Source organism: Populus trichocarpa, chromosome 1 (assembly GCF_000002775.5).
Source record: "Populus trichocarpa isolate Nisqually-1 chromosome 1, P.trichocarpa_v4.1, whole genome shotgun sequence".
Taxonomy (NCBI): Eukaryota; Viridiplantae; Streptophyta; class Magnoliopsida; order Malpighiales; family Salicaceae; genus Populus; species Populus trichocarpa.
Window position 1 is genome coordinate 10574655 of NC_037285.2, and position 141387 is coordinate 10716041.

Sequence of the window (141387 nt, forward strand, 5' to 3'; positions counted from 1 at the left end):
GCAAAAAAATAAATCTATTCAATGCTTTTATTCCTTGTGTGAACCTTTGTACATCTTTGATATACTGAGAAGTGATCATGTTTAGTGTAGATTGAATCTTTTTAGGGTTAGACGTAATCCCCTTACTAATAACAAAAAATTTCTTTTGTTCATAATGAATGTTGCTTTTTCTTCATCATCTTAACATGAGTGAGTATCTGATGATACCCAGAGTGAGCATCCAGGGAACTTAAGTGGTCAAAACTAGTTATGGAGTCAATCAGCCAATCAGTTTTAGGCAATGAAAAGTTGTTTTCTTGGAGCATGCCTTATTGATGTCTATGAAGTCCATATACATACACCATTTTTCACTTGCCTTCTTTACCATCATTATATTTGTTAGCCACTCTAGATACATCACTTTACAAATGAATCCGACCTCCAACAACTTGTATGTTTCTTCTAAAATAGCTTTTCACCTTTCTCCACTAAAATTTCTTCTTCTTCTTTTTTGACACATTAAGGAGAAAAAAAGACACTTATTTAAATGGTGACAAGCCACCTTTAGGTTGATGCCAGACGTATAAGATGTCTTAAAAGCAAAATTATATATTTTTTAATATTTAGGAGCTCTATCAGGATTTTTTCTTGTCTAAGGTCTAGAGTGGACCCAATTTTGATGACAACATTTGTATTAGCATAGAGAATAACTTCATTCAAATATTTTATGGCCTATATCCCCACTTTAACTTTTTATTTAATATGGGTCATCTAGTACACCCATGAGGTATTTTTTTCTTTTCATATAGGTTTATATGCATATCCTAAACACCAATTGGTTTCCCTTTACCATCACGACTCTTTTGTTAGTGGGAAACTTCATTATTAAATATATCGTATTGATCACTGTATTGATTTTATGCCAAAAAAAAAGACCTTCCTAGTATGACATTATAAGCTAAATCTATCTTGATCATCATGAAAGTTTGTTGAAGAATACAACACTTGGAGTAAGTGATAATAATGACAGGTAGGTTTAGTGCACCTTCTACTGACATGTCCCTTCCTTTTATTCCTATTAGAGGTGTCTTCACTGAGTCAACTTATATGGATTTATATTCATCCTTGTCATAATTTACTTAAAGAGAATGTTAACATCCCTTTTATTTTTCATCAACACTTTGCCCATATTATGATTTGATAGGACTATAGTAATCACTAAGGAATCTTTATGAGAAAATGTCACTTCTTTTCCATATTCTAGAGTAAATATGATAGGTTCATGATAAAAGTTTTGGAGTTGCAAGTAAAGTACATGTTTTTCATAGGCTTGACTTTTCCACTAGAATCTCCCTATACTCATATTCCTTACAGGATCACATTGATCTCTAACAATCACTTTTAGGAGCCTTAACTTTTTTTTTAATCTTTTCATACTCTATTTGTTTTTTGATATATTGTTAGAGATACCTTTTTAGTAATAATTATCTCTATGTTTTTTCTTGGGAGCATAATATTATTTTGTGTCATGTCCCTTGTCCTTATGAAAAAACAGTATTTCTTTGGATTGCATTTACCAACATCTCTTTTCCATGGGTGATAGATATTGCATATAATCTTTTCCTTTGATGGCTGTCAATAATTTTATTTTGGTAGTGTTTAGAGAAGTGATTATTAGGTCTTTCTCTATATATATCAATCTACTTTGTATTGAGCCCTTAGGGTTGCTTTTGAATGGTGAGGAGTTGACAAGTGGTCACCTATGTTTTTAAGATTCTTCTCTTCATCTGTAAAAGCGTAGGTGCTCTTGTCTTGCCACACTTGCTTCCTCCATAATAATATGATTCTTTATGGCTTGCTTAACATTAAAAAAAGTCTTATCGAGGAGTGTATAAAGTCATCCATATTAGGAATAGTTATGACACCCACTAATCAGAGCTTCTATAATAATGTGCTATAACAAGCCTTTTACTTTTATAATCTTTTTGTTGAACCTTTTTAGACAAGTTTTAGTACCTTTCCTCTCTTTATAAGTAATAGAAAAAAGTTTGGTTGGAATTTTTTGGGCAGGGATGCTTGTACTAAAACGAGCAATCAACTTGTTGTATAAATCAGAAAACTGAGCAATGAACTTAGTTCTAGACTATTGTAACAGGCTCGAGCAGACCCACGAAATATGGTTAGGATAATCTTATACATCCCATCAATATCTTGTATCACTAACTCTAAATTGTTTCTAACATTCTATACATGTTCACTAAGGTCAAATAGACCATCATAGTTGTTCAGACTTATTTTTATGACTACAGAATTTTTGGAAGATGAGTGTTTAATACACCCTGGCATGATATCAAATCTCTTATTTTATTTTCTTCTCGTCGTGGCGTTTTATGCTCAAGACCACTTGAATTAGACATTATGGTGGGGTGAGGGTGATAACGATAATTATAGTTATGAGTGGCTATGGCCTTGCCTATTAACTTGTGAAGGTCCTATCGAGAGGAGAAAATTGTCTCTTTGTGATAATAAGACCTACTTCTTGGCATGATAGTGACATGATGATTTTCTTGTCTGCTCTCTTTCATGTTATTTTGTCCAGTTTTTTTTAGGAAATGAATTTGTCTGTGTATAGGTTATACATGATGAGAATATTGTGCAACTAATTATATAACTTGTAGGGGAATATCTTTAAGTTGCTCTTGTGTACCTAGAATAACCTCAATAAGTGCTTTTATTTGTTGAGCAAGTTGATGAAGATATATGGAAACTTGCGAAAATGGTGGGAGATAAGTTACTCTTGCTCTTGAAGTTTTCATTTTTCTTCCATTAAAAACCTTAGAAACAATGAATATGATGTGAAAATAAACATAATTTATGTTTATTTTTTCCACAAACAGTGTCACTGGTGAAGTTACAGAAGAACTTCAACAAATTTCTTAGGTTTTTCCATGGCTGACAATTGAACTAGGGTGATATGAAGTGGATTGGTGTTACCTGTAAAATAAAATTTCTAGTGCTTAAGTTAGTTTAAAACTCAGCGAGACAGTTTTAATAGAAATGATAAACAAGTAATGTGTAGTAGGGAGTTGCATGTTTTTTTCTATATCATTATGTATACTGGTATTTAAATATCTTGATTTATATTTGAAAATGAGCAGGACGTGTAGCTCACCATAATAGGGGTGACAAAGCTAGCGTAACTTGATTTGCAAAGGTGGCTAAACTACTAAAAAAATGATGAAAGTCTGTTCAAGATGCTTAGCTTATGGAGCAAGTAGCTAACCTTAAAGGAAAATCATACCCTTGTTGGCTATAAAGAAAGCCGCTTGATTGGTTATGTTATCATCCAATAAAAAGAGATAGCTTTAAAATATCAAGATTATTTTTGTACAAATATTATGGGAATTTGTGCAGAGAGGGAGAGAGACATGTGCAGAGAGGGAGAGAGAGATAGGGTAGAGTGAGAAATTAGGTCAATCAGCATGGTCATATAAGAACCTTTTTTTTACACACACACACACACACACACACATATATCATTATATGTATTATTAAGTGTCACTATAACATATTCATTATTTGTGTAGAAAGGAACTAAATCTTCATGGGCATCCAAAGAACATTTAGAATTATAATATTATTGCTCAAGAATATCTGGAATATATACTATTCAAATGCAATATAAAATATAAATTAACTTTCTTTCATAATTGGAACAAACTCATACAGGGCATGTTTGTATCAAAATTGAAGAATCAAATAAGACATAAAATGTAGTTTTTGAAAAAATAAAAATGAAGTAAAAAAAGTAATTGTGATGCTTGGTGTAATTAATTTTTTTCATACCTTTTCTTACAATATATTAGTTAATTTATCCTATCTCTTAATTTAACTGATTTATCTTATTTATAATTGTGATAATTATAAATAATTAAGTATAATATGACAATTAAAAAAAAGTATAATGAGATAACAAATCACCTTGTTATCATGTTAGAGAAGAAAAAAAATACCATTTTAATTGGGGGAAAAAACACTTTTAATAATTACAAATATCCAATCAGAAATTACAATTTAAATGTGAGGTCAACATTAAATTTAAATTTTGAGGAAAGACTAAATTATTCCTTCTTTTTTTTTCCTTTTTCTTTTATTTTTTTTTCCCGTTACCACTCTCTTCTCCTTTATTCTGTCACCCTTCCATCCCTTCTATGTCTATTTGTGAGTGTGGTTGCTGTTACTTTTCACTTAAAAATATATCAAAATAATATTTTTTTTATTTTTTAAAAATTATTTTTGAAACCAGCGCATCAAAATGATCTAAAATCACAAAAAAAATATTAATTTGAAGTAAAGAAAAAAATAAAAAAATTTCAATTTTTTTCAAAACCAAATAGAGTTTTATGTCTTCTCTCTCCTTAAACATCAACAATCGAAATTCATTCATGCTATTTAAACTGAAAAATTAACCAATAAAACACAAAATCAAAATTAAAAATTTTTAAACAAAAAAAATATGTATTGAGATCTTAGCAAATGCTGTGTACTACCTCAAGGATACCATGGCCATGGCCATCTGACCAATATAATTTGCCACGTTTCCAGATAAACCTGAGGAGAAAAGGACATAAAGGCATTCAATCTCTCTAGGATGGATTTTATCAATTTGCCAGAATACCAATTTGGACCTATGGATTCCGTGGTCACAACAATTGCCAACGGATTCTTGTATGTCTTGAACAATTGCTTGAGGATTCTCTGTCTCTCCATTGTTGATATACAGAGAAAGGAATTTGAATCTGCTATTACAAGGGTTTCAAGCAAAAGGAAAGAGTACATAGTGTGCATATTAATAAAAGAGATTGCATCAATAAAAAAAAAACAAGGTGCAGACACAATGCTGTAGAATTACAATGAATAACATGGTACTGGTTAACTCAGAACCAGTTATATATCCTTTTGCAGAACATGTGCTTATCTTGAGTGGATGTTTGCCGCACCTGTATTTTCTCCCTTGACAATTTCCCTGGGTGAAAGAAAGCTTGGTACATAAGGATTGGCTTCAAAGTTTTGAATCCCATAAATTTTAAGAAATCTGAAGCTCCTGTCTTCTGGATTATAAGAAACCATAGCCTTGGATTTATGTGACATCAAGATTTCGCCATTGCTCAGCAAACTTATTGGTCGATACAGGTCCCAGTACCATATGATATCTGTGCTTGGATTCTTTAAAATGAATTCCTTAGTCCAGGACTCTTGAACACCATATTGTTTCATCACCCATATATCAAAACTGTCACCCAGAGGATAATCAAAGAAGTAGAGGCATCCTCCTAATACCCCTAGCATCATGTCCCCAGTCCTGTCCTTGTCATTAGGGCCAAGATGAGGAGGTGCTGCAACTGGTTGAAACAGCTCCCGCCCAAATTCAAGACAGTATATAAATTCTGATTTGGAAGGATCATTAACAATCCAATGGAGACACCCGCCTACAAAAGCATTATGGCATCTCATATCTATTGGAGGACTGAGGGCACCTCCATGAATGCTTGTCCATGTACCCTTTCCGAGTGTGTGTATCTCAGCCTCCAATTTCGATGGCTGCTGAACGAACTGAATCACCTTGTACTCATCAGTCTTGGGACTGTGCCCAAACCAGGAAAAAACATAAGACTTGTGTTTCTTCTTCGTTAGGGGTAGGGTGATATAATCACCAACAAGGGGATTGAGTATGCTAATATCATTTGGTGAATGAAAATGGCGTATACATATCAATCCATTACAGGTGTTCACAATTTCAAAGTTCCCAGTTGGGAAACCGAAGTCAGGACTGAGCTTCACTGCTGCATCAGGACTGCATATATCCGAGGCTTCTAGATCGAGTAAGCAAAGGCTTCTAGGTCTGCGTCGACGTCCATGTCTGTGGGATCGAAGAATGAGAGAGGCAGGTGCTCTAGTGTGGTGCAGTTTGGCAAATTCTGGGGCTAATATAAGATCCTTCCATTTCTTGCACACACACATGCAACTGAAAATGGTTTTGAAGGGTAGCCTAGAGAGTATATCGACGAGGTTTTGAATGGGTAATGCTGAAATGGACCGGAAATCATCTCCTCCTCCTTTAGTTTGGGCATCAATATCTCTGCTACCCCTGGGACTGGGGTTGACATGGTTTCCTCTCCTCTTCATTTTTCATGGTATAACTGCAATGGCCCTTTAGCCATTGATTTTGGATCCAAGGGCTTGGATTTGAAGAACGAAACTTATTGTGCTCTTAAGAACATGAGAGGATCCAAGACCCCTTTAGTTGATGGCATTGCCTGGTAATATGGTGGCTAGGGTTTCATGTTTATAATGGCATTCTTTCTTCCCTTGTTAGTGCCTCCAAACAAGGAAACTTTTCTTTTGGTATTTTGAATTATTTGCTGACTAGTTCAGTGCGAAACAGTCGAGATTTTTCTTTAAATCTGAAATTATGATCATTCCTCGTTTAGATTTTTTCTAAAATTGGGAGTAATTAATTAGGATTGCACAAACCTCCTACCTTCTACATTGATTTTCAAGATGCCAAAACAATACTTTCTATTGGAGGGCATCCTAATTAAAGTATGTCTGCCATTCAAATTTGAAATTGCGTTCAACAATATTTCGTGAAAATTTATTTATTTTTATTTAAAATTAATTCTTTTATATTTTTTAATTATTTTGATATGTTAATATTAAAAATAATTTTTTAAAAAATTAAAAAAATATTATTTTAATATATTTGTAAAAAACACTTTAAAAAAACAACCTTCACCTACACCTCCACAATTTAAAATCTTTTTATTATTATTATTTTTGAATAATCGTGGAGTCTTAAATTTTACCAATCAATTTTCACTCGGCAGACTAGGTAAGATCTCACAAGAACAAGCTCGCGTGGACCAACAGTACTGTATGAGTAGTGTTAGTCCAAATCTTGCATGGAAATCAGATAGAGAGAAGAGGCGATCATTCTATGTACGATATTTTTCAGGCGAGCATGTAGCAGAACTCCTCGGAATGGGTTTGAGACAGAGAGATGAACAAATGATGGATTGGATGGATGGATGGTGCCATTTACGTACATTACATTAATGGCAGTATTTCAAGAACCGGACTCATACTTGATACTTCTACATACATGCCTGACAGGACGACCACAAATAGGCTCTGTCCTTTTTTTAGGGTGCGGTGGACAACGGAGCAACATCACCAACAACAAAATTAGATTTTGGAAACAAAGAAAACTAAATGATAACAGGATCAGTTCAAATATAGGTCATAGATACAATCTATTCCAGCACAATCCTTCAAAAAATCCCTGTCCATCAGCCTACAGCTCTCTTTCTTTTTCCCAGCTTTTTTTTATGCCTCAAATGTGTAAGCATCATCTTATATTATTTCCTTTCTTTCAGGATTTCATTCTACAATGTCATTGGAATGGCAAGAAAAGGTGATTATTTTCTTTGCTTCTTAAACATTCTAACCCTCTTGATTTCAATGACTATCGTGGTTCAAATTTCTAAAACATGGGAAATCATCACTTTCTATGGCAATGCGAATTGTGCAAGCTTCTTACAAGTACCAGTCTTCATCTTAGGAGTGGCTCTTTTGGTTATCTCGGTCCTCGGATTGATGGCTTTGTTTTGTCGAGCATCGCCCCTTCACCGAGTGTATCTGTGGGCAATGTTTTTGCTTGTAGTTGTTCTCTTAGGTTTTACAATATTCTCCTCACTCGTAACAGATAAGGGTCCCAAGGAGACAGATTCATGTGCAGATCAGAGTAGGCTTCAGGATTTTTCAGGATGGTTGCAAGGTCATCTGGTAAATGAAAAAAAATGGGTCAGAATCAAGAAGTGTTTAATCAAGGCCAGAGTTTGTCAGGAGTATGCCAAGAAATTGTCTGCCTTACCTCCCGATGTCTTGTTGGAGATGTTGCTTCCTGTTGAGGTATCATAATATCTCCATCTCTGCCAGATTATTGATTACCAAAGGCTTTATTATCACATTGTTTGTTAGATTTAATGTTATGTTCAAGTAAGTTTTACATATATGCTTTCTCGATTTCCTTTTGTTCTTTTACCAGTCAGGCTGCTGCATGCCACCAAGTAATTGTGGGTACAAGTTCAAGAATGCGACGTTCTGGGATGCTCCGAAATCAGGCTTGGCTTCTAAAGGTGATGAATGCCTTTCATGGAAGAACGGCCATGGCACTCTATGTTACGATTGTGGAACTTGCAAGGCTGGATATCTTCATCAAGTGAGGAATGATTGGAAAGCTTTGAACATTTTCAACACATGCTTCGTCACCTACCTCATCCTCATCCTTGCCTTTGGATTTCTTTGCTGGCCAAGCGATCAGAGCAGACGATTATGACCCTTTTCCCAACTCTGCTAAATTTAGGTAACTTCTACTAGAAATAGGATACAGCTGGCACAAAACTTGTATAGTTTTCATTTCAATCTGCCTAAGGCTTCCAAGAAAAGAAAGAGGAACTCGTATCTGCAAATATGTGATTTCCTTCGCCAATTTCTGCAGGGTTGGCATTTTCTGAAACCTAGAGCTTGCTAGTAGGAGCTAATGGTGCGTGTTCATACAAGTTTAGTTTTTTTTTTTCATTTCAGTTAATATGCGATTAACATTTCTATTTGCATCATACACTTATTGTATACGTGATGCCCTCATGATGTAATCTTTTTTTTTCCTCTTAATTACAGGAATAAATAGCATTGGACTAAGCTACTGTTGATTTTAATCTGATGAAATGAAGGCTTATCAGTTGAAACAATTTGGTGCATGCACTCTATTTTCTTCAAAAAAATCACATCTAAAAAGTCTAGTTGAAGTGCCAAGAAAAGCTAAAGGAGCAAGCAGCAAGATATAGATTGCTTTGATAATAACATGTTCTTGGACAAATGTGCACAAGAAGCGGATTCTTCATGTTTCTCTGACAAATCATTGTCACAGCCATTTTCAGCAGTCCATGCAAAGTCTCTAACCAAATTGGTCACGAAGAATTCTCGGTGAAGCAATGCCATGGTAATAGCAGGGCAAGCTCTCCTACCAGCACCAAAAAGGTATAATTTTGATCTCTTTTATACGCCCTTCATATCATAAACTACTTCTCGATCGTCCCCATTTTTTAAGAACCTCTCTGGTCTAAATTCCTTTGGATCTTCCCCCACATTTGCATCTCATGCCATGTCTGCTACCGTGAAATTAATAATCGAATTTTTGGGTACATCTTAACCTTCTAATTTTGTATCCTCCGTGACCCTATGTCGTAGTGTAAAGTGTCCTCGGGGGCGCCGTCAAGGAGTTTCCAAAATTACAGGCTTCAAACAAGACATTCTCTTCAAACCCTCCTCTTCGATTTCTTCTCCTGGTTTTACTGCAGCATTGATTTCCTTAAGCAAGGTTTATTGTATGTGTTGGTGGCTAACAATATTAGCCATGGCACTCTGCAATGTAGTTATTGAATTGTCTGTCCCGCCATGAAAATACTCGAACACAAACTCACCAATTCTTCATCCGAATACTGCCTTCCACCATGTGGAAACTGAAAATCTGTCAAGGTGCAACATAGGACAAAATGCTTTCTTCTCCTTTATCCATTAACTTCTTGTGCCTTTTCTCTCGTTGTGCGTCGATTAGAGGCAGGGGGACGTTCTCTAGTTGTCAACGAACCTCTAGAAGTTCTTTCCACAACTTGTGAAACAGAATCTTTCCCGACCGAGGCATGAAATTAGTAAATTAAACTTTAAAAAAATTTGTGATTATTGCACGTTGCACTGCTGTGATGTCTAATAACACTCTTCATATTTATCACCAAAGCACAGATATATTAGCAAGCAAGACACGGCACGTTGAAAATGATCGACAACAACAATTGCTTTGTGGTCCAGTCCTGCAGCTTCCAGGAGTTTTTTCCTTGGAATGTTCAATGCCCATTTTCGACAATCAAAATACAAATGTAAGCGTGAAGGGTGAAAAGCAGACATGGAATTTTGACGGAGTTGGAGCCATTGTGGTCCATAAGGTGCAGTAGTCACAGCAGTAGTCTCGTTGCTTGACATGACACGGGTTGTCTCGAGAGCTGGCGGGTGACTAGCAAAGGTTGAACCATTCTGTACAGGCACCATATGGGCAGCTTCAGGGGTGGTTAAGAAAATGGAAGGCTCGGATCCTAGGTGTAGAATAATGACAGGGCCATGTTGAGCACATAGTTTGCGAAGAACAGGCTACAAGGAAGAAAAATTCCTGGAAATGTTTCCTGGGAAGGGCAAGGTAAGGGGCCCTGGTGGCAAGTTTTTGTTGTTATGGGAGAGATGAAGAAATGATAGAAGAAAAACGCACAGGCAAAGAAATGCAATCAGTAACAAACAGAGCTCCATTGTTGCAATGAATTAGAGAAAGATTTATAGTTCAACCAAGAGAGAGATTTATAGCTATTAATTGGTAAAAGGGGGGGCAAGCGGATAAGATATTGCAAGCCAAAAGTTAGAACCAAAACACTGATATACATCCATATTGAGCAGTGATAGATGGGTATAAGATATTGCAAGCCAAAATTTTGAATCCGAAAGGAGATATCCACACATTTATCTCACACTCTCCTGCTTCAGACTCTGGATACCTTTGGGCCATCTCCCTTTGCATCATCTTTGAGCAAAGCAAACCTCAGTTCATGAACAATTGCTCTTCCTTCTATACTCAGCAATGTGTAACTTTCAGTTTCTTGATCATACCAAACCAGAGTTTTATCCCACAACAACAAAACATCTCCATTGTCGAAGACAGCTATCGCTCTGAAAATAAACGGATTCTGAACCCCAACTTCGTTCTCAATGACAAACATTTTAGTCCATGACTCCACAACACCATACTGTCGCATTACCCATATCTCCTTAGACTCTGCACTTTCAATCTTGTCATGACCGCAGAAATAAATAGAGTCTCCCAAAACCCCAAGATTGAGTATTTGATAGCCCTCGAATTCAACAATTTCAGGCAATGCAATCGATCCGAATTGCTCAGTTTCAAAATCAAAAGTGATTATTTGATCCAAATCATCATCCATATCCACGAGAAGCCAGTGAAACGCACCATTGACAAATGCTTTCATATAACCCCAATGGTAAAACAAACAAGACTCCAAAATATCTGGGGCAGTCCCAACAGTTTTCCAACTGCCATTGCCAAGTGTATACACATCGGCTTGCAAATCGTTCTTCACATCTAGCTTGTAAATTCTAATAGCCTTAAATTCATTGGTTTGGGGGCTAAAACCAAGTCCACTTAATCCCGTCTCCAAATCCCTCCCCACTTCAGCAGGTGGGACACACATATACTCCCCCGTGACAGGATTCAAAATGTACATTACGAGATCGTCAAAATAAGGATTTCTAGACCTATATTCGCGTAAATAAAGCAATCCATTGCAAGAATTGACAAACTGATATTTCTTGATGAAGTTGGCAACAGGATTAAAGAAGCATTGTTCTCCTTGAAATTCAAGCCAGTGGAGGGTTGTGTAGTCTTTCATGCAGAGAAACAAGGTGGAGGGTTCTTTAAGGGATAGGTAAAGATTGCCAAAATCAGGGTCTAAGAGAATAGCTCCCCATGACTTGCAAACATGCCTGCAATCATTTAGAAGCATTCCGATTGGGAGTTTGCAAAAGATGACCCTGAGCATGTCGTCAGGAAGCCTTGATATGGAGCATTCAGTGGCTTCCGGCTTCCGCTTCTTGATTCTGGATGAAGCATTTGCATGGTGGCGACGCGTTGGATCCGTCATGGTGCTCTTTGCTGGTCAAGGGATTCTTCTTGATCTTTCCCACTCCTTTCGAGAGAATGTGGCGTAATTCTGTGTTTTTGGCGTTCAGAAAGAAAGAAAGGAGATGGAGAGAAATGGGCAAAACCCTTTAGGAATGAGAGACTTGGCCCGTTACTGATCAGATAGAAGCCCAGATAAAGTTTAAGGCTACAAATTTCAAGAATTTTTCTCTTTTTTTCTTTAAACATTTACGTTTAGTAGTGTGATGTAAAATATTTTTTAAAATATTTATTTAAAAATATATTAAATAATTTATATATATTTATATTTTTAATAACAGCATATTAAAATTATTAAAAAATACTAAAAAATATTAATTTAATATTTTTAAAATAAATATACTTTTAAAAAGTAACTAAAAGCAAACATTACTAAATTTTCAAATATATATTTAGTAGCAACTAGTTAAATAATAATTGGATATGAATTTATCATTATTGAAGAAAGTTAAAACTTATATTTCCTTTTGATATTATGACAAACAAATGTTCGAATCACTAATGCTAATTTTAAATTTTTTAAAAAAAATTAATTCTCTTTTTAAATTATACCTTTTTCATATTGATAAATTAGTGGTTTATCATTAAATATTATGATTGAATCACTCATTTATCTATAAGCTATTATATATAATTTGATAAAAGATTTACATTTTTTTTTGGTGGGGGAAATTGTGATAAGAGTGTGGGGGAAGGGATGTGGTGAGAAAAGTTTTATCATATTTTGTTTGAATAAATAAATAAAAAAAGAATGAGGAATGAAGGATAAATATTTATTTTTTTTGATAGAAAAGAGAATGGAGAGTAATAAATATTAAATATCATTAATGTCTTTTTGGTTGAACGGGGATGAAGTCATAAACAAAGTTGAAAGGATGTAATTATTAAAAGAATAAGATTGGATTTTTCTAAAAATAAAGTTAAAATAGTAAGTTAATGTGAAAAAATTATAAATTTTGGGACAAGACTTGGAGGATAATGAAGGTTACAAATTAACCTCTATTCCCTTTCCTTTCTATTAAAAAGTTTCTTTCCAAACAAGGTTATTAATGTGTCTTTAACGTCAATTGGTGTGACAAATATGAGACTTTTTTTAAAAAATAAATATATTTTTGTTATTTTTATTTATTCTTGTTTAACTTAAGAAATTTTTTTTATTCAATATTATTACACTTTTTAAGTCTATTAAAAAAATATTTTTTCTATTTTGTTTTTCTGTTCAGATTTTATATATTTTTTTCTATATATAAAGGTCTGTAATAGCTTTTTGACTTGTAAAACTTGAATGAATAAAAATTAAATATTTTAATTTATAACAAACTTTTTTATCCCTCATTTTTTACAATTCATGGTGGAACTAGGGGCTGAGAGGTCTTTTATAAAATTAATATCTAAATCATTTAAAATAAACTGAAAAAGCATCAGCATATTTTAAAAATCAATATATCTTGGTAGAGATTTTGGGGCGTAATAGTCTAGATTCTTTAAACCTAGTTAGAGGAAGTAGTGAAAATTTACATTTTTTTATTTCATGTTAATGTTTTGATTTCAAGTTAAACCATGAACAAAACAATAAAAAATTATTATTTTTTATTATTTCATGTTAATGTTTTGATTTCAAGTTAAACCATGAACAAAACAATAAGAAATTATTATTTTTAGAAAAATAATGAAAAATATTAATAACTTATAGCTTAAGAACCAAATCTAGTGTGTAATGTTGAATCGGTGGTTAAGTAGCCCCAACCTACTTCAGTTTACAAAGAACCTGCATTGATTTTTGAACAATCTTCTACTAGAATTATAAAAACTAAACATGAAAATATTGGCATTTCTCATTTAATTCAAGATCTAGATAATCGATCATAAATTTAGAAATACCTAATTAATAAAAAAGATAAAATTCTAAAGGGCATATATTAATATAAGGTCAACCTTTAATGTCTAAATATTCGTTGACTACTAAAAAACATCCTCATTAATTTCAGTTTCATTGGTTCAAGGGTTTTTTTAGCTGGAATATACAGAGAAAAATATTATATTTTGTTTTCATTGCTATTTATTTTCAAGTAAATCAACTGGAAAGCCATGATCAACCATATTTACTTTTAAAGAATTAAATTATTGGAAGAAAGTTAATGATGAGAAACAATGTGTTTTTTTACTCGTATGAAAAAAAGATTCAAACTCAACTTATAGATTTGCTGTTAGATGCTTGGAGAATATAAAAAACCAGTCATGTCATAGTGAGAAGATGATTGAAAGGCAAACTTCTCAAGAAATTCTAAATAATCGATTGTGTATTAAAGCTTCAATAGATATTATTTGTTGACTCATATTTTAAGCAAGTGATTTTAGAGAACATGATGAATGACCATAATAATAAAAAAAAACTAGGATAATTTTCTTGAAATGATGGAACTTTAAGCATTATACAATGAATAAATAGGTGCTCTTGTTTTAGGTAATGCTCTATGCAAAGCTAAATACACATCATCCACTTCACAACAAACTCAAAAGGAATTTTTACATGTCTTTGCTAGAAGTGTTGGCCTTTAATTCATCATGAGATTGGTGATGTAAAAATTTAATATTGATAAGGCTCAAGATGAATCCAAAAGAAAACAAATGACCCTTGTTATTGAATTTGTTTATAGAAGTGAATTTATACAAGAATGGTTTTTGGATATCATACATGTCAAAGATACAATTGTTTTAACTCTTCAGGTAGAGATTTCCTATGCTTCATCTAATCATAATCTTGATATTTAAAATATTATAGGATAGAGTTACGACGATGCTAGTAATATGCATGGAGAGTGGAATGATTTGCAAGCTTTACTCATTAAAGATTATTGTTATGCATATTACATACATTGTCTAACCTATTAATTATAATTTGCTCTTATTCTTGCAGCTAATTGCAGCTAGAGAAGTATTTGATGTTCACACTTTCTTTTAGAATTTAATTTTTATTGTCATCATTGTTAGTGCTTCTTGCAAGCGCAATGATAAATTACAGGCTTTTTCAAGTAGCTTAAATTGAACATTTAATTGTTATTAGTGAGATTGAAATGGGTAAAAGAGTTAATCAAGTAAGTGGTTTGTAGTGACCCAGAGATAGTAGATGAAGTTCACACTTCAAATCGATTTATAATCTATTAAAAATATATGGGGTAACTTGCTTGATTCTTGAGAAAATTGTTTCAGATGCATCTATTTATTCTCAACATGGTGATGCAAATTTTGCAGTTAAGTTTTTTAAAAAATTGATTTTTCATTCATCTTACATGTAATGAAGAATGCTATCGGAATTACTGATCTATTTTACCAAGCCTTGTAGCAAACATTCCAAGACATTTTAAATGTTATACATTTGGTGTATACCACAAAGATGTTGATTCAAAAATTAAGAGGTGATAGTTAGGAAACTCTTTTAGAAGTGACATCATTTTGTAAGCATTAAGATATTGAAGTTTCTAATATGGATGCTTGTTTTTCTATTGTGGAATGATCTCATCGTAAAAAAATTTTAGTAACAATTGAGTATTACTATTGAGTTAATATATTTTTAACTATCATTGATCAATAACTATAAGAGCTAAATAATAGATTTAGTGAGCAAACATACGAGCTTATTATGTTAAGTGCAGCTTTGGATGCCTACAAACTATTCAACATTGAAGATATATGTAGGCTTGTTAATAAGTTCTATCCTGAAGATTTTTCTGATAAAAAATAAATAAATAGAGATTCTAGTAGCAACATTATGAGCTTAAAGTACCAATCATCTAGAGTTAAATAATTTATCACCAATTTCTAATTTATGCTAGAGATTGATAAAAAGTGGAAAATCAATAATTTATCCACTAATTGATAGATTAATTTGGTTTATTGTGACTCTTTCTATTTCAACAAAAACCACTAAATGAGATTTTTCAGCAATAAAGATTGTTAAAACAAGTAATCTAATGGATGATGATTTTTCTTGCAGATTATTTGATTGTTTATATATAAAAAAAGAGATTGCCGAAAAATACTCAATAAATATGATAATCAATGACTTCTGTTCTATGAGAGAGCAACGAAGACAATTAAAATAGATATGTAAAAAATTTCTTTATTATTTTATTGTTATTGTACTTTATTTCCAAAAATTTAGGTAACAAAAATAATGCTTTATTTTAGATAATGTTTTTTATAGACTTTGTATGTTTATATTTGATGGGTATGAAGACTAACAAAATTAAAGTGGTAGATGCATTATGAAAATTAAATTAATTCATAGCTTTGATTCAATTTAGTATTTCTCTTAGCCTCTTAGCCCATACAAATGTCATTCTATATTTTTAGTAAGTTTTTATATTATTTATCTTGTTTGTAGTAAACTTTGTATCTTTCTATGTTTTTCTTGGCACAAAACTAAATCATGCAGACTTTTTGTGTTTATAACTCATGTATGATATATTAGAAACAAATTTACATGTCTTGTTATATTAGTTTCGGCCCTCCTTAGAAAATTATCCTCGATCCACCCCTAATTTTACAATGTAAATTGATATCAAAGCAGGAGAACATGTTCGTAGTGGAGGAGGATAATTTTCAATTGAGGGTTTTGATTTATAACAAACTTCGTTATCCTTTATTTTTTACAACATCAATTAGTATTAAAGCATAGGAAACATGTTCATAGTAAAGGAGGTGGTTTTCAAATGAGGAGGTTCTGCTTCAAAAGCATTACATTCAATAACTAAGCTCTATAATTATCATGGTTGAAGGTCGTAAAGGATGCGTTCAATGTGAAAGATGATTTTTTACTGATGAGGTTTTGCTTTTTATTTCTTTTTATTCAATTTAAAAGTTTTTATATATATATATTTAGTAATTTTAGGCTTTTTTTAGTTTTCCTATTTAAAGGGAAAACTTTTTCCTATTTTATTTTTCCATTTAAAATAAAAAGGGGTTTTATGTTTTTTTTTTCTATATAAAAAGAGTTGTGATAGCCCTTTCACAAGTGAGACTTTAATGAATTAAAAATTAAATATTTTGAGTGTCTTCTCATAGTTATAATACTCTTAATCTTTAAGAGTTTTGACTTATAACATACTTTGTTATATCATTTGTTTTCAATTACGCCACTAACCCTTTTTGGCGAGTGAGTATACTCCAACATTATTATATAGGACTTATATCCTAAGAGGGGCCATAATAAATAATTTAAAATTATATAGTAAACAATAGTTGGACTCTATTTCTTTTACTTTCATCCTCCCATGTTATGTTGGTATGATTTTAAGTTTTTGGTTTTTACTTTGGTATATTTGAGGTGCTGTGAAACATCAAAATATTAAATTAAAAGTCGATATTACAAAATAGAATTTTAGGTTATTTAAAAAAAATAACAAGGACCAAAGCTAACATTAAAAAAACACATAAACCTTTTTATTATTATTATTAATCATAGGATGCAAAAAATTTAGTATGACCCTAATTTTTTTATTTTTAAATTTTAGTCCATGTTGTTTTAGCATTGTACATTTCAATCCTCAATTTTTTTTTTAATGTTTTAGTCCTTGAATGATGAGAGATGATAGCAAAAGGAGCTAAAAAAAGGAAAAGTGAGAGAAAAGGTTCGATTAACCACATTTCGATCACAAAAAATTGATTTTGATGTCAATGAGTTTGTATTGAAGATAAAAGTTCAATAAAGATGGCTTTTCTCTTAAAACATGTTGGAAAAAAAGATCGGGACTATAAATTTATTTTGATTCGATTGGAATTTTTGTTTTGAGAGTAATTATAGGATGTATTAGGGGTTAAAAATTGATTGATTAAGTTTTCTATTATGTTGATGGGATGTTTTTGGTGAAAACAAGTTGAAAATTGGACTTCTAAAGTCCAAAAACTTGGAACCTAAGTTTTCAACCATTAAAAGGACCAAAATTTGAGCTAGAAAATGATGCATCGTTTGTTTTATTGATAAATTAGGATTCATTAAAAAAAATAACATGCGGGTCTTACAATACAGGCCTATACGTGCATGGGCTTTATTTTTAAGTCCAAACTAACATACTCATCCTTTAAGGCCTAGGTGCGATTGAACTTTTCGTTAAATATCTCTTAAGTGTTTTTTTCTAAAACAACTGGAATAAAATTATCTTTAAATAAATTTATTAAAATTTACAAAACACTTGAAGGTGATGCTTTTACCATACACTACCTTACAAAGCACTATTTATTTCAATAGTCCTTTGTTTTTTTTTTATCTATGTATTTTTATTTTAATTTTAATTTCATCATTCAATATTTGATTTGCTAGAGATTGAGTTTCATGATTTGTTTTAATTTTTTTTATATGGTGTTAACTCGGTTGACTCAAGTTTTTTTTCTTTTTTTAATTGACTATTTTTTTTCAATTTCATCATTCAACTTTTTATTGACTCGGAATTAGGTTTTATAATTTTTTTTTTATTTTCTTTCTATGATGTTATCCTGTTTAATGACTCAAGTCACAAGTTTTGTGGGTTAATCCGGGTTAGCTCAAGTTATTTTTTAGTCCCATTTTAAATTGATGTTTCTTTTTTTTTAATCTTATCATTCAACATTGGATTTATTAGGAATTATATTTCATAATGTATCTCAATTTTCTTTATATAGAGTTATACTGGCCTCATGCCCCAAGTCTAGGATTTGGTAAGTTGGCCTAAATTGTTTTTTTTTTGTTTGTTTTTTATGGGGTTATCTTGGTCTTATAACCTATCTTAACTTGAGTTTTTTTATGTCATTTTTAATTAATTTTTTTAAATTTTATCATTCAACATTGGATGGATTGATAATTGAATTTCATATTTTTTTTATTTGATTTCTATGAGGTTATCTTGGTCTTATAACCTATCTTAACTTGAGTTTTTTTATGTCATTTTTAATTGATTTTTTTAAATTTTATCATTCAACATTGGATTGATTGATAATTGAATTTCATATTTTTTTTATTTGATTTCTATGGGGTTATCTTGGTCTCATGAACTAGGTCGTAAGTTTGATAGGTTAACTAGAGTTGACTCGAGTCATTTTTTAGTATTTTTTAGTACTTTATTATTTTTTTAATTTGATTATTCGACATTGAGTTGATTGAGAATTAGACTTAATAATTTATTTTGATTTATTTTCTGTAGGGTTATCATGGTCTCATTAGGGATGCTATGGGCAGATGGATTGTTGGTTTCGCTATTAATATCACGATTTGCACGTCAATAAGTGCTGAATTATGGGCAATTACTAATGGCTTGCAATTAGCTTGGTCCAAAGGATTCCGTAATTTGGAATCCGAGTTGATTTAATCACTAAAGCTAAGATTATCATTGACAAAAATTATAACCTAATCATGTAGGCGAGATATTTATTAGCAAAAAATTGGGATATTTAGGTGATCCATGTCTCAAATAAGCATTTTCAGTGGTAGATTGGCTAGCCAATTATGGTTTAACCAGGAGCTCTTGTGATAGATCTTCTATTTCCCTTAATGACCCTTCTACAAGTCTTTACTGTAGCTTGTATTATGATATGATTGGATTAACTCTGCCGTGTTTAATTTAATTGGGTGTTTAGACCTGATTTCAACCAAAAAAATAATCATGGTCTTATGACCAAAGTTATGGATTTTACAAGTTGACCTATAATTATCTAATATGTTTTCATCTCAATTTTTTTTTAAGATGTCTTCTTGAATGTTTTTAGTCGAATTATGTTTTTATGAGTCATTTGAATTATTTTTTGACTCGCTAAGTTGACCGAATCAACCCCTATATGTTTTTGTTTTTGCTAGAAAAAATATTAGCATCACCTATATAATTGTTTTGCGCCAAGAAAATTGAGTATATAAGAGATTGTCCAATTATGTCAAGGTTAAAACTTTCAATAATGATATTAAAAATTATTTTATAAATAATTATGTGACATGTATATATATTTTTTAAAAAATATTCTCATTAATTTTGAGAGAATAAAATATTCTTTTATTATAATTTTTACATGATTTTTTTTATATTTATATTTTTTAGATGCATCCAAATCATCAATTCATATTTTTTTTATTTTTTAGTTAAGATTTATTTTTATGATCATAATAAATTTTTAATTAAAAAAATATTTTTTATCAAGACAAAAAATACATGAATAAGAAAAAAATATTTTACAAATATGTTTTTGATTATTATTATTTTTTATTCAATAAACTATGTTGATAATGAAAAAAATATTATTTTTAAAATAAAATAAAAATTATATAAATATAAAAGATAATTTAGAATATAAAATATACTTTTTGTAATTTTTTATTATATAATTAAATAAAAAATAGATTTAAAAAAATATTTCGAGTGTTATGTTTCAAAACGAAGAAAAAGGCACAGCTATCCTGCCCATATATATACACATGGCATGGCTAGGCAAAAAGCCAGAAAAAACCAATGGCCGCCCACGCGCGCAGAGTCACATAAACAAAGCGAGAGGACCCACCACACAGCATTCTCTTTATTTTTCCTTAATAACAGATCGAATCAAACCAGAAGAATAGATTGTGAAGAAGAGAGAAAATGACTCGAGGAAAGCAGAAGATCGAAGCCCAGAGGAAAAACGCAGAAAGGAATCAGAAATCTAAGGGATCTCAGTTTGAAGCCCGAGCTGTTGCTCTCAAGGTTACCTGCTCCATCTGTAAGGTTATCACTACTTTACTCTCTCCTTTTCTTTTCTTTTCTTTCGTATCATCATACACTTTAATTTTTTCAATCTGATCTGCTTTTTTTTTTTTATTGTTGGAATGATTATAAATCGTGAGATTAACTCTTGATAAATTTTGGGTTCTTTTCCCCTCTTTCTCTGTCGTTTAAGACTGTGAGTGTCCTTTTCAATATGGTGCGTTTTCAGATAACATGGTGTGGGTTTGAAATTATATTTATTGAGTATTAATATAGTGGAGGGGGAGGAGATTGGTGATATTGTAAACCTATTATCCGATAGAGAGCTCCCAAGTTGCTGTTGTTTACCAAAAAACACTTGGAGGGTATAGAGACGAACTTGAAGAGATATGATTGTATTAGGTTATTTGTCCTGTTGTTTTTGTGTCATTAGGTTATGTAACATTTTTTCTTGGTACGGCTTTGATTTCTCTGTGTATTTAGTTTCTCAATTAGAAGTTGAGAATTTGAGGTCTGCCTGACGGCATTCTTATTTAAGACGACCTTTTTCAGTAAGGTTATTGCTCATTCACGAGGGTTTTACTTGTTCTGGAAGCTTTAAGTTGAAAATCCTCTTACAAGCTTGTCTTTGGTTAGTCAATAAACCAGATGGTCCAGACAAGATTTTGAATATGATTCACACTTTGGACTGTGAGATGCACTATTTTACATAGGGACTTTGATGATTTACATGTTGATTTCACATAAAAACTGATGTGGGTTCTTTCTGAAATTGATGCTTGCTTGTAGTGCTGCTCAGTGCAGCAAATTATATACACATGTAGCAGAAAACAATGAAGAAGCTGCAACGTATATGTCATTGTAAAATTTAATTGTGGATCAAAGTTATGGTGGTCTATTTAGAGTTACCACTTGATTGTTATGTTTTCAATCTGGATATGGCGTGGTTTGTATGTTTATCTTTCCTTCAAAACCAAAGTTTGCCATTCCAAACTAAAAACGTTGTGGTTTTACTCTGACTGTAATCCTTTTTAACTATTAACGCAAGTTTTTAAAGTAAAAACACAGTGCCATTACTCTCTCACCATAACCCTTTGTAAACTCTTATGTCACTTTTTTTTTTCATATTACTTCATTATAAACAGTCACTTCACGAGCTAAGATCCAAATGCCACCTTTATACCTTGTTCCTATTCCAAGTACTGTATTGGCCAACATTTGTGAAATTGGGTGCTATAAACTGCTCTCACTTCACTAGTTGAAACTACCTTGTGTTTTAGTGAGATTTACCCAAAAAAAAGAATAGAATTTGTTGAACAACTTATTTCCACTAATTTCTTAAGATTTCAATGATCAATAATCTCCTAATGCTTTTCTTTTACATATTTTTGCATGTATCTATAACTATATATAAAGGCACAAGGTGCATAAAAACTTTTGATTAACTATGTTACCCTTAAATACTTTTGAAAGTCTATAATACCTTTAAATGCCTTTTATATACATTTGATTTAATACATATATATTTCTATAGTACTTTTTGAATATGTGTTTTCTATTTATTTTTCTTTTTTCTAATTTGTGTTTCCTATATATTTTTTTTCCTGTTTTTCTAATTATACCATGTTTCCTATATTCCTTTTCCTTTTCGAATTTAGTATCCAATCTCGTGTTTCTATATAACACATTCAATATGCCTTTTTTATAACACCATAAACTTTTTTTCCCGAGCACTTTTGTAGTAGAACCTTTGATTTTAAGCGTGCATCAAAACATCATAGAATCTTTTTTTTTCCTTAATCCATGTTAGGAAAACCCTTTTTTTCTTTATTCACCAAATTTTATGGCTTCCACTTATTAAACAATAAAAAGAAGAATACATTGCTCAGCAGCCTCTCTATAATTTTAAAAAAGGGCTCCTATCATTTCCATAATATTTTTAGCTATTAGAAATAAAAGACTTTGATTTTTTTTTTAATTTTTAAGTATTTTAAGCTATGGATGTTATATATTTTTTTTAATATTTTGAATATAATTCATTAATATAAAGCAACTCATATAGTAATGTTTAACAAAAATTGAATAATCCATGTGCAAACAGACTTGGCTAAAAACTTGTCTTAAAAAAAGCATAAATTCACTTCCAAGAGCACAAAACTGTAATAAGAAATTGAGATAAGCAATAGTTAAATATTTAAAGGTTTTAATTTCTTATTTAGAATGCAACCATCAAGGATTGAGGCTTTAAAAATTATGATATCTGAGGAACTTAAAGGAGTGTTTTGGATTGGGTTTTGAAAGCAATGGTTTTAAGTGGCTTGAAATTCCGAACTATGGTTTTTAGAATGACCCATTTGGGATTATGAGCCTGCATTTTAACTTGAAAAACTGAACCACAATCCCTAACATGGACTTGCTAAATTAAGAAATGAGTGTTTAGGAGTGCGTTAGCTTCTGCTTTTGGTTGCGTTTCAAAAGCGTGTTTCACTTGAAAAATCATCAAATTGATGCTTTCTTTTAGTGCTATTTGATGGTTTTGATGTGCTAATGTCAAAAATGAAAAACAAATCTGAAAAAAAAATCATTTTGATGTATTTTCAAGTGAAAAACACTTTTGAAAAGTACCGTGTACCACAGTACAAAACACACGCACGAAGTGTGTTCTTGTCTAGAAATGCCTGCATATATCTCATTTTGGTACATATGAATCTCGCTCTTTTTATTCAATTAACTACGTGTTGGTGGGGTCATGATGCCCTTTATGGAAGAAGACTTGCCTTTTACTCAAACTACAATTTAAGGAGAACAGCCAACAGGTAATGGCAGGTTCATATTATTGGTCATATCTTCAACGGAGATGATAAGAAATTTAGACAAGGTTTAATCTCACATGTGTAGTTTCGGGAGTTCATTTTCAGTGATCAACCTGAGATTGTGTTTTGGTTGTTTTGAGGGACGGTATAATTACCCCATTAGCAGTTCTTCATGAGAACATTCTTTTGCACATCAATCCTTTACAAATTTCTTTATTACAAGCAATTTGTAAGGTTTTTGCTAATCCTTTTATGGTAGTTATTGTTGATCTTTGTGTTTTTGGTTCATAGATTTGGTTTATACTAAACACAAGTTGCCTTTTGACTTTCAGGTTCAGCTGGCGAATAGTAATCAACTAGGTGATCATTATGCCTCCAAACATCCAAAAGAGAAGCCTCCTGCTGAATCGAGCTGATTTATCTTGGTCACTTGTGTAAAAAAACGTTGTTCCAAACTGTCAAAGCATTATGTCAATGAATGTGTGTGACTATTTTGTCATCTGAACTCTAGGAATTGATGATGTTTGTTTGTTGTTTTTTCATGTGCCGAGCGTTAAGTTTATATGGCTTTGGTGTTGATTTTCTCGTCATTGATGTCTGTAACGACCATCAAGAACTGTTTCTTTCAGAATCAGCAAGTATGGCTACATGATTGAAGGACGGAAAATTTTGAAACATGGAGGTGTAGTTTGAAAGTGGGGAATGGAAGTACATCGTTATGGTGGGGGATAATAGGCACCAATTAAGTCCTTTGTGGAAGAATTGTAATGGAATCTGGGCTATCGGATACAGCAATGGTTCTGTCGTTAATATGAGAATATAATGACTTGTGCTATACAATCCCAGATCAGATTAACATGATAAGCGTTCAAGTTGCTCCGTAGGATGATTTGTATTAATTATCTGGATGAAGACACTGTTCATTGGAGATAAAAATGCTCTCATGTAGAAGCCTTTGGGAAAAATACGAGTAGAAAAGGCAGGGTTGATAGAAGTTTAAAGTTTAAACTCGTCTCCGGACACTCGTACATATTCCTAGATGTGGTTTTATTGCTTGGTTGGCAGTAGAGTATGTGACAACCAAAGCAAGACAAAGGAAAATTGATCCTAATTATGTGCTCATCTGGCCTTTTTTCCGTTTGCTCAGGAATGAAAGCAGTGACGGGAAGCAAGTCATTTTGCAGCTTTGATTTTTTTTGTTTAATTTTTTTAATTTATTTTTGATATTAAAATATTAAAACGATCCAAAAATATATAAAAATAGACAGAAGAAAATCTTAAACTTTTTATAAAATAAATTTTTAAAAAAATATTATTTTGATACATTTCCAAACAAAAACCACTTTAAAAAAACAATCTCTATTACACTTTCATTCAAACTAGAATTCAATCTCTATGATCCTGAGACTGGCATGGTCTAGCTACATATCATAATCTTATTGAAAAAGCGGCATCGTTGTAACCAACAAGAGAATGCTGTTGTGTTATTAATTTGATAGATTGCCCAGGCGGTCCAAATAGAAGCTTTGCAACAATAAAGTTTTAAGAGAAGCAGCTTGAAAAGCAAAATGCTCTGCATTTTTCTTTTTGTAGCCATCGGAACTATCAGTGTTTTTGAGTTGTTCCCAGGAATTTCTTCCTTGTCAAAAAAAACAAGAGTGAAGCATGGAAAGGATCCCGTGCGTGTCAGTATAGTCATGAGATGGGTTAAAAATCTTAACTTTTGATTAAAATATATCTTTTGCTCTTACTGCACACAAGAACTAGAAAGTATTCCAGTGAGATGATTTGTGAAAAAAAAATAAAGTCTACTTGTTAAAGAAAATTCTATATAAATTAAAGCAAACACCTAAAACCTGATATAGCAGAATTAATGATTATATTATAAGCTTTGGCTTTCAGAAAAGTTTTTCTAAGACAACTCTCTATGTAAAGAAAAATAATAATAATATTCTTATCATATCCTTCTATGATGTTGATGACCTTCTAATGACGTGAAGGGATGTACAACAAGTTGAAGAATTCAAACAGAAAATAATGCAAACTTTTTAAATGATTGATCTTGGCCTCATAACATATTTTATTGGAATGGAAATCAAGCAAAGTAAAAATGAAATATTTATTTGCTAGAAGAAGTATGCAAATGAAAATCTGAAGAACTTTTATATAGAGAATTGCAAACCAACAACTACTCCAATGAATCAAAAGAAAAAATTTAGTAAAGAAGATGGAACCAATAGATTTAATGAAGAAAAGTTCAAAAGCATGATTGGTTGCCTATACTTCAAGTCTTCTATCCCGTTTCATGCATTGTCCAAGTGAAATATATTTAAGAGCAACTAAACGAATTCTAAGAACTATTAGCTTTGGTGTTCAGTTTTAGAGTAGTCAAAACTTAAGGTTGCGTTGTTTTTTTTACAGTGATTGGGGGGGTTAAAACGAAGATCACCACTTATTCTTGCAGTCTTTTAATCTCTTCTGCACCGACTCATAATCACAGATGGAGAGAAATGTGAAGAACAATATTGTATTCTAGCTTATTTGCTATTGTTGTTGTATGGTGGACGGTGGACGGTGGTTTTTACAAGAATTATTGATGTAGTTGTATAGGTCTATGATTACAATATTATATATCTATGCTTTGATCCATTTACACTTCAGCTTTTGAGACTCAAAATTTGACATTAATTATGGTATTATTATTGTTGTTATTATTTTCAGTTTATATTTGCCAGTGACTCAAGATTACTGAAAGGCAAATGCAATGAAGAAAGAGGAAACAAAAGAAAAGAAAATTAATGATAGAATTGATAATCCAAAGTAAATTCCTGCTTTGATTATGATTGCTACTGAGTTTTTCAGGATATTTTTGTGTTGCCATTGTCCTTTCCCATTGACGACGGAGGCAAGGAGTTCACATTGGTATGGGAGGCACGTCATTACACTTGAAACTTCATGGTCAAGGCCTATCCTGGTTTCTGCTTTATTACCAAAGCACTGTGAACCACATTCCCACTGGGCCATGACAAGCAAGATTGGTCTTATATTTGGGAAAAGCTGGAAGGATCCTGACAGAGACTTGTTTCTTCTAATAAACAAAATGCAAATGCAAATGCAATAGGTGCCGTTGTCGGAGCAATCATCGGATGTGTTCTAGGGATTATTACTTTACCATTAAAGGAAAGCTGGGTGACCATCCAAAGGGCCTGCCTAGGCATGTTAACAAATGACAGGCTAATGGAAAAGGTGGAGGAGGTGAATGATCCTTTTGGATATGCCTGAAGCAGAAATAATTTACTTGCTCGAGAAAGAGAAGGCCGAGAAAGAGAGGACGAATCTGAGCACCTAGCTTAACATGCTCATAAGTCCTACTCCTACCTTACATAGAGATCCTTGAGCTCCACGTGAACACTTTGAAGAGCAAATGCATGGGCAAAAATTGAAGGCAAAGTTTCTTGTGTAAATAAAGACTATCTTTCGCTAGTGGCTTCAGCTAGCACCAACATGATTTCTTTGTATATAATTCAAGCTTTTTCATAACAGAGTTTTGCAAGTAGAGTTCCGAAAGACATTTTTAGTTGAATATTTGGTCATAGCAAAGGCTGCGCCTTTGGGCTATGGGATAACTAGAGAAGCCACCATTTAAAGCCTGCTGCTTCAGTTTCTGAAAGACCTAAACCTACGTTTCTTCATCCAGTAAAATAGGAGTGTTGTTTTGTCACAATTCCCGGCTTTTTTGAGGAGTGGAAGTACCTTGTAATCTTTGTGAGCACGTTCCGGGTTCAAGCTCGGTTGTGCAGGATGGTGGGGAGGTGCTCAAGCCACTAGGCTACTTGGGTTTAAAAAGTATCTAGCTTACAAACCTAACCACCCCCATCCAATCCGGGATGCCCATAGTCGAAGGTTAGCGATAAAACTACTTCTATTGAAGAAATGCTGATTTATGTTATAAACCTAGTGCAGTACGTATCCACAGATTGGCTTCCTAGATCCATTTTACCATTCTTTTTCCCAAAAGAAGTTTTGATGCATTATTTAGTTAAAACTTCACAATTTAAATCTGCTGGTTGAATATCTCTGCATCCATCTCTTGTACAAGTAACTACGAGATTCCTCTCACCTCATACCCATGGGACACTGTGAGAGGTGATTGCTTTGAAACAGGCCTATCTTCAGACCACAGCTCCAGATTTACTGTCCCTGTTCCCCAATGGATGTAACACTTAAAAACCTCATTAATGTTAAACCGATTGACTAAAGCCAAGCCCTGACATTGATCCACCAGCATCCATTCACCTAAAAGAAACGCAATGAATGATATCAAAATTTACAAACATTATTAGGCTCAACATATGCACATACACGCTCTCAATAAACTTTGTTACTTTAGTAGACCCACAGTTCTTGCAAGAATTAATGAAATGTTTAATGACTGGAGCAGTGCTGAGGTTATTGTAATTACACTGACTACTACTTTACACTGTTTCTTGATACTTGCATTAACTAAAATTTTAGCATTGTGATTACGATTATTTTGTAATTATGAAGGATGATCACAGTGATTTCAGCAAACCTCGAGGATTGTTACTTGTTAATGAAATGTTCCCTAGAGCTTCCCATCTCTATTGTTAATTTTGGGATTAACAGCAGGGACTTGAGTCAACTTCAGGACCTCTGCTTTGTAAGCAATAGTCCTTTGCCAACTTTGCTTGATCTCATGGTTTGTTTCCTTTCTTTATCCATTCCAGTTCCATTTACATTCTACATTTTCCGCTACAAAAATTATATAAAAAAAATCCGTATAAACACCATAAAATAGGGTGACAAGGAACTTACCATTAGGCAGAAGATTCTCTTGATAGAACTGATCCCCAGATTCAGGCCATATTTCATGCTTTGATCCATCAATGGAGGTGAATGAGACAAAAGTTTCAGTGGGGTGAAGGAGAGTAAACGCCGGGTGTACTCTCAAGCAAACCAGTCTACAACACAGAAACAACAATAGTTCGGTATTCATAGCTTTATATACATGTTGGCGCATGCTTGTATAATGATTAAAAGAAAAGAATGTGAGCTTACAGCCCTAGCACACATTAAGCATAGGAGAGGACCAAACAGGAAGAAAAAAAGAATATTCAATTGAGTACTTTTTAAGGTCATGTAAAAAGACTGCAATCCTGTAGAGAAACAATGAAGTAGAAAATTGTTTCTGGGAAATTAACGTTTTTGAAGATTATCTCATGTGAAAAGACTGATTTTGTAGAGAAACAACAACGTAAAATGCAATTTCAGAACCAATTCCAGAATGCATCTTCAGGTAAAAGACTGCAAAACAGCTTGTGCAATGCATGTTGTCACACTTCATAATTCATGTTCTTGTTAATTTGTTTAGCAAAACAAAATGATAGATGGTAACTGTGATGGAAAAACAGTTAAACAATATCTCCATGTGATGGATTGACAATGTCATTATGGGTTGGTGCAAAGAAAGCCTAAAGAGCACAGATCCTCTTAATGGTAGCTGAAAGAAATTAAAATCATCATAGATAAGGAATGTTTCATCTAACCTTGAAAATCCACCAGAACCAGCACCAACGCTGCGGGCTATAATGCCAGAGTCAATCTGGAGAATCTTTGGATTATCTTTGAGTATAGATATCTGCCGTCGAAGAACCAGCCCTCCACCAATATTACCTTCTAAAATAAGAGATTCCTCCTCTTCTGCATGCTCAAGATCCCGCCTACAAGCAACGATTACAGGCATAAACATGGGTATCTAGCAGATACATGAAAAGGCCAGGGACTACAGTTCTTTTCAAGTATGAGAAAACAGAACAAATGCATTAAGGAAAGAAGAGGTCCCCAAAAAGCGCCTCAGTAAGGTCAAACTATCCATATTGAAAATAGGGAAACTCCATAAATTCGATCCACGCGACAAGAATAGAAATTTATCTATTTATTTTTATTTATTTTTTTGATATAGTTGATTGTATGGCGATTGATATTCTGAAAACCAAACAAATTCTCAAGGAAGTTAAGAATTGTTGTTTGATTTATCAGTTATATGAGTTAATAACTCACTCTTTTTCTCTACCCTGCACTACTTGAATATTCAGTCATAAGGAAGAATTGGGCTTTGTATCAGAAAGGAATTACATTGGAATCATTTATGTTCCCAAAGATCAAAAACTACAATGAAATTAGTCAAACAAGTCAGCAACTTACTCAATGACACTATATTCTTCAGAACATCCTGCTGACCGGTACTCGGTACCACTATACTCTTCATATCCATCAATCTCAACCCTGCTATGAAGCCACTGTGTTCCTTCAATCATTGCCAATAAAAGGAGATAGTGAGTTTTTGGATCATATTAGGTGAACCTCTGCTCTCAAGAACTTCAAATTACCTTGGCCAGGTTAAAAAAAAAGAAGAAGAAGAAAGAAAAGTTTTGCTGGGTTGTAAGCATTACCCGAAGGAAGGTGCTCCATGGAAATAATTCTGCCTCCAATCCAGGGAACTACTTTAGCAATCCAATCACCGTTTTTCAATTCAACAGGGACTTTTGAAAGATCCACTACTCCCTTGGGTCCAGAAACCTCTTCCAACTCTGGAATATGCTTGGCACATTCTGCATTTGAGAAGTTATTGAGGACACAAACTGATTTGAAAATAAAAAATAAAGCCTAAAAAATAGCATTTGGAAAGAACTATGTGATGCATTCAAAAGGGTGGAATGACAAGCCTATCCACCTAAAATATATACATTAAATATTCGTAAAAGACTGCAAGGAAGACAAGAAATGATTTCCATCATTCCTGCATCTCAACCACCATAAAGGAAAAAATTCCACGAACTCTAGCAATAACACATAAAGGCAGAGTTAGAAAACCACAAGCAGCCTCCTCAACTACAATAAACCAATTAGTGTCTATCCTTTTGAAAACCTTTAAACACGCAGAGAGCCCTATCCTTGGAGGGCATCATAGCCATCCAAATATGATTACCAAAGGAACACAACTACAGTTGTGAGAATGAATGAGACATACTAAAACGAAGATGTGCAAGTGAAATTTCAAGAAGAAACAAGAAGAAAGGAGAATATTCTATTCTGGCCCACATATTGAATGCATATGCCCTGAGAAAAGTAAATATTCTCTTCATGAAAATCAAAATGGAGACTAAACTAAAGAAGAAAATGATGAGTTTTTAACCAACAAGAATTATGGGCCTATATGTTTTAAAAATAGTTTATAACTAATGTTTAAAAAATTACAAAAAGGCGGAAAATAGAGGATATTGACAACCAAAAAGAAGTACCAATACCTAACCGGGTCCTGTATTGTTTCTCACTGGTGGACACCAGTGTAGAAACTTCAACTTCTGTGGGCATATTGATTTTCAGGACATCTCCATCTATGCCCCATGAGTCAAGCTGCTCAAGGATAAAAAGATTAATAAATATTTTAAACATATGTTTCACCAGTGGTAGTTTACAGTGAACGCCAAGTATGCCCTAACAATGTTCATTGACAACAGAAGACATACCATTGCACCTCCACCAAGCAATAACTGCACACGCAGACGGCGTCTGGGCCTCTTCCATGATCCTTCCATTTGGGAAACTCTGACAGTAACAGCTGAAGATTGAAGTTCGGCGACATAACGTGTCAACAGATATCCACCTCTGGTGAATTCATACCCATCACCTTCATCTTCAAATAGTAATCCTTCAGCATGCCCTACAAATGCAGAAATGTAATGCAACCAGGTCAAACCAATCCATCAAGATACATTCTCCCACCAATACACGTGCACACATGTAAAGAACCAGAAGGTACCTTTTATCAACCAACGTTTTGCTTCACAAAACAGTAGGACAGGCTTAAAAAAATGTCTCATCAGTTAAAAGTGATTAAGATTGCATTAGTATAATGCGGGTTGTGCGAACACTTAGGGGAAAATGATACTTTCCCCAAACTTACCCAATTCCTAATACTGGCATGCTAATTGCAATTGATACTCTATTTTTTTTATTATTTTTTTTTTTTTTGGGGGGGGGGGGCATGTTACTATTCAGAGTATCCAAATTCACCATGCTTAACACCCTATAACTCCATGGCTTGCCATGGTCTAATTTGCAAGCTTGTGAATGGAATTAGGAGTTTATGAGGTCCAATATATCAAACTTCTATCATAAGGGCATATTAAACTTCACATCTTTGAGCAAACAATTCAACACCTGCCCTTTATAAAAACTAACAAGCGTGAGAAATACCATTTTGATCTAAAGCTACAAGGAGTGTCAAGTCATCTGACAGATTTGCTTCACCAACATGCTGATGTGGGGGAGCCAAAGGAATTATTGATCCTCCTTGCAAATATAATGTCGGTAAATCCTGTTACATATAAAGGTAAGTAAGAAGATATAATTAGATGAAGTAGAGCAAGATGAAAATAAAATAATAGATACCGGGTGTGAATCATCAAAATCAAATCTCAACCAGATTCCCTTGGGCAGCACTGGATGCAATCTATCCATTCCCTGATCAGCAATGGTGCTAAAGAAAATAAAAGAGGATTAGTACGAATTGCATAGGGATGCTGCAAGAAAACGCTATCTCAAAGAGCTCTACCAATTATCACCCAAGAGACAAACACAACCAAAAAGAATTACGACAAGTGAAGATGATGACATTGTAATTTTTCCTCAATGCATACAGAACTATTATACTGTATAGGCATATTCTACTTTCTTACAAGAATGTTAGGCATCAAGCAAGCAAATATACAGTATTATATAAATACTCCTACCAACACTGCCCCTCAAAATGGTGCACAACAGCACAGGTGTCTCTCAAGCACATCTTGCAAGAAATAGAGATTTTATCACCAAGACAATTAATAAAGACACTGGCCAACTGATCTCTAAACTGTGTATAATGCATATAAGTTACCCCCTTAATGAATCTTCCCGCTGATAAAATGGCTGTCAATAACACTGTTGCCTCTTATGGCCTTATTAATCTACAATTTGAATTAAAACCTACGACCCAGCTCACATGGTGTGAGAGGAAATCAAGTAAATCAAACACATTTAAGCTAGTATGAATCTTTAAATAAGGAGAATGAGAACCTTGAAAAGACAAGAAGAGGACCCAGCAGGAAGGAATTTTCAGTGGTCCTTAAGCCAGGATCTTTTGGATCTGCATGGGCAATTTACACGGAAACAATAAGTGACCATAATGAATGTAAAAACATTCTGAAGTTCCTTAAATGAAGTAAGATTATTCAACTGCACAAGGACGTACCAGCAAAGAAAGTTGGAGTTGCCACCGGGATACCTGTTGTGTGTGCCAAATAAAACAGAGTGTATATATGTGGTAGAAGTCGATAGCGCCTCTTTAATGCTAGACGGCACACTTCTTCACACTAATGGAACTAAAGTTAGTAAGCAATAAAAATTGATGGTAGAACATAAAAAGTAGCTACATTAACCAGCAACATGGAAAAATTATGGTGGCAACAAAGCTATAAAAACATATGATCTTAACAAGAGGTAATGCGATTCTGGAACATATGTAGAAGGTAAACTTTTAGCAGTTACAACAGATGACAATGTTCTTGCAAATATCAATTGCTCCAGACTGTGCACAAAATGAAACATCCAAGTTCATATCACAAGTAAGAAATAAGTGAGAGGTATCAAATTGCAAGCATGAATCACAAACCTCTTCCCCAAAAGACCATGGCTCATGATCATTTGTGCTCTTTTCAGAATGCCCACGGCAGAAAGGAAACATAGCACCCACACCCATCCACCTTCCAAAAAGTTTGGGTGTTGCATTTCCAGCAAATCCACCAATATCAGGTCCAGAGAGTGGCTGACCACTGAGTCCCTATCCATAGTGTTAAACTTAAATTAGAGAAAATCACCATATTGCAAGAAGAGAAAGTAAAACTTTTAATTTCATTTTGTAAAAGGGAGCACTTTCCCTTTCTGACAACAGTTTCTCTCTCTAAAGAAACAAAACCAAGTAATAAATTTTATAACATATGGTGCAATGGTCAAATCCAAGTGGTTACCATTTACACATGGCCTTTAAGAGAAGCTATTAGGAAATGACTCTTCAGCCTTGGAAGGGAAAAAAATCAAAGCATTACAAAAATGATGATGTGAGGATCTAGGGACACATATGAGATAGATAAAAGCATAACTTATAACATACTAAAAGGCAAAAAACGAAGTCAATTTGCCTACTTCTCATTGGGTAAAAAATAGGCTTACCAATTGAAGTACCATGGAGATAGACATGTGTACGTGCTCCCAGTTTGAAAGGTTATCTCCCGTCCATGTTGCAGCATACCTTTGACTACCAATAAATCCAGCTCTGGTGAGTACAAAAGGACGCTTATTTTCATTGGCTAACTTCATCCCCTCATATGTTGATCTTGCCATAAGCATGCCATATACCTATAAGTGAGAAACCAACAAGAATGACTAGAATTTCAAAAATTATTTTCTTCACAGTGATGAACGCAAACAAACCATCAGAAGAGCAAGCAGTTCATAAATTAGACGAAATAGTTCTTCCAGAGGGTTGCTGGTAAGAATGCATAATACTGAAGAAAATAATAGCACTGGCATCCCATTCTTAGATATCATTATCTTGCCACAGGGGGGAAAAAAAGATTATAGTTTTGGGGGAATACATTGTGATAGTGTGAGTGATTCTGACAACCTCCAATTTCTTCATCTCCTAGATGTAAATTGCTCTCAGGCATCGTCTTTGTAACAGTCTGAAAAGCAAAGTAATGAGACCAAGAAATGACAGCCAGAAATGGAAGGCTTGAGAAAGAAGCATAGAATTACTTTGAAAACAGCTGGCTCATTCATATCATTCCATATGCCATCAACACCATTAGATGTAAAATCTTTAACTAAAAGAGCCCACCAAGCGCGAACTTTTGATTGTGTGAAATCAGGAAAAACACAGGGCCCAGGCCATACCTCCCCTGGACGTGGCAATAAAACCATAACTTGTCAATGTAAATGTAAGAAAATTAAGGGTAATTACTAAAGCATGCTATGTTACATTCATACCAACAAATGGCTCCCCATCTGCTTTCTTGATCCATGCATCATTTTCAGAACCACTGTCATAGATCAAATATCCTTCTTCTTTCTTGATACCAGGGTCAAGCATCCAAATCGCTTTAAATCCATCATCATGGAGATCTTTTACCAAAGATTGTGGATCTCGAAAACGTTCCTGAAAATATTAGTTATAATATGACATTATAATTCAATAAATATTTCCTTTATCTGCCCCTCATTAAACATCGAAACTAAACTGATGTCCTTTCTATTAGTGAAACCCCTTCCCACCCCAAATAAAAATCCAAACCCTCTTCTCAAATACAATGAACTTGTCAACAAAGGATCATTCAAGCAAAGCACATGCCTGGTCAAATGTGAAACAGCGAAAGCCATCCATGTAGTCAATATCCATCCATATAACATCACATGGTATGCCCTTCTCTCGAAAAGTTCTGGCAATCTGCAAATTTAGAAGGCTCAGCAGCCAGAACGGATATACAATGTCAAATAATAAGAATGAAGTAAACAATTTTAAGCAATTGAGGGCCTCTAATATGGGGTGAACAGAACTTTGGGAAGATAACATTGAAAACTGTCTTTCCACAGCTAAGAAGAAGAGATCAGGACAGGGGGCTAGCTTGAAATCCTGTAATAGTTAACATTTTACATGCATGAATCCTAAAAAAGTGCACCTCGCGAACTCTCTCATCTGAATCATAGCTCCACCGGCATTGTTGATAGCCTAACGACCACTTTGGAGGCATAAAAACAGTTCCTGAGGAAAGTGACACAGCATAAACAACTAGCAAACCAGATTTTTTCAAATATAATAAAATAAAATCCTAGTGTCTACTCTGGCTGTTACTGAATGGTTTCTAACCCACAAAGTGGCAAATATAGTCTTAGATGTTCCAAATTTGAGGATAAAAATAAAGGAAAGAAGAAAGCCATCCATTGTGAACTGAAAACCCTTGTCAGTAATGCCAAATTAATTCAAATTCTCATTTTGGCAAAGTTCCATGCCCCCATCATCTTAGGAGCCTGCCCCTAGCAAGATCCCAACTGTTTCATGGCAGTTAAGCCGCCATCATTATGCAGCCCACTCCATCATTTCAACCTTTTATATTCCCTCCTCTTCCCGCACATATTTCTGTTCGTTTTAGCCAATTCAAAAGTCAATTTGCCATTACCCCTCCACTATTATTTGCTAAGGAAGAGGATATTCACTGATTCCCATTTCTCTACTCTCTAATCTCTCCACAAACCTCTCTACAAGCTCATAACAAAAGCCATTATCATATAAGAAACCCCAGATCAAAACATCAGAAACACCAAAACAATTCCAAAACCCAAAAAACAAAGATCAAGTCACCAAAAATCCTCTCTAACTTGTAACAGTAAAGTAAGAGTCCATTTTTTACAATATATTTTTCTTTCCATAAACACACACAATAAGTAAATGGAACAAATGCAATAACAAATGAAATGAGCAGACAATTAACAGGACATGCAAAAAAAGGCAATTGAAGCAGAGAACAGATTCATGAAGCAAATCAAATCTAAAATTGTTAGGAAGTTACCAATGGCGTGAGACAAAGATTTCAGAACATCTGTGGGAGAAGCAAAAAGACCAAATGTAACAACAGGGTACGATGATGGAGCAATGAACTGAATTATTGATTCCTTCCTCAGATCAATCTGCTTATTGATGGTAAGGGTGAAAGTTAAGATTAGGGAAACATACAAGGGATAAAACAATAAAAAATGTTTTCATTATTGGCACATCACCTCACAGCGTAGCGTGGTGTCTGCAAGAACCCCTAACGCCTCTCCATTTGGAAGAACAGCCAGCACCCAAGGATGTGACTGGTACAATGATGTAGTTCCAGGACCATAACCCCATGCATCCGTGTTCCATGTGAAAACCTACATTAAAAAATCTTCTATATAAAGAACCACATACAAAAAACAAATCAATCACGGCTGTTGCATCAAACAAAAGCACTTACTCTTTTTCCGGTCCTCTCAAGCTGTCCACTAACTTCTCCAGTTCCATAAAAGGTGGTACCATCAGGAAACTAAACCCCCAAACAAATTGTAAGCTGTCAAACTCGGAATAACTCAAAAATATGAACATAAAAGATTTCAAATTTACATTTAGATAGGTACAAATACGGGAAATCTGTAACTACCCACCTCGAATTTAACAATCTGCTTCCCAGAAACACATTCATAAGTAGGGGTATATGAAGGAACACTGTGACTCATGATTGGCGTGTCCCTATCTGAGCTACGGATGAATGAAAGGCTGGGATATGAAGCAGCTCTAGCTTCTGCAGAACAATCAAATCGAAAAATCCCATCCTCCAAGATAGGCTGAAAAATCATATCCCCTGAGACAACATCAGCAGCGACTACCTTAGCTTGATCATGATCAGCCATTTTTGACATCAATCCCCTGCAACTTAACTTCTTATTAAGCCTCCTCTTTCTGCATGCCAAAGTTTGAATAGAAATTCAATCAATCAAACAGTGAAAGAAGCACAATTAAAAAAAAAAGTCATGGACAAATGAAGCTCTGCTTCAGTAATTAAAGGGAATGAAGGATGCTACATGATCTTAGATATCAAAATAATGATTCCTATATCAATAGAATTAATAGGTCAAAAAAATTTCAGAAAGTGGGTACGCTTCCGCATGCATGCATCACATATAAAACTGAACTAACATGAACTTGTTGTTTCAAAACTGCAACCAGCTGATTCACAAATTAATATTTCCTACCTGAACTCAATCAAGAAGCAGAAGTAAAAAAGCCATGGTCGAGTGATGGTCGAGAAAGAAGAACCTGGAAGCGAGTGTAACGGCTGATGTGCAGGTGGTTGTTGAAGTGGGGAAGAGAGAGTGAGGAGGAGGGAGTTTATGATGATGCCTAAGCTTTGAGATTGTCGGTGTTAGTCCACGTTGTTGTCCACTACTGCCCACCAGTACTGTTTCCATGGGAAATGCCAGAATCCTGTCTTATATTATATTACACTAGTGATATTGGGTATTTTGATTGTAAGAACAAAACAAAAATATAAAATAGATTAATTTTAGAATGAGTTTTTGTTTTTTTAAAACAGGAATGCCCATCATTACAATTTACACACATCCCTCCATCCCCACTAAGCTGTTAAATTGTTAATTATTGAAGGGGCGGTTTAATTTGGTAGGCAAAGAGAGGGAGCACGTGGAACTGCCACTTTCTCCTTGCCTCTCTTTTTGGACGTTGCGGCAAAGAATCAGCTTTCGGAAAATACTGGTGATGGACACCGCAGCATACGAGAAAAGGAAGTGGGACGTGAAAGTTGCAATATTTTTCACCCTGAAAAATGATTTACTTGACCAAAGGAGATTTGATCTCTACGAGAGTGGGATTTGAAAACTAAAAATCGACGAGAATCTCTAAGAAATTATATCAACACTCTTGTGCTTCGACCGCATGTGTAAACTTCACGCTTCATTGCCTTGGTTAAACACATCCGGTCGACTCTATGCTGTTTCAAGGCGTTGTCATTCTTGAAAAAATGTTTAGTTTTCAAATGCACCACTCAGGGGTCTAATACACTGTCCTGTTTCACGCGGATCAATGTTCACGAGGCTGCTTCAATGCTTTCTTCTTTGTGAGTAAGCAGCTACACACTGAGTCACTGTGATCTCTTTTACTGCATTGTATACCAACTAGTGTTACAATTGTTTTTATTCTACACACAAGCCATAGAGCCAATATCAGTTTACATTCCAGTCGCCATTACCATTCCAAATGCAATCTGCATTCAGATAACCAATTAGGCAATTATAGCAATTAAACTGGCAATCTAGCTTTTCTAATTTCGTTTTTTCCATTGAAAATGGCTAATGACATGTTGCTTCAGATCTTTAAACCGAGGAAGGTCTCTCCATCTGACTGATCTTAATCCTGTTGCAGAATGTCATGTAACTACATCAAACCAAAAGAGCAATTACAGGACAACTGAAGGCAATAGTTGTGTACAGGAATGGGCAAACTTTGGGACTCCACAATCAAATATCGGAAAAATCTGAACATGCTCCTTCTGTGTAATGCATCAGCACTCATCCTGCAGACATATCAGTGCAAAAGATTGTTAAATCAGAAAGATATGCAGCAATAAAAAAAACTCAGAAATCAAAGCAAGCTTGAGTTCAATATGTTTACTACTTCGAATTACAATAATCGCACCAACAAGAAACACAAGATTCAAAATCTAGCAGCAAACAATATCAGCAAGAGCAACAAATAGATTCCATAATGAAATCAGACCAAAAGTGCGTGGTTAATATACTTACCATTAAAATGGTTTTTATTTATACTCCTGAACACAGAAAATCGAAACCAATAACTGGTTTCAAAATGGTATAAGAGTAGAAATTAATTTTATCATTGAAAACCAAACATGCTAGAGCGAGTTTCACCTCAAACCAAAGATTTCGGGTGCTGCTTTAAGGAGACACGGTGGTGGGGGCTCAAAAGTTGGGATAAGAGAATCGAGAAAGAAAGAGAGCGAGAGAGAGAGAGAGAGAGAGAGCAAGGATGATGGCACAAAACAGCAAACCAAAATTTTTATAATCATTCATAATGATGGAAGAAACTATCTTTGTTCTACAACCATTTCTGTTTTTCATTTGTTAAAAGGAAACGGATAAAGTTTTTTGAAACATAGCAAGATTCAAATCACAACCAAATTTTGAGTGGCAATTTTCAGCCTTAGCACCTCGTGGATCAGATGATGTACCCTTTTTATTAGACATGACACCACAAACTCCTAGCAATTAATTCCAAAGAGCCAAGAAGGCTAGTATGATAATAGGTTTATCTGTCTTTCATTATTTGATTGTTTTTTTTTTCCATTTAAACTTGATTGTCAAACAGAATCTTAAAGATACAGCCCCTGCTCCCTTCAAGCACCCTTTCAGTGATCAAATGAGTTAGGGGAGCAGGAAGAGGAAAGAAAAAAAGGGAAGCCTGTCAATACTTTCTCCTTTTAGTAAGGTGCAACCCCACTAATCTTATTTCCTATTCCCAATTATTTGCAAAACCCCTAACATCTTGTCTGAAATTCTCCTACAATAACAAGAATTCTCAGTGGCATGACCTATATGATTAGAAGCCTAGAATAACTCTGGAACCTGATTTCATTAGTTTTGCACGAACTTCGGAACTTGAGCAAGAAAAGGCATTTGGCTAAGATTATTAAGTGAAGGCCAATGAAAAAAATAAAAGATGGCCCCAATCAACACTATAAGGATTAAAAACTGGGGCCAGTAATAATTACCAGCTAAGAACTTAAAGATAATTCAAACAGATTAGAACTCACAATCTCGAAGCTTATGCAACTTATGATCTTCAAAATTGAAATTTAAAAGCATTTTAGAATAGCAAGAGTTTGTCAAAAATCAATTTTATTCACATATGATGAAATTTTCATTCGAAGTTCACATTAATCATGCTTCAACATGAACCATCAGCATTTGCATTAGAATCAGTGAAAATAGTGAAACAAGATAGAAAAACGATTTACATCTAAAGTATTTTCTGAAGCAACAATAGCAATTCAAATTTAAAAGCATTTTAGAATAGCAAGAGTTTGTCAAAAAGCAATTTTATTCACCTGTGATGAAATTTTTATTCCAAGTTCACATTAATCATATGCTTCAACATGCATTTGCATTAGAATTAGTGAAAATAGTGAAACAAGATTGAAAAACAATTTATTATCTAAAGTATCTTCTGAAGCAATAGTAGCAATTAAAATAGCATAAGACCCATAAATTCCTCATGGTATCTGAAATTCTGAAAAGATACACATATATCACATAAGCATAAAGACAAAGTATCCCAAAAAACCTATTGATGGAACTGGGATGTCTGCAATACTCACCAAGAGAATCAATAGCCGATGTAGCTAGGATCTCCAACATATTCTGCAATTTGCTCGAGTTTGACATTAAGCAACTCATGGCTACCATAATCCTGCACAACCCCAACCTCTCTGTCCAAGTCCCTTTGAACCAAATTCCCATAAGCTCCCCTATGCTTCCCATAAAGAACAAGAACTGGACCCCCCCGACGTGGCAATGCATTCTCAAGAAGATCCTGATCTACACTTTGCACCAACTCCCTGCTTTCATCCATACTTACATCACACTTGTAAGGCCCAACCACATCCACCACCTCTCCTTTCTTCAAATATAATTTACCCCCTTTCAAGTCCTTACTAATTATCCTAACCCGAATATGACTCCTAAGCCACTGAACTCCTCTCTCTTTAACAATGCCACCATTCCCAATTATCAAACTTTCTCTACTCTCCACGCTCCTCTTATTAACAGGCCGTTGTTCCCTATCCCCATCACTCGATTTCTTCTCTTCTTTGATCTTTAAATCCTTCAATTCCTTCAAACACCTCTCCTCTTCTCCCGACCCCAATTCTGCAACATCAGAAACCCGAACTTTCACACTCTCCCCACTCTTTTCTACCCTCAAAATAATCGAATCCGAACCCAGCCTATCTACAATCGTACCTTTCAAACCCAAATTTTCCTTTTTACCAAAAAACACTCTAACTTCTTTACCCACAGAAAACCCATCTTTATTCTTCTCTGATTCTTTCTCTTTAACACTACCACTACCATCACCATTGCTACTATTTTTATTACTATTTTTTGAATCAAGTGAAGCAGAAAAAAAGCCCAAACCTTCTTTATCAGTTCTTTTAGTGTACTGCTTGATTTTAACATCTTCTTTAGCATTCTTTCCAACACCTCTCCCTTCATGCCAACCATAACCCTTAAGCAACGCTTTGGCAAAATCCTCAACTGGCATTTCTTCAAACTCCTCAAACCCTCGATCCTCTGGCAACCTCTTCAAATCATACCTCAATTTCTCCAACATCTCATCCTCAACTCTAGCTTCTTTGGTCAGAGAAGTGGCGGTGGCGGTGGGCTGACGGAGATTGAGGCCGAAAGACATGGGATCAGGGGGGTCGGGGGAGAGGGTTTGGAGTTCGAAACGGAGGTCTGTGGAGGGGTCAGGGTGGAGAAGGAGATCGATGTTTTTCAATTTTTTGTGGGGTTGGTATTCGTTTTGTATAGGTTGGATAATTGGGGTTCGAGTGCTTTGTAGGGTTTTTGTGGGATCGAATTCGGTGACATATTGTTTGGTGTTGTTATCGTCTGATTGGCCTTCGTCTTTGTCTGAGACTGGTTTTTTTGCCTTCGAATTCGAATTTGATGGAATTGAGAAGGAGAGCTTCATGTTATTTATTGTCTGTCCGAGGCCGTCTGTGTTTCGATATGCTGCTGTTGCTCATGATTCATAATAACGAGGAGGAAAGAAGGATTTGATTGAAAATTCTTTAACAACACCTGGGCAGGGTTCTTTAGCTAATACTAGGAAGTTGAAGGTGCCCGGGCGGCGCTGTCGGGGTCGTGGATAACTTCTCAGCAATGTTATTTAAATTCAGTGAAGCTAAATAAATCATTGTGATGACTCATGACCTGCTCGTTAGATCCGGTCGTGTTTTAAACTTTGAGGTAAACTTTGTCAGAGCTGATTAAAGTGTCGCGTAATTAACTTTTTAAAAAAAAAATCACTTATAAAACAACATTGATTTAACATTTTTATAAAAAAAATGTTGAAATATGATTTTTTTTTTTTTATTATTAAGCTGGTGTCCCGACAACCACGTGACCTATATAATGGATATAGTCTGGTTTTTTATTCATGTTGTTCAAAGACTATTTTTAATTAATTAAATGATTATAAAAAAAATATTTGCACAAAAACCAATTAATTAATTAATTAAATTAGTATAATTATATTTAAGTGGTTTTTTTTATTTATCTTCTTTTTCTTTCTATAGCAATATTGGAAGGATGTTTTTCAAGTATATTTTTATTAATAATTTATTGCACAACTTCCTCAAATTAATTCACAAATAAAAAAATATAAATAAAAATACAATCAATCACATAAAAACACAAGTAAAATTTATATGGTTTAGTAAATTAAACTTACTCCACGAGTCCAGATGGCTAAACAAATTCACTATTAAAAAAATAATATATTATAAGGTGTTAAATAAAATTACTCTCACCTAAAATTCATAATAATCTAAAACTTTTTTTTTTCTTCTCTCTCTAGCCAATAAAATATAAGAATAAAAACACTCATAAATAAGTATTATCTAAAATATAACAACTTTAAATTCTTATATGAATCAAATACATAAATATTTATTTTTTTACTTGGACATTTTTTTTCTCACTTAAATCCACAATTTAAAACAAACTCAATAATAACTTATAACAAGGGTTATACCATCATTAAGAACAGCCGGGAGTTGGTAACAAAGGCTCTTACCACCACCTACAGCCATAATCACTAACACATCCCTTCCACTGGTAGCATTTATGATCTGTTGAATTTAGACATGTAATGAGTAAATTCAAAAAAAAAAAAAAAACTAAGCATGAAATAAAACTAGGCATTGCTCTCTGCATTAGTAAATTATGCAAGTAACAAACAACATATTTAACAACCCATCTAACAAAAAATACCTAGACTCAATTATGAGAAGTGTAGCTCAACTGTTTAGGTCTCTAACTTAAAAATTATCAATTCGAGTCTCACGAATCTCAAAGTCATTGGAGATTTACATGATCGTTAACTTCAGGGTCCATGAGATTAATCGAGATGTACATAAATTGATCTGAACATCCATATTAATAAAAAAAAAAAAAAAAAGCCTAAACTCCTTTTAAATCCTTACCCTACTCAAATCCCCCTTGCGAATTTACTAAAAAAGTCATCTTTCCTATTATGCATCTTTAGAAACAAAATCGCCTTTCTAAAGCAAAACGACATGAAAAAAGAGGGATTTAGCTGGTTTATGCTATAACATTGAGAAATGACTAATAGCACACAATTAAAAAAAAAAACTAAAAATGGTATAATTTAGAAACAGTCTAAACTTTTTCAAAAAAAAAAACGGAAACTGAACAAAGCAACTCAAAAAAGAAGAGAACTTGAATTAACAAAAGCTATACCAAAAGTCTCAGAGTAAAGTTATTATTCACTAAAACAGTGATTTTACAATTTTGGCTCTTCATCTAAAAAAAATTAATATTAGTTGTTGGGGGGTAATTATATCTTTTTATAAAGTTCATTATTCAGAAGATAAATAAGTTTTTCCCTATTCAAATACATAATAAAATAATCAAAATATCCTTAAAAATTTAAAATTTAAAATTGATATCAGGTGGCATTTTTGTATTTTCACAATAATTTTTTATTATTATTATCAATTCAATTAAAGGATAATTTGGCATTTGACCAAATATAAAAAATAATAAATAAATAAACAAAAACATATAGTGAACTGATCAAAATACCCTTAAAAAAATTAAAATTTGTGTCAATGGGTTTTTTTATCTTTTCACTGTGGTTTTTTGTTACTATCATGTTTGTTTTAAAGAAATTTTGTATTTGATCAAATATTAAAAAAAAAATTAAGGCACATGGGAGGCGTCTGCACAATTGAGCAGCGCGGATTGCATTTTTTGATGTCAAAAAATGTTATTTTGCCGTGTAGTTGAAAGCATTGTCACATCATCTTTCTAGTCATGTGGTGTGTGTGGACGATGGTGGTCTAGTTTATCATTGGTGGAGCTTCCTGTTTTTTTATTTTGTCTCTTCTTCTCTCAAAATTATATGTTGACCACCCTATTTATTGTTGGTATTTCAACTTTAGTCATTATTTTTTTTATTTTTTATTTTTTATTTTTATTTTTTGTTCTTAGCTTTTTTGTACAAGTTTTATTTCTTTTCAATTTCATCTTTTAATCCCAAGTTATCTCGTCAAACATGTAACCCCAGTAATCAAGGTCTAGTCAACTCAAGTTATCTCGTCAAACCTGCGACCTAAGTCATGAGATCAAATAACCCGATATAGAAAAAAAATGAAGAAAACCACAAAGTTTTTTTATATATAAAAAAAAGAACGATGAAAACAATGAAAAAAAAAAAGAAAATAAGTAAGAAAAAACAGAAACGATGTCAACACGCATTAACTTTTCAAGCTTGTGACCTAAATCATTAGACTAAAAGAAACTTATTTGGAAAAAAATCATGAAGCTCGATTCTCAATTAATCAAATGTTGAAGGATGAAATTGAAAAAAAAAATTCAATTATACAATAAAATTAAAAAATATATATCAATTAAAGGAATACATATCAAAATTTAAACAAAAAATAAATTTTAGTTTTTATTGAAGGGTGATTGAAAAGAAAAATTAATTTAACAAAAGGATCCAAAAAAATTAAAACAATCAAATGAATGGGGATTAAAATTGAAATAAAAAATAAAATATTTTTTTAAATGAAGGATGAAATTGAAAAGAAAAGTCAATTTACCAAAAGAAATAAAAAAAAACAATAAAAAAATAAGAATCAAATTGGACAAAACCACATATTCGAAATTGAAATTGAAAGATGAAATTGAAAACGAATCAAAATTTTACAAAAGGACAAAGAATAAAAATAAAAATAAAAAATATAAGGATTGAAATGTAAATACCAAGAAATCAAAGGATAACTCTTAAATTTTACATGGCTAGCATAAAGTTCAAGTGAATGAGAGAAAAGGAGGGCAGAAAAAAATATTGTCGGCGACAAATCGTGTCACCACTAACCACATGTGTCGCTTTAAGAGCAAGAAGACATCACAGCGCTTCCAACAACACAACAAAAGAGTGATTTTGGCTACTAGGAGTCGTCGCACGCATCGGCTAAATGATGTAGGCACCTCCCACAAGCTGGCACATGTGATGCATGTGTCGGTCGCTTTTTTATTTTTTATTTTTTTATATTTGATCAAATATTAAATTGTTTACTAACTAATTTGATAGTAACAAAAAAACCCATTGACACTAGTTTTAGATTTTTTGTTTTTAAAGACTTTTTAGTCATTTCTTTGTGTTCTGTTTTTTTTGTAATTTTATTTAAATATCAAATTGTCCCTTAGCTAACCTAATAATAATAAAAAAAATCATTATAAAAATATAAAATACCCCTTAATATTATTTTTAAGTTTTTTGCTGTAAAATGTATTTTTCACTTTGCTTTTAAAATGAAAAGACTTGTTTATTTTCTATAGATTTAATAATAATTAACAAGTCTTATAAAAAAACCTCAATACTCCCAATAACCAATTTTGATTCTTTTGGTGAGGAGTAAAATCATGAAAACACCATTTCAATTAACCAGAAAAAAGTAGTGAGATGTTTTTTTCCTTTTCATTCATAAAAAAATGTAGCAAACATTGAATAAAAGTGTTTTCAAACTATAAACCAAGACATGCCAAAATTCTTTTCAATTAAGAGGATAATTGGGTAAATAAGCACGCACACAATAATTACACCATTTGATTAAAAATATAGAGAATTTAGAAATTACAACTCATGTCTCGATGGATCAGATACAATGTAGTTTCTGTGTATGTGAAAAGTTTCACATTATAACAGAAAAACATTCAAGACTCCCAGGTAAGCACAGTGATACAACACACTAAGAACTTTTTAGTGCAATACAGAAAGCAGCAAGGTGACGATGATGAAAGGTATTAGCTTTCAGAGCTGTAGGATGCTTCGCCTGCTGACAAATTCTCTCTCTGATGACGCTTCATCTCCTCATATGCCCATTCAAGACCGGTGCAGTAATGGAGTGGCGGGTTAAATCTGCTATCATTCATATCATCTGGCAAGAATGCACCGTTCTCTATTAGAAATTTGACTGCTTCTTTCTTCCTTTCCTTTGCAGCACGGTGAAGTGGTGTCCCTGTGAAATGTGATAAAATATGTATCAGCTACCACAGTTACAGAATATAAATTGAGAAGAGAAACAAAGGAGGACAGAGAGGGAGTTAGGTGCTTGAAAACTCTCTTCCATGAGTTGAAGATACTTACAACCACAGGCACCCAGGGTTCTAGCATCAATATTAGCACCACGAGCAAGCAATTCATCCATAATCTCAAGGTGACCACCCTGAGCAGCAAGGTGGAGCGCGGTCAGGCCTTTTGATTTTGGGCCCCATGCAGGCACATTAACATCCATTCCTTCATCGAGTAAATGTTTCACCTGTTAAAAAAAATCTTCAATCAACAAACAATACTCATTACCCACAGTCTAATTCTTTGCACAGCTTCCTTTAGTACAAAAGAGCGCCTCTTGATATTTACACAGAAGCTTGCGTAAGTGAAAATATACACAAACACAATGATGCAAAGCAAATAAAGTTAAAATGAGAGGATAATATAACATAAACAAAATAAAAAACTGGCTCTCGAGGAACCCCATTCTTCTATCTAATTTTCCACCCCTAGAATGGAAGAGATAGAACAGATTATTGTACCAACAACTACAGGAAAGCATGTGTATGTAGCAGATTGTGGAAGATCTAATGTAGGCATAGGCATAAAGGGAGAGTGGGGACTTTTTTTTCTCAAATTACTTCAAATGAAAAGGAGACTTCTATGGCGAAAGATCTCATCTTGGTGTTTAGGGTGCCAGCTAATTAAAGTTGTTCAATGCCAAAATAGCTACCAATAATCAGACCAGAACCTTCCAATAATTGTTCAAAATAACTAGCGGGGATTAACTAACTAATTCAAGAATCCAAACACTTTATCCTCATTGAGCCACGAATTTTTGATCTCCAATCCACTAAAATAAAGTCAGTAACTAAAGACAAGGTTACAACTTTGAAAGAAAGAAAGAACACTATTTTGCAGCTTATAAAGAAATTCCCGTCATATTGCCCTGGCAAACAACAACTCGTAAAAAGACTCAAGTAAATCATTGGGCATCCATTAACATAAACAATATATAAACTATACAACTCCTCATCAATATAAAGTATAAACACCAGAGTCGCAACAAGTAGCAAACTTAACAAGCTCCAGAGCAAAAAAAAAAAGAGTGAGAGAAAATAAATAAAGCCAAAAAAAGAAAGGAAGATACAATAATTACCTGTTTGAGATCACCTTTTCTAGCACCAATATGAAGCGAAGTCCAACCTCTATCATCTCTGTCAACACCCCCAACTGACCTAAACGACCGTCTTCTCGACAAGTTACGCCTCAACGAAACAGCAACACAATCTTCCTGTGGCATAATTTTTAATTTCAACAAAAATACGCACACGCACACAGAGAGACCAAAATCAAACACAATCCGACAATTAGCGTGCGCCTGTTCTTTTTCAATCAAGTCCTCAATAAGATCCAATTAGCTTTTTTTTAATAAAAAAAACAGCAAGAAAGCTCAGCAAGAAAAAAGGCAAACGACAGATTTACATGTTCAGTTTTCAAAGAAAAGACAATCGATTTAGCGAGAAGTTGAGTAATGATCAACACAATAAGGAGAGAAAGGATTGAGGCCGGGACCGAAAACACGAAGATTTTCACAGATAAGAAAGGCGAGAGGTGAAGAGATTATAATCATAGTAAGAATATGGATTTTTGTGAACCCTAATTGGTATTTAAGAGGCGATTAATTTTTCAATGAATCCGGATATGATATGATATGATATGGAGATTATTTACGAAACGGAATTGATTTTTATTTCTTTGTCGCCCAAACCAAACCCTAAATAATTCTCATTTTTCAATACCCAGAGAGAGTTAGAGAGAGAGAGAGAGTTCTGTTTGTTTGTTTTGGGGGAAGGAAAGAAGGTTATGCCTACGACACCCACAATCACAAATCGCGTATTTTATATTCCCTTATTATTAAAAACGCTGCGTATTGGTACCTAAATTAAAATTGAAAATAAAAAGGGATGCATGTATAGGTTCCACCGAGAATTGAACTCGGGTTACTAGATTCAGAGTCTAATGTCCTAACCGCTAGACCATGGAACCACCCTTGCTACCTACTGGCCTCAGTAACAATACTATATGTTACATCTCGTCTAAAAATACACTAATTCTAAAAAAATATGTATATTGAGTTTTTAAAAAAAATTCTAACCTAACTGATAATATATTATTTAAAAAATAAAAACGATTTATAGCAAGTTTACATTCTAAAAAATATGTATATTGATTGTTTTTTCATTATTATATTTTATTATACTGAAAAATTCTATTATATATAAGTTTTTTTTTTTTTTTTGAAAAAAGACCTAAGTCTCATTAATGTTTTACGAGCAAGATTAAGTGCAGTATGAATTGCTATAGTGCATTAAAAACTTTTCACTCTATAATAACAAGGAGAGAATTGAATTTTAAAAGGTCAAATGATCTTTTCATGATGATTAGTTTTTCATGATGATTAGTTGGTGTTACCAATTTGAATGAGATAAATTATTCTTTTTATATTTTTATTATATAAAATAATTATTAATTTACCCTTTAAAACATATAAAATATAACTTGAGAGCAAGGGTATTTTTAACTTTTATCTTTTTTTCACAAGATAATTACTTAACTACCCTTCAATTTTGTTTGGTTCTTGATTCATTCTTAGTTCATTTCATTTTAAACTCTCTCTCTATGAAATATGATTCGTATAAGATTTTTTTATAAAACACATAAGAAAAAATAATCAATTAATAAATTATTGACCATACAAGTGTTCATTTGGTTTCTTTAGTCTAGAGAAATGCCAAAAAGGATAAAACAACCCTTTAAAAGAAGAAACATATAGGTATGTTAATAAAACAACATGGAAAAAATAACTAATATTTCTTCTACAAGAAATGGGGACATATTAAGAAAGATTGCCAAAAAAGGTAAACTCATCTCTTTAGTAAGTCATGAATATTTATTTTTATTGAAACTCCTAATAATACATGATGAATTGATTCTAATTCTACAATTCATATTGTTAATACCATACAAGGCTTTCTGAGTCTAAGGAAGCTCAAAGAAAATGAATAAGCATTTATTTAAAAAATTAGATGTATTTTGAAGTTGAAGCTATGAGGACTTTTAGATTAATTTTAAAATTTAGATTTAGTTTGGATTTGAAAAATATATTTTATGTTCCATCATTTTCTAGAAATTTTATTTCAATTTTGAAATATTATAATATTAGTTATGGATTTTCATTTAATTGAAATATTTTTAGTATTTTGAAAAAATAAATTTTCTATTGGTGATAGAACATTAATTATATAAAATTGATCTAGACCTCACTTTTGAGCTCAACTATTTATCAATGCATGTTAATTCTAGTATTAAAAGGAGCAAAATTAATGAGAATCACTCTATGTTATGGCATAAAAGATTAGGTCACGTCTCCATTAAAAGAATTAAAAGATTAATGAATGATGGAGTTTTAAAAACTTGGATTTTCTATATATGAGACTAAACAATTTCTTTCTCAAAACTTTGATATGAAGAATTTGGATGGAATCTTTTATGTCATTAGCATAGAGATTCACAAAGACAAGTTTCAAAAGACATTAGAACTATCTCAAAAGGTCTGTATTGAAATATTTATTTTTTTGAAAGGTCTAGGATCTCAAATTGTACATCTATATTAGCACTCACTGTCAAAATAAACAAATTCAATAAGAATCAATACCCACAAAATACATTGAAAATGTGATATCTCTAATTTTTATACCAACTTATGACAACATATCAAGTCATGGTTGTTGAAACCAGAGTAAAGTTTTTTTATTCCTATCAAAATTTCAGCAGAGTTTCTCATAATGTATAATGATCTCAAGTGTCACATCAATATAAATTATGGAAATCAATCTCATTCATCAATCAAATTTATATGGAATCGCATCCCATTAATATCTCAATAATATTCCACCACATCATTTTAACATAATCAATATATTACACTATTAAAGCAATGTAAAACTTGAATAATAAGGAAATGATATAAGATAAACATGATTACTACATAAATACAAGTTTTTCTCTAGTAAAACATTAAAGTTCATTTACTTCAGTTTACACATCAAAAGAAATACTTGAGATATTACGATTCATTATCCATAAATAGAAAATTATGTACAACTCTTTTCTATTAATTAGTACATGGAAGTAATAACAAAAGTTCATTCTTGACAACCATATGGAAGTCCTGAAATAAGAATTAGCATGACAATACATTAATCTTTTTTCAATATGGATTTATATTATTTCAAATAATTATTAAAGAATCCATTCCTAATTATACTATTTTCTTTACTTATATTTTGTTCTTTTTATTCTAATCATTCAAACAACAAACTTGATAATTTTTCACATTTTATTTCTTCTCCAATCTTTTTAATTATCTTTCTCGAATAGCTTAGTAACTCAATTATCCTACTTCATAGCTGATTAATTCAGTTATTCATTACGAATACTAATTAATCTGGAAACCATTACTCGATTATCGATAAATTTAATGAACTATCATGATTATCAATTATTTCAGTATTCCTATTTAGAAGCTAATAATTTTGGTAATTACAATTGGATACTAATCAATCTGACAACCTTACTTGGATGCTAATTATCTAGGTATTCTCATTTAGAAGCCAATAATTCATGTAATCCTAATTGGATATTGATCAATCCGACAACCTTTCTTAAATAGTAAGTATTTCACGTTTCGGTAATCCTAACTAGATACCAATCAATTCAACAACCTTACTTGGATGCCAATTATTCCGACAATTCTATTTGGAGGCCAAGAATTTCATTAATCCCAATTGGATACCAATCATTCTAACAACCTTACTTGGGTGTCAATTGTTCTAGCATTCCTGTTTGGAAGCTAATAATTCTGATAATCCCAACTAGATATCAATCAGTCCATCAACCTTGCATGAATGCCACTTATATCAACATTCTAGTTTGGAAACCAATAATTATGTTTTTCAGCATAAATTTCTTACTTCAACAAATATATTGCCAACTACTATGATTTCAGTAAAATCTTGAAATCAAAGAAAGCAACAATTAATATTGAATTCTAAAAAAAGGAATAAAAGTTATTGAGGTGTTAAGCATCTACCTCAAGTCTCTTATTGTTTGACTATTTCTAACGGTTGTACAGCTTTTGCATCCTCTCCTTTATCATCATAATTAGAATTATTTTTAATTCAAAATTCTTATTTCAAAAGTCTTATTTTTCAACTTTCAATCAACTGTCATCTTATTTCCAAGGAATTTCACAAATTATTTTCAAGTAGTTTAATCCTTTCACCCATCCAAATCAAATTCAATTATTTTTAGATAACTCAAATTTCATTTGTTCACATCAATTTATTATAATCATAAACTCTTTCATTTTCTATCCCTCCGCTAACTTAGGTTTAAATAATTCTAATATGTTATTTTCAATCATTCATAAAATTTCTTTTAATTTCATTTTATAGAATATTATTCACTCATTTAATTTAAATTCCTCTTATTATTTCAATTCAATGTACTTCATCATCCTTTATTCTTTGTTTGGTCAAGCAATAACCAAGGAAACATGGGTTTTCAATTAAATTCTTCATGCAATTTAGACTTATTCATACATGGATTATATCTAGATCATTCAAATTAACTTTTTCAAATAAAATTAAGTCTCCTCCTTTAACTACTATGTAGGTCGAACCTACATCATAAATTCCAAGGTTTTTTTTTAATATTTTTCATGCAAATTAAACTCGACTGTCTGTAATTCACACCATTCATCATATAATTAGTCAATATTAAATCAAGAATTTACCAAAAACTCACCCTCTCACTCTAGCATGTTTAGCCAAACTTCTTTTCTTAAAGGAATGCATAAATTTTTAAATTTTTCTTAAATTTCTTTGAAATCATTGCATTGTCTATTCATTTATGATCGAACTAACATAATTCTACATGAAATACATAGAAGATAATTCAAATTTCAAACAACCTCAACCCCTTTTTTTTCATCATCTTAGTCGAACCTCACACTAAGATGGGAAAACGTTTTTCTTCTTCAATTTTTTTAATTAATATCTTACCCAATGATTTCTCATATTAAAAACCTTAATCTAACATGAAGACATCTATTTAATTATTTATTCATTTAAACACAATTTACATAAACTCGTAAAACATATCAATTCTCATCAATAATTCAACTCAAGCTCAAATAAAGTTCCTCATCTTTTAAACACAATAGATGAAGGGAATAAAAACAAGAAAGAACAAGTTTTATTCATTTATTTTCCTTTACTCCTTTTTCTCCTTCTATTGTAATCCACGTTGAAAAGGGCTACAATAATTTTTTTTAGAAGATCTATTATTTTAATTTAATTTAATACACGTCATGCGTACAGATATCATACTACCATAAAGGTGATACCTTTGTAGGCTTAAGAGATATATACTTCAATTCGCCAATTTGGCTCCATTGGTGATGCTTGATTAACACAGATTAAAAATAAAAAATAAAAAAATGAGACGAAACATTAACCTGATCCGTCCCAAACATGTTATATAATCCTGAGTCCTGACTCGTCGTGAAATGTGGGGGCAAGAGATGAAAATTCAACCCAACTCCACCTGTTGCCATCCCAAAATTAAAATTTTAATTTTGAAATTCAGACATCAGAACAATAAAAAAAAAACAATTAAAAAAAAATATTAAAAAAATAAAAAACACTTCGTCACCGCATGACTCACAAAGAGCAAGCACACAACACTGCAATAAAACAATGAGATAATGTGAATCATCAATGAGATGAAAAAAAAATCTTGTATTTAATGCTCCAATCATTTTCAGTTCTATCTTCTCCACAGAAGAAAAATGTTAACAGGCATGACCTGTTCCTCAAAGCATTTCTCTCCAGGAGATACAGTCATGAATTAATACATGTATAGATTTCCCCACGTTGATACACCAAAGAATTTCTCCCATCATCCGCTGATGTCCAACTTAGCAAAAAGAGTTCCTCTGGTATTATACCAAAACAAAAGGCAACTGTCTGTACGTTTACTGTTCATACGTTTTTTCTTCTCCCCCCCTCATCTCAATACAGTTTTTCCTATTGCTATTCGTCACCCACAATGCATAACTTCTTTTCTTGACTATCCTAATCAAACCATACAATTTAAAAGCAAACGAAAGATCAATCTAAGAAATTTTTTGACCTGCTAGTTTTATATATTATTTTCACGGATGAGTTTGTTCAAAAGGGTTGTCAGCAGGGCATCTCTACGCTCAGCCCTGCTCTCTTCTCTTATCCTCCTCTGTTCTTCTCTCTCCCTCCACGCCTGCTCAATCATTAATCTCTCCCTCTCGAGCTTCTCCATTGACTGTCGCCATTCCTGCTCAAACATCTGCCGCTCATGAGAACGCCTTTCCATCATCTCTCTCCACTGCATCTCCATCTTCTGTTGCTGCTGCAAGAACTCCTTGAGCATTTCTTGAATGCCACCAACAGTACTACTGCTTGCTCTTGGAGACTTCTCCGCTATAATTTTTTCAACCTTCCTCTTCCTAGAATTGCTTCTGACTGGCTTCTCCTCCTCACTATCATCTTCATCCTCATCTTCTTCTTCTGAGAATTCATCCGAGGATCTATCTCCACTAGTTCTTTTCATCTTTTTCCTTGACTGAGTAGAACCTGCCTCAGATTCAAGAAGTAGTCGCTGCATGTTCTTAGCTCTTTCAGTGAACACTGCATGCAGTTCCTCAAAGAACGGGCATTGTCGGCCAGTCTCAGGATCAGATGTCTCCTTTCCCTGATTAATTGCAATCAACAGTATTGATTAAGAAAGAGCACATGGTGCACGGGATGGATGAATACATCAATTTAATATATCAATCACTTGTTGGGTGAAAAGCTAAAAAGACCTTAGAGACTACAATAATAGAACCATTTTGAACATATAGCAGAGGGTATTCATTAATATTAATATTCTAGTTTTTAGACCAAAAGATGCAGCAAAGGAGTTTTTATCATGTATGCCCATATAAACATCTTTGGCTAACCAAGCCAGTGGTTGGATGGTCCTTCCTAACAAGAAGTTACAATGAAGGGTTTTACTAACGAGCACCTAGAGCACTTGTTAAGGTGCATTTGTTATAGTGTTTGGTAATCAATACATGCAATTCTAATCATTGTTGAGCCATTCACATATCAAATTTCAGTATTAAATTATAATTTTCAATGCACAATAAATGCACCTTAACTAATGCCACATGGGCACTCCTTAGCATTACCTGTAATTTTATAAGAGAAAGTTCAGTTGTATTAGAAGAATAGGTAAGTAGGCATCGTGGAGAATACAGCCTATAACTGACCTGCTTTAAACTAAACCAAAACTCACCAATGAGAATATAAACAGTATCTGAAAGAAGTTTAAAAAGCAGAAAAATCCTTCCAATATTTGAAGTTGAATTTTGAAGACGTTGATGTATAAGGCATAACATGGCTGTAAAATATCTCATGGGGAAAAAGGTAATTGAAAGCAACGTAATACAATGGAAGGAGATTCTGATTGTTTCTTCTCTCCATTACATCACATCACATCACATTCTACCGAACATTACCAAAGGATATCAGGTGCTCGATGGCGAAAATCAGCCTGAAAAGGACACAAAGGTCTGCTGCAGCTAATTTGATGTTCGCATAACTCTCTCTAACTTGTTTCAGACCTATTTTACAGAAGGTTCAGAAAAGTCAAAATTTAGGGATACCAGCAAGTTCGTGATTTGTAACTTATATTGGTATCAGTTCAACATTTAATGTTTTCTCAGAGACTGAAGTTGTTTCCTTGATTAAGGTAAATGGGAAACAGGTTATCGACTGAGAAACTATCAAGGTAAATTGCTGTAACATACCTACAAGGTGAAGCAAGCTAGATGCCCTTTGCTGCAGCTACTTTTAATTGCTTCAAAGCATGCAACTTGTAAGTTGTAAGTAGTTGATGCACGAAGGTCACATCCCATGTAGCTAATTAGTGGTCTAGAATCCCTTAATTACTAAGTTAAGTACAAGAAGCCACATGTTTTGTTTTTTGTAATCCCTTAATTACTAAGTTAAGTACAAGAAGCCACATGTTTTGTTTTTTGTTTTTTTTTCATTGTGTTGTTGTATAATTGAAACTGCGTTTGTTAGCTAGAGAATCCAATAACATCCTATCCCCTTTTCTCCATAACCTTCTGCATAGATGAGTAAAAGAGCACAAGTTGGTTCCAAATCAGATAAATAAAGGAATTTGTAGGAAGGAATGTTGAAAATCTAGCATGAGGGGATGGGATAGGTTGAGGGGATGCTGGCAACTCTAGAAACAAACTTCCGATATAACACATTCAAACTAACACAATATAACTTAAAGACCAAGCTACAACCTTATATAGAGAAGATTTTACAAAATATAGAATTTGCTTACAGACTGCAAGGTTGTATGCTATAGTAAGCAACAGCAATAAACAGCTAAAACACAACTAGTATCCTTCCCCGTTGAGTTACTTCACAGTAAATCATTTTTTTTCCTCCATTACTTTTAAAAGTAATATTTAAAATCTGACATTGAAAAACATTTCAAGCATTTGTTTTTTCTCATGCAACATGCCCTAGTATTTTTAAATCTAGAAAAAATCGCCTCAAAACAACAGGGTATTTGGATAACCATTCAAATTGCAGAATCATTAGACAGTCTATCATCCAAGGCTAACCGCTCCATACAAAATCTAGCTTCCAAAAGGACCGTCTTTTACACTAAAACACAATTGTGTCAACAACTACACTCAATCTGGGAACAGATCGAACTTACCTCCCCAAGCTTGCCCTACTCCTAAAGTCAGAGTTTTTAACTTCTAATGACCTTCCTTCTCCGTTCCTTTCATTCCCTTTTTGTTCCACCACTAGCATTATCCATGTCCTAACTAAGTTCATTCCCTCTTTTATGCATCATTTCTATGTATTACACGCTAAACTTTACACAATCATTTCAATTTAACTCAACTGATTAACAAATTATGGGTCACAAATATCTCTTATCAAGATAATCACACTCATTTTACAACCCTATTAAAACCTAGCAAATCCTAGATTTACCAAGCAATAATCTCCCCCCCCCCCCCCAAAGAAAAAAAAAAGAGGAAGAAAGGTGAAAAGGACACAACTTTCTTAAAACCCATTTCTTATTACATCCAAAGACACATGAAAACAATACCTTGTAGCGATTGACGAGGTTTTTCCACTTGCACTTACACTGTTCGGGTGTCCTTCGGTAACCCTTCTCTCTCATTTTAACACTCACTATCTCCCATAAAGTCTTGTTCCTCTTCGTCACAGTAAAATCCTTCTCCAACTCCGCTCTAATCCCAATAAACTCCTTCGTTTCTTGTTGTCCCCACTGTGGTTGTTGTTGAGGTGGACCCCTCGGCGAGATCTCCGCCGTTGGACTTAGCATCGCCGCCGTTGGCATCATATTTATCCGCCCTAGCCCATCTCCTTCCCCTCCACCACTAAACATCATATTTATGGTGCCGTATTCGGGTTTTATAACGTCTTTGTATATAATCTGAATCTATTATGGCTTTAAAAAGAAAGAATGGAAGGCGTGTGCTTTTTGATGATGTTGTTGTGTTTTGTGCTTTTGGTTCTATCGCTATGGTTTTGCTTCTTGGACAAGACAGGTATCTCTTGTTGAAAGGAAAGTCGTACTTATGGGTGGAGACTGGAGAATGGGTTCAAGGAAAAAAAGGTCAGATTTTGCGTTTGATTTTTACTTTCCTTTGTTTAATAAGACATGCTTTCTTTTTAAATAAATTTTGGTTAAAAAAATATTAAAATCTTCTCGTACGTCATCGAGAAACATTTAAAATATAAAGGGAGTTAGGGAGTTAAATAATAGTTGTTTTTAAAATATTTTTATTTAAAAATATTTTATTTAAAGATATTTTAAGATAATATTTTTTATTATTAAAATTTATATATATATATATATTTAGCATATTAAAATAATTTTAAAATATTCAAAAAATAATTTTAAATAACAAAATTAAATTTTTAACAAATAATATTTTGACTGCAATACCAAATATGTTTATAATCGATGTGCATGTATTTTAGCATGAGAATAATTCATTGGTCCATCTTATGACCTAAAATAAAAAATAAATGATATCATAAAAAATTATTTAATATTATAATTCAATATTGACTTTGAAACTAATTGGCATGACTTTTAATCCAACTCAAGTTTTAAATTAGCTTATGTAGAAGTTTCTTCAATGTAACTCAGTTGATTTACCATGTTCAAAACAACTCGAATAATCAATAAAAAATATGGTATGACTTTAAAAAAATCAATATAATAATTTTTTTAATATTAAAACAATTATATTTTTTTATTAACATGAGTGTTCGGGCCAACTTGCGCGCACCTCGACTAATCCCACGGATCCTGAAGTTAACGACCATGTAAATCTCCAGTGGCCATCATATTAGCAACCACAAGACTCGAACCTGAGATCACAGGGGGGGCAAACCCCTTGATCACAAGCTCTTACCACCAAGTCACCTACTAGATGTTTAACAATTATATATTTGATCAACCTACACCTCGCGGCTTAACCTGTCAAACATGCGACTTGAGTCATGAACTCAAGAGATTAACAACTTTAGTGTTTGGAAACTATTTTGTACTTGATGATAATAATAATAATAATAATAATAATAATAATAATAATAATAGAAACTCATAAGATTGAACATCAACCAAATATTTATTTGAAATTATAATAACTTTTTAGAAAATAAATTTAAATAATTAATAAAGATTAATTCAAAGTCAACCTATTATTAAAATTAATTTTTTTCAAAAAAAAAAGGGATAGGGTCTTAACAACTCATATAAAAAAAGCTCAAGTTCTTTAGTTTATAGATAATAATAATAATAATAATAATATGATGCAATTGTGAAATTTATTCAGCATCAGGTTTCACATTCTCAGTTATATCAATGTCTTCTATCCATTCTTGATTTTTTGTTCTTTGATTGTGATATATACACATGTTAGGACAATTTGTTTGTTTATCCATTGTTTTTAGTAGTGAATGAGGTTTGATGTTACGTATCGTGATACAATGTAGGCCGCTGCAAATTTTTTAATTAATGTAAAAAAAATTTCAAGATGATTTAGAAAAAAATATATTTAATATTTAAATCAATTTATATCAATCTATTAAATTTATGATCTACATCATTAATTTAATTGCATCCAATAATATTTTTAAATTTAGTTATATAATAAAAAAATAAATTCCAAATTGAATAAATATTTACCGATGAAATTAAGATAAATAAATAAACCAACAAAAATTAAATATTAATGATCTAAATCATTAATTTAATTGGATCCAATAATATTTTTTAATTTAGTTATATAATAAAAAATAAAAATCAATTCCAAACTGAATAAATATTTACCGATGAAATTAAAATAAATAAATAAACCAATAAAAATTAAATATTAAAAGCAAAACCAGGAGGGAAATAGAGAGAGAAAGAAAAGCATGCTAGGTTAGGCTGAAAACAAAATGAAATCAAGTATTCATTAAAATTCAAAATATATTATACAAATAGCAAATAAGTAAAGTTTTGTTTCTCAAAATAATATACATCTAAGAGTTATTTATAATTTGATTTTTATAATTCTTTGAAACTATTAAATGATGATAATTAAATTATATATTAATCATTCTTTTTCTCATGCATTTCATGTGGTGAACATATTGATTATTATATTTTAAAATTATCTTTCAAAAAATAATAATATTTTAACAATTTCAATATATATTTAATTATTAACACACACACGAGAAAATGTGAATATATTGCCAATCAAGATTTATTTTTGGTTTTTTTTAGAAAAAACAGCTATAACAAATTGCACAACCTAATATATATGTACAATTTTATATATATTGTTAAAATATATATTTGATGAAAATGTCCCTTGAATTATCAAAAATAGAATTATTTTTTTAAAAAAATAAACATAAAATAATTAAAAAACTTGAAAACCCTATAAAAAATAAAAATAAAAAACATTGTATAAAAGAAAGAAAATGAAAAGAAAAGAAATCCAGGCATATAGGCCTGCCTAGCGGATGGCCCAATACGCATGGGCCTCACAACTCGAGCTTATGCTCCTGAGTCAATTTTTGTTTTTCTCTTATTAGAGGGTGGATTGTAAATCTTGGGTTGAAATTTTGTCAATCTTATGACGAGGAATGAAATCTTTTGATAGTTTGTGTAAAACCTTAAGTAATTATTTTTAAAAAAAGTTGAAGATGTTTTAATGAGTCTAAATGGGTATTAATGTGAAAAAATTGTAAACCCCTAGAAATTTAAAAATAAAATAAATAACAAATAAGTAAATAAAATTAAAAGAGTTTATATACGTTATAGACAAGTAAGAAAAAAAAAATGAGATGAAAAAGTGTTGGTGTAAATGATAATGTGAAACGGTAAAAAGTCAGTAAACAAACTAAATAGTGAAAAAGTAAAATAAATATATTTGAAATAAAAATGTGGTCCTAATAATTTAGTGAAATAATTAGTACAATCCATGAAAAGGTGAAACAAGAAAATTTTGATTTTTAGTGTAAAATCACCTACCAACCAGTTTTATGCTATTAGGTATAATTCTCGATTTAACTGTCAAATCGAGCTGAAATTTTATAAGGAATATATTGACACATTGCTCTATCTTAGGTTAAAATCTTAGGGAAATCGAAGAAAGAGAATGTCATACGGAAATGACAATAGTCAAACAAAAAATAACATACAAGTTCTTTAATAACAATTTCGTAAATAAGCTAGAAAAACTGGAAATTTAGCTTCTTCTTCCTTCTCCTATAACTGCCGGCCGAAAAGGGAAAGGAAGAAAATAAAACAAAAATCATGAGAGAATCCACCATTAAAACACCTTGAGAGAAACAAAAAAATTAGATAGAATAGGGAGGAAGTGAGGGTTTAAACACAATCAACACAAAATTTAAAAGAACAAACGAGTGAAGGAAAATGAATAAAGAGAAAAGGCTCGAGCAAAGAGAAAAAAAAGACAAGGGAAGCAAAAAACTTTGACTAGTTTGCATTCGAATTTTAGGTAAAATGTTATAAACCCGTTTGTATAAGTTTAAGTGAATATCAATAAAATTCATGTAAAATTTCTAAAATTTGAATCGGGGTTGGTAGATGAGAAATTGTGATAGTGATGTTTTGGGGATGGAATAGAAAGTAAATAACTTTAAATGATGATACTTGGCAAAGAAAAATTGGTGTTTTATGGGCATTAATCATAGGCCACATTAAGGAAAAATAGGAAAGGGTGGAAAATCAAATAAATGCTCATGTGTGTTTGGTTTTTGATGGTGTGTTAATGATTCTTTGAAATGAATCTAGTTATCATGTTTAATTGAAGTTGAGTTTACATTGTTACTGGACTCAGAACTTTTAGAAGGTATAGTTAATTGATTGAATAATTGCATGAATTGAATGTGTTCGCATGTAAAGAAAATATATAATATGTAGAAATAATTATCAAACTTGTTATTATAAATTAAAAAATTGTTAGTATATTTATAAGAAGGGTTTATAAAAAAAATAGGTCGAGATTGGATAAATAAAAAGGAACTATAAGATATTTATTTACATGCGTGTTCAATTAACATGTAAAGCTTTTATGTTGAAATTTATAGAAAAAAGAAAATGTATATATATATAAAAAGTAGACAATAGATAAATTCTAAGTATTTTTTTTTTTGGGTTTGGAGTTTTTATTTGTAATTGAATATATTTAAAAAATATTTTTATCTTGAAAAAAATATTAAAATAATATTTTTTTAATATTTTATGATGTTTTTAGTATGTTGATATTAAAAATTAAAAAACTATTTTAATATATTTTTTAAAATAACGTGCATAGTGACATCACTGCAATGCATGTTGACGTATTCACGGAGCTTCCTACATTTAAAACTCGGTGATTGAACTGATTTTTTTTATTACAATGTTTGAACTGGTTTTTAAGAAAACCGAAATTCGGTATCTTAACTTGACCCCAACTAATTTGAAAATTAGACTTAGTTAAAGTCGTTTTCTTTTCTGTTGGTTGTGGGATAAACCACGGTCCCGACTTCTCAATCGCATGTTCACATGTAGTCCTTTTCATAAATTCAATGTCACTTTCAAGGGACTATTTAGTTTAGTTTAGTCGAATAATAACTAAATTGTTAATAAAAATCTAAAGTAGGTGGGGGTTGTCATCATGTGTGCACTTTTCACGAACGCAGGAATTATTTTTTACTGCTGTTCATTCGGTGGAAATTTTATGATTTTTCCAACTTTGATGTATGTTTATGATAGATTTTTTGGTCACTGTTTCATCTTGATCCCTGGAGTCAATTTACATGTTTCTTTTACTTTATTTCATCAATGGTTAGCGAGCCGAAAATTAAGGGGAGAGATGACGAGAAGTTGTCAACGGAGAGTTTGGTGACTGTTTCGGCTATGATTCCGATCAACGGATGTCAAAAAGTTACATCGATAAGCATGTTTATTGATTGATGGACATGGAAATAAGTGTGGACAAACTTATTAGGATTCAATTTAAAAAAAAAACCAAAGTTTTTGTAGCTTTTCTCACTTATTACTTACCGCGGATCAAAATAATAATTACAGTAATTTCTTTTTTTCTTTACATTTTAGTCCTTTAATTTCTGGTAATCTACACGTTTTGTTTTTTAAATAATTTTTAGTCTAGGTCCATATTTAGATGCTAACCAAACATCTCTAAGCATGACAGAACGTCAGGTCCAAATAACATGAGTATGACTTTCTTCCAAATCTAATATCTTTGGGTTCAGTTATGCGATGAGTCCAATCAGACACGAGTTTGGTAAGCTGCCAAACCCACCATCCTTGGAGTCATCTATGGGCTGAGCTCAAGTAGACATAGATCTAGTGAGCTAACAAACCTGATGTTCTTGGGTTTAGCTACACATTGAACCCAAACATACAAGGGTTTGACAAACTACTAAACCTAACATTATTAGGTTCGGCTACGTGCTGAGCACAAGTACATTTGGGTCTAACAAGCTGTCAAACCCAACATCTTTGAGTTCAGTTACGCTCTAAGCCCAAACAGACATGAGTTTGACAAGCTATAAAACCCACCGTTTGTGGCCTTGGTATAATACCAAGTCTAAGTGAATATAGGTCTAAAGACTATTATAGACCTCATGTTGCGTCATAAGGTTTTGTTTGTTCATTCTTATGACTTTTTAACATAAAATGTTAATGTCAATAATACTCATCTCTTTACACCTATAAATATATCACCATTAATATTGTGTAAGAGATATATATCCATCATTAATATGGTGTAAGGGATATTTATCTCTTATTAATGCTATCAGGAAAAAATGACTCTTCACCCCCTCTATTCTAGCAACATAATAAGGTTTAGGGTTTATAAATACCCCTTAAACCACCTAGATAAATGGTTCATAATTTCTATTTTTTAAGTATTCATACTTTAATCCTCGAAGCATTTATCATACAAAAACAAGAACAAACTCTTGTTCTTGGAATTTAAATCTCATTCTCTCATTAATTACAATTCTTTACTTAAAAATCATTGGCTTTATCATCCGAGGATCCCTGTATCCTATTAAAAGGTATTGTTTTGCAGGTGTTGGATTTTCTACCACCAATCATCTACGTCTTAAGCTACAGGGAAGGAAACATTGATATTGTATCATGTGTGCGGCCTTGCGATCATCCTCATGGATCGGGGTTGTCGGGGATGGTGTGGGAGGAAATGACAAAAAATTTTTGTTCTTTATCGGTAAAAAGAGGGAATAAGAGTCGCCACATATTATTTTGGTTACTAGGAATCCTAACTAGTATCATAGTTCGGGTAAGGGGACTAATTGCATAAAAAAAGGTATTGACACCCTTAATACGTCTTAACTAGGCTAAGCTGCATTGTTTATTTGTCTGATATAGTCAAAACAATATCGTTTTGATTCTGTTTTTTTTTAATATGGTCGACCCATGCCCTAGGCCGACCAGGTCGGACTTTACAACTATGATTTCTGGTGGAATAAAATGTACAATTATAAGGTAGAGAGAGGACCTATTTCTAAATAGACTCTCTATATATCACACATTTATCAAGTGTGCATTTGTTAAATAGAAAACTATTTTTGAAATTAATTAATAAAATTTTAACATTAATTACTAGCAACATTAAAAGATTCGAGGGAAAACCACCTACATGAACAATGGAAGGAGAGTTTTTTTTTTACTTTAATTTTTATTTATTTTTTCAATTTCATTATTCAATAATTGATTGATTTTAAATTAGCCTTCATAATATATTTTGATTTTTTTCTATAAGGTTATCACAATCTCAAACAAACATCCTGATCTTTGATATCATATAATTAAGTAAAAAATAGTATATAAAATAGAGTTATTAAACCCAATGGAGTCCAAGACTCAAGTCGTGGACTTTGCAAATTAAGATGTGAAGTCAAAGTCGATCTAACATGTCATCATCTCAATAATAAAAAAACAAGATATCATCTTGATTTTTTTTTAAAGTCAATCCATATTTATACTGGTCATTCAGGCAGCATCTGGATCCACCAAGTCAATCCATGTTAGGGCGAAAAAAGTTTTTTTAAAAAGAGTTATTAAACTCAGAGAAGTTCATGATCAAGTCACGTGTTTGAGGGCGAAGCCATGAAATTCGAGTCCATCTAATATGTCACCGTTTCAATATTTTTTTTAAAAAAATATATCATTTTGAATTTTTTTTAAAAAGTCAAATCATATTTTTACCGGTCATCCAGGTTGTCTTTAAACCCACTAAGTTAACTATGTTATATCGAGACAATTTTTTACATGATTTAATTTGAAACTCAAGTTAGATAAGAAATCAGGTCAAGAGATTTAAATGTTAACTTGTTGGGCCATATTTAATACCAAAACCAAAGAATTCCTTGCAACTTTGATATTTTTTTATTCCGATCCCAACATACAGCAAGCAATAACCTATGATTTATTAAATAATTTAAAAACCCATTTATGAGATGCATGTGGGTGCCTCCTACAGTGGGAAATAAAGGAATGAAAAAGAAAGGATCTCTATGGGGAATGGAGAAGGCCCTTTACTTCTTAACCTCTTTTGCATGGCAGAATCTTTTCATATGGGACGATGGGGCTGCTGGTTGTTATGTCTTCGTCTTCGTTTTATCTTTTTCTTCTGTAGAAAGGAGGAGAAAGCTGCTTGCACTGATCAGAGTCTGAGTGATAGGCATGAAAAGTTAAGAAAAGAGATAAAAGAACAATGAAAATCATTTCGCTATGGCCAAAACTGCACTGTTTTCTTCCATGTTATCTTTGTTCTGCTGTCTGTTTTCTGGCGTTTCTAGAACAACTGTATGCATGCATGGGTGGGGGGTCAGATTTTCAAATATTTTGTTTATGCAACATTCTTATATAATTGCCTTTATATATCCCAACAATGTCGATGAAAAATCAACTGTCAACTGTAGATCATTTAATGAGCTTCTTTCTGCCAAAGCTTGTCACGGACGAATCGAATAATCACAGGAGTTTTTTATTTTGATGTTTTAAAAATATTTAAAAAAAATAATATTTTTATTAATATTTTTTTAGTGTTTTTTAATTATTTTGATGCACGAGTGTTAAAAATAATTTTTTTAAAAATAAAAAAATATTATTTTTTGAGTGAAAAACAACCACAACCACACTCACAAACACCGTTAAAATCATTTTATCAGTATAAAATTTTTTTGGTTTAGGGTATATTTGTTTGTATAAAATTTTGATTTTTTTTGTTTTTTTTAATTATTTTAAAATATTGGAATTAAAAATAAAATTTAAAAAATAATTACTGTTAAACAGATTTGGACAAGAGTGTCGTGTCGTGTGCCATAATGGAAAAGGACCATTTGAGTCTCCATCGCTGCAGCAAACCCCAGAAATGCCACGAGGATAGTGGTTAAATACACCGGATATTACGACTCATTTATGAATACAGTTGGATTATAGCAACTAGCAGAGCCCTGTCTCTTTGTGAATTTGTGACATAAGGCTAGCCCGTAGCCACCTTCAATTACGGGTAAATGGCAGGTGTAAGATCGGCATTGGTCAAAGCTTGAGGTGGGTTGCCTATCATCTCCTGTTTAGTAACCAAAATAAATCGGATAAGGACACGTGTCTCTTAGGGCCATAGGAGATACTACTATTCAGTGCTTCGCATGCATAACGGAGATATTTTCTTCTTCTTTTTTTAACAATGTTATTGAGTTCGCCCATTTTCCTAAAGCTAACACAGTGAGTGACTTGTGGATCTTATCCTTGTGCTAGATATTTTCTTCTTCTTTTTTTGACAATGTTATTGAGTTCAATCAAGCTCGCTTGAGTTAACACGGTGACTTGTCGATCTTGTCTTTATGCTAGATTGAGTTTCAAAGTAAATTATGTGAGAATTAATCTGCTGTAATCTAAAAAACCTGATGAGTGCACTTACATCTAGCCATAATCCAATTTGATTTCAAAGGAAATTATGTGTGATTTGATCTTGTCTTTGTGCTGGTTTGAGTTTCAAAGTAAAAGTAAATTATGTGTGAGTTAACCTGCTGTAACTTTAAAAACATGATAAATGCTTCAATTTAACTTTTTTAAAAAAAAATTAAAAACAATGTTCAGTTATTTTTTTTTAAAATAATCTAAAATGATGGCATTTTGAATCGATATTAGTTAAATTAAATTGACATTCTCAACCTTATAAAAACAAATATCTGCAGGAAATATAATGAATAAAACTATCAATGAGAAATGCATTGCTTCAACCTAAACTTAATTTCCTTACTAATGTATCTATTGATTATTTGAATGAAAACATGTTTTTTTTTCAAGTATTGTTTTTAAAATAAAAACTTATCATGATCTTAAAAGTATTTTTTTTTAATATAAAAAAAGCTAAGATAATGTTTCAATTGATAGAGAATAATATAAATCATATCTTAAAATCTCACCTAACAGTTTAAGTTATTGAGTTGAGATGATTTTTTGACATCAATATCCCTTATATTTTTTAAGGGAAAAAATTTAATAAATGCAACAAAATAATGTAACAAATCTACACAAAAATTAAAGAAAAAGAATTTTATTTTTCTGTGAATATTCGGGAGCAATCTTTTATTTTTTTTATTTTTAGAATGTTAGGTACACTGTAATAAAAAAAATGTTAACATTTCCATAAAAACATACAATATTATTTAATAACCATAAAAAATGGAATCGTAATTTAAAAATCATGCTAATATTTTTAATAGTGCATTTCCTTGAAAATTTGGGAAAAAAAATATAGAAAAATATACAAGATTTTTTCATACTATTTAAAAGGCACTAAATAAATAGTATGAAAAAATCTTGTATATCTTCTATTTTTTTAATTTTGATCTTTATATTTTTAATTTTTTACAAGTAATAAAATCAAATTTATTTTTATAAAATTCAGCATCAGCCTAATGTTAAGTTGTTCTTTGAGGTCATTAAATAGAAAGTAAAATAAAATAAACAAGATGAAGTACGAGTCCACACGAACTGAAGGGATAAAATACAAAAGAAACTATTAAAAGTTAAGAGAAAGCTGTCTTCGAAAATAAATAAATAAACAAAAAGGTGTAGCAGCCACTGGCAGTGTGTATATGTGTACCCCGAAGGCATCCCTCACTACAGTTCCCAAAACCCAACCAAAGCAAGCGAAGCTCCTCTGAAAGTAAATGGCAGGCCAGGGAGGAGATGCAGCGAAGCCAAAACAAGACCAAGAAGAAAAACCAAGAGAAGACAAGCTCCTCTCTTCTTATTTAGGCCTGAGTTTCTCTCTTTTTTTAGCGATTCTGCCTCCAAACTCCATTTCCTTAATACCAAACCTCCAGACCCAGATCAGAAACCTCTCAATACGCCTTTTACAAGCAGAAGAACAGCTAAAACAAATGAAGTCAAGGAGAAAAGAGGACTCAAAAGCAAATGCAAGAGTTGTGGAGATCTTTGCTAGCCACAGGAATGCCTGGCAAGCTGAAGAGAAGAGGTTGCTTCAACAGATCGACTTTGCAAGTGAAGAAGTGTCTTCATTAAGAGCTAAATTTGAAGACTTTGAGAGAGAGAAGGAAGAGTGGCAAGGAAAGATTCAAGATTTGGAGAGAGAGGTTGGTGAGAGAGAGGAAATGATTGGGTTTATGTCACGAAATGCTGTTGCTGGTGGTAGTGAGTTTGTGGGCGGTGAGGAGGAATCTGGTAGGTGTGGGAGTGGGGAATGTTATGGTGGAGAGGAAGAGGAGGAGGAGAATGCCAATTTTGTTTATGGTCAACAGTATTATAAGCATTTACTGCATCAGCAGCAGCAAGGGAGTGATGGAGGTTTCAGTTCTGATTTATTAGCTTCTGCGTCTAAGTTTTGGAGCGAGACAGCTAGTACTCTCTGGCAGGTTTTGCTCTTCTTTTGATCTTTTCTGTGCCTTCACTTCAGATTCATTTGAACTTTGGGGATGGAAGTTATATTATATTCCTGGGTGTGTTTGGACTTGGGATTTTAAAATGGAGGAAAAGTTAACAGAATTGTAGGATCTTAAGATGAGTTTATGTTGTCTGTTTTGGTATTTTGGATCTCCCTTGTCAATTGTCATTCACAGACATCTTCCTTTGACATGGAAATTCATCCCTGCATTTTCTTTGAAGAGAAGGAAGAGAAAAGGTTGAAGTCATCTCCTTTTTCACAAGCCAATCCAGAAAGTTATCTAGTCACTATTGACTTTCAATTCAATTTTTATCTTAGCCTCAAGCATGGATTAATTTACTACATCTTCTGTTGAGTGAATAAAACAATCCTTCAATTGTCTGATTCTTTGTCCATCCCTAATTTGCATCTTATCCCTTTTTTTCCATCTAGGAGATTTGTTGATGCATATTTTAGTTTTTGATGCCCACATAAAAAGTGGCTTTGGATATATGTTAGTTTTGGTTCCTGCGTGAAAAGGAGATGTACTAGTTGTGCTACTCTCACCATATAAAGTTCATTGTTTCACTGGACCACCCATGCTTATCCAAGGCATGACAACTGAAGTTTGTTTTTATATATAATGACACTGTTGATGTGGCATTAGATTTCAACTTAACACAAGTGATCATGCATGATAAAACCACGAAAACCACTAAGAAGGATGTAATGATTTTGATGGTGTTATGATACTGGTAAAATACAAGTCTGTTATGATTTCTCTACATCTGCAAATAAATTCTTATATAGACAAAATCAGTGGCCAAGAGTATCTAAGATAGTTAGATAAATCTATCGGTTAACTGGCACTTATCTCTTCTTACAACAAATATGAATCTCTTGGCTACGGTGGAGTTACCCTGCAGTTGATGATGATCCAGTATATTTTCAGGAACATTGCTTATGGTTAAAGCAAGTTTTTTTTGTCAGCTACATAATTAGTTTTTACCTGGGGCTGGTGAAACATGGCATCTGCTTCTGTTATAATCATGCTTGTTTTTCCATGTGAATGTAGACTATTGTCCTATATTGTTGTGGCGACTTGTCTCTCTAAAGATGATTTGTCAGTGAAACACAAGGGCCCATTTGGCCCTCTAAAGTCCATAGTCACTGATCATGTGCCCGTTCAGTTTGGCCTTCCTAGATTTCATCAAAAAATCATGTAGTTGAAATTTTAGAGTTTAAAAACACAAAAAATGATCTGGTTTTGTGAAATTTCTACCCATAGAATCTAATTCATGGTAAGTTGAAATTCTACCTGTTTTTCACAGAAAATGCCTTTTAACGTTTTGGCAAACTTGGTACCAATATGATCAGTTAGTTAAGAGACCATTGACTGCTTCTGGACCCTTTACCTTGTATCCACTGTAACAGTTGGTGGGGCGTTTGATTCTCCGAGTTACCAGAAACTAATGCAAAAAAGCGATATATTGCAGAATTCTTTTTCAAAGTAATTCAACTTTAAATGTTTATTTCCATGGTTTTTTAATTTTAAATATTTATTTTTGCAGGATGTACAATATGATTCCCATGAATCACTCTATCACATGAAACATTTTGTAGCAAGGTAAATCTAACACTCTCTGTCTCTCTGTTTATATATATATTGTTGCTGCAGTGTTATAGCTAATGAAAGGGCAACTTACATTTCCTGATCAGAAGAGAGTCCCCGTGGAAGGTAGATGGTGATTCAACAGGTGTGTCCTCTAAGTTAAAATTACTCGAAGAGGAACTTCTAAATTTGGAAAAAGTTGGAAAAACAGATATATCAAAGGTTCCATCGCTAATGAGGAAGCAGGCAAAGAGATATCAAGCTCTAGCAGGAAAGATTGATGATCTTTGCGGAAGAATGGTAATGCATAAGTGATATATCCTCTATTTTTTACGATGTGCTGTCATATAGGTTTTTATAAGTTGATTTTCTGGTTTGTTTTTCATCCTTTAGTACTTTTAGGACCATCGTCCTAAAGTTGAGCATGATTCTGTTCCTAAAATATGCAAAAAAACTGCATAGTTACATTGTCCTTGAGTATGTAGCATTTGATATGGTAGAGCATGCTTGTCATTTGTTATGGGTTTGCTCATAGTTTTGTTTACCTAGAATGAAGCTGAAATGATGAGTTGTTTGCCCCATTGAGCTATCTAATTAAACCTTTTTTGATTGCAAGGTGCATGGTCACAAGGAAATTATTTATTCTTATTTGAGAACAAAAATTGTAAGGAAAGTTCTCAGTTCCGCATTGTGACAATTTGTATTAGGAAATCCATTAAATCTTTGATTGCTTATATGGTGTATAGTGCACATATGTAGACTGCTTTAAAGTGAATCCACCATGAGTTGATGAGTTTAATGTTCGCTCCACTTCCTACCTGCTCCAACATTTCTTTTTTCCATATAGGCTTTCTTTTGGATAAGTTTTAATTTATGGAAGTGTCTCTAGAGAAGAAACTTATAACAAATCTCTCGTGCTCCCTCAAATGCACTGTTGAAGGTAGTTTTAGTTTGTGCATTTGTGATGGTTTCATTTGTGAAAATTCGTTTGGGGTCAAAACTAAACCCTAGTCTGCCTGTTGATCTTAACTCTTTTCTCTCACAAACACATTCACACAGAAATGTAATTCTGTGTCCTATGCTTCTCTAGTAATATTTATTTTGAGTTCTTTTCTATGTCAGGCTTGTTGCTTAAAATCTTTCCCTGCTTTTACAGCAAGCTAGTGATCCATGTGAACCTACACTCGGTCCAGAATTTCGAACACAGAGGCAGACAGAGTTTTTGCTTGAAGCATTTCGGCTCAAGGAACGGGCATCTGAAACTGGACAGAAGCTGTTGGCATTACAAAATGAGATCAGTAAGAGCTACTCTGGGGACGAGGTGGGGAGCCAGGCCAAGCTCACCACGAGACGTTCCTTCGAGGCCATAAGGAACAATTTAAAAGAAGTTCAGAGAAACTTGGAAATATGGTTGGCCAGAATTATTGGAGATCTTAAAGGGATTCTGGCCAGAGATGGTGCCTCTTGTCAACGTGAATATTATATTTCTAGGTATCCTTTTGTTCAATAGAATCTTCTGACTGGTAGTCTCGAGTACTGATCTAACTGAAATATATTAGCCCTTTCTGGTAAATATGCTGATCCAAGGCTTGAAAATAGCAGTCAGCAGTCACATGGAAATATGATCGTTCCACTATGTTTATGGCAGCATTCCTATACCAATCTATCTAAATGAAAGCCATCACCAGTCAAAACAAATTGTCCATGCTTCAACCTGTCATCGCTAGTTGAATAGTAAATATGTTGATCCTGGAGTTCTAGGACTGTTATTAAAAGTTGATCTGCTGTCCTTTCTACCTTTACAAATATGGTTTGGAATTGAAACAACAGATCGACAATAACTCTTCCAAAAGAAGATATTTCGCAAAACAGACACTTTTTTGTCTAGTATGTTTGCTTCAAGGCAAAATTCAACGCTCTTTCAAGTAAAGATTTGGCAACGAGGGGGTAGTGAAAGGATCATTACCATTTTGTTACAAGATAACAGGAACTATATGCTGGTATGAAATGGTCCATTCATAGAGAAGTAAAGAAAGTAGCTGTTCATGGACACTGCAAAGGACCCCAACAATGGTCGATTTACAGCTCCATCAAAACAGGCCAACCGCTAAGCAGCGCTGACTCTAGTAATTAACTGTAGACTTCGTGCTATTGTTTTTACCTGTTTGCAACATTGTCGTTTTGTCAATTTATTTCTTGAACAGGATTTGTCTATTTTCTGTCCATTGCTTTCAATGATAGCGACAGCTACCTACACATGGAGGAAGTATAAATGCTATTTAATTCTGGAGTACAATTTTGGGTGGGAAGTCCCCCATCACACCGTTTGATTCATATCCATCGATCCATGTGCATACAGAGGTTACACAGGGCGGCAAGAAACACATAGAAACTCTGTTTCGTGTGATGTTAACTATGTTAGATCATATTACATTTTTGACTTGCAAATGCAAATCCAGCAGTTTTGCTCAAGTTACAGTAGCTACAATCTGCAAACAACAACATGCTTAATCTTGTCTCCCAAAAGAAGTAGGGGTTAAAGCTGCCATCCAATTCATGCAAGAACCTTAGGTAGGAGTGGGCGCTGCCGCCTCAGATACTCGCAAAAGTAGTTCAATTAGCTAAAGTGAATCGAATCATCATATATATCAACCATCGGTTTGTAAATATATAGTTTAAATCATCTTCTGATGTAAACACTGCATTCTTTTTTTCTGTAGATTGATATTTGGCTTCTTGTGGGAACCCAGTGAGGATCAGATGATGTTAAAGCATTCACTATAAAAACCATCCCGACAATATTTCATTGTTCCAAACCAGTTTTAATGAAAGTACATGCTAATAAAACTAACTCAAATGAGCAGAATTCAGAGTAAAAGTTTCAATACGACAAATTATTAACTTGCGTTTTAACTATTTCAAACACAAGGAAACATGAAGAACATAACTAAAAGGTCAAGACACTAGGCAGAAGCAGCAGCTTCTTCCAGCAACTGCTTAACCTTGGTGATATAGTCACTCATTGCTTCCTCCTTGGAATTTCCTGACCAAAAAGATATATATCCAAGAGTTAAGAAATGTATCAGACAATGAGAGTGGCTATCGTTAAGAAAAACAGGCAAGAAACCAACATCCTAAGAGCATAAATTCAGAATCAATACCTTCAACAGCCTTCCATGCATCCCACTTTGCCCTGTCCCTCATGTTGAAAATTCCAGGGCGGCCTGCAAATTGCCACAAATAGAAAGGGTCGGTCAAAACGGACAGATGGAAGAGAAAATGTTGATTCCAATAAAAAACGCTTTATGTTTAAGAAAAGCATCAGGGGAATACTATCTGAGGGGAGCAAAATACTCACTGGTGTTCACTGGTCCAACAGTGGCTTGCTTGTAGAGCCCATAGAGAATAAGTTTATTCTCATTTGTTGTATTTTCTGGCAGAGTCTTGGCTTTCTCAGAATGCTCCTGAAATTCCTCCTGCACGAAACCAAACCCCATTTGTGACATCAAATAAACAACTTAAACGTCAAGCATGCAAAGCAGCTGAAGCCGATTGGCTAAAGCAAAGTTCTTTGCATTTCACATCTAACTGCACAGAAGATTTCATAAATCTCTTGTCTTGGAAAACTAGGAAGGAAGAAATGCACCGTCTAAAGAGATCAGAGCCTGAAATTGATTTTCCTAAATCTATATTAATCCATGACTAGACCGTGACTCTAAGCATGAATAAGATTGACTGCAGAATATTAAAATTTGACTAAAGCAATAGAGTAAGATGTCGTTACTGCAATGGGTCGAACAAAGATCCTCAACTACAAGTACAAGATCTGAAAACCAAAGAATCAAGGTTTATATTAAACAGAGTGACCAAGAATTTCATGCAGCTACACTGACACACTAAATACGCTAATAAGCATGAAAATTAAGACTGCCCCTTAAAAAAAAAAAAAGGTAAAAAATCCGCATGATCTAATTCTAATGCATAGGCCAATCCTATACCATCGATCGATCATTAAATCCCATGTTAGATCTAATCAAGAAAGACTGATTACTGTGAGCAAGAGATCAATTTACAAGATCACGATTATCACACCTGCAAACCCATCGCGTTACTTGGAGTGGAATCGCTCTGCTTCTTGTTTTTTTTTTTTTTTTTTGCGTGTCAGATAAGCGAAAATGAAGAAGAGGCATGTATTATACGAGAGAGTTTCAGAGTTAAAACACTTGCTGATTGAGGAGGATATTCAGTTGATGTTGTTCCAACACGTGGCTTGTTTCGGTTGGTTGAACTAAATGTTAAGGGCCAGGGGCGTTACATCTGTTAGTTTTTGACCACCCATCTTTTCTTCAACTGGGCGCCTCTCTTCTCAACACCAACAACACAACCTCTTTCTTTGTCTAAATCTTCTCTCTTTTCTCAAATTTTTATTAGATGATATTGATGGGTTTTGTGTTTATTTTTGTAGGCAGAGTTGATCGGAGAAAGTATGTTCTTGCGCAGTTCATTGTCGCTTGATGGATTTTCATTTTCTATGCACAAGGTCAATCTGTGATTGTGATTTCTTTTAGAGATTAGTCTTCTACAAGATATTGGTCTAGCGGCATTTAGCTAGACTTGAGGATTTCAATCTTACTATTAACAAATCTTTCTATCAAATCAAGTGTTAAGTGCATATATATATATATATATATATATATATATATATATATATATATATATATATATATTTCTCACCATCACGGTTGCTTATATTTTGTTGGTTTGCTAGCTGGTGGATTGGTTTCAGGGCACCATGCTTTTGCTCTTGCTGTGCTTTTCTGGTTTTGGGTTGTGTTGTCTCTTCAGTTTATATCACATGAACATGAATGTAACTGAAGATTTCTTTCGCATTTACTATGACTGACATACCTGAACAAAAAACAAAAGGAAAAAACCAAAATGCAGTAGATGGGTGGAATGATTCAAAGACTTGAGGGAAGGAACCGTATGCAATTCGCCTCTCATCTTTTCTTCTTCTCTGCCTGTTTTGTTCTTCCCTCTCCTCTCTCCTTTTTTGTTGCATAGTAAAAATGTTGATTTGAAAGACCTGATTGCAACTGTAAGAAAGTCAGAAGGGGCATGAGAAAATGTGATGGAGAAAGGGACACTTCTTCCACACCAATAAATAAATAAATAAATCTCTCGCGAGGCAGGAGGAAATCTTTTTGCGAGAAATACTGCTAGAGTCTCCACCGTTTGGCGTGATTAGAAATATGGTGTCCATCATTTTTTTTTTTAATTTTTTTTTTTAAAATAAAATTAATTTTATATTTTTAAGTTATTTTAATATGTTGGTATCAAAAATAATTTTTTAAAAATAAAATAATTTATTTTAATATATTTTTAAATAAAAAACAATTTAACCGCTACTGTTATCATAATTCTAAAAACATCATGAAATAAAAACAGTCTTACTGCAAATTAAATTATAAGCTCTTTTAGTTTTTTTTTAATAACTATTCAGTGTGTCTGCATGATGTTATTTGATGCATTTTAATTTCTTTTTATTTAATATTGTGATAATTAAAATGGATATTAATAACAAAAAAAATACAACCATTTAAATTTTAGATAAAAAAATGAATTCTTTTAGCCTTAACTTTCTTTTCTTATTCATCTATTTTTTTTAAATATATATCCTTTTTTATTATAATATCTTTTTTTAATTAAAAACCAAGGTAATTAAAATAAATATTTATAAAAACTTTCAATGATTTAAATTAGAGAGAGAGAAATATACCTTTTTAATCAAAGCTCCATTTCCTTAATCATAGTTTTGTTTTAGCACATGCTTTAAGAATAAGTTTTTTTTAAAATGATTATTAAGTAAATCATCCGCACCTAAATTAAAAAGTTAAATCCTTTTTATATATAATTAATTAACACGTTCATGAAAATATATTTCTAACATGTACTACCCTTAACATTATTATATTACTGAAAATCCAAGTCTCCAAGTGAAGAGGACAGGACCTCCTTGATGGCGCATAAGCCCTTTTAGTTGAAGGGGACCAAAACCTCTTTGACGGCCCATAAGACCGTTTTGTTGAAGAGGACAAGAACCTCTTTGGCGGCCCATAAGCCCTCTTGTGTTTTAATTTGCTGTTGCTTCGCCCAATCCGACCTGCTTCCTCGAACTCAATGCTCCATTCCTCTCTGCCTCAAGCCAACCTCCCAAATTCAGGTAAGCAAATCTCTGCTCAATTTCTTTGCACATCACATCGTAGCCCTGAAATGGAACTCTGCATGCTGTTTTAATTCCATTTAAGAAGAAGAAGAAGAAGAAGAAGAAGAAGCAAACGTAATAAAAAACATGCTCTCTTTACTGTCCTTAAAGAAAACACATAGTACTAATCACCATCTCTTCCAAATTCCCAAAAGACTATTTGTTGCTCTTAGCCCAACAGCAACATCAACTCAATCCATAGAAGTTGAAAGAATTGCAAGAATAATCAATGACCATCCATTTCCAAATCAACCTCTACATCCAACTCTCACCCACCATATTCCACCAACTCTCCTTACCACCGCTTTTGTTGAAAACGTTCTTGGCCGCCTCTTTGCTGCTCACTCTAATGGCCTTAAAGCCTTGGAATTCTTCAAATATTCGCTCAATAATCAAACCCATTTTTCCCCAAGTCCTGATTCCTTCGAAAAGACGCTTCACATACTTGCCCGGATGAGATATTTTGATAAAGCTTGGGATTTAATGGTTGAAATTGGAAAGACGCATCCTTTTTTGCTTACCCTTAAGTCTATGAGCATAATGTTATGTAAAATTGCTAAATTTCGATCTTATGAGGAGACCCTTGACGCGTTTGAGAAAATGGAGAAGAGGGTTTTTGTTGGGAGGAAATTTGGCGTTGAAGAGTTTAATGTGTTACTTCGGGCATTTTGCACTGTGAGGAAATTGAAAGAGGCGAAATCTGTGTTTGTAAAGATGCATGAGAGGTTCCCTCCTAATGTTAAGACCATGAATATTTTGCTGTTGGGGTTCAAGGAATCTCGGGATGTTACTGCAATGGAGTTGTTTTATCATGAGATGGTTAAGAGGGGGTTTAAGCCTAGTAGCTCAAGTTATGGTATTAGGATTGATGCTTATTGTAAAAAGGGTTATTTTGCTGATGCTTTGAGGATTTTTGAAGAAATGGAGAGGGCTAATTGCTTGCCGACATTGGAAACAGTCACCACTTTGATTCACGGAGCAGGGGTTGCTCGAAACGCAATGAAAGCCAGGGAGTTGTTTGATGAAATTCCTAAGAGGAATTTGCAAGCTGATACTGGGGCATATAATGCACTGATTAGCTCACTAGTTAAGTGTAGGGAAGTGAAGTCTGCCATTCAGTTGATGGATGAGATGGAAAAGAACAATATTCATTATGATGATATGACCTATCATACAATGTTCTTAGGCTTGATGAAATCAGGTAGTATTGAGGGGGTTTGTGAGCTTTATCACAAGATGATTGATAGAAATTTCGTTCCCAAAACACGAACTGTGGTTATGCTGATGAAATTCTTCTGCGTGAATAGCCAGATTGATCTGGGTTTGAATTTGTGGGGATATCTGGTGGGGAAGGGGTATTGTCCTCATCATCATGCATTGGACCTTTTGGTAACAGGATTGTGTTCTAGGGGGAGGTCGCATGAAGCTTTTAAGTGCTCCAAGCAATCATTGGAGAGAGGAATCCATGTCAGCGAAGCAGTGTATGGAATGTTGGAGAGATTCTTACTACAATCTAACATGACGGACAAGCTGGGGGAGCTCAATCAGATGATAGAGAAGTTACAATCTGTTTTGCCCCCATCAAGTGGGAATTATATTCATAGTCCTTCCAATGGTATGGAGTAAGATGTTTCTTTTAAGAACATATTAATACAATTTTATCTGAATTGGAAGAAATGCTCGATGGTCTGATGTGATTTTGGTGATTTTATACCAATTAAAGGGAGTGAGCAACATTATGGATTCCTCATTATAATCTAGGATTTTAAACTTTACAGTGAATGAATCTTATGATAGTGTTCTGTGATGGTTATGGAAGTTAGCAAATGAGGGCAATGTTGAGGGTACTGACTGTAAGATCACAGGGAGAATAAAATTGACCCAAGAAATTAAGACCATAGTATCTGGTCAGGTGCTCAATCCATGCAAGGTTTCTATGAAATCCTATATACTTGGGTATATCATGATTTTAAATGTTACACCATGCAAAACCTGTTAGATATGGTGATCATGAAGGCGCTTTTACTTTCGAGCAAAATGTGAATAGAAAAACTGTTCTGCAAATTGGCGATCCACAGTATGATATGTGCAAGCCACTGTTATGACAAATTTATGGAATTTCTTTGCTTGTCCGTTCTTTGGGTTGCAATACTTTCAAGAAACCTATGTATGCTTTTGCAACATTTTGTGAGCATCATTTATCGTGACTTTAGCATCTGCCCTGTGGGAAACAACATAAATATGAAACTGGCTTCACAATTCCAATCAAACAATTTCTTTGTCATTGGATGTAGGTCTGTTCTCTGTTTTATTATGCCTCGGGAATTTGAACTACAATCTTTTTCAAGATGAAAGATGTTGATGGAACTGGATGATGAGCTATATAAGAAAAAAAAACAAACCCAGGAAATCTAGCAACAAGACAGAAATTTGATTATATTAAAGCAGGTTTTCTCTTAAAATTGTTTCATTATGGATGTGCTCTAAATGTCAAATGTTTACTTGAAAGAATCTCAATTGCTTGAATTCTCTCTGCTCTGGGTTTTAAGTATGACTTCAAGCTGTGATTGATTGATTTTTTGATATCTTTGTGTGAGTATTTGTCATCTGCTCTGGAGGATTTACAAAAAAAAAAAAAAAAAAAAGGGTTGAAATGGGCGATTATATCATTTGCTTATGATTTCACTCCATCAATTATTTTAGGTCCCAGATGCTGGTCGTTTAAACAAACTTTTGTTGAATGCTCCAAGAGATTTGAGGGTAGAGAATTTGGATAAGATGTGGGTCCAAAAGCTCTGGTACTGATAAATAGACCATAAGGAATGTGAGGATACATCTTTGTGATATGATTGGAAAGAATGAAGAGGAGAAAATGGAAGAGAAAGGCAGAATTCGTTCCATCGTAGATGAAAGCTCCAAATGGGACATTCTGAAGTTTCAGCTCAACATCTCCAGGTTCTGATGGCAGGAAGTCCACCCAGCAAGGCTGCATCACATAATTTGGTGGCCACACTCAGTGAGAAAGTGTTCAAAGGCAAATCATTACTTGTCTCTATTGGCACATGAGAATGAACCCTGAGGCTCCATATCTATCCTTTTGCAGATGAAAAACCTCAAAAAACAAAAAACAAAAAAATCGACATTGAGATATAGAACTCAAACCAACAGGCTGCAAAGTCCTAATGTTAAGTTCTTTGCTCATGCTGTAAAGGCCTGCAATCTAGGAAACTCCAACCATGGGGTAGAGTAGTAACCACAACCACGCAAGGAGAGCAAGATTCAACATTTTGAAAGATTTTTTTTTAATTCCTTTGTAAACACATTGAGTTAATCATAAATTAATCCTTATACTTTATTGAAATTAATTAATTAATCAATCCTTCTAGTTTTGTCAATCTCTCTGTTTTTTTATTTTTATTTTTATAAAAAGAATCTTGACTACAACGTACTACTTTTGTCAATAAAATTACGATAAAAAGAAAGAAAGATGAAGAAGACATTTTTGAAAGAAAAGAGAGAGAGAGAGCTCGACGAGGAAGTAATTAATTTTTTGTTTTAATACAAGAGAGCTAGTTAATTAGCGAGGAGTAAAATGTCATTTAGGCTCAAGAAAAAACAAAAAGGAAAACAGGATGCTTTAGCTCATTGAGAGCCCGACTCAGCAAAACATAACTGCGTTCCGCAACAAGAATGGGTAGAGGCAGAGGAGGAGGAGGAGGAGGAGGAGACGCCGAGCTTCACGCGGCTTCGAGGTCAGGTGACATGAAAGCGATGGAGACAATTGTCAGCTCAAACCCTTTGGCTATTAACTCTAGAGATAAGCACTCTAGAACTCCGTATCCTCCTCCCTTTTATTTTTTCAATCATTGATGCAGTATTTTAATCAAATTTATCTATGAATTTGGGGTTACTGTGATCCATTTAATCGCATTTTTTCAAGATTTTGTTAGCTTTAGAGTACCTCTACTTTGGAGTTTTTGATTGGATACTCTTTTGGCTAATTGGTTAAAATAAATCATGGGTTTCTTTCATATTCATATTTCATGGTGCTACGTCAAAACAAAAATTTGTGGGTTTTTGTTGTGTTTTGCAATGTATAATATAATGCTAATCTGTTGTGATGTTCATTTTCAATTGTTGAAATGGTAGATTATCAATCAGATGAAGGCAAACCTTTTCGTTCATTAAATTTCTCTGAATTAATTGCATGTCAAGATAGCCGGTGGGTGATCTAGTGTGAAGCATAGGCCTTCTGAATTGACAACGCTAGTATTTTGGGTCATTTGGCGATGACTTGAAAGGGAAATTCCCTACTTACAATTTTCATACCAGCACAGTCAATCTTGGTAGAAATGTTAGCTAATTGCACATTAGTGAGACAATAGATATGAGTGGAACATTCTTTTGTGCTGTCCAATTATCTACGGAAAGGACTCAGAGAGTAAATGAATTTTTCTCTGTCTTTTGTATATCTACAGCAGGCTAGATTTCTATGTAGTTTTCTTTTGTTGTCTATTAAAATTTCAATATAGATATCAGCACAAGGAATAAATAGTTAATGGAATTATAGCTGAAGGATTGACTGGAGAGAAGTCCTATGTTTGCTCTATATCCATTTGCTAGCTTGTTTGCGTTATTGACATATTTGAAATTTATAGTTCAGGGAAAGGCTCTTTGAAGTTAATAATTCAAGCTTTTTGTACAAATAAAGATACTTGCTAATGTCCTATCAAATTGCGAACCATTTAAACTTGTGTCATGAAATGAAATAAGAAAATAATCATATCAGGCATCATATCTACAGTTTTCAAAAACATTATTAATTAATTGAGATATTATTTAAGTAGACACCAAAAAAATATTATTTAATATATATATATATATATATATATATATATATATATATATATATATATTCTTTATGGTGTGTGCAGAGATCTCGGATAATCTTGAGGTGCTTGGGGATTGGAACAGTATAATTCCTCTCTGGTCATACTCGAGAATTGACTGAAAATGTTTCTATTTGTAAATTTAAAAAAAATAAAAAATTGATATTTTTGGAACAGAGGAATATGTATGAATCCATACTAGTAGTGCTTTAGAACAGGGTGGCAGAAGAACTTGCTATTAATAGCAAGTTTCACCGCTGATGTAGGAGTCAAAATACAGACTTTGCTGATCGGTCTATAATTGTTTTTATCCAAAAGGAAAAAAGATACTTGCTAATGTCCTATCTAATTATGAACCATTTAAACTTGTGTCATGAAATGAAATAAGAAAATAATCATATCAGGCATCATATCTATAGTTTTCAACCTTACATTGGCTCTTCATTTTCTTCTTTTCTTTCATGAAATTGCTGGCTCTGGTGTTTCGTGCTAATTTCTGATCAGAACTTCAAAAGATAATGAAATTGCAGGATTTAGAATTTTGCTTCCTTGACACAGTACCCTCGTTTCATAGATTGCATTTAGCTGCATGGTCTGGGCAGGCTGAGGCAGTGACTTATCTCTGCAAGCACAAGGCTGATGTTGGCGCTGCTGCCATGGATGACATGGGAGCAATTCACTTTGCTTCCCAAAAGGGTCATTTAGAAGTTGTCCGAACTCTGCTTTCATCTGGGGCTTCCATCAAAGCTTCCACCAGAAAGGGCCTTACTCCGCTTCACTATGGTGTTCAAGGGTCCCATCTTGAGCTAGTCAAATACTTGGTAAAGAAAGGAGCAAGCCTTACTGTCAGGACAAAAGCAGGAATGACCCCTCTTGATCTTGCAACCAATGAAGAAATCCGCTTGTTTCTGGAAGAAAGTGAAAAGACATCGAAGAAAGAAACCCTGAATGGAAAAGACAAAGCTGAAGTATCTGAACCAAAGACATCATTGGAGGATAAATCAGAGTATTCTGGTGGTGAAGCTACTGCTGGGGAGCATGAAGAACAAGTGAATGAAAGTGTTAAGAGGAAGGGTGAAGCAGATGATACTAAGGAAACCTCGTCAGAACTGAAGAGAGCAAGAGTTGCACTCAATCATCTTCTGAGCGCAGACGACACTCAGGAAGAAGAAAACCTGTGAGGATAGTATATAAGATAGCGGGCTAACCAACCTTTTAACCAAGCATCCCGGCAACAATGTTCTTGTCTTAGGGTATATCATTTGTATGACTTGAAAAAATCCTTCTTTTTCACTTGCTTTTGGACATGGATTTGCTTGTGCGACTCCGATTGATTTACTAATTATCTTACTTTGTGCAAGCTTTCATATTTCCATCTTTTTCATGCATCGAAAGTCAAAACAAAGTTACTAATCGCAAGGCATTTTGCCTGATTCCTGCGCTTAACGCCTATGTATCTTTCCATTATATTTCGTCTCCGATAAAAGCAACAGATCATGTATAATGCAGCAGCTAGGTGTGACGTGATTACTTGTGACGTCATAATGTAAATCAAAATAAGATTGATACTTTTTTAATATCAATGGACTCTTCATGATTGATGTTTTTTATTGTTGAAAATACTTTTTTTCTCCTCTATTTTGACACAATGATTGACATTTTTTATCATCAAAATGTGATTATTGATCAAAAACTTTTTTTTTTCTATTTTCTGTGACTTTTTCTTTTTTTCTTTCAATATCCATGAATTAAAATAAAGTTTAAAATAAAATATAAATACCTAAAATTATAGGGTTCAAATATGAAAAAATAAAAGATTTGAGGGATTAAATTGTGTCTCGTGTTGTAGATAAACAACAGCCACGTTGTATGCTTGCTGTTGTTAGTTGTTACAATAAGATGAACAGTAAAAAACGATACTTTTAGTTTTATTTTTAATTTAATTTAATTTTAATGTAACGTGATTGTAATTTATAATGTAATCGTAATTGTTAGGAAGTAAATTGAGAGGGAAAAAAAACATGAAATGGAAGCATTGAAACGCCAAATGGAAAGAATGAAGAGAAGAAGAAGAAGAAAAAAGCCTAGGAAAACACAGAGCTCTCTCCTTTCTTACCCCCTTTGGTCTCCTCACCCAAAAACCAAAACTTAAGCCATGGATCTGCTCTCGTTCTCGTCCTCCACAGCAACCTCACAATTTTCCTCTGAAAAACCCACTCTCTCTCACCACCACCACCAAAACCCCACTTCATTTTTCCCCTTCAGTTTCAAACACATTACACCATCTTCTCCAAAACTTTCACCTCTCAAAACCTCCCTTAAATCCTCGAAGACCCTAACTCCAATTCCCCAACTGGACGCTCCTCAAACACCGGCCACCTCCATGAGAGGGGCTGAGACGGACACTATGGGTCTATTGTTGAGGGAGAGGATTGTGTTTCTAGGGAACAGTATAGATGATTTTGTGGCTGATGCTATTATTAGCCAGTTGTTGCTTCTTGATGCTCAGGATCCTACTAAAGATATCCGTCTCTTCATCAATTGTCCTGGTGGTTCTCCTAGGTAATCTTAAATAACAGCCATTTTCCACTTTCTTATTTTGAGCTTGAAGTTTGAATCCATTTTTACTTACACCTACATTTTTATAAGGAAGATACGTGCTTTTATTTTTAATGGTTTCTTTTGAAAATGAAACAACCCATATGCTGTTTTGTTTATTAAAGCAGTATTAGTTGGTTCAAGAGATTGAATTGAGGTGGGATTAGGGAAATGTATTAGGTGTTAATCTTATTCAACAGGGATAAAAATGGTCTAGAAATTCTATGGAATGATTATTTGTTCTAATCTTATTTTGTTTAGTAATATATTTTTTAATCCAATTTATATAATTAAACAGTCATTAGATATTCTTCAAGGCTTCACATTTGCAAGAGAACTGATTATAGATTTATGGTTGGATTCGGGGCTAGTCCTGTTTCTTACATTGGCTTCCCATTTCATGATGTCATGCGTCCTCTCCAACAATTATAGAGTATCAACTTCATCTCGTGGGGACAAGATAAATAAAAAACATATAAAAGGGAACTAAAGCATAAAAATCTTTGGGAAGTTTATGTTTGTAGATCTACTCGATTGATCTACAGTAAAGGAAATGTAATTTGTTTGTTGTGCCCTTGCTAATTTGCTTTTAATGTTATTAGACACAGTTGTGCCCTTGCCGATTCGCTTTTAATGCTACTATGCACAGTGCTACAATGGCTATCTATGATGTGGTGCAGCTTGTGAGGGCTGATGTTTCCACAGTTGCTCTTGGCATTGCAGCATCAACAGCTTCTATAATTCTTGGTGGTGGAACGAAAGGCAAGCGTTTTGCAATGCCCAACACACGGATAATGATTCATCAACCTCTTGGAGGAGCTAGTGGGCAAGCAATAAATGTGGAAATTCAAGCACGAGAATTATGCAAAACAAGAATAATGTAATTAGAATTGTTGCAGGTTTCACTGGTCGCACAATTGAGCAAGTGCAAAAAGATATTGATAGAGATCGATATATGTCTCCAATTGAAGCAGTTGAATATGGCATAATTGATGGAGTTATTGATAGAGATAGCATCATTCCTTTGGCTCCAGTGCCAGAAAGAGTGACACCAACCCTGAATTATGAGGACATGCGTAAAGATCCAATGAAATTCTTGAATCCAGATGTCCCTGATGATGAGATATACTAGCTCAGAGCATTCTTTACAGGTATCTTACTCTATATGTGTTCCTTGCAACGTACACTTCCATGAAGCTTTAAGAATTACATGTTATAACTTGGGGACTGTCGTTTTGCCAAACTGGGATTTTTTGAGAACAGATGCAGGAAATGGTTGCTTGTATGTCTTCTTAAATCATTTTCTCATTTTAGATAAAAACAAATGCCTTATTAAAATATGAAGCTCGAGTTACTTCCCTGCCCTACTGTTCATTGCCCAGTCATTTGAATTGTTTAAGGCCTCATTGTCTTAGAAATGCTTGTGTATAATAATGTTAGACTTTGATAACATTTTCAATCCTCTATACCACTGTTCATCCTGAGAACTTTTGGATAAAAGCATAGTTCTATGATGTAGGGTATTATGTGTGAGTGTGCATGATGATCAAAGAAACTTATAAAATATTGATCGGATTTTCCCTTCTTGAATTTCTCTTAACCAGGCATATTCATCAGGGCATGGAGTTGATGAATTGTCCTTGCATTTGAAGGGTCACCTGCAGGATTTGAAACGGTTTTTCTTGCTTTGCTGACCAGCCTGGACCGGACCCTAGCAAATTCAGTAGATTGATACTATCTTGCTTGTTACCTTGATATATTCTCCATAAAAAGAGAATTGTTTGATTATCTTCTTCAATTTGTATCTCACTATGAATAACTAGTGCATTTGACCGAGCTTAAAAATTTGGTTACTAATTTCAGATGAATCGGCCAGGAAAAGAGAAGGGCGAGTGACGCAAATCTTTCTAGTCAAGTGAAGCGTATCATTATTCCAGTCGTACTATGAACGGACTCTAGTACTAGTTTGCATGTGTAGAAGGGGTGGACCTTTCGAGGGTGTATACAGGATTACGATTGCACTTTAAGTTGATACACGCTTAATGGCTCCGTCCTGGTTCATTTCACTTTCGACCTTATTCCCTCCCCCGACCAGGAAAAGAAAAAAAATCCACAAGAGTCCTAGGAGTAATTTCAGCGATAGTCCTTGGAGAGCGTTTCATCTGCCACCATGACCAATCGGCCAGATGATTTGGTGAGGTGGATCTGGTAGTTAATTTGGTCAGCTGGACGATGCATTCTAATTTGGTGAAATGAGTTGATTATGTATCATCGCTGGGCATCGCCGCGCTCCTTGTGCCTAGTCTCTATGCATTTCCTTGCTAGATATCCACCACAGGGTAAACAGCTCGGTGACCGGAAGAAGACTCATTTAGGTCATTCCATATTTTTATTCTTGAAGAGTTAAAAGCACTCCAAGTACTTCCTTTTGACACAACAAAGCCCCTTCTTCCGGCTAGGGAAAAGAATTATTCTGTTCTTTCCCTATATCTTTCCTCCATGGATTCTATGCTTTTCTTTCCTTCAACCAAGGACCGGGTTAACTTACAAATTTAAGAACATTTTTATACACATAAAAACCAGAACGAAGAGCAATAATCAGCAAACACGGCCCCAAGACCAGTCATGGAAGGAATGACGGAAGTTAATGATCAAGCAGAAAATACAAGGTCAATAAGGGATCTTCCACCTGCTCACTACGCATTTAAGATCGAAAACTTCTCCCTGCTTTCAAATACGAAGGTAGACAGCGTCGAATCAGGTGACTTCGAAGTTGACAGTTACAAATGGTACGTGGGCTCAACTTTAGTCGCACGCATATGTAGTTTGCCTCAAATGGTTTCTTCTTCCTCTGTGTTTACTATGCCGCCTTTCATTCCATGATTAAATTTTTTTTCGTGCAGGAGATTATGCCTCCATCCTAATGGAAACAAGAAAAGCAATGGGGATGGACACATATCTCTATATTTAGCATTTTCCAAATCGAATGCCCCCCCTCTTGGTTGGGAAGTTAACGTGGACTTCAAGCTGTTTGTTTATAACCAAATCCATGACAAGTACTTGACCATCCAAAGTAAGCTAGCACACCACTTGTCAACTCATCAACTTGTCCTGTGAGACAGGGATCATCCATTGTTGTTAATTGTTTTGGTAATTGAACATTTGCTGTTCAGATGCTAATGGGAGGGTGAGACGCTTTCATGGAATGAAAACAGAAATGGGTTTTGACCAATTACTTCCACTGACTCTTTTCAATGATGAGTCAAAGGGATATCTAATCGATGACTGTTGCACATTTGGAGCTGAGATTTTTGTTATAAAACATACTAGCAAAGGTGAATGCTTGTCCCTGATGAAGCAACCTTCCCACAGCTCTTTCACCTGGAGCATTCAAAAATTTTCAGCACTAGATCAAGAATCTTGCAAGTCCCAAGTGTTTGCTACTGGAGGGCACAAATGGTACGTAAAATTAAAAGAAATGCTGTGCGCGCGCGCATTAATCAAGCGGGCGGGCCGGGTTAATGATTGTATTAATGTGTTTTCAATTACATTTGTTTACGCAGGACACTGCTGGTTTATCCCAAAGGGAATTCAACATTTAAAGGCAAAAGCTTGTCTATCTTCTTAACCTTGGAGGATTCTGAAACTCTTCCATCTGGACGAACAATGTATGCAGAATTCACGCTGCGCGTGAGGGACCAACTTTTCGGAAAACACGTCGAAAAAACTGGTCAGCTGAAATTTTTCTATAAATTGATATTCTTAATTTCTTATTCAACTTCTTATTGAGCATGGCGGAATGACAAAAGGTGGGACTATTTTTACTCTTACTAATCAATGGTTTAATTGATCATATGCTGCAGCTAATTGCCATTTTTCTAATTCAATCAACGATTGGGGTCACTTTAACTTCATGTCTCTCGATGAGCTCAATACTCTTGCAAAGGGATTTCTAGTTAATAATACTTTGGTTGTTGAGGCACAAATTCATGTGCTTACGGTGGTCAAGGAACTCTCCGGGAGCTGTGCTTTTATGCATTCCAAGACCTAATTTGCTATATATTCTCAGATACTATTGCAAGTTAAGAACTCGGTAGCAGAAATTGGCTCTGCTCTTTGTCTGTGACATAATTAATTGTCTATTTTCTTTAAGCTAATGTTGTTCACAGTTTAATACGTATTTCTGAACAACTTCTGTAGTCTTATCACTCAATTTCGTGACATGATGTGATCATGCCTCGTTACAATTATATATATTGTATTATCCAAAAATATTACTTTATCCAGATTCTTCTTATATTACAAAACAAGCTTGAAAAGTGGACAGTTAAATTAATAATGTCATCTTCATAAGGATAAGTAAATCAGTTTCCTAACCAGCCATTGATATCTCTGTTTATTAGTGGGAATTTGATCTGTATATTCTTCAAGGTCAAGATTTTGTACTCTTGAAGTGTTAGCCAGTTTAAAATCTAGCATGTCTATTTTTGAAAGCAAGTCTGGTATATACTCTCTCTTTATGACAAGAAAATACCTCTTGTTGATCTAGCCTTTTCAATAACTAGAAAATATTTTGTCCCCCTAAAGTTCTTTATTTCAAATTCAACTGCTAGGTTTTCTTAAAGTTTTGAGAATTTTTTGCATCATTGCTTATAATTATCATATTATCAACATATATTATCAAGATTGCTATCTTTTCCCAGTTATATTTAAAAAACAAAGTATGATTTGAATTACTTTGTCTAAATCCATACTTCTTTATAGCTAAATTGAACCTTCCAAACCATACACAAGATGATTGTTTCAACCCTTACAAACTTTTTGCAATTTACATAAATATCTAACTGGTGAGCTTATAGTGTATCCAGGTGGAATATTCATATACAATTATTCTTCAAGATCTTCATGGAGGAAATCAATTTTTTTTTTACAATAAACTAATATAATGACCAATCTAGATTTGTTGCTAGATATATCAAAACTCATATGGATTCAAATTTGATGCTGGAGAGAATGTCTCTTAGTAGTTTATATCATGCGTTTTAGTATATCCTTTTGTCATAAGTCTTGATTTATACCTTCCAACGGTCCTGTTTATCTTATGTTTTATATAAAACACCCATATGCATCCCATAATTTTCTTTCTTTTAGGTAGAGGAAAAAAACTCCATATATGTTTCTTTTATAGTGCCTCAATTTCTATCATATCGCATGAGTTCACTCTAATGAAGAAAAAGGTTTTCTATAGATTGCTAAGAAGATGAATAGATGACAACCGGTGTACAAAAGCTTGTAGTGATTATGATAGCTTTTGGGATGATATATGATTAAAAATTAGGTGCTATGATTTCTCAGCTATATATTCTAGAGAATACCAATTTGGTGGTATCCCTTAATTATGCCTAAAAGGTAATTTATATCTAACATGAGTATTATTATATTAGGAAATGAAGTTTAGTGAATTTTCTTAGGAGTATTCTCCAGAGATGTCTTCTAGTACTCTTTGAAGAGAAAGGGTTTTCTTCTCTTGTCTCAGCAACCTATAATTAGATTGGTTCTAGGTCGGTACCTTTATTTTCTATACCATCAAAGTATAAGTTCATCAATTTTTCCCTTTTTCATGTGTCTCCCCCTAAAGAGGAAATGTGGATGAGTAAGTTATGAAATATTATTCTAGGTGACATCTATATTGACATGTATATGTCAAGTAGGAGGATGATAGCAACCATATTTTTTTTTACATGTTTCATATTCTAGGAAAATACAACGAACAACACATGGATTAAGCTTGGTGTACTAATTTTTATGGATATAAATAAAGGCAACGTAACTAAAGATATTATGAATAAAAATTAATATGGATGAGAGAGTTTTATATATGAAGATATGTTGGATTGAAGTCTAAAAATCTAATACCTTTGAAGGCATTGAATTCATTAGGTATAATGTTATGACAACTACCTCATTATAGTGATAACGTAGCAAATGAGCTTTGATAATGAGTGCCCTAATTATTTTTAAGATACGCGTTCTTTCTTTTTACAATACCATTCTACTAAGGTGTTTGAATGCAAGATATTTCATGAAGAAGATCGTGTGTGTGTGAAAGTATTTATAAAATTCTTGATTATATATGAGAAGAATTTCAATATCATATGGAAAAAGATTTGAACCATAACATGAAACATCTTGAAAATGCTAAATACCTCATGTTTATTTTTCATTAAATAAAGCCAAGATATGATATACGAGTAAATTAAAGCAAATGGTGTGTTACTTCTACGAGAGCTTACCAGTTATGATACTTGATGATTTTTGCCTAAGATATATGTATAACATTTGCAATCTAACTCATTTAAATTTAGGAAGAAATTAGGAAATAAATGCTTCAAATAGCTAAATTATGGATACTCTAGCAAAAATGTCATGACCAAATTTGTTCTACCGGATATGTGACGAGCCATACATTAGGACACAACAATGTAATTCCTTAATAACATGTTTAAGAAATATTAATTTTCCGAGAGCGATGGAATAAGTGAAGTGTTGGATAGTGACAGAGATGGTGAGATGAAAACTATAGAGATAGAAAGTGGAAATATGTAAAATTGAGGGACTAAAATGGATTTTCACCTAAAACTACAGGTCAATATGAAAATGGACCTAAATTAAATTTCAAAAGAACTACAAGGACCAAAGTTAGTGTATTGGTAACATGCAACACGAAGGAAGTTATCATGTTATATACTGTCTAATTTCATGTATCAGAGGAAAAAGTTGGAATAATTTTGGTCATTTTCTTAATCCAACGCGCAAGCTAGCTAGTCAAAGGACCTACAGAAAGATACACAGACATACATCAGGCATTCCCTGGCATGAAAACGCCTTCTCAACTGCCACCATGTTATAAATAATCACTTAACAAAAAACAAATCGCAAGTGCACAAGGTCCCTTTCATTGCTTCCATCAGACCATTTCTTTAATTTGTTTGAGCTAAGCATCTACTTCTTCAATGTCTTTAATTAGGTTTGAATTTCCATTTCTTATTATTATATTGTTTATTAAGAGGTTGTTAGGAATTTCGTTTCTAAAGAGTTTTAAAAATTAATTTTAAAGAATTTCAAAAAATAATTTTAAAGAATTTCGATCAACAACGTATTATATTTTTTTTAATGTTTTTGTATTGTTTTGATGTCTTGATGTAAAGAATAATTTTTAAAAAATAAAAATATACTATTTTAATGAATTTCCGAACAAAAAACATTTTGAAAAACAACTGCTATCACACTCTCAAACACCTTTCTAAATTATATTATTCTTATTTTATTTTGTTGATTATATTATCCAAGATGTCAACTTGGGGACAAATATAATAATCAAACTGAATAATGATCAAGAGTTCCTATGGTTTGATAGACAATGAAACATTTGTCTCTTTTGTGCAACATCAAAAGTAAACGTTAGGTTGTCTTGGTGCAATTTCTTGCAAAAATGTGTTCCCTATATTTGTCAAAATTATTGTAGGTTTTTTTGTTTTTAACTGAACAAGGGTTGTACTTGTACATGTTCTCTTGACTAGATTTTCAACTCCTAATTATAGGGTTCTAAAGTCCAGTTTTCGTATTTTGGTCTCTGGCCTATGAAGTTTCTGATCGTTCTTTCTCTGAAAGGATTCTTTTTCTTCCTTTTCTTTTGTCGCAAGTATTACTAGTCCTTTTTTGAGGAGGGAGGAGGTTTGACACATCTACTTGCTTCTGGAAAAGGTAATATGATCAATGATAGATAGAAACAAGGGAAGCTTGACAGGCAATTCAACTGTAAATTCAGAAAGTGGTTAGCAGCACAGCTTCAGTTTTTATCAGAGACGTGAGGGGGAGAAAAGTGTGATGGAGACAGACGGAAGAGGGTTTGCAGACTTGTATAGGAATTCAAGTGAGGAGTTATTTCTCAAATCTTTGATGGAGACCTCAATTGGGATGCCAGTACCCCCCATGGAGATGTTGGGGTTCAATAATCTCTCTCACAACTTTCGTACTGACAGTGAGGAGCTGTTCAAAAGCTGGCTTACAAATGGAGAGGCAAGAAAGAAAATTTAATCTTGATTTCAGCATCAAAACCTCGAGCTCATCATATGCTTCTTCTGCCTTTGCAGGATTATTGACTGATCATCTATGAGTATTCTGTTCTTGTTTTCAAAACTTAAAACTCAATTACATGTAGTTGGCTGCCTTTTAGCGCTGGATCTTCATCGACAGAAAACCAATATTAGACTGACAAAACATCATGATTTGTTTTTTTTAAAAAATGGACTTGGTTATGGTCTAATTATTTTGTCATTTAATTGGTCAGCTTTGACTTTTGCCAGGCTTTCGATTCATTGATTGTTGTCAAGTGGTTGATAATCTGAAGAAGTGGCTATACAAGTTATTAAACCAAAAGAATTCACAGCTCATCTGTTAAATCTGTACATGACTGTTTAACAATAAAGCATTTGCCTTGCAGTGTTATTCAGAAACATAAGAAATTTTCATGAAGTTATAAGCCACATTCCATCATAAACTGTTATTCATGCACTGTTTTCACTTTCCTTTATATTTCTTTTCCTCCTGTTATTCTTCCCCCCTAACCGAGTGACATCTCTTCTTTCAGAATGGCTATAACTCAACAGGCATAGCACATCGGACGCGACAAACATCAAGAAGGTGAGTAGACTGAAATAGTAAATTTTGATAGAGAATCGACGAAACCATGCCATGCTCCAAATTCAGGTTGCCCTCGATTTTAAGATTGTTTTGAAGGGTTTTTCTGCCATGGTTTTTTTTTTTTTTTTTTCTTGTGTTGTTTAATTTAAAATCTCGAATACAGCAAAGTAAATCTTAATGGTGGAAAGTGCATAATTAACTCACACTCTGGAGCTAAATGTAGCTACATTTCCGTGCAACTACGTTACAAGTTTGTTTGACTTAAAGGAAGCTATATTACCAACATCGTAGAAACTTGGGAAACACCCAGTAGGTTCTAGCCGATTGAAATGCATGGCCGGCCCATAATTCCCTTGCATAAGAACAACATAGTAGAAAATCATCTACCCTTCTCAGTTCTAAGTATCTAAACAATTGGCGCGCTTCATAGGTAATTTGTTTCTGTGTTGGAATTTGAAAACTGTCGTTCGAAAGGCAAGTTCTTCTTGGGTCCTCTGGAGTTGAATGCCTGAAATTGAAACCTGATGTCCTTTGGCTTGTTAGGAAAACTTAATTTGCTCACGGACTTAGCAATGCCATGTTTGAGAGTTAAGAAATATGGATAGCAGAAATATGAGTTCCTTCCCTGCAGATCTTTGAATTCTTAAAGCTTTTATTCTGAAACCCTTCTTGTTCATCACATGGCCAGCTTGAGATTGTTATGGAATCATCTAGGTGAGTCATAATGGCGGTAATCGAATATACACGTAATGCTTCATGTGCCATTGAGGTTATATAACCTCTTGGGGGTTCTGGCAACTATGCATGCCTCTTTTGCTTCAGTTCTTTTCCCTTGTAAGTTGTAACTAAGCATGGCTTAATAGATCCTTCCCAACTGATCGGTTTTTGATAGAGGACACCTATTTTTCCACCATTCTATGGGGAATTCTTCTTTCTGCACCCTCAACCACAGCTACTTTGCTCCTTCTGTCAAGCTTTCCGTTCCTCAAATATTCCTTAGTAGCACGTGATACTCTTTAAGGAATATGGTCATGCAATCTCAGCCTTAAATTCTTCACACCTTGCATCTAATTTGTTGCTCCTTCAAAGTTTGAAAAATTTCTGAGCACCGAGTTCTGTCTATCATGATTCCATAACTGAAAAAATGTTTAGTTAGGAAATAGAAGTTTTCTTTCTGACAATTACATGTATAACACATGAATTACGCGAGTGATCACAATTACAGGATATCCACCGAACTAGTCAATTTGACCAGTCAGCAACATGGAAGTATACCACAAAAGAAAAGGAGCAATGATGTTTTATTCACACAAAATAATCCAATAGCTGATGATATTTCTAATGACCTCAATCAACAATCAGCCAGGTAGCTGCTGCACCCTTCTTCCATATGCTCTTGTTTGTACAAGGTTACATGATTTCCAGATTCAATAATCTATATGGATATCGTATGATCCAATAGAGTCGGTATACTTTGAGAATAGCGATTCTGATTTATCATTTTGCTGTCACTACTTTTAGCAGGAATGCTGCTGAAAGGACGATGCCGGCTAGTAATTTATATCTGGCTAAGGTCTGTTATAATTTGTTATCTGCAGAAACTTTTGTTCAAATAAGACTCTGGATTTCTGACAGTGTCTCATCTCTTACGCAGACATGGTTTCACAGCTCTCAGCCCATGACAAGAAGTCGATCCTCTGAACTAAGGTATTAGCATTACGGTGCACACATTCACAACAATCACATCCTTGATAAGTTTTAGTTAGTGATGCTTTAGTGTGCTAACGGCTGTAAATTCTTCACGTAGATGATTATCTTACATCTGGCAGAAGTCAGTGGAATGCATTCTTTAAGTCATAGAAATAAATTTTACTCCAACAACACAAAGAAAAATCGTTTTCTTTGCTTCATTGTCCAACTTGTTTTGCAGGAGAAGGTATGCTGCTATGCAATGTGCTCAGACAAATATAGGTATGGAAGCTATGCAGGATGTTTCTGGGCATGGTGTCAAAAATTTGAAACATGAGTTTGGAAATCGAAATGGTTTCAATGACCCTCCTATGCATGACACTGCCAATCAGCTGGGCCCGTTCATGTCTCCATCCAATTCATCCTCATCTACTTTTAACACCCTACAAATGAGCAGCATAGACAAAGTTTCTTCTGTTGTTAACATGCTAAAGGGTACACTGGAACGCAAGAAGCTAGGTAGCCAGATTGAGAAGGAAACAGTTGAAGATAGTCTTAATGTATTTTTTCATTCTCAAGAAGTTACAATCAACTCTACTTCCGATCAAGGAAAAGGGAATGGCATTTACGAGATTCCTCCAGGAAGTTTTCAAGAAATATCATCTGGTCAAGTTAAGGATCCTGGGGTTTTGCAGACAGTTCAAGGACCCATGGATCTTGACTTCGAAGGTTTTGTAAATACAATTAACCCAATTCAGCTGGGCACAGTTTCTCGAGAACCTTCTCAAAGTGAATCTTCTGCTGCTGCGCCAGTAGTTTCATCTGGTTTTGATGCATGTGATGGTCCCAGCAACTCAAGTCAAACTCTAAGCGTTTGTGAGAGCTCAAGGAAACGAGTTGGAAATGGTAGGAGTTCAGAAAATGGTTCTAGAGCCAAAGGTGTGCAGTTTAAAGAATGGCCTCTGTTTTATCTTGAAACTTGATTGATTTAGTTTCTAAGTTTGTTCGTGCATCTTACATTTCAAACGCAGATTTTAGAGAACGGATAATTGACAATTTGAAGGATGATCGAAAGGTATCTTACACGCTTCAATGGAGAATAAAGTATTCTGATTAAATATGAATTTCTTTACCTACTTCCTTTCTCTCTTGTAGAAGGGGGGGCTCATCCGATATGGATCCGAGACTTCGGCAGGTTCAGGTAATCACCTTATCCTTAAGAATCTCACCAGCATGACAGTTGGCTTTCCTATGCCTGGCATTACTGAAAGGAGGAGTCAGCATGAATGTGTTGCACTATTGGTTTCGATTTGTTCATGATACAGAAACGTAGTTCTTGAACAGGAAAACTTAATACTAAAATCACTCGTGCCATCTTAAATCTGCAACTGCCAGTTTTGCTTGCGGAACAAAATTTTCCTGTACTTCTTCTTTATTATCACCCGTTAATATTGTGCTTGAAAACTTCATTCATTTCATCTGGTATGCTTATTGTGATTTAAGCAAAGCATAAAACCTATGCAGATGCTTCGCTGCATTAGTATATTGGTATGCAATATCTGACAACCAGATTTATGCAGTGGACAAGGGGGACCCAACTAAAAAGCGGAGAGTGGAACGTTCGCGGAAGTAAGCTGAACTTAATCTCTCAGCTTTATTGGCTCTGTTATTCAAACTTTCAGAATCATTTTGATATGACCTGCATCAGGAATAGATTGATCAGTCAGTTAACGGTTAGCAGTTGCACTGTCAGATACTTACGATATCATGACTCAAGCATTACAGTTAAACAACTGAGAAAATCAAATGGCTAATTATCCTTTCGTTGAAGTGTTTAGCATAAGGATATATGGAAGATCCAGACTGCTCCAAATTGCACCACTAGACCTCATGAGCTATACGAGGATAACAAAAGTAACTCGAAATTAGTCTTACAGAGAAAGACAGCATGTACAGGTTTTAGAGGATAGTTCTTTCCTGCTAGGTTTGATTTACATTGAATTCTTTGGTGATGTTAGAATGGCAGAGGCAAAGGAACGGAATATGACACCAGCAATCCCGACCGATATGCAGTCAATCCTTAAGCGATGTGAAAATCTCGAGAAGGAAGTACGATCACTCAAGCTGAACTTGTCTTTCATGAACAGGTAATGACAGGGTTAGAACTAAACTGCTTCCAATTGAGCTGTCAAGGAATGCATTGAGATTTCATTTCTCCTATCATGTTTATTTTGATGGACATTTGGCTTCCAAGTTGTAGGTCTTGTCTGCGTTATGATCTAGAAATTGTTTGTCTAGTAATCAATTACTGTGAAATACTACTACAGGAAGGATTCTGAGCAGACTAAGCAGATAGAGGAGCTTCAGAAACAGAATGAAGAGTTGACTGATGAAAAAGAACGCCTCTTCGAAGAAATTGAGAGGATCCTAGCAGACACAGGAAAGATGTGGTAAAAGTTACTCTCCCTTTGACTCTTGCATACCACACACTGGTGCAACGTGTAAGCGGCAAATCTTTTGCGAAAGCTGCAGTAATTCTGGAAGACCCAATCTAGTAATCTAAGAAAACCCTACCCAAGATGTTAAACCTAGACTCAATATTCCAGTGTAGGTGTTGTGACTTGTTTGTTCATCATATGTGCATGAATGTAACTGCATGGTATTGGTAATTGCAGCCGTATCTGATAAACTGTGAAAGCGATATAAATTTTTAAATTTCTGTAAGGATGAACCAGCAGGGTGTAAATCTCAAGCTGGGAGGCTTTTATCCTGAGAGATGGTTCTAGTCTCCGTGTTTAATAGTCAACTTGCTTCTGATGATCGCTGATGTGCGTGGATAATTTTGAACCACTTCCATCCCTCTTTTTGTAAGAGATTGTTTGCGTTTCCCTTGAGGTTCTACCACAATCAACATATTGAGGATTGAGGAAGTTTATTCTTACATCTTTCCCAGGCATAAGAAAGTACTAGTAGACATAGACTCTGTCGTGCTCGTATCCTTCGCAGGGAGCAGAAAAGACAGTTATTCTCTCTTCTATTAAACATGACCTTCAAAACAAGATTTTACAATATAATACATCAATGAGATTTTTTTTCCCCGTATAATATGATGCCTCTACATGAAAGACTTTCTCAGCTACATACATAAGTTGCTCAGCGTTTACTCTATCAAAACACATCTGGCAACCACATGAATCATGTACCTTTGGGCCAGGAATGTGTCGAATTGCAGCATCCAGGATCCAGGAAGAGAAAAAAAGGAATTGGCACTTGCAAAAAGAGCGCTGCTAGTAATTATAAACTCTGTGAATCTCAGGCAGACCAAGCCTTTTCCCATACTGGATTGTCAACCAACCCATAAAAGAAATGTACGCCACAAGAAAACAAGCGCGCTTGAAGAAGACTATATTGGTGTGAGAAAACATCCTAGCTACAGAGGGTAGACGAAACCATGATTTTATGTGCTGTAGGATTCTTATAAAGCTGATGGTGATTATAGAAGTTGAAAAACCAGCAATAACTCCAGCTATGGTTTCCCACCTCCAATAGCCAGCCTTTCCTTTCTTTTGGACCAACGAGGAGTGTAACATCTCTTTAGATCTGAACATATAAAAGCCAGCGATTTTACATTAAATACTGCCAAAGCCACACAACAATTGCAAACAGATGCCTAGCATTTACATCATTTGCAGCTAACCATTTCCAAAAATATAGGAGCAGTATAGGTTTAATCATACAAGGACTGCACTTTCTAGTTTCTACCAGAACATATGGAGAAATGAAAATTATATTCAACTCATTCAATGATAGATGAGTCACTCTGATGGGTGAGGACTGTCAAAATAAAAGGCATATCCACGTTAACAAATGGCCATTAATATTAGCACAAATACATAACTATCATTAACTCATATTTATCATGACAGTCGAATCAAACTGTTTTACACACTCAAGATCATCCCTTGGCCATCCATCATCTAGTTTGGATATGTAAATTCACCATCTATATTGAAGACATCAAATGCCATAGAAATGCACAGAATATATATAAAGTAAATAAGATTGAGTGTTATTTTTCTATTAAAAAAATACTCACAGGATGAAAAAACGTTTAATCATCTCAACTTGAGATGGATCTTTTGCTTGACAACTGAAAAGATCATCACGATATAAGCTCACTTTCAAAATGCCAGATGTATACCAGCAGTCGTAGGTTTTATTAACCTGAAGAGAATGAGTAGAAAAGAATAAAATAATAGACTTGAGGAAATTTGACTTAAAATGTAATACAATGAGCGAGACTGGAAGCTTTGCAATCCCTACCTTGAATTTATCTTTGGTCAACCATGCAGCACCAAAATTAGGCCGGCAATTTAGAGGTAGGGCCTCATTTGGAGCCTCTGCTAATGCAAATTGTGTTTGACCCAAAGAGTAATCTTTGTATTCCACCTGCAAATGGAAAGTTGACAAAAAATAATATTAAAAAGACCCATTCTTGACACCAATGCCTCAACACATTGCACTTTTAAAAATAGTCAGATACATGCTCAAGTGTGTGCAAAACTTGACTACATGTTGTAATGAGAATTTGAAATGTGCAAGCATGAAACTTGCAGAAGTGGTACTTTGAGATCCTAACTCAACCCGATCTAAAAGCGCAGGTTGGATTCATGTGAAACTACAGCCACTGAGAGGTTTCTGAACTGGGGAAAATGAGGAGCTCCAAACATATTATTAGAGGATCTGCTCATATACATGTAATATATTTCCATTTTCTTTCATATCCATATGCTAGATGTTGAAATTTTTCTATTGACTGTGCACTGTAAAACTAATATTAAGATATTGTCAACTGTATAGCTACATCAAAGCAAATACAGAAACAGAACGTTCAGATATATAATACAAAAATCAAAAGCAAATTTTCTAATCTGCTAGAATTTATTGATCAAAGACAATTATGAAAGGTTGAAAAACAGGCAATGGAGACAAATTAACAGAATATTTGTTGCCCTCTCATGTATCTAATCTGTCTCGGTGTACTACCTGCATAGAGTTTTCAGAGATTTAGCAGGATTATGGATGTATGTGTTAGAGAGAGAGAGAAAGAGGGAAGAGTTGATCATGAGTCATCTAGAGTAAGTCTTCAATCAGATCATCAGCTAAGCTAAGTAAAATGGGGAAGTGAAGTCTTGTGCCAATTCATCCAGAAAATGTAGTGATGGCACATAGAAGACAGCTTTCACATTGGCATAAGCATGACCCGAAATGATAGTCATATAGAACAATGATGACAACAAAATAACAGAGGCAACTATCTATTTGCACATGTTGCTTCGAAGAATGTGGGGTACATTGACCATAATCCAAGGTACGATAGGAAACAACAAGGAACCAGTGTTGCATCATATAAAGATTATTAAGGTGGCATGTAAGAAACAAGCCTTCCATTGTCCACTGATTAAATTCCTCTTGTAATGAGTAACAAGGCAATTTTCTTCAAATACAGCTTCCACAGACCCAACAAATATGGTGTTTCTTCTTTAAACCAAAAGGATAGGAACTTTAATAGTACATAACAAAGTTAAGAGATTTGTTACATAACAAAAGATTGAAAGGACCCACTGATATAAACAAGATATTATATCATAGTGAGAGGTCCCTCGTTTCATCCTTTGATATCACCTCTTATAGGGGATGATGAATCCAAATTTTGCACTTCCTGATCTCCCTTTGGATCATAGATCCTTGGAGATTAGTGATAAAACAAAGGATTGAAAGCACCCACTGATATAGAGAAGAGTTTATATCATAGTGAGAGGTCCCCCGTTTCATCCTTTGATATCACCTCTACTGGGAGTGATGTATCCAGATTTTACACCCGTTCTCCCTTTGGGTAATAGATGCTTCTAATCAAATACAAAAGAACTATACAAAATATTCCTTTTTGCATTGAAAGGTTTGAAGATTAGAATACTCTTGAGTTAGAATAGGGTCTGGACTCCTATCAATTAAATGTTAATCTTAACCAAACTAGAAAACCAATGTTATTTATCAGTATACAAACTTTGTGATGACTGAAAGTAGAAGATACTCCTAAGGAGTAAGGAGTTAGGATATCCTTCAACTGGAACTTCTGCATAATGAACAAGACCAGCAATGATCATCACATTCAATATAAACACCAGCCCCTGTACATCTATTAACCCGACAACAAATTTCAAGCTGAAACGTTCCAAGTAATGCCATTCCACATCATGGCACAAGACCATGCTCTCAGAAACTTCACGTGTTTTGAGAATGAATTATTGGAATCACCATAGTTTTTAGCTTGCATAATCTCAACTTCTAAGTTACCTGTCTAACTAATTTTAAGTTCAACTCTACTTTTGGTATTTCAAGTATTCAAGGAGTACATTCTCCCTTTCTTTTCCACTCCCACTACGCATTACTCTAGCAAAACAACGGACCTCAGTTATCACAAGAAATCATTTTAGCAGCAGATACTCCTAATCCCTTGCAAAATAGAAATCATGTATACTTGCTAAAAAGAACAAGATAAAATCACCTCAAACACTGAAGCCCAATAGTAATCATAGCGACAGCGAAATTTGCTTCTGTTATATGGATAAAACACATGCTTGGCTTTATAATTCAAAAACCCAGGCTCACAAATCTTAGATGATCTAAGATCCACACCTGAAAAACAAAACAACCCACTTACACAATTCAAAAACAAACCAAACCAAATGAACAAATCAACAAAAACTCATTGTATCAAAAACGAAAACATATAAAAAAACAGATATTAATTCAAGTGTAGAATCACATGGGTAACAGTGAGAGGGACGTACTGCTGGAGAGTATCTTGCACTGAGAGGGAAGAGAGAGGGGAGTTGTAATTGACAAATGACCCATGAAAATCGCTAAAAAGCCTAATAATATTGACAAGGAAAGGAAGGCAAAGATTGGGAAAAGAAGAGCTAAAGTTAATCGAAAAGCTAGATATATGAAACCCTTTTTCCCATTTTCAGGGGTTTCTGTTTCCTTTTCCATTTCATCATCACTAACATCCATCACTACCGCTATGCTATACTATACTATACTATTATCAGTACACACAGATTGCTGGGATTTGGGTTAAAAAGCCGGTCACCAGAATCATTAATCCGGTGATCGGAGATTCGGGTGTGAGAGGGTTTTCTTTTATTTGTGTGGAGAAGGAAGAAGAGATATAGCTTTTTTTTTTTCTTTTTTTTTTGAGAGGGAAGGTAGTGTATGTGGGCTAAGCACAGTCAAGAATAATCACTCTACTCGATCAATGGCGTAAGGTTTTTGTCGGGATTTTCTCTTAGTGATCATCGTGACTGGTGACATCCATAGTCAGCACTTCTGGGGTGATTGGAAGTTTTTTAATTGTCGTTTAAAAAATCAAAATTAATATATCAAAATAATTTAAAAATAAAATAAAAATCTTACTTTAATGAGAAAGTAAATTTCTATACAAATTATTATATTATTATACAATACTCTAAAATATGTGGGGAAAGTACTGTAGCTTTTTCCATACCTTTCATACATCAGTGTTTCACTATGCACATAGTATACAATGAAACTCTTAAGTGTTTTTTTTTTCCTTTAAATTTTTTTTCCCCACATCTTTTATGTATCAGTGTTTCACTGTGCACACGGTGCACAGTGAAACTCTTAACTGTTTTTTTTTGTTTTTAAATTTTTTTTTTGTTTATTTTCCTGTTTTTTTTTTTGCTTTTTGCTTTGTTTTTTTTTTCTCTTTTAATGAATATTTTTTTGTTTAATTTAGTTTGTTAATGTAAAATTTTTTTTATTTAGTTATCAGGTTTTCATGACACGGATCTCTGGTTTGACGGGTTTTTTTTGCTTTTTTTCCTTTTTAATCAATTTTTTTTATTTAGTTTAGTTTGTTAATTTTTTTTCGTTTAACCCGAGAATTTTTTTTTTTTTAGTTATCAAACTTTCATGACACGAATCCCAGGTTTGACGGGTTAACTCAGTTGATTCAGATTTTTTTCTTTTTTCTCATTAGTAACAAGCTTATATCTTTTGTTTGTTTTTGGTTTTTTTTTATTTTTAATTAATTTTTTAGTTTAATTTACGTTGTTAATGTTTAATTTTTTTTCTATTTAGTTATCAAACTTTCATGACACGAATCCCGGGTTTGACAGGTAACCTGGTTTGACGAGTTAGCCCAGTTAATTCTGGGTTAACCAGTCAATTTTTTTTCTATTTAGTTATCAAACTTTCACGACACGAATCCAAGGTTTGACGGGTTAACCTGATTTAAAGGGTTAACCCAGTTAATTCAGATTTTTTTTTTATTTTTCTTCATTAGTTTTTTTCTTTCTATTGGTTTTTTTTCTAATTAATTTATTTAATTATCACACTTTTATGACACGACCCTGTAGCCAGACCCGCATCCAAGGCTATTGGGTCTGGTATTGCAGCTAGACCTACCGATCATGCAAGTTTAATGTTATTATTAATATTATAAATATTACTTTTGGGTCAGACATTACAGTCAAATCCAAGATTTTTAGATATAGCTTTGCAGAAAAACCTAACACTTTTAGATCTTAGCTTTTTCTTGATATTTTTTATATATAAAAAAATTAACCTGCGGCATCGCGCGGGTCATGTAACTAGTTAGAAACTTTAGCATGTAACTGTGATTTATAAAATTATAAATAGAAAATCTAATCACAAGCAAAGTTTGAGATGCTTAAAGTGAATTCTCTTAAAAATATTTTAATTTTAAAATTCAAAATACAAATAAAAAACTAATTAAATTTTATTTATTATTTGTTTTTCTTGTTTGATATAAAAAAAATTGATTATCAATTACTCAGTGATCATTTAAGCCTTTTAAAAATGATCAAATAATATTTGAAAAATAATAAAATTATAGATTTAGTAAGAAAACATACTTCAGGGATGATATTTTTCATGGACTTTTCAATTTAATTTTTCATGAAAGCTTTTTATGTGTTGAAAGCGTAATGTTTTTTTATTAAGTCAAAAGTATTTTAGTTGAAAAATCAAAATAATTTAAGAATAAAATTAATAAAAAATAGTTTGAGAGCAAAATTAATATTATTCCAATAAATAAATCAAGGATATATTTGAGGAAAGCTCTTATAAAATAATTAAAAATTATGGCGAACTGGGCTGAACTTGATAGCTCAAAAGAGTCCATTGAAGATAGGCAGTAACCGAACCCCAGGCCCAAAAGTTCCTAGGTTTTTTTGAGAAGCTTATTTAATATAAACGAAGCTAACCCTAAAAAATTCTACAGCTTTCATTTGTAATTGATAGCCGCCCTTCTCTCGCTAACAGGTATCTCTCGGCATCTCCTCTCCTCTTTTACTTCGATTTTGATTTTTGATTTTTTTGTATTTTGTAAGTAACCCAGAACTTGGGTAATCTTTGCCTTGTATTCTGTTTCCTTTGCGAAGGACGTTGTTGGATCTGATCACTTTTAAGGATTTCTTACTGTTCTGTTTATGCTTTTGTTTCTTTCTGTAATCGCTTATACATGTTTGGGCCCTGAGAAAGTGAAAGGGGTAAAGAGCTATAAAGTAAACTATGATTTACTTCTTTTATTTGTGGAATTGTGTTCACTTTATTTTCAAACTAGTCGATGTCTGTTACCTTACTTTTCACAAGAGTTACCAAGTGATTTTCTGTTCTGGGTTGTTTCCTTTGTTTAGTCTGTGTTTTCCATCCTGCTGCTTCGACGTGTAGCTCATTTTGTATCGAATCGCTAGTGTCACCACGATATTTAATTTCTCAATTTTTTGAATGAGTCTATAATGCTTTGGAATGATTGAGTCATTGCCAGCCTGCCATTGAATGCCTTTTTTTTTAAGTTTCTTATTTTTATTTATGAATGAATTTGAAGACCTTTAATGGTTACCCTAAGTGACTAATTAGTTTTGTTTTCAGAAGGTAGTGCTTACAGTGTTTCGGTATGAACAAATTGAAATTACTGTGATTGTGTTATTATTACTTTAAGTTCTGCCATATCGATGTTGCCAGATCCATTCCTTTTGCATCAGTAGAACAATGTCCTGTTTCTAACTCCTCAACTCACATACTGTTTCAGGTAAGACATGGTTAAGCATAACAATGTTGTGCCCAATGGTCACTTCAAGAAGCACTGGCAAAACTATGTCAAGACATGGTTTAACCAACCAGCTCGAAAGACCCGCAGACGCATTGGTGAGAAGCCTCTAGCTAACCTTTCCTGTTAATATCTGTGATAGAACAGGCTCATACCTGATCCTTGTATGTGCATATACTGCACATGTGACCCCTTGTGTACTTTTAGTAACTATTTTATTATCTATGTAACATTTTTCAGCTCGTCAGAAGAAGGCTGTCAAAATCTTTCCCCGGCCTACAGCTGGACCTCTTCGACCCATTGTACATGGCCAGACTTTGAAGTATAATATGAAAGTGAGAGCTGGTAGGGGGTTTTCTCTCGAAGAACTCAAGGTCAGTTGGTTTTCTTTTTCCTGCTTTTGTTGACTACTTTTTTATGTTTAATCATTTTCTAGGCTCCAAAATGGCTAATTGTTATTTTTGCAATTACTTGTATATTCCAGGTTATGGTGTCTGTATTTACTCATATGCAGGGTTGTGTTTTTTCTGTACCCAGTTTCAGATTATAACATGTAGTGTTTTGTGTTAACAGTAATTGGAGATGGATATGTATATATATCTAGTATTCGTGGTACATTGCTTTGTGAGCAGGAATATGTAAATTTGTTTTAGGTCTTGCAAGTCTTTAGAACAGTTTTCTCTTTCTATCTTAATATTTTCATATTTGTGTGGATATTTTTATTAGTATTGTATGATGAATAACCCATTTCTTTTTCCTTCACCAGGCTGCTGGTATTCCAAAGAAACTAGCTCCCACAATAGGAATTGCTGTTGATCACCGTCGTAGGAATCGCTCCTTGGAGGGTCTCCAAACTAATGTTCAGAGGCTGAAAACATACAAGGCCAAATTGGTTGTCTTTCCGAGACGCGCTCGCAAGTCCAAGGTACTTTCTGTGGTATGGCAGAGTAATAGTACGATTGTCTTTCTTTTTCCGTGGAATTTCATTTTTATACATGTATTTTGCAGGCTGGTGATTCTGCTCCTGAGGAACTGGCAACTGCTACCCAAGTGCAAGGACATTTTATGCCTATTGTACGCGAGAAGCCATCTGTGGAGCTTGTGAAGGTCACTGAAGAGATGAAGTCATTCAGGGCTTATGACAAGCTCCGTGCGGAGCGTACAAATGCACGCCATGTTGGTGTCAGGTTGAAGAGGGCTGCAGAAGCTGAAAAGGAAGAGAAGAAGTAGAGTTTGCCACTGTCAAGTGGGTTTTTTTGAGTGGGATGTGGAGTTCTTGTTGTTTCATCTTGAACTGGGTTCTATCATATTTCCGACATTTAGTCTCTACCATAACTTTTTAAAATGCCAATTGAGTTTTAGAAGTTTCAAGGAGTCGTAGTTTGCGGACATGCTTTAATATATTGAACATGCTCAAGTTCTTATTTGCATGGTTTTGTCTCTTCCATCATAGCCTGGCTGGTTGTCTCTGTTCTAAATCGATAGATGTGTCCATTCATGCTGGACTGGAATATGTGAATTAATGCTGGGCTGGAAAGATGTGCTTTATGCTACAATGATTGGAATTTGACAATTACAAAAGGTTTCAGGTTCCCCCAGTGTAATTGTGAACTTGTGCTAAATTAAAGTTAGCTTAGCTGGCCGTGTGAAAGCAAAACAAAAGCCTTTGTTAAAGGATTTGATGATGATTCATTTTATTCTTACCTGCATTTTGCAGCTTTGCTTGGTGCTCGTGCAGGTGCCCGTTTGTTCGGTAAGGTCTGGCATCAACCTTCCTTGACAGGCCAAGTTATTCAAGGTCGATCTAAAGCTCTCTTGAACCCAATTTGATTTAGAATTTATTTAAGAGAATTTAATATCTTTAAAACTAATAGGTTCACAGTAGAAACTAAGTTCTGATTGATATTCAAGATGACTTGAGAATATTTTTAAAAGTATTATTTATAACAAATTTTTCCTACACTTCAACGGAATAATTTTTACCCTGAAAACTCAATAATAATCCTACTCCTATAGTAACATACATGTTATAGCAGAACTTTAAGAAAATTACCTTTTGCCCAAAAGGGGCAAATGAGGTTTCTATTTCAAACTAGGAAAAAAAGGTTCTAACAAATAAATGCACAAAATCACCAAATACTAGAAAAACACAAATTCCTTTTTGTTGTTGAAAATCACTTTTATTAAAACGCATGCACAAAATCATCAAACACATTCATTAAAATTAGTATTGCATGGGAGAACTTGACCGTATGGTACGAAACTAGCTATTTCAACCATATAAAGGTTTTTCTAATGTTTTTTTACAACAAAATTCTAATAATAAATTGAAAAGTCTATCTATGCATTTAATTAAATAAATTGAGGTATATCTATGCCAATAAATATATATATAAAAAATGTTAACATGTTTATTCAACTCATCTTGTTGTGGGTCAAATGATTTTTTTCTAATACAAAAGAATAAATATGTAAGTATTGTTAACATATTTTTAACATAAAGTAAAATAATGTAATCATGAATCGAAAAGTCGATGATTACATATAATAAAATAAAATGAAGATCATAAGCATTAATAAAAATGTTTAGGATCTTAAATTAATTTTTAATACGATTAAAAAATAGACAAAGTTATAATTGTTACAGTTAAATACTATTTCATTTTAGTCTTGATATAATATTTTTCTATAAAGAATAAAAAATAATAATTCTTTTTCTAGAGGAATGTAAAGAGAAAAGAAGGGAAAAATAAAAAATATATATACAAGAATGAAGATAAAAACAAAAGGAATGTTTATAAAAAAAAAAAATATAAAGTAATAAATATGCAGTGTAAAGAAAAAAAAGGAGAATAAATCTAAACAATTTACTTTTGTAAAAAAAATTCAAAAAATTATAGATTTACCACAACTATAATACCTACTACAAAAAAATAAAAGATTTTACTAATATACTATTTTTACATGGAAACACCTTTTCTTTTAGCAAATGTATAAAATAATAATAATAATATAATAATTGTAGATTGCGAAGCATCTCAAAAACTTTGGATGAATAAAGGCCAAATTAGACGTTAAGTATTTTTCAAAAATAGATATTAAAACGAAACAATAACGTTTTTCAGTCAAATTAAATATTTCAGAAGTCAATACCTTTTGATGCAAAGATAAAACAAAAGTAGTTCATTTCTTAGGTAAATACCAAAGACTCTCTTGAACATCTATCACACATTTACTTTGCCAGGATACATACGATTGTATCAGATGATTGGCTTGCGTTACTGTTCGAGTCAGACGGATCATGTTTTCTAAATCTTAAAAAAATATTCAGGATATGCTAATATTTTTTTTATAAATAATGTGGGGATTAACGGTTTAAACATAATTCAAATAACCAGTAAAAATATAATTTGATTCAAATAAAAAATATAATATAATATTTTTTTAAATATTAAATGATAAAATATTAGATTAATCCGAGTTAACCTGTTAAATTTACAATCTTGATCATGAGATCATTATAATCTCATAAAAAATAAATCAAAATAAATTATGAAATTTAATTCTAGTAATTTCAATGTTGAATAATAAAGTAGAAAATAGTTTAATTAAAAAAATATTTAAGTTAATCCGGATTAACTGAAACTCGCAAATAAAGATTGAATATAGGTAAATTAGGTTTGTTTCTGTTATTAATGTAACTTGCTCGTTGAGTGTTTAAGTATCCGCTGTAGTGTTGACACAACATTTTCTTTTGAAAGCTTTTGTGTGGGTGCCGGTGCATATGCCTCAGGAATCTATGTGAAAAATATAGACTTTCGCACGCATCTTGAAGTGGAAATCTTAATAATAGCAGTAGTTTTTGGAGCAATTAAACTGTACTTCCTTTTTTAGTGCTATGCTATGTTCTTGTTGGTGATGTCGTTGTTTGTTCATTGAATTCAGGATTATTATTGTTCTTGAATTGGCTCTGATAGCTGAAGGATGTGAGCTAATTGGAAATCCTGTATCGGCTCAAAAATCTTCAGGGCCTTCATCATCATCAGGTGATCAACCAGGAAGAGTCAATGCAAGTCTTCGGTCATTTGGTACCAGCTCAGTTCATGGTGGCATGGTTGGAAATCAAACTATGTCTGGCATTTGCACACAGCCCTGAGATAAATCAGTCTCATGATACTTCTTCTAGAAATTATGGTTCAGGAAGGTTTGCTCCAACAAATGCTCCTCCATTTTATATGTAAGTAGAAGCTGCTGCTGGATGACCTGGATCAGTTCCATCAAGTGGGTTGTATGCTAATCAGAATGCAGGCTTCCGTAACCCTAGATCAGAAACTCCACCGCCTCATATGGGCGGTTATTCTTGCCCCCCGCAGTCAGCATATCAGCAGCCATCTCTGATGTACAGTAACAGAGGATCAGTTGCCAGGAATGAAGCTCCTCCTAGGATCGTTCCAATTACTGCATTGAATCCATACCATGGTAGGTGGACAATTAAGGCCAGGGCGATGACAAAAGGAGAACTCAGGCACTATAATAATACTCGTGGGGATAGCAAAGTTCTCTCCTCTGATCTTCTTGATTGTGATGGTGGAGAAATCAGAGCAACCTGCTCTAATCAAGTGGCTGACCAATTCTACAACCAGATTGAAGCTGGAAGGATTTATTTGATTTCCAAGGGAAATTTAAAACCTGCTCAAAGGAATTTCAATCACCTCCGTCATGATCTTGAAATTTTCCTGGAGAGCACTTCAACCATACAGCTGTGATATTGAAGACATGGAGAAGAACAATGGTGTTGTTAATCTTATTGGGGTGGTATAATCCATTACTCCCACTGCTTCTACAATGAGGAAAAATGGTGCAGAAACTCAGTTAAGATTTACGACGATTTATTAATCAAACTAGAAAAGATAAGAAAAGAGTGCATCAGTTAATTAAGATTTTCAGCGAGCTATTTTAAATAGCCAAAATTCGAGCTAAAGTTAGAAATCAAATACCCTCGGACAAAGAGTAAATTTAAAAGAAACGAAACTCCCACCTCGCCGTCTCAAAATCTTTCACGTTTTAATATTCAGATGAGAGCAATTGTCAAGTATCAATGGCATTGTTTCTTCGTAGATATCTGCTCAAAGATTTACACTCAAACTAGGGCTACATGCCAAAATCAGTTCCAAAAACAAAAAACAACTAATGCCAATAGAAAAGGGGTTTGAAGTACCAGTATAAAATGCCTCAACCGGGAAGCAAGCTTCCGGCAGGAACACACATTGAAAGAACGATCCTGTACATGGCGAATTTCCTGCCGCCTGCTTTAGTGTTCCTTGTGGCCTTTAGGTTTTCTTATATCCGAAGCCACATAGCAGGTGCTATTATTCAGCCTCCATCAATAACTCATTACGCCAGTTCCAACACCCAAGTTTGGCTTTGCGATAGCTCTAAGCGCCAAAATAGTCCGGCAATGCAAACACCACATCATTATTTCAGCACACATGCAAGGGATGCAAATAAAAAAGAAGCAGCAAATTTCACATATGCGCGCGCATGTGCATGCAGAAATTGCACAACTGCTGGCGAAATTAAAAGTGAATGAATTCTAATATTTTATTTCAGGAAGGAAATAGTTCTCAGCATATAAGGTTGAGAATCATTTGATTAGAGCATCTCAGATGCTATTTTGAAGTGCCAGAATGTTAATATGGTATTTTGAATAGTATAAATATAATGTTTTTTTATTGTATACTCCAATAAAAAAAAATCATTTGAAGAATTAATTGTATTGAAGAGCGAGAAAGAAATACTTCACTTTTTCTTTAAAGAGTTTGAAGTTTTTTTTCTTCCCACATGGCTGCTTTTTTTTATTATTATTATTGTTTCCACTTTGATGGAGATATGTAGGACTTTTCTTTTGCCTCCTACGTTGGAGATGCCCTTATAATTGAGTTGCAACTCATGTTACATAAAACGCACAAGAAACAAACAGTTCATATGTTACATGCTATAGGCTTAACTGACTGTTTTAATCTCCAAATCTTGGCATTATTCGCCATGAATACTGCTGCCGTATTTTTTATTCCATTCCACTCACAGTTTGTGTTGTTAGAAACAAACACTGGTAGATGATTTGCTTCCACTAGCCTTAATAAGAAGAGGGTCCCATGACATCTCTGTACCACAATTACTGCCAGCATTGCCACTGACCTGGCTTGGGCTGTATCTGTCAACGGCAGCAGCAATAGCTGTTTTTACTTTCAACCTTTCCTTGCTAGCCCCAGTTTTCAACCGGTGCCTCTCAGCTCTAGAACCGATAATCTGCCCTAGGATAGAAGCTCCAATGGTCAGAGCCATGGCAGTTTTTGGCATCAAGACAGACTTCCTTAGCATGGCTATGAAGGGCACAGCTGCATGCACAGCTGCAAACCATTGAAGAGAGAACTTCTCTGTGTGTTCCTTCCACATGCCCAACGGTACATTCACGGCCATGCCCAACAGAGCAATGACAAGCATCTTTGCAGGTAGTGGCTGAGGTCTCAAGTTTTTAACAAGGGCAGTCCGGGCTAGGGCAGCCCTTGCCGCAACTATAGCAGGCGGACACCTAAGCTTCATGCTAGGGGGTGGCTGAAGAGTCGATGCTACTAGTGGGAGTACACGGCTCACAGCTCTGTAGGACTTGGCTATGGGGCAGTTGCCTGTTTCCAACCATTCGTTTCCCATTGCCTCATGTTTTGATGTGTTTCCTTTCTGGAAATTAAAAAACAAAACACATTGTGAATAAAACTGTGGTTATGGTCATTTGCAAGACAAGTGACTCAAGAGTCAAAAGGAACAATTTCAGTCCACACAAGCAAGAGGATATCCGTTCCTATTTTATATACCAAGTTTCACAAACAAACCATTGTTGAAATCTGTTGCCTCAATATATTTGTTTCAAGATGGCATGATTGGATCATTCACCTGAATTAAATATGTTCGCTATAACACAGGAACAAGAAACATATTTTTCTCTTACATTTGAGTTCAAAATGATTCCCTACATCCAAATCAATTATATTCAGGTAAAGAGTGTACATCTACCTGAGAAGATGGTTCTTTCTTGCTAGCTGATTCTGATTTCTTTTTCTGATTCTTCCACTTATCATTGAAGGAACCAAAGCCAAATGGTCCACCAGGACCAAAAGCGGACAGACTGATGGTGGCAGCTTTTGCAGCTAAGGGATTGAATTGAGGTGCAGGCTCAGGTTCCAAAGTGTTATCATGAAAGCTGGACTGATTTGAGAGTGGGACAACCCCATCCTTGCCATGAAAGAGCTTAAACGCCATACCAAAATTCGGACCATCTTCAAAAATTGGACCTTTAGCTCCATGTACCTTAAGAAACAGAGATAAGAGGTCAAATTTAAGGTACTTAACCAGCTTTTGCAACCAAAAAAATAAAATAAACCAACTGCACAGATCAAAAGGCAAGATGGTGCTCATTTCAAAGGTCAACAACTTACAGGATTAAGGAAATTCACAGGAGAGAACGAAAAGCTGGTTGGCTTGTTGATGTTCCTCAAAAATGGGCATCTCTGAATGTCCTTGTCATCAAAATGGCATTCAGATGTGTCCTCATTTATTCCCTCAAGCAAAAAATCCATTGCTTCCTTTTCTGGAAACAATATAGAAAAAAACCCCACTTGAGAACTTAACAGAAAAGGTGAAAAATAAATGAAATTTCCAATCGCAGTCAAAATAAATAAAATCCCTAGTACTCCATGAAATCAGAAAGTAAAAAATGGTATTCTACCCATCCATGGCAGCAAATAATCGAAAAACTTAGTGTAAAATGAACAACATCCGCTCTACCATGACAGGCAAAAAAGAAGAAGATGGAAAACTACAAATATCTCACACCCAATTGTAACAGAAAAGGCTAACACTCTATATTTATGTGAAATATTGCAAAGTTTCTATCTTCATTAAATCACATGGAATTAAATTAACCTGTTACTACTTTGATCATAAATCTTGCGAACAATAAAACCATAACTTAGCTAAAATTAACAACAGCCCAATCCTTTCTTGATAAAAGTTTCATGGATTCTCACCACAAACTCAAAACTCAAAACCCACCACTCATAAAGAGCATCACTTGATACACAAATCAATCAGAATTTCCCAATAAGATAAATAAACAAACTAATCACCATGATCAACCATGTAATCTCAAAAACCAAACCTCGCCAACTCTCATTCATTAACCACATCGCAATCTCAAATTCTGATTACAATAAATACAAATAACTTTGAGCACAGCAAATTAATGCCAAAAATAAAATAAAATCAGCAATGACATAATTCTATGACATGACACATAATAGCCATTAGCCAGAAATATAATTGCATAAAGAAGCGAATCTGAGGTAAAATTCTTGTGGGATTTTGGTGGAAAAAAAAGGAGAAAAATTTGTACCAGAAGAAGTTGATGCGTCGCGTGGTTGCTGCCGGAAATAACCAGAAAATTGGAAATGACGCGTGGTTAACACGGACACCTACACAACGAAACGATTCGGGGTCTTGCAGGTATTTTAGGCTATGAACAGTAAGTAAGTGACTGGCTTAGCAGGTCAATTGTCACGTGGGTTACTCTTGTTCTGGACATGTGGTTGGAAATTAGAGTTCTGTTTGGGAGATAGGAAATGGAAAAAAAAGGTGATTTCAAAGAAAAGAATTTGAAAGGAATATATATAAAGTAATTTCACTGTGCGAAAATATTGGAAAGAAAAAAAAGCCCCTAGATTAAGGGTATACATTTTTTTTGTTTTTACTTTTAAGTGCCACAAAGTTTTTTTATTGTGCTAAAAAAAATGTGGATCAATTTATTTCCAATTAATTTTGTAATGCCCAATACATCTACTGGAAAAGATAATTCTACCCCAGCTGCAAGCTTTGTTAGTTTTCTTTAAAAAGCAAATACATTATTATAATATTCCAATGAACAATGCAATGTTACGATGGTAAAAGAAACCGTAGTTTTTTTATATTTTGAATATGAACATGTAATCTATACTTGTATTCAGAATATTTAACGTGAATTATTTAAATTTTTTTTTTAGTTTAACGTGGATGTCTGGGTTAGCTTGCGCGTACTTCGACTAATCTCACGGGCCTTGAAGTTAACGATCATGTAAGTCTCCAGTGACCATCATATGAGTAATCACATGGCTCGAACTTGAGGCCAGTAAATGGCTCGAACTTGAGGCCAGTAAATTAACGTGAATTATTTAATTTTTAAGAAACGTTTGTGTTGAAAATGAAGTGAATTATTTAATATTTCTATAAAGTTACTTACCGTCATTATTATTTAGAGTTAAGATGTATAAGTGCAAGCGGTATTGTGACACACGATATTTTATGTATTTCAGTCCTCTAACAGATGGATGGTCAGGATAGGCACTGGACCAATTACGTGGAACTAAGGACGAATGAAAAAAGATACAAAACAATGGTTGTTGCGAATAGAAGTAGAACAGAGTTTAGCATCGACGGGGACGTGGAACTGGGGTGGTTTGAAAACCGGCACCGACCACTGATTAGCGTCAAAATTTGTGGTGCGGTTGGACTTTCAAGTTCGAACTACAAAATTAGCATCAAAACTGTATCGTTTCTAAAGATACAGAGATTTGTTATTATTTTTTAATTTGATTTGATTTTTTGTTTTTAAAAGAACTGGAGAGTGTTTTGAAAATAAAAATAGCTTTACAGAGATTTCTAAAGAGTTTTTAGATTAACACAAATTTAAATTTAAATTCTTAAAGTCTAAAAACTCCAACATGATTTTCAGTAGTTGAAGTTTAAAATAGAAGACACAAGTACTTGTCTTGCTTTGTTATTTGTTATTCACCACCACCCTTTTGTTCCTGTTTGCTGCAATCTTATGATCCTTCTGTTCATTAATTTCCTGTAGTTAAGAGAAAGTATTTATCATAACAGCAAATATATATATTTTATTGGATTTTTTTTTTATTATTTCAAAAGGGACATGGGTGTCGATTGAATGAGAAGCGATTTTTTTTTTTTATTAATGCGGGTGTCCGGCCAGCTTACACGCACCTCGACTAATTTCACGAGCTCTGCTATTAACGACCATGTAAGCCTCTAGTTACCATCATATTAGCAACCACATGGCTCGAATTTGAGACAAAAAAACAAATTTTTTAATTTCAAACGATAATTTATGAAAAGCAATTTCTTAACACGTGTGTGTGGAATTAAAATCTTATCCATATATTTGCCTGGATACTACAGGCATCAAGTCATGTGTACGTACGTGGTCTTGTTTTCTTTTTTCTTCACAGATTTTTGTTTTTGTATTTTGTTGCTTATGGAGACGGGCTTTGTCATCCAGATTTCGATTGCTCTTATGGGCTCTTCTATTCTGAGGGGGCCGAAGCCCTCTTCAGTCCATTCGTTTTCCCACTCCTTTAAAACACAAAATTCCTGGGAATTTAACCTTGCACTTGCCTAATTCGCTTCTCCAATTTGCCAAACCGACAGCCATGGATGGACAATCTGGCCAAGGCTGTCGTGCAAGCGCATAAATTATTATCCCACCCTGCAAGTAAAGGATGCACCTTTATGAAATTAAACTAGCATTGCATGCCCCACGATAGAAAGAACAGTTGATAGATGAGAAGACAGTCTGGGATGTGTAAAGGGAAAAAGAGATATAAAATTAGACAAGAAGCAATCTTAGACAGATCAATATTGGAGGATCGCAGAGGAATAAAATGGTTGAAAGGGAAACAAAATAATGAAGGTATATATGTCGAAAGACATGCTGCTATCTGCCCCTTGGCCCCAAAACCTCATCGGAAGCTACCTATTTTTTTTAATTTTTTTTTTAATCTTGAGAACGAGGTACCTAAAAACAAAATTATGTTCATGAAATCAAGTGTACGCCATGCAGTTTTAGGGGAACAGCTCATGGTATGATGCCATGATGAGCTGCTTCGTCGTTCATGTAAGAGGCCTCTGATCTAGTCGGTTCTTATTGCGATCAATTGCCTGTTAGGATTTGGATGAGACCCATTTGAATTTTGTCAAGATTAGGCTCTTAGGTGATGTCTAATTATAAGAAAAGCTAGTCCATTAAATAAATTATGATAGGACCCACATGTGATATCATGCATATTTCCTTGTATATTCTCAGTCTGTACCTCATCGGAAGGTACCTATTTTTCCCTTGCAAGCAAATAAATATTAACCTTTCGGTTATTGGCTGATTGGCTCGTTTTTTTTTTTTTTTTTAAAAAAAAGTGCATAATAAAGTTACGGTCATATCATTGGAAAAAAATAAAAAACGTAAACATGGAGGGGTTTCTTTATCTTTTTAATTTTTTAACAATTAAATTACATAATTATCCTTGAATTAAGAAAAAAATAAGGTTGGTTTCAAGGGCGTTTTAGTCTTTCCATTCTGGTTGTTTTGTATTTCTTGGATTTGGTTTGGGACTGTTTGATAATTTTAAGTAATTAAATATTATAAAAAAATTGCTGAAACGTGTAATGCACTCGTCAGCATGTGACAACCCCTTGTCATTTAGACGGCGTGTGCGAGGCTGAACGGTTGCCAAAATTCTTTATACATGGTGGTGTTGGGAGCGACCAATCATCCTCTTCCAGCAATGTGGTGCGTGCTTACGGTGGAAATCCGGTTGGGTTGTAGTTGTTCTTTTTTTTTTCTTTCCTCTCTCTTTTCTTTCTCACACCCTTAAAATTCACACTAGTCCTTTCAAAAAATAATTGTGTCCTCTAGTTTGTTATTAAATCAATTTTTGTCATTACCTTTTTAATTACTAATTATTATTTTTTATGCAATTTTTGCTCTCTATATGTGCTTTATATACTGTTCTTGATTTTTTTTGCTCTTAATTTTCTTCTTTATCATTTTATTGTATTTTTTTAAAATTTTAATTTTGGTCAATATTCTTTTGACTTCTATTTTCTTATAATTTTCTTGATTTTTTTTAATTTTATCCCTCAATATTTTATTTTATTTTTTTATTCAATTTTAGGCCTCATTCTTTCAATTATGTTTTTTTTTATCATTTTCTTAATTTATTTTATTTTTTAATTTAACCTCTAATTTTTTTTATACCATATTTGATCTTTATTATTTAAATTTTAAATTGTTTTATGTTACTTTATTATTTTTATCCGATTGCCTTGCATATTTTCGTGCCACCATTCATCCTTGCATGTTACAGGAGTAAGGTGAGATGTATTAGGGGAGATGTATTATGCATCGGCAAGTTCCTTCTCACCTTCCTTGCCGGACGAACCATGGCTCAAGTCAACAAAAAGCTGCCATTTGATAAATTGTTAGGGTTCTTTCACATGGATGTGCTCATGACATGTGGGGATTGTTGGTGCCATGTTCCATCTATTTTTTAATATTAGTATATCAAAATAATTAAAAAATATCAAAAAAATATATTAATCTAAAAAAATATAAATTTTTTCAAAAAAAAAAAAAGAAAAAAGGTAAAAAACAAAAGCGCCTAATCACTTTCTTAGCCTAACGCGTGTCTCTAATAACGTGTTGACTTCAGCGTCAACAGTCCAACCCTCCCTAGATCATGTGATGTCATTCAATCTCTCTTTGAGATTCTGTCATTACATGATGGGTTTTATTAATTAATTAATGAGTTTTTTTTTCCTCTCATTATTTTGTCTTGAAAGAGCTCAAGAGTTTTTTAAACTTATTTTTTTGTAAGGTGCATTATCAGTTCACGAAATCATTTCAGTAAAATAACAAGTAGTAATTTACTTTCTGTAAGGTGATGTCGTGCCGATCACTCAGTGTTCCTTTTCCTTGCAAGAATAATCTTACTCCATGAGTGTTTTTTCCTCTCATTATTTTAAAGAATAGCTTATTTTTAATTAAAATCAAAACAATTAATCTTCTATCCATTACACACACACCGGACACCGTAGTCCGTACTATGCTGCATGGCTGTATCAATTTTTTCCATAAACAATATGGTTTATTGATTGAGTCCAAAGAAAAGAGGTTTCATAGCTTCATAGCTTTTCAGTGTTGAGGATAACCGGTGATTGGTTTAAGTACTTCGATGTGTATTCTTTTTAAATAAGATTTTAAGGTCGAGTCTCGTGAATAAAATACATTATTATTAAGAGAGTTTTATCTTCGGCTCGATCGAATTAGTTGGGATCTAATAGATTTCTAAATACCAAGATCTAGACAAAAAAAAAAAAAAAAGGTGTTAAAGGATGGGGCTGGTTTTTCCTCCCAATAAACCAACCCGATCGTATTTGATAACCAGAAGCCATATCTGGATAGAGTCTAGAGGAGTTCTATATCAACAATTTCAAAAGCTATAAGAACCACAAAAGCATGTTTTATATATATTTATTTTAACTATCACGGTAACTACAATAACAATAAACTTTAATGGTGTGTTTGTAAATATAGTAGCGGTTGTTTTTTACTTAAAAATACATTAAAATAATAATTTTTTATATTTAAAAAATTTATTTTTAATATCAATACATCAAAACAATCTAAAAATATATATAAAAATAAATTTTAAGCAAAAAAAATTTAAATTTTTCTCAATATACCGTTAGTGCGCAGTGGTTTTTATTTTTGTAAAGGACCAATACCAGTTAAAGGTTAGAGGGCCTAGCTAGATTTAATGGAAAATTCAGAAAAATGTAGAGGTACTCGAGGAAAATGGCCGAAAGTGGTTGCTGCATGATTATAATTGAAGAAGAAGCTTATAAAGAGGGAAAATTACATCACTGCTTTTACATAAAGAGAATAAAATAGTATTGAATATATATAGCTCGCTAGGTGCTTGGTTTGTGGAGCACGTTTCTTTAAATATATTATTATGAGCATAATAGTTAGAGCAATAACTTAAGACATTAATGCTTAATTACTGCTTTCATAAGTTTCTATCCAAGCGATGATTGCAGATGATTAGCTAGCTAGGTTAACGTACGTCGTCAAGCAACCTTAATTTGGCTGAATGGAATGCATGCCTCCTTTTTCTTACAGAAAGTTTTGAGATTCTTACATCTCCGTTTTGTAATCTGCCTGTCTAAATGGATCTTTACAGACAAATAAATTGAAAGATTACTAGCTAGGGTTGACATGATACGCAATTCTCTACGTACGTACGGGTCAATTTCCTCTGATCCACGCCTCTTTATTATTTTCCTTTTCCTTTATTAATTTCTCATCCTTGGTACGTCATTAATGCCCTGAGGCCATCTCCCTCATGTCTTCATGTTTTTCATGATTATACTCTGCAATTATCATTAATTAAAATTAGATCCTCGTTCCATCTTTTCCCAGATTTGAATTAAGAAATTCCTAATATAGACCTCACGTTTTGTTTGCTGGGACGTCCTCTTGAGCAGGGGCGAGCTTATGCATAAGGGAATGAGGGTTCTCAGAAAATTCGTAACGGTCCTTGATAACTTGGAACTTTAAATCTGTCTTCTTTTCGGTTATTTGCCCTCTTTTTCCAGTGCAATAACGGTTTTGCTATTCACACCAAAAAACTTAATACTTGCAATTAGAGGTATTGAAATCTTTTCACAGGATGTCTTAGTTATTATTAAATTAATTGAGAATAAATAAAATTTTTATATTTCAAATGCATAACGGAACAATTAAAATATCCTTAAAATTCAAAATTTTAAAACAAGTGCCAATGAGCTTTTTTGGTTTTTTCATAATGGTTTTTTTGTTAATATCATGTTAGCTGAAAGATAATTTAGTATTTGAATAAATATATAAAAAAAAAACACAAAGCAAAACAACCAAAATGTCATTCAAACAAAAAAAATGGACTTAAGGGGCTTTTCATTTTTTCTATTATTATTAAGGCAATTTGGTATGTGAATAAATATATAAAATAAAAAAATAAAAAAAAAGTTGTTGGCCTCTACGTATCACGCACCATCGTGTTGGAAATACTTATGCCTTTTAAGAAGAGCGTGCAACCCTTTCTAGTTGTCAAAATCCCTTTTTTACCGTGTCATTGAAAGCGTCACTATGTTTTTTTCATGTGGGTGCGACGTGTGTAGGCAATGTGAGGCGGTTTGTTACTAGTGGGAATTTCTTTTTTTCTTCTTTTATCTCTCCTCCATTGAAAATTACAGCTTGGTCTTCTTTGTTTTTTTAGTCATTTTTCTTTTAATTTTTAATTTTTATTCTTGGCTATTTTTTTAAGTTTTATTTATTTTTAATTTCACCCTTCAATCCTAATGTGTCATATATTATTTTTCCTAAACTATTCCCCATTCTTTTGATTTTTTTTGAGCTTTTATTTATTTTTAATTTCACCCTTCAATCCTAATGTGTCATATATTATTTTTCCTAAACTATTCCCCATTCTTTTGATTTTTTTTGAGCTTTTTGTTAAATTGATTTTTCTTAATTTTCAAATTAACCCTTCAATCATAAATTTATTTGTATTTCTTATTTCAATTTTGATCTTTATTTTTTGTTTTTTTTTTGTTAAATTGATTTTTTTTTCAATTTTATCATTCAATCAAAGATTAAATATGAGCTGAAAATTGAGCTACGACTTTGTCAACTTTTGAAAAAAAATATATTTTTTCTTAAGTTATTATGATTATTTTTTTAATTTGATCTATTTATTGTCATTGATTTTTTTTTATATCCAACGCTACATGCTAGAGTAGTATTTGTAACAACACCTATAGAAATAGTTTCTTTATTTTCCTTGCTTATGAGTGGTGAAAACATATGAATAAGAAAAAATGGATGACTTGTATATATATAAGAATGAACTCACAACTCACCAATCTAATGAACTCACAACTCACCAATCTAAATTTTTATTAAAGATGATGTTCATTCATATATATATATAGTCGTCGTGACTATGTAGGATCTTTTGCAAGCCCGAGCTAGTGACTCTCTACTCTCTAGTGCAAATCTTTTCAACTAGTGGATGGTGTTTGTATAGCTAACGATACTATCCTAGTTAAGATGAGTATGAAAATAAGGTGCAAACTAGCTTTCATGGTTGCTATCTGAATTCATGGCCAAGTAAAGAGCTAGAGGACAAATACGAGCTCTTAGCTAGATGAGCACTCTTAAAAAGACTACGTACTCAGTTTCTTTTGTTGCAGTAACGTGGATAAAGATGATATGCATCTGTCGAGGTATACTCAATATGAGCTGCATGTGAAAAATCTCACTCATTATATCTTTTTTTCGATTAAAAATGGTGTCTATATATTTACATATACGTTGAACGTGGCAGATAATGCAACGTACGTGATTGGTTTGGTAGCTGTAGGAGTGGATACATATCAAAACTATATATACAAGAGTTTTGGTTGGATGTCAGGATCAAAGTTTGAGTTGTCAAGGTGGTCAATTTTGTTGAGAAAAACACCATTAATGTCATGTTGAAGAAATAAGTAAGATACGTGTATGCATTGGTATATATTACTTTCGTTGTTGCCGACACCTTCGATAGGAACAGCCTTGCCTTTTCTGATTCAAACTACCCGCAACCATTCTGTCTCGTGTATATATATATAAATAGTACTCGTGGTCGGAGTCATAAGTATCGGCTGATGAGTTGATTTGATGGCTGAACTAGTTTAGATAAGATAAGGATTAAATTAAATAAAAAAATCCAGTAAAACATGATTGATTTATGACCCGGACGACTTGGCAAAACCTGATAGAGATTTTTTTTTTATTTAAATGTATTTTTTCTCATAACCAGAGATCTGTTTTTATATATATATTTTAATAGCTTATTAATCTTTTTTAAAATTCACTATATAAATACTAAAAAAATATTTTATTTTTTTAATATGAGATTTGAAGTTCTTTAATATATATACACTGTATATTCACATAAAAATATTATTTTTTAATATGAAATTTAAAGTCTTTTAATACATAGAAAAAAATTATATTTTTTAATATAAAATATAAAATATTTTTAATTTAAATATTTTAATTTAAAATAATGAAATAATATCTTTTTAATTTAAAAGGATAACGAGTCGTAGGCTCGTAGCTCTACGCCCATTGCATTCTATCATCTTTCTTTCTTTTTTTGTCCTACTGGCATGTGCCAAGAGGCCCAAGACAGGCTATTGATGATGGGGGCACTACTGTACTATGAAAAGCGGCTTTCTTTTTTATTTCCTTTCAAAGCCGGCCTGTACTTGAATCTAGCAACGATGATTCATCACAAACTCTCGTACGAATATGAGGTTGAGTTTATAGTTTTTTAAACCACATATTTATTTCTTACGAAGCTACATAAAAAAGAGTATTAATTAACACATTATACTATATATATACCATTTGATCTTTAAAAAATGTTGATGTGGGTGGAATCATCTCCAATGAAATTCAACATATATAGTTGATATCCATCTCACATCCAGTCAACAAATAATATATACAAGAGTTACTGAATATGGGCTACATGAGACGACTCAGGACGGGTTAAAATTCTTTCAACATTAAAAAAAAATATATATTCGAGTGATAATAACTTGAATTAACTTGGTATAATTTAATTAACTCATGATCTAAGATATGAAATTATAATAACTTTGCTGAAAAAAAAAACAAAAAAAATAATTATAAAACTCAAGGCCCAATAATCTAATGTTAAATAATGAAATTGAAAAAAAAATTAATTTTAAAAAAATACATTAAAGAAAAAATCACGTCAACCTGAGTTAACTTGACTAACCCACTACATACGAAATGAGATTGGGATAAAAAAATTATTTTAAAAAAAAATGACAGAGAAAAAAAAGACCCAAGTTAAATCAATAAAAAAAAGTTGAGAGAAAAAATTCGAGTTTACCCGGGTTAACTTAACCAACCCGAACCCAGGATAACCCACGTAAAAGAAACTTAAAAAGTTACAAAGCTCAAGAGCTAATAATTTAATTCCAAATGATAAAAGAAAAAAATCAATTAAAAAAATATCGAGAAAAAACCAAGTCAACTCAACTAACCTACTACATAGAATATGAGATCAAGATAACCCCATAAATAGAAAAACAAAACAAATTATGAAGTTCAAGGACAAATAACTCAATGTCGAGTAAAAAATTGAAAAAAAATCAATTTTTAAAAAAAAATTTAAAAAAATATTGAACTTAAACCGGATTAATATTCAAAACCAGTAAACTGAATCATGATTCTGAGATTAATTATTTTTCGAAGAAAACTTAATCCTCCAAGTAAATACCATCGAATAATTATTTGATATCTCCCTATAAACCTGAGCCTCTGGCTTTTTTCTAGAAGCAAATTGTGGCTGGATAAATCACGAATTATTGGTTCGTGGGAGTCTTGTATTTGCACCATACTTTGCATCCAATGTTACGTGAAGACATATCCAAATCCAAAGGACCACAAAAAAGCCAAAAAATCAATCCTAGTACTGTTCGAAATGTTCTGAAAATTCCTTTTAATTTCTTAGGGGGGGAAAAAGCTTTATTAAATATAAAAAACATACCCTCATGCATGAATATATGTATTTGCCAGTTGCTTGGATGATTCATAATTGCTCTCAGTAACTTGATTTCACTCGAATTTATAGACATTTAAAATTAAGCAAAATACCCAAAATTCTTGATGGTGATTGCTTCTTTTTTTTCTTTTTTTTTCCTTCTGTGAAACTCTACCCTACAAGTAATATTACTAAAACAACTAAAATAGATGAAGTTGGTATCACTGATCATATGAACATTGATGCTAGCTGCTCCATCTGCTTTTTTTGTTTTTTTTCGTTTTTTGCCAGAAGTTTTTCTTTTTGTCCTTTAATTTTTATTTTCCTTTCAACTAAACCCTTTTAGCTCTAATTAGATGAGGTTAAGCTTGAAATTAAGGTAGAAAGACAAAAAAAAAAAAAAAGGTAGGGAATGGAAATGTAAAACACGAAAAAAATCATTCTCTTCCTCTGTTCTTTCTTAATCTGCTAATCTTCTTTTCTCTCTATTCTCTCTTCAAATTCTTCTTTATCAACAATTTGTTAAGGGCAAAAGCCTTAACACATGGATGTAGTCAGTATCATACCTTTGATCTCAATCAGCTAGTGGAAAAGTGCACTTGTAAAAGGCATTGGAGGTGAAGAAAGTTGTGTTTCATCTCTTAGAGACCCATCAAAATTATAGGATGGAGTAAATCAAGACTGTGAACTCTGAAGGTGCACATTTCATTTACCTTAGCTTCTTTTCTTTTTGGTGAAGGCTTTTGTAGTTTGATAATATATTCCACCAATTGTGCTGTATTAATGAATTAGAATTTTGAATAGTTTGAAGGAATGCTAAGATGAAAAATCTTGGCCTGGTCTACGGCTACATTTACCAACATTACTTCATATATATTATCAACTGACATTTATAATAAAACACGTACATATTGCTTTTTCAGTTTTTGGGACTACATATTTTTGGATTCATATCTCATCATGTCACATGCACAAGAAAAAGACATTTCAAGCTGTGTTTACTTGGTGTTCTAACCTGTTACATTATCATCTACAAGTGATTATTCTTTGAAAATTTAAAAGATGACTAGTGTAATGAATAATATTGCACAAGCTATTATAAACACAAACAATTAAGTTTGAAAATCAATCGAGATAATTAAAATAATAAAAAAATTAGGATGGAAGAGATTTTTAAAGCAGTTAAATAGTTTTTAAATTATTCTAATCTTATTGGAATATTTTTCAGATATATAAAAGAGCTATACTTTGAATGGTTTTAAAAAAAAGATAGATGATAATATGTTATTGAGGAATTGAAGTTAAGTATGAAAATTAGAATTAATTGTTATATAGTTTTGACAAACTTATTTATTCAATTATCAAAAACTTATTTTGTAAAAAACAAAATGATATAAGGGTTAAATAGTTAAGATTGTTAATTCAATTTATTACCATAGTTATTTCAAATAGTATAATTAATATTTTATTTTAAGTATAAAAATTATGATGGGTTATCAATTAAATTAAATTTTAATTGTGATTTGATTTAATTCAAAATTAAGGAGAAATATAGTTTCCCTTTAAAAGAGATGCCGGTTTTAATTGTCGGCGAGTTGACATAGCTAGTTAATTGTCTGAGCAAGTCATCGTAGTAGGTTAATAATTGTAGAATTTATAGTACTAAGGACGTATCAATTAGTTTATGAATCTAATAGACTGACATTATTAGAATATAATAGTCGGAAAAACTCAGAATCACAACTTACTGTGTACAGAAATCAATGGTATCACATTGATTAGCAGCTTCTTTCCAGCTTCTATCAGATTCTCTAGAGTGTGCAAGAGATAAAGAAAAGCATATAATATGGATGAATGGCGCTGACAAAGCAAAGAATAAAGTCATAAATTAGCAAACACATGTCGGTGGATAAATATTTTGTCTGCCTAATATGTGACTCCTTTATCCTAGTTGCGAGACGCAGTGGAAGATGACATTAATATTTTAACATTTTCTATATTTCCCTCCCGGAATTCTTCTCTCTACCGCGTTAATGGCTAGTTGATCGAGTAGGTTTCTATTAAGACACCATGTGTATATATATCGTCGGTGGTTTTTATATATATATATATATATATATCGTCGGTGGTTTTGTATTGTATATATCTTACATCCATGTTCAAGCTATTATAAGAACCAAACCCTTTTCCACAACTCTGTGTGTGTGTGTGTGTGTGTGTGTTAGGATGACCTATGATTCACTATTTACACGTATCTTCTTACACGTAATTTAGTTGAAAGTTCTTCTTGTAATAGAATCTCGGTGTAAAAATATTTTTTTTTTAATAAAGTGTGAAGAATTATTATGAGTGCTTAAATTTGACTTGTTATTTTAGTACTTGGACCCATTCTATTGTCATATCAATTTTGGCGGATAGGAATGAAATCCTTTGATATTTCAATTTAAAGAAAAGTAGATTATATATGGACCAAGATTTTTTAAAAAAAACTATAAGAAATTAATAATATTTCAATTACACAGTACCTTTTCTGTTTAGATTGAAATCTTGAGAACAATATTGAAGGAATTGTTGTCAAAGAACTATCTCAACCCAATAGCTTAAGCTTTTAGATGAGGTCACAAGATATGATTTATATTATTCTCTAATACACCCCCTCAAGTGAAAGCTTTTTTGGGTTTGAAACTTGCACAGACCTACATTACCTTGTGCTTAATTTTTATCAAATAAATGGGGATGATGAGATTCGAACTCGTGACCGCTTAGTCATCAAGGTTCTGATACCATGTCAAAGAACCATATCAACTCAATAGCTTAAGTTTTTAGGTGAGGTTACAGGATATAATTTATATTATTTTTTAATAATTGTATAAAAAGAATTTGGTTAGCTTTTACCAGAGAGGTCTGACATTTTAATGCCAAGAACAACTAGCAGGAGGAAGAAATTACATGTGAAAATGAAAAGAAGGGGGGAGAAAATGACTCCCACGATCCCATGAATCTATTGGCCAGTCATCAAAGCATGGAATATTGCGACGATGAAGGGGGATTTCATTTTATAAATTTGGTAGCTAAAAATGGCGGTGTTGACTGTTGACAAATGAATGGCATCTTTGTTTTATTTTATATTAACACAAGTCAAGAACCATGCACCTATTGTAAATCTATGCTTTGCTGCCAACTTCTTCTCAATCAACGTCCTCTCTTTCATTGCTTGGACAAAGGAAAAACAATGCCATCTCCTTCTCTCACAAGTACCAAGGAACACCTTGTGTTAGTCTATTTAATAATATATATTGCGTAATTAAGGTTGTAGTTAATGCTATATATTTCTTCTTGAAAAAAAAATACTATTTATTTCTTTATAGTTTAGACTTCAATAATAAAATCACGAGAATCCACGTAGAAATGAACAGCGTTTAACTAGTTTTGTTGGGTTCTTTTATCATTAGGAAACTTTTTTTATAAAAGTTCTGAAAAAATAACAATGGTTATGAAAGTATTATGAAAATAGCTTAACAATTGTTATTCACAATAATAATTGTTATTGAAAATAACATTGTTTTAAAAATTATTTCTTATTTAAATTAATTAATAGGTATAAAAGTCAATCCAAAATTTATTTTATAGAAATCTAATTGCTAAGAAATGAGATTCAAGATACAAAGGGTAAGAAAAAAAAGATGAGATAAGTTGATGTGACATGAATGAGAAAGAAGAAAGATAAAAATAGGAAAGAAATAATGGGTTATTGGTGACATACTGGGATTCTGTTTTCGACACACTTGGTAACTTTAGAAAGATTTCGACGAGATGATTCTAAAAACACATTGAAAAACCACCAAATAAGTTCGTAATTGATTATGAATTTTAATTGTTCGGGATTAATTTAAGGTTAATTATGAATTCATTTGATGGTCTTCTAAGATGTTGTTAAAATTATCTTGTCGAGATTTTTATAATGATATCATATATGTCAAAAACAGAGTCCCGGTGTGTTCCCACTAACCTATTCTTTCTTTCTCTCTTTTTTTTCTCCCCTAATTTCTCTCTCTCACCACATCACCTTATCTCCTTTCTTTTTTTCGGTCATTGAATCTTGAATTCTATATCTTGAATATTAGATCTTCATAAAATCTTGAGTTAATTTTTATTTAGATTAATTAATTTGTAAAAGATATATTTTAAAACATGGCTAAATAAGTTATTGATCAGGATAACGGTTGTTTAGCCATGTTTAGGTTAATTAGTTTGAAAAAAAACATATTGTTTTTCAAATATTTTTTAAACCCATATCATTCTTCCAAGATTTTTATCGAATTGTGTTATTTCAGGGGAAAAAAAAAAAAAGAAATTCGTTTTGTTGGGAGCTAGGCACTTGGGAACCCGAAGTCAAGTCAATCCAATTGCGGGAGGAAATCAAAGGAAATTACCATTACCCGTTTGAACTTTTTGCTTGGATCTAAAATCTTATAAAAACAACATGCGTCTAGTAATTTTGATTAGCAATGCCGTCCATGATCGCCTGTTGCTGTAGATGTTCCAGCAGTTTGCGACCGTGTCATTGGTTTTAACACCTTTCTGAGGAAATTCAAATTACAAAAAAAAAAAAAAAATCGATTTCAATTGTGATATGGATGGTTGCTTGATATCTAGCAGGAAAATCCCCCAAAACTTGCCCACTTAATTATAGCTAATAATCAAGCATAGAGCTGTACTATTCCCAAGCAATTTACCAGTTTTTTTTTTTTTTTTTGGTATTTTGATTTTGCAAATAATTGTTTTGAAACCGTAAGGAATTAGTATGATAGAGCATACGCGCTAATGTCCCTTCCCGACCCTGCCCATATGCAATCTAAGCTAATTTATGTCAGATAATCACATGCTGTGTTTGAAACAGCTAACAAGTTTCTCAGAACATCATGGACTTCTATCTCAAGTGTTATCATTGTCTAACACGCATGCCCCGCGCATGAATTACCGGGTTGGAATCCATTTTACATGCTTTCAACTTGCCATAGTTAGGCTAAAAAACATATTCCTTTGAGTGCCTTTTTTTTTTTTTTTATATATATATATATGAAAGTGTATGTTTGAATACTTTCATAATAGATTAAAATAATAGCTAAAAGATGTGAGTGTTTCACTATAAATCAAGATGCAGTTTATTGTAGATCTGAATAGTAAAATGATTATTTTACCATTCTCAGCTAAAACAATTTAACTAGCTATTCGGGGCAAACTAGTCTTTTTTCATGGGATTCATTTATCATTAACGCATTGATAGTGGATAAATTGGTCCTTTTACATTTAGGGTGCATAATAAAATAACTTATATACCCTTTTAAAAATTAGCTATTATCCAGGGATTTCTTTGTCCTTTAAAGCTTTGAATGCATAATGGAATGACCACATTGCTCTTAAAAGCAAAAGGAATTAAAATAAAACTAACTTCCAAGAGTTTTTTTTTTTTTTTTATCTTTTCATCATTGCTTTTGAGTTATTATCAATATGAGTGAGGGGCAATTTAGACTTTTAACAAATTTAAAAATACTTAAAAAAACCAAAAAAGTTGTTGGTGTTTGCCACGCACGAACCAACAAATGAGAGGGATCCACGCTCTTTGAGCGGTGCGTAGGACTCCTCATAACATTCAAACACCACCTTTAGCAACGACGCTGGAAACAACGCGTAGTCCTCTTCAAGGTGGTTAGGCACGTGTATATAAGAGAGTAGCGGCCGAGCTCCTGTGGTCTTTTTTCTTTTACTTTTTATTTTCTCTCTTAGCCTTGAATTTCGCAACAACCCTCCTAAAAATCAATTATGTCATGTAGTTTTATTAATTTTGGTTCTTATTCTTTTGAATGTTATTTGTTTTGTTTTTTAATGCTTTTTTATAAATAATGAGACACTAAATTGTAAATAAAATAAATTAAGAAAATGATTAAAAAAATAGCAATCAAAAGAATGAAGACCAAAATTAAATACAAAAATTAAATAAAATAAAATGCTGAAGGATAAAATTAAAAACAAATTTCAAGAAAATGATAAAAAAAATAGCAATAAAAAGAATAAGAACCAAATTGGATACAAAAATTAAATTAGTGGGGAATTTTTCTTCATGATTTTTTCGTGTTTTTCTTTTATGTGATAATCTCGATTTCATTATTTGGGTTACTAGTTTTGAAGATTAGTCTCGATTTCATGATCCAGGTTACTAGTTTTGAAGATTAGTTCGATTCAATTTTGATCTTTATGTAGTTTCTTTTTTAAATTTATTTATTCTTATTAATTTCATCACTCAACTTCAGGTTATTGGACTTTAAGCTTCATGATTTTTTTGTTTTTGTTTTATGTGGTGTTATTCCGATCTCATATCCCAGATCATAAGTTAGTCAAGTTAACTCAAATTAATTTGATTTTTTTAAAATTTTTATTTTTTTAAAAATATATATTTTTTAATTTAATCATTCAACATTATCAAAGACATTCAACTAAATTTTATGTAATTGGTGCATAACACATTACATCTATAGATTATGAGAACAAAAATTCATTTAAATGATGTCTATAATTAAAATAGGTAATTAATTAAACATAAATTCATTTAAACGATGTTTATAATTAAAAGATGTAATTTATAAGGATGTAGTTCCATTGGTCAGGTCCTAGATTTGCATTATAGAAGTTATTAGGTCGAGTCTCACAAACTTTATAGCCATTGAAGGTTTATATAGTCGTTAACTTTAGAATTTGTAGAATTTATCGAGATATATACAATCTGACTCGACTCTTACATTAATATATATATATATATATATATATATATATATATATATATATATATATATATATATATATAGAGGTGATGACAAATACAAGGTATAATTGTTTTGAGGTGATGACGAATAGGAAGCTCTGTCCAAAGTGCGTGTAAGAAATCATCCGGGTCTTCTTGTCTTTTACCTTTTCACCTTTCACTCTGATGATGAGAGATTTACAGCCAAGTATGTTTACACTTTACACTACTAATTTAAAAAGAGATAAAATATTTAAAAGACGAGAATAAAATAAAACAAAGGCAGAGAGAGAGAGAGAGAGAGAGAAGGAGCAAAAGGACACAAGACTGACAGCTAAGCAAAAAAAAAAAAAAAACAGCAAGCACTGGAGACTTTTTATTTAAGGTTTTGGAGATGGATGGATGGATGGATATCTGTGTGTGCCCGGCTGCTTCTGTCTTGGCGAGGTTTGAATGCATATCCCATTATCCTAGCCTCACCCTTCTTTCTCTCCTCTGTTTTGAAAATTGCAAGCGAGATCTCAATTCCCCTTCATTCTCTCTGTTTTGAAAATTGCAAGAGAGATCTCAATTCCAGCGTCCATTTCTAAGTATTCAGTTTTTGTAGCAGGTTGAAAATTAAGGTACAATTTCACATTAGCAATGACTAGTACCCACTTGATCTTCTCTGTCTGTGTTTTGTCATTCTTGTTGCGTTGAGTTGCTCTTTCACCCCCCCCCCCTCTCAATTACTCTCTGCTAGTAATTTATTTTCTCTGACAGATATATTTATATGTGCTGCCCATATGACATACCTGTCCCCTTCTTCTTTGCTTTCTACAATTCAGATCTGGCCTTTTTCTGGGTGCCCTGTTTCCATTCTTGATTTGTGTTTTCTAGACTTCTATATCGTTACTATCTTTTGAGTTACTCTGTTTTTGTATGGTAAGCATTGCTTCACTCTGTTACTGCCCCTTCTTCTACTGCTTATCTGGCCTTTTTTATGGTATTTTTTTCTGTCAAGATTTTGATGAAATTCATGGAACTATATTTTCTTCTTTTTTTTATTGAACGGTGAAAGATTGCTTTTTGGATTGAATGGGGGTCATGTAATAGTACTTCTAGTATTAGCCATTGATGATGCATGAGAAATGAAGAAAACAGCTGATTGGAACAAAGTGATGATTGAATCATGGGAAACCTTTTCTTGGGTTTCAAGGAAATCATTAAAATTACTTAATGGTTTATTGTTCTTTTCCTCTTTTATTTCCTTTTTGCTTTTTCATTATTTGGTGTAAGATCTAGTGCTTCGCCTTTTGACTTATTGGGCGGGGAGAGAGAGTGCTGCCTAATTAGGACGGCTGTGTTTGATAGAGTTGGGTCCCAATACATGTGAGAAATGTAAAAGTAGCGTGGATAGTGATAACTAACATGTCGGTTGTTGCTATCAGATATTGTACTACTAGTATGTATCCCTCATCTTTCCAAGTCGTTTTAGTGGTTCAGCTCCAATCAACCTTTTCATTTCTATTAATTACTGATTCTTTTCTTCTGGGGTTTGTTGGAACTTATTTATCAGTCACTGATTCTATATACTGGAGTTGGATCTGTCTTAAAGACTAAGGCTTGTTGCACTGACCTGCTCAGTTTTGCCAGTTTAGTGTTCACCAGCTGGAAGAATCAACTTATTTATAAGTTTGTGCTATGCTATGCTCTTGTTTTATCTTGATAGATGGATTTTGAGTGATATAATGTGCAATGTTTTTTCATTTGGAATTCTTTTTGGCATTGCTGTTCAGTGTCCAATTTCATACGTTGATCTGCCTGAAAATTTTACTCCGATCTGTTTTACAGTTCTTAATAGCTCAGTACTAATGTTTATGGAATAATAAAAACTTTGCTGTTTAATAAGTCGATTACTATACCACTGCATTCTCTAATTAATTATTCTTAGTTTTACGAACGAGGTAACTTAGGAATAGGATTGAAAACTCCTAATGCTCACCTATATTTGTGCTCATTTTGTAATATTGGTTAAAGTTTTTCAATGTTGAGGTGGGAGTGATTGATATTAGCATCGTTGTTATTGTTTTATAAGACATTGAGACTTAGCACTTGCCTATTGTTTGCAGATAGTTGTTCATTTGTGAAATCATGAAGCACAAAGATGGAAAACCTGTGTCTCATCCTGATAAAAATTCCAGGGCTGTTCCCATGGCAATAATGTTTTTTGTACTGTGCGGGTTTTCATTCTATCTTGGTGGAATCTTCTGTTCTGAGAAAGATAAAATTGAGGCCAAGGACGTTGCAAAGGTGGTCTCCTCTCCCAAGGAATCGTCCATCGCTCCTCTCCAAATTAAATCCACTGCATTTCCTGAATGTAGCAGTGACTATCAAGACTACACTCCATGCACAGATCCAAAGGTATTTACTTAATTAGTTATTACATGGAGCCTAAAGTTATTTAGATGGTTAAACACTGAAATTGAGATTTCGATGATGTATGTCTATTGCACAGAGGTGGAAGAAATATGGTAATCATCGGCTTACTTTCATGGAACGCCACTGCCCTCCAGTTTTTGAAAGGAAGGAATGTTTAATTCCACCACCAGATGGGTATAAACCACCAATCAAATGGCCAAAGAGTAGAGATCAATGTTGGTACAGGTATTTTGATCTGTTTCCGATACTTGCTATTGTTTTTACAAGGTTTTTCTTTTAGCTAGAAATTGCCAAGTTCAAAACTGTCTTACTAAGTTTCACTTACTATTACCATGTGGATCTGGCTTCAGAAATGTACCGTATGATTGGATTAACAAGCAGAAATCTAATCAGAACTGGCTGAGAAAAGAGGGGGATAAGTTCCTCTTTCCTGGTGGGGGAACCATGTTTCCAAGAGGAGTGGGAGCCTATGTCGATTTGATGCAAGATCTTATCCCTGAAATGAAAGACGGAACCATTCGCACTGCCATTGATACTGGGTGTGGGGTGAGTCACATTCTCATCTTCATTCTAGTTTCCGAAATTATTCGTGAAAGTAAAATTTCAGAATCCATGTTGCAATAAGAATGGTTATTCTGTTTGTATTTAGGTTACCTATGTATCTCTACAGAATTCTGTCATCTAATCCAGTTGATTGTTTTTACATCTAGGTTGCTAGCTGGGGAGGTGATCTATTGGATCGTGGGATTCTAACCGTTTCCCTTGCTCCGAGAGATAACCATGAGGCTCAAGTCCAGTTTGCATTAGAACGTGGAATTCCTGCAATTCTTGGCATCATTTCCACACAACGGCTTCCATTCCCATCGAATGCATTTGATATGGCTCATTGCTCCAGATGTCTTATCCCATGGACAGAATTCGGTTAGTCTTCATTTTATCTCTGTCAAATGATGTGTTATGGTTCTTGCTCTAGTTTGTGTGGGAACTAGCTTTGCATTTGTGAATTGATGCTGAATAACTTTCACAAGGTTCTTCATTTCTGTGGGATTTTAGAAAGGCTTTGAAATTCAGATGCGGGATGGGTGCCACCAACTTAATGAATTTTCTTTTCTTTTCTTTTCATTAGTTCTATGATTACTTGATGAGGTTCCTTTCCTCACCTTGGTCTTCCTATTATAATTGCTTATTATATTACTACTTGCTGTTTTTGTCAAGAAAAGAATTTTGTTGCTTTCAGGTGGAATTTATCTTTTAGAAGTTCACCGTATACTCCGTCCTGGTGGCTTCTGGGTTCTGTCTGGTCCTCCTGTTAACTACGAAAACCGTTGGCGAGGCTGGAATACTACTGTCGAAGAGCAGAAATCAGATTATGAAAAGTTGCAAGAACTGCTGACTTCAATGTGCTTCAAATTGTACGACAAAAAGGATGATATTGCTGTGTGGCAGAAAGCTTCTGATAATAGTTGCTATAGTAAGCTTGCTAATACTGATGCCTACCCACCCAAGTGTGATGACAGTCTTGAGCCAGATTCAGCATGGTACACTCCAATCCGCCCTTGTGTTGTTGTTCCAAGCCCAAAAATCAAGAAATCAGTTATGGAGTCCATCCCCAAATGGCCAGAGAGGTTGCATGCTACACCTGAACGCATTTCAGATATTCCTGGTGGAAGTGCTAGTGCTTTTAAGCATGATGACAGCAAGTGGAAGATTCGTGCAAAGCACTACAAGAAGTTGCTGCCAGCACTTGGGTCTGATAAGATGAGAAATATAATGGACATGAATACAGTTTATGGGGGTTTTGCTGCGGCTGTGATTGATGATCCCCTGTGGGTCATGAATGTGGTCTCTTCCTATGCTGCCAACACTCTTCCTGTGGTTTTTGACCGTGGCCTCATCGGGACTTTTCATGATTGGTAATCTGAATGTGCTTATATGAATTCTGAAGTTTTCATTTTGCAACAAAAGTACCTTAAATAGGTGGGATGTCATTAATGATACTTTAGGATTTATTACGGTGTTGATTTATTTCTTTTCTGTCTTGTAGGTGCGAAGCTTTCTCAACTTACCCTCGAACTTATGATCTCCTTCATCTTGATGGCCTCTTCACTGCAGAAAGCCATAGGTAGGCTAAAGGGCACATTTCCCATTATCTACTTTTATGGAATCACTTGGAATTTAATGTCTAGAAATGTAGGTCTGGCAGATTGTACCGGGTCCAAGTTTAAGTGGTTAACTTCAAGGTGGTAATGATACCTTGTGTAGTTAGGTACAAATCCTTGTCTGGTATGATAAGGCGGACAGAAATGCATGGACAGTAGGTGACGCCATTTCCTCATGGTTAGGCAATGTAAATAGTGACATTGTAGAAGTTGGTTGCCTAACTACAATATAGTTGACTATCATGAGGAAAAAATAGCACAAGATATTTGATTGTTTGGAAATATGCAATGTGTACCATACCAGACCGCCACGAATTTCTTCCCAGGATGAGAATTGGCATGAAACCATGGTACTGTTGATTTGGAGTTGCACATTTAGGTTTGACTATATATCTCCCATCAGCTGGTGTGGAAATGTCAATACCTTTACCAGCTAGTCAATGGATTTTCATTATTATTCGACTTCAATGATCTGGGGGTGTTGTGATCCTCCAGCAGAGGATTATTAGTCCTGTAATTTTCATTTATTTCCTTAATCGTAACTGATGAATGCTAAATTGGAAAGTGGGGATCCTTGTTTACTGGCCTTTGTGAGTCTCATGATTGTTTGTACTTGTGCAGATGTGAAATGAAGTATGTGCTTTTGGAGATGGATCGAATCCTACGACCCACCGGTTATGCAATGATACGAGAATCCAGCTATTTCGTCGATGCCATTTCTACCATTGCCAAGGGTATGAGGTGGAGCTGCCGTAAAGAAGACACCGAATATGGAGTTGAGAAGGAGAAAATATTGATCTGCCAGAAGAAACTCTGGTACTCCTCAAAAAGTTCAAGGTGACAAACAAAGAGATCCAAAACATGCCGATGCATCTCTTGGAGAGAGAGCTCATGTAACTGCAATACAGAATTCCAGGGGTTGATGAGTTGAGGAGATAAGTAATAAATTGAATCCCTTACACACATATTAGTATATTCAATAGAAGCCAAGGATCCACAAGGTCGACACTGCAATTGAAGAGTTGCTACTCAATAACAGAATTTTGTTAATTTATAGAATCATTTAAGTACAAATAGATTCTTTGTAAGGCATCTATACTATACTTTCCTTGCGCTGTACTCTGTTTTTCTGTTTTTTGGCCCTGCCCTTTACTTTCTCCCATTTTCAATATGTAAAACTTCGACGATCAGTGTATGTGAAAAATCGTGATGGACTGGATAAGCAATGCCATCACGCATTGTTGTTTTTATATATAATGTGAAGAAACTTGGTTCTTCGATTATTGAGATCTTAATCTTATGTTGCAGCTCTGTTTCTTTAATTGCAATCGTGTTGGCACCTGGAGAATAACATGCAAAGCAGCGTTACAGAGGGACTAATCGGTGACAACTGAAAAACAAGGAGGCTCTAATGAGTGTAGCTGTGATCAATCAAAACGTTTGACCAGTGATAGTCCCAACTAGTCATCTAAGCACACTTGCCAAACACATAACTTGTTCATGAGGCGACGATAATTTTTAAAAAACCAAAAAAAAAAAGATAAAATGTAAAGTGTATAGAATTGAAAAAAGAAAATCATTGTAAAAAAGAGAAGAAGGGATTTGAGCAAATAACTTGTTCATGTTTTGGATCTCTTTGTTTGTTTTAACCAGAGTTCAAGGACGGGCCCATAGCTGGTATTGCACAATGAAAAAGCTTGAAAGGTTAATCCCAGAAAGTGATTTATGCGGGAGGAGATCAGATCTGTGATTCGCTCTCCTTCGAACAAGGGACCCACCAGATTTTAATTAAGGATGACAAGCAGAGGTGTCTCTATCGACCAACTTATACGAAGTTGTGCGCTCGACCTCGTTAGACATCTCGCGCGATAACGCCAGAGAGTTTGTTTTATTCTTTCTATGGTTAAAAACACTGTTAGTCGGTTTCCTATGTAGAGAGAGGAGAGGGTATCCTGTTTCCAATGTCAATTAAATTCTTATATTTTATGAAAAATATAATTTTTCCCTAATTTCTTTTTAGAAAAAAAAAAGAAGTAAAAATCGCCTTCTGTCATCAATCTATTGCTTGGCATGTAGATTACCTTCCCATTTTCACAATTTTCCCTAATTAATAGTGGGTTTACAATGCGGAGGACGTCTATGTATGAAAAAGAGAAGGGATCGGAGAAAGAGGAGAGAAACTTCGAAGAAAAGAAAGTTCGAAGAGTACCCAACCCGATCTTAAAAGAACTAAAATAATAAATTTTATAAAACTTATAACAATTTAAACCTTGTGGGAAAACCACTTTACATAAGCCATGAATCGTCATGGATTGAAATAGTAGATTCATGGTTTTGTTATTTTCTTCAAAAATATCACAAAAAAACAAAAATACTAGCTTTCAAGGATGAAATGATTTTTCCCCTCAATCCATTAGTCATTCTATATTTTTTTAGGGAACAAGAATAAAAATACTTGATTGTCCTTGAAAGAACAAAAAACACTTAATTATGATCTAAGGGTTTTATGATATTTTTTTTTTAGTTTAACGTAAATGTCCGGGTCAGCTTGCGCGCACTTCGACTAATCCCACGGGCCCTGAAATTAGGTTTTATGATATTTTACTTTTCAAGCATAATGTTATGACTCCATTATCACTAAAATGAAAATTCTCAAAACTTCACTACATAGGCTTATTTGTAATTTCATAGTAGTTTTTTCATAACAATTATGTAGTCACAAGAAAAATGTATTATTTTGATAAATAAATATAAAAATATAAATAATATTATAATACGTACATTGCATGCGTTAGTCACTCAGCCATCTTTAGACCTCATTTTGGACTGACTCCGGTGCTTAAAATCGTTGTTATGTCATATCATTTGATTTATCTAGGCATCCTCTTTCTTTTTAGAGAGCGCGTGTCATCAACAAACCTCCGGTTTGGTACTAACAACCTTTCCCCCCTTTTATTTTCTCTCTTCTCTATGTTTACAAATCAACCTTCCAAGTTTTTTTTTTTTTTGGAATTGATCCCTTCTTTATTATGGATTGAAACAATAAATTTACAATTTTATCATTCAAAAAAATTCACACTCAACCACCTCTAATTACCGTTAGACATTTTTGAATTGATCAAGGTTATTACTGTTTTTTTATAAAAAAAATTTACAGTTAAAATACTCTTAAAAGAAAAACAATATCTAACTTGGGTCTGGTTTTTTTTTAAAAAAAGAAATTTAACCTTTCGAAGCATGGTTTAATTATTCTATTGCCTTTTAAATCAAAATTTTTAAAACTTAACTTAAGGGGCTTATTCGCAATCTCATGTTTTTTTTGTTATAATTATTTTGCCTTAGGGGAAATTTGATCTTTTAATTAATATCAATAATAATTAAAAAAATAAGAGCTATTGGTTTTTTTTTAATTTAAATTCTGCTTTTAACTTTTAATATTTGGTTCATTATAATTGAGTTTTCTAATTTGTTTCATATGAGCTTCATAGTTTTATCATCATCTCATTCCTTATATAACGAGATTCGCAAATTAACTATGGCGGGCCTGTGTCGAATTAATATATTGTTATCTCAGTATTTTTTTTAAAATATATAGTATAATATATCACCATTTAAGTAATTTAAAATTGTTTCGGTTAGTATGCGTCAAAACTTTAACTTTCTAAAATCTTTATATTTTCTTAAGATTAAAAAATAATTTGACATGTGGGGTAGCGCAAGTTTAAAAACTAGTAAAGTCTAAACTTCAAAAACAATCCATCTCCATTCATAAATCATAAAGCAATAAAATAGAATCCGAATTTTAAATTCATGCATGAAACCATAAAAATCTTATGTGAATTATAAGATAAGAAATTAAAAAATATGTTGAAAAGTAAAATTACAATATCCATAAAATTGAAAAACCAAGTCGAGTGACAGAGCGAATGCATGCCTTACCCCAACTTATGAAATTCAATCGAATTTTACCCACATTTAATTTAATTTAAATTAAAATTCAATCCAATTATATTAGATACTCAACAAGTCATGTAAAATTGTCATATCCTTATTTGTATATCAATATTGTTTTCTATTTTACAAGCTCGCCTGCGTATTTACATTACACTGGGGAATAAGATATCCGTCGATGATCAAGCCAATCTGCAGGATATATAGGATTGTGTGGTTTAACAAGAGCAAGGCATCAATTAATGTAGGGTATTTGACAGCCATGAGTTTTGGCTCCATCTCCTTGCTTGATTGGTAAGGAAGACGTGACTTTCTTATCTCTATTCATCTTGGGCCATCGTTTATATTTTCTGAATCTGTTGGATTAGGGTTCTTCTCTGGGCAGTACAGGAATACAGGCGATGGTCTTGGTCCTAAATTAATGATATATTTCATCTTCGACCATCGCTATCTCTCTCACCGCCCCACGTCTCTCTCTATCTCTTTCCTTTCTTGTCTTCTTTTCAAAATTTCAGTTTTTGTTTTGGGTTCAACTTTCCAAGACTTTTAGGTGAACTTCTTGGATGCCTTGCAAAGCTCGTAATCGAAACCCTCTTCCACGAAATCATACCGTGCATCCATGAGAGAAATATGTGCGAATCTGGAACAGAGGCAAGCATGTAAAAACAGTGCTCATATATTTATGGAAGAATCTTAGGTAGAAGACAAGAAGAAAAGTAAGGGAAGAAGAAGACTAATGTCATACAGTTCTAGTGCTGAGTTTATTCTCTAGAAAACACCAGGTAAAAGTCACTGAAAATGCAAAATGCCCATTGTTTTCCATCATTGCATGCTGGCTGCTTCCATCCTGAATTAGCCTAAATTAAGAAGCAAAAATTTGTCGCTTGACTAATTAGACGAAGATAAGTTTATAAACAATAAACTAAAACATATTACAAAATTTAATTTTCAATCAATTTAATATTAAAAAAATTATAAAAAAAAAACTCAAATCAACCCATTAAATTTATATTACATATCGATTCTTGTTAAATAAATAAATATATATATATAATTTATATTTAAATGAATTGTTTTTTTTAAAAAAAATCATATGAAATATTAAATACTTAAAATATTTTTTTTATTTTTCTAGGTTGAACCTAAAATAATATTGATGAACTCATATAACCTTAACCTTAGCCAGGTAAACCGTGGGCCAGATTGAATAAATATGCTTTTCATTTGTTGGTCTTGGTCGTTTTTTTCTAAAAGTAAAAGAGTACTCAAACAGATAACTCTTAAATAAAATGACCAGTGATACAAACTGATTTATTAAATTCCTTGTCAAGCAATCTCTTTGTGACTCCAAGAGACAATTAATTAGAAATAAAATAAGCTGACCTGAATATTTATATTAAACTAAAAAAAAAAAAAGCAAGCTCAATGGATTGGACCATATATGTCTCTCATTGTGCCAGATGTGGATCGTGCGATATCGTTAGGCATCTTTCGTTTATCATCAGTATTCGCGCGGCAACGCCCCAGAACTGTTGCAGCTCCATCTACGTACACTAAAAGACGTCCTTTTGGGAACAATTAGATTAGAATTCCTCTATTATTATTAACAAAAACTTAAAAGAGCTGGGAAGAAACACTGTTACCCTCTCTCTACCCTCTCTTTACGTATCGAGGTGGACGTCAAGAATATAATTTTCCTTCTCTTGTTCTTTATTTTTTATTTTAATTATTGTATTTTTTTTAATTTTATCCGTTAATATTATATTTATTAAGAATTAAATTTTATGATTTATTTTATATAAAATTATTACAGTCTTATTTTATAAAAAAAAAATCAATTTTATTGTTCCTAAGAGATTATAAATAAGGTAAGATGAAAAATCCGAAAGAAAAAGTGGTGTCAACTTTTGTTTGGAAATTTTTTATTTACATTTATATATTTTAGTTTAAATTTTTATTTTATTCACATTTTAATTTCAAAAAAAAAAAGTGATTTGGTCAAATTTTGCTACTAAACCCAAAATTGACGTCAAAGTCTTTCTCTCAATGAGAACAATACCATTTAGATATTTTAGGGTTTTTTTATTGTTGTGAAAAAGTAGATTAGAATTTTTTTAGCTTGATTTTATGTTTTTAAATCAAATTTTGAGAGGAAAAATGAGGTATAGAAATTGGTTTGTTGAGATTATAAAAGTGTTTTTATATGAAAATAGATTAAAATTTAATTTTTTAGATTTAAAAACACCTTAGTTTAATTTTTTGACCATCTTTTTAGAAAAAGTTGATATGGTATGACTTGTTCAAAAACCCGAATTATTTTATTATTCAATCTGGTTAAAATCTGATAAGTTTTTTATATAAAAATTATTTTATTCTTAAAATAATATCATTAGATTAACTCACGATGCAAAAATTAGGATATATCTCCGGGCTTAATAAATATGATTGTAACCTACGAAATTTCAGTTTTTAGAATCCACGTGGACCGCCAGCAGGTTCGAAGTATCTCGCTTCCACATAACAGAAGGGAACTGAAGTGTTGTCTAAATGTCTGTCAAAAGTTTGTGAATGTGTCCAGAGAATGTGGCCCCGCATCTGAAAAAAAATAAAATTAATATGACAATTAATGTCCCATAGATATGCATGCATGGTTCCACGTACAGACTCCAGCTGACGCTACAAATCCAACTGGCGCACATGCATGTTTCATGGGAGGAGGTGGTTGAGGGATCGATGAATCATGCATGGTCGCCACTCGCCTGTTGTATCCTGATCAGTTTCAGGCACAGTTTCTGGAAAGAGGTTACAGCTTCTTTCATCTGTTTTTCAAAACAATCGTCCGCCGATGAATTATTTTAAATTTATTTTTTAAAAATTACTAGTTTGAGTTTTAAAAAAATTATTGAAGGTTTATATAATCGTGAATGCCGTGGTTGTTGCGTTGGTATCTGTTTCAGGCATTGTTCTTGCCTTTTCATTAACTACTTTGTTATTAATTATCATGATCAAGATACGGTTTTACCACAAAAATTCTATTAATTTTCTATCCACATTCCACTCCCCCACCTTACGTTCCACATTCCACAAATTTGTCTCCGGAATTCTCTTAATTAACGAGACAACGTTCGGAAATTAAGTTTTCCAACACGACGTATCATAGCATTAACTAGACAGGTGGTCACCAGGACATTTTTTAACGTGTTTTAAACGAGAAGAAAATAATTATAATTCACGTCATATAGATCGTTGTGTATATTTAATTATGATAAAAAAAATAGACTGTTTTTTATTATAAAAAAAAAACAATAATAATAACATGCACAAAAAGAAAGCATGCTAAAAGCAAAAGTTCATAAAACTCAATTTTCAGACAACCCAATGTTGAATGATAAATTAAAAACATAAACAAAAAAATCTTAATTTGTCAACCTAAGATAACATATCAAACTCGCGACTCAGATTATAAAATTAAGATAACACTATATAAAAAAAAAACGATGTCCAATTCCCAACATGATTGGGATAACACTTCAGGTAACATGGCGAACAA

The 141387-nt window shown here is 33.4% G+C and overlaps 16 protein-coding genes, 1 long non-coding RNA gene, 1 other non-coding gene and 1 pseudogene across 29 annotated transcripts; 10 read left to right on the forward strand and 9 right to left on the reverse strand.

Annotated features, from left to right (window-relative positions):
- Positions 1-4953: 4953 nt before the first annotated feature.
- Positions 4954-6165, reverse strand: LOC18094050 (F-box protein At3g07870). The gene has a single exon (XM_024593672.2). The coding sequence runs from the start codon at positions 6163-6165 to the stop codon at positions 4954-4956; it is 1212 nt and encodes a 403-aa protein (XP_024449440.2).
- A 1013-nt stretch (positions 6166-7178) lies between these two features.
- Positions 7179-8530, forward strand: LOC18094051 (tetraspanin-8). The gene is made up of 2 exons (XM_006368208.3): positions 7179-7950; positions 8087-8530. The coding sequence occupies exons 1-2, from the start codon at positions 7441-7443 to the stop codon at positions 8375-8377; spliced, it is 801 nt and encodes a 266-aa protein (XP_006368270.1). The 5' UTR covers positions 7179-7440; the 3' UTR covers positions 8378-8530.
- Positions 8531-20283: 11753 nt separating this feature from the next.
- LOC18094053 (uncharacterized) lies at positions 20284-23922 on the forward strand. Its single transcript, XR_002980858.2, has 2 exons — positions 20284-20553; positions 23678-23922. It is a non-coding gene; the product is annotated as an uncharacterized LOC18094053 (long non-coding RNA).
- A 3425-nt stretch (positions 23923-27347) lies between these two features.
- LOC18094054 (uncharacterized) lies at positions 27348-37564 on the reverse strand. Of its 2 annotated transcripts, none has more exons than XM_024593652.2 (23): positions 37297-37564; positions 36645-36939; positions 36458-36526; positions 36237-36374; positions 36029-36146; positions 35141-35223; positions 34813-34908; positions 34452-34620; positions 34221-34363; positions 34061-34147; positions 33636-33821; positions 33079-33246; positions 32659-32779; positions 32484-32553; positions 31821-31908; positions 31626-31746; positions 30896-31089; positions 30674-30782; positions 29819-29977; positions 29571-29673; positions 28913-29086; positions 28182-28327; positions 27348-27641 (listed from the first exon to the last, which is right to left on the reverse strand). In XM_024593652.2, the coding sequence occupies exons 1-23, from the start codon at positions 37446-37448 to the stop codon at positions 27448-27450; spliced, it is 3183 nt and encodes a 1060-aa protein (XP_024449420.1). In that variant the 5' UTR covers positions 37449-37564; the 3' UTR covers positions 27348-27447. The 2 variants fall into 2 exon arrangements, with proteins under 2 accessions (XP_024449420.1, XP_024449422.1); XM_024593654.2 differs by having other exon boundaries at positions 37233-37439.
- Positions 37565-38137: 573 nt separating this feature from the next.
- Positions 38138-42109, reverse strand: LOC18094055 (protein MOS2). The gene is made up of 2 exons (XM_006368212.3): positions 40391-42109; positions 38138-38569 (listed from the first exon to the last, which is right to left on the reverse strand). Exon 1 carries the CDS (start codon positions 41764-41766, stop codon positions 40399-40401), a length of 1368 nt encoding a protein of 455 aa, XP_006368274.1. The 5' UTR covers positions 41767-42109; the 3' UTR covers positions 38138-38569; positions 40391-40398.
- Positions 42110-45899: 3790 nt separating this feature from the next.
- On the reverse strand, positions 45900-48256 carry LOC18094056 (phytochrome-interacting ankyrin-repeat protein 2). The gene is made up of 3 exons (XM_006368213.3): positions 47540-48256; positions 46477-46648; positions 45900-46348 (listed from the first exon to the last, which is right to left on the reverse strand). Exons 1-3 carry the CDS (start codon positions 47681-47683, stop codon positions 46134-46136), a joined length of 531 nt encoding a protein of 176 aa, XP_006368275.1. The 5' UTR covers positions 47684-48256; the 3' UTR covers positions 45900-46133.
- Positions 48257-48357: 101 nt separating this feature from the next.
- TRNAQ-CUG (transfer RNA glutamine (anticodon CUG)) lies at positions 48358-48429 on the reverse strand. The gene has a single exon. It is a non-coding gene; the product is annotated as a tRNA-Gln (tRNA).
- Positions 48430-53215: 4786 nt separating this feature from the next.
- Positions 53216-57207, reverse strand: LOC18094057 (trihelix transcription factor GT-3b). 2 transcript variants are annotated; one of them, XM_006368214.3, is made up of 2 exons: positions 56674-57207; positions 53216-54234 (listed from the first exon to the last, which is right to left on the reverse strand). In XM_006368214.3, exons 1-2 carry the CDS (start codon positions 56977-56979, stop codon positions 53650-53652), a joined length of 891 nt encoding a protein of 296 aa, XP_006368276.1. In that variant the 5' UTR covers positions 56980-57207; the 3' UTR covers positions 53216-53649. The 2 variants fall into 2 exon arrangements, with proteins under 2 accessions (XP_006368276.1, XP_024449351.2); XM_024593583.2 differs by lacking the exon at positions 56674-57207 and adding an exon at positions 54716-55037.
- Positions 57208-67222: 10015 nt separating this feature from the next.
- On the forward strand, positions 67223-71309 carry LOC18094058 (uncharacterized). 4 transcript variants are annotated; one of them, XM_024592850.2, is made up of 5 exons: positions 67223-68042; positions 69622-69677; positions 69773-69962; positions 70279-70326; positions 70819-71309. In XM_024592850.2, exons 1-5 carry the CDS (start codon positions 67338-67340, stop codon positions 71170-71172), a joined length of 1353 nt encoding a protein of 450 aa, XP_024448618.1. In that variant the 5' UTR covers positions 67223-67337; the 3' UTR covers positions 71173-71309. The 4 variants fall into 4 exon arrangements, with proteins under 4 accessions (XP_024448618.1, XP_024448611.1, XP_006368278.1 ...); XM_024592843.2 differs by having other exon boundaries at positions 67225-68042; positions 69770-69962; XM_006368216.3 differs by lacking the exon at positions 70279-70326 and having other exon boundaries at positions 67231-68042.
- A 1132-nt stretch (positions 71310-72441) lies between these two features.
- Positions 72442-73919, reverse strand: LOC18094059 (acyl-CoA-binding protein). Its single transcript, XM_006368218.3, has 4 exons — positions 73755-73919; positions 73021-73138; positions 72824-72886; positions 72442-72705 (listed from the first exon to the last, which is right to left on the reverse strand). The coding sequence occupies exons 1-4, from the start codon at positions 73764-73766 to the stop codon at positions 72626-72628; spliced, it is 273 nt and encodes a 90-aa protein (XP_006368280.3). The 5' UTR covers positions 73767-73919; the 3' UTR covers positions 72442-72625.
- A 1845-nt stretch (positions 73920-75764) lies between these two features.
- On the forward strand, positions 75765-79322 carry LOC18094061 (pentatricopeptide repeat-containing protein At3g61360). Of its 2 annotated transcripts, none has more exons than XM_006368220.3 (2): positions 75765-77542; positions 78631-79322. In XM_006368220.3, exons 1-2 carry the CDS (start codon positions 76015-76017, stop codon positions 78702-78704), a joined length of 1602 nt encoding a protein of 533 aa, XP_006368282.2. In that variant the 5' UTR covers positions 75765-76014; the 3' UTR covers positions 78705-79322. The 2 variants fall into 2 exon arrangements, 1 of the variants encoding a protein (XP_006368282.2); XR_002978456.2 differs by having other exon boundaries at positions 75766-77857.
- A 112-nt stretch (positions 79323-79434) lies between these two features.
- Positions 79435-82176, forward strand: LOC18094063 (uncharacterized). The gene is made up of 2 exons (XM_006368222.3): positions 79435-79763; positions 81391-82176. Exons 1-2 carry the CDS (start codon positions 79618-79620, stop codon positions 81995-81997), a joined length of 753 nt encoding a protein of 250 aa, XP_006368284.1. The 5' UTR covers positions 79435-79617; the 3' UTR covers positions 81998-82176.
- A 618-nt stretch (positions 82177-82794) lies between these two features.
- Positions 82795-85329, forward strand: LOC18094064 (ATP-dependent Clp protease proteolytic subunit 4, chloroplastic-like; annotated as a pseudogene).
- Positions 85330-85481: 152 nt separating this feature from the next.
- LOC18094066 (uncharacterized) lies at positions 85482-87696 on the forward strand. The gene is made up of 5 exons (XM_006368225.3): positions 85482-86203; positions 86318-86487; positions 86588-86873; positions 86978-87144; positions 87278-87696. Exons 1-5 carry the CDS (start codon positions 86040-86042, stop codon positions 87463-87465), a joined length of 975 nt encoding a protein of 324 aa, XP_006368287.1. The 5' UTR covers positions 85482-86039; the 3' UTR covers positions 87466-87696.
- Positions 87697-90825: 3129 nt separating this feature from the next.
- Positions 90826-96530, forward strand: LOC7483284 (protein CYCLOPS). Of its 3 annotated transcripts, none has more exons than XR_008059548.1 (11): positions 90826-91493; positions 92065-92117; positions 93343-93483; positions 93639-93690; positions 93772-93824; positions 94048-94745; positions 94838-94881; positions 94962-95007; positions 95387-95435; positions 95638-95720; positions 95825-95953. XR_008059548.1 is itself a non-coding variant. In XM_024610698.2 (11 exons), the coding sequence occupies exons 1-11, from the start codon at positions 91302-91304 to the stop codon at positions 96258-96260; spliced, it is 1581 nt and encodes a 526-aa protein (XP_024466466.2). In that variant the 5' UTR covers positions 90832-91301; the 3' UTR covers positions 96261-96530. The 3 variants fall into 3 exon arrangements, 2 of the variants coding, with proteins under 2 accessions (XP_024466466.2, XP_052310038.1); XM_024610698.2 differs by lacking the exon at positions 95638-95720 and adding an exon at positions 96134-96530 and having other exon boundaries at positions 90832-91493; positions 93642-93690; XM_052454078.1 differs by lacking the exon at positions 95638-95720 and adding an exon at positions 96134-96530 and having other exon boundaries at positions 90833-91493.
- Positions 96531-96782: 252 nt separating this feature from the next.
- On the reverse strand, positions 96783-101204 carry LOC18094067 (uncharacterized). The gene is made up of 5 exons (XM_006368226.3): positions 100661-101204; positions 100375-100505; positions 98130-98255; positions 97903-98030; positions 96783-97406 (listed from the first exon to the last, which is right to left on the reverse strand). Exons 1-5 carry the CDS (start codon positions 100881-100883, stop codon positions 97094-97096), a joined length of 921 nt encoding a protein of 306 aa, XP_006368288.1. The 5' UTR covers positions 100884-101204; the 3' UTR covers positions 96783-97093.
- Positions 101205-103022: 1818 nt separating this feature from the next.
- LOC18094068 (60S ribosomal protein L13-1) lies at positions 103023-105395 on the forward strand. Its single transcript, XM_006368228.3, has 5 exons — positions 103023-103178; positions 103948-104063; positions 104206-104339; positions 104732-104890; positions 104974-105395. The coding sequence occupies exons 2-5, from the start codon at positions 103955-103957 to the stop codon at positions 105193-105195; spliced, it is 624 nt and encodes a 207-aa protein (XP_006368290.1). The 5' UTR covers positions 103023-103178; positions 103948-103954; the 3' UTR covers positions 105196-105395.
- A 4505-nt stretch (positions 105396-109900) lies between these two features.
- On the reverse strand, positions 109901-112578 carry LOC18094071 (uncharacterized). Of its 2 annotated transcripts, none has more exons than XM_006368230.3 (4): positions 112415-112578; positions 111459-111610; positions 111037-111330; positions 109901-110703 (listed from the first exon to the last, which is right to left on the reverse strand). In XM_006368230.3, exons 2-4 carry the CDS (start codon positions 111597-111599, stop codon positions 110062-110064), a joined length of 1077 nt encoding a protein of 358 aa, XP_006368292.3. In that variant the 5' UTR covers positions 111600-111610; positions 112415-112578; the 3' UTR covers positions 109901-110061. The 2 variants fall into 2 exon arrangements, with proteins under 2 accessions (XP_006368292.3, XP_052309463.1); XM_052453503.1 differs by lacking the exon at positions 112415-112578 and adding an exon at positions 112149-112320.
- Positions 112579-129701: 17123 nt separating this feature from the next.
- LOC18094072 (probable methyltransferase PMT20) lies at positions 129702-135169 on the forward strand. 3 transcript variants are annotated; one of them, XM_006368231.3, is made up of 8 exons: positions 129702-129929; positions 131418-131709; positions 131804-131952; positions 132078-132273; positions 132438-132648; positions 132965-133640; positions 133772-133849; positions 134508-135169. In XM_006368231.3, exons 2-8 carry the CDS (start codon positions 131440-131442, stop codon positions 134725-134727), a joined length of 1800 nt encoding a protein of 599 aa, XP_006368293.2. In that variant the 5' UTR covers positions 129702-129929; positions 131418-131439; the 3' UTR covers positions 134728-135169. The 3 variants fall into 3 exon arrangements, with proteins under 3 accessions (XP_006368293.2, XP_024437796.2, XP_024437790.2); XM_024582028.2 differs by lacking the exon at positions 129702-129929 and adding an exon at positions 130128-130230; XM_024582022.2 differs by lacking the exon at positions 129702-129929 and adding an exon at positions 130791-130980.
- The last annotated feature ends 6218 nt before the right edge of the window (positions 135170-141387 follow it).

Coding starts and splice junctions, on each gene's coding strand:
- LOC18094051 (XM_006368208.3), top strand. CDS start 7,441: ATGGCAAGAAAAGGTGATTATTTTCTTTGCTTCTTAAACATTCTAACC. Junction 7,951..8,086: donor AGATGTTGCTTCCTGTTGAG/GTATCATAATAT, acceptor TTCTTTTACCAG/TCAGGCTGCTGCATGCCACC.
- LOC18094066 (XM_006368225.3), top strand. CDS start 86,040: ATGGAAGGAATGACGGAAGTTAATGATCAAGCAGAAAATACAAGGTCA. Junction 86,204..86,317: donor GAAGTTGACAGTTACAAATG/GTACGTGGGCTC, acceptor TTTTTCGTGCAG/GAGATTATGCCTCCATCCTA. Junction 86,874..86,977: donor GCTACTGGAGGGCACAAATG/GTACGTAAAATT, acceptor TTGTTTACGCAG/GACACTGCTGGTTTATCCCA.
- LOC7483284 (XM_052454078.1), top strand. CDS start 91,302: ATGGAGACAGACGGAAGAGGGTTTGCAGACTTGTATAGGAATTCAAGT. Junction 93,825..94,047: donor AGTCGATCCTCTGAACTAAG/GTATTAGCATTA, acceptor CTTGTTTTGCAG/GAGAAGGTATGCTGCTATGC. Junction 95,436..95,824: donor AGAGTGGAACGTTCGCGGAA/GTAAGCTGAACT, acceptor TGGTGATGTTAG/AATGGCAGAGGCAAAGGAAC.
- LOC18094063 (XM_006368222.3), top strand. CDS start 79,618: ATGGGTAGAGGCAGAGGAGGAGGAGGAGGAGGAGGAGACGCCGAGCTT. Junction 79,764..81,390: donor GATAAGCACTCTAGAACTCC/GTATCCTCCTCC, acceptor CTCGTTTCATAG/ATTGCATTTAGCTGCATGGT.
- LOC18094068 (XM_006368228.3), top strand. CDS start 103,955: ATGGTTAAGCATAACAATGTTGTGCCCAATGGTCACTTCAAGAAGCAC. Junction 104,064..104,205: donor AAAGACCCGCAGACGCATTG/GTGAGAAGCCTC, acceptor AACATTTTTCAG/CTCGTCAGAAGAAGGCTGTC. Junction 104,340..104,731: donor TTTCTCTCGAAGAACTCAAG/GTCAGTTGGTTT, acceptor TTCCTTCACCAG/GCTGCTGGTATTCCAAAGAA.
- LOC18094056 (XM_006368213.3), bottom strand. CDS start 47,683: ATGCCACAGGAAGATTGTGTTGCTGTTTCGTTGAGGCGTAACTTGTCG. Junction 46,649..47,539: donor GAAAAGGTGATCTCAAACAG/GTAATTATTGTA, acceptor TTTTTTTAACAG/GTGAAACATTTACTCGATGA. Junction 46,349..46,476: donor AACCCTGGGTGCCTGTGGTT/GTAAGTATCTTC, acceptor CACATTTCACAG/GGACACCACTTCACCGTGCT.
- LOC18094058 (XM_024592843.2), top strand. CDS start 67,338: ATGGCAGGCCAGGGAGGAGATGCAGCGAAGCCAAAACAAGACCAAGAA. Junction 68,043..69,621: donor CAGCTAGTACTCTCTGGCAG/GTTTTGCTCTTC, acceptor TTATTTTTGCAG/GATGTACAATATGATTCCCA. Junction 69,963..70,278: donor ATGATCTTTGCGGAAGAATG/GTAATGCATAAG, acceptor TTTGATTGCAAG/GTGCATGGTCACAAGGAAAT.
- LOC18094054 (XM_024593652.2), bottom strand. CDS start 37,448: ATGGAAACAGTACTGGTGGGCAGTAGTGGACAACAACGTGGACTAACA. Junction 36,940..37,296: donor GCCGTTACACTCGCTTCCAG/GTTCTTCTTTCT, acceptor TTTGGCATGCAG/AAAGAGGAGGCTTAATAAGA. Junction 35,224..36,028: donor ATCTTTGTCTCACGCCATTG/GTAACTTCCTAA, acceptor CACTTTCCTCAG/GAACTGTTTTTATGCCTCCA.
- LOC18094059 (XM_006368218.3), bottom strand. Junction 72,887..73,020: donor TGTTGGACCAGTGAACACCA/GTGAGTATTTTG, acceptor GGCAATTTGCAG/GCCGCCCTGGAATTTTCAAC. Junction 72,706..72,823: donor TGCATGGAAGGCTGTTGAAG/GTATTGATTCTG, acceptor CTTTTTGGTCAG/GAAATTCCAAGGAGGAAGCA.
- LOC18094067 (XM_006368226.3), bottom strand. CDS start 100,883: ATGGATGTTAGTGATGATGAAATGGAAAAGGAAACAGAAACCCCTGAA. Junction 100,506..100,660: donor GTGCAAGATACTCTCCAGCA/GTACGTCCCTCT, acceptor TTTGTTTTTCAG/GTGTGGATCTTAGATCATCT. Junction 97,407..97,902: donor ATTAAACGTTTTTTCATCCT/GTGAGTATTTTT, acceptor TTATATGTTCAG/ATCTAAAGAGATGTTACACT.
- LOC18094072 (XM_006368231.3), top strand. CDS start 131,440: ATGAAGCACAAAGATGGAAAACCTGTGTCTCATCCTGATAAAAATTCC. Junction 131,953..132,077: donor AGAGATCAATGTTGGTACAG/GTATTTTGATCT, acceptor ATCTGGCTTCAG/AAATGTACCGTATGATTGGA. Junction 132,649..132,964: donor TATCCCATGGACAGAATTCG/GTTAGTCTTCAT, acceptor TGTTGCTTTCAG/GTGGAATTTATCTTTTAGAA.
- LOC18094071 (XM_052453503.1), bottom strand. Junction 111,331..111,458: donor CTGTGAATTTCCTTAATCCT/GTAAGTTGTTGA, acceptor CTGTTTCTTAAG/GTACATGGAGCTAAAGGTCC. Junction 110,704..111,036: donor AGAAAGAACCATCTTCTCAG/GTAGATGTACAC, acceptor TTTAATTTCCAG/AAAGGAAACACATCAAAACA.
- LOC18094057 (XM_006368214.3), bottom strand. CDS start 56,979: ATGATGTTTAGTGGTGGAGGGGAAGGAGATGGGCTAGGGCGGATAAAT. Junction 54,235..56,673: donor ACCTCGTCAATCGCTACAAG/GTATTGTTTTCA, acceptor GCAATTAATCAG/GGAAAGGAGACATCTGATCC.
- LOC18094050 (XM_024593672.2), bottom strand. CDS start 6,165: ATGAAGAGGAGAGGAAACCATGTCAACCCCAGTCCCAGGGGTAGCAGA.
- LOC18094055 (XM_006368212.3), bottom strand. CDS start 41,766: ATGAAGCTCTCCTTCTCAATTCCATCAAATTCGAATTCGAAGGCAAAA.
- LOC18094061 (XM_006368220.3), top strand. CDS start 76,015: ATGCTCTCTTTACTGTCCTTAAAGAAAACACATAGTACTAATCACCAT. Junction 77,543..78,630: donor TATTCATAGTCCTTCCAATG/GTATGGAGTAAG, acceptor CAATTATTTTAG/GTCCCAGATGCTGGTCGTTT.